This window comes from Eschrichtius robustus, chromosome 11 (assembly GCF_028021215.1).
Source record: "Eschrichtius robustus isolate mEscRob2 chromosome 11, mEscRob2.pri, whole genome shotgun sequence".
NCBI lineage: Eukaryota > Metazoa > Chordata > Mammalia > Artiodactyla > Eschrichtiidae > Eschrichtius > Eschrichtius robustus.
In genome coordinates, this window is record NC_090834.1 from 81,172,910 (window position 1) to 81,317,088 (window position 144,179).

The following is a 144,179-nucleotide window of genomic DNA, read 5'->3' on the forward strand; positions in this document are numbered from 1 at the left end:
ATGCAGGTATAAGCTGACAAAGTATATTTTTCCTGGGAGATGAGTTGGAAAGCTAATGCAAATGCTTCACAGGACTGGTGCCTCCAAATAAATAACTTTTCCATTATGTTCCACTGAAATTTGTGATAAGCTGGTTAGCTTAAATGTTTTCACTGGAAATATAATTTTGAACACCCACTGTGTGTAGGATTCCTTTTCATAAATTAATTTCTGAAAACTGTTTTGAGAAACTCAGGAAGCAGAAACCAAATATTACAGGAATATGCATCATCTATGTAATATTACAGAAAACCAATATTACAGGAATATAAAACACCTGTGTGTGTTTTAATAAGGTCAGATGACTGTTTTCTAAGTAAATTAACATTAAATTTGTAGGAAGTGGGTTTGGATGTAGAATCAGCTTGATTGATTATGAATCCTGAGCAATTGCTATTTAACATGTGAATATAACATGTGTGAGAAATTATACAGAGCAAATTCTGAAAAATTTACTAAAAGGAATAAAATGACCAACCTTTAGATTTGGGATCAAAAGCAATCTTGATCAAAGGGGGAAAACTCACCACAATAAAAGTTGAATATTAATTAATGAAATATCTTTTTAGACTTGTTTCTGATTATTCTGTTCATAAATACACCGAATTTCACTGGTCCCGGGATTCAAGCTACACACAGCCTTGATTTTCTCTTTTACTAACTGATTGTGGGAGTGTAGCCAAATTAGCTAATTTCTGCAAATTTACTTTGTGGGGTGTAATAAGAATTTTAGATCATTTACCTCTAAGATCCTGTCAAGCTCAAAAGTAAATTCTTCGGCGCTAACCAGGATAAAGGATCCAGAATTTTGTATCAGAGTATATTAAATAACACCAAGGTTCTTGTTGAATGTATAATTGAGTTTCCCAAATCAGAAATATTGCAGAGAGCTCTTGACTCACACAGCCCCTCCAGCATCAGTCTCAGAACTCCTTGTTTAATAAGTGCAAGATGGGGCTATGGAATATACGATTTTTAATTTTCCCTAGACAAGCCTGTTGATCAGCTAAACTTGGAAACTACTCCATTTGCTAACTTTGAGAAAACTGAGGTTCAAAAAATTTACCTACTGTCTCAATCTTTTAATATAGTTTGTGTCAATCTTTGGGGGTAAAATGTGCTCATGTAAGAGTAGGAGAGATTATTTGTTTTCTTGAATATTTAATTGCTACTGATGAGGTTCAGGGCAGACTGCCCCAAAATATGCCAAGAAGCAGGAATTCTCAAACTCTCATGAAAACAGAACACACATTTCTCCAGTGGTTAAGACCATGTAGAATATAGCAAATTCCTTTTGCTTATGCCCATATTACATTTTTCCTATAAATGTCCAATTACCTTAACACAGTGCCGCACACAATAACTATATTTAAATAAAATAAAAATAAATTTCATAATGTTCAAATTATAGATGAATCGATTTTCTTTGTTAATAAATTTAAAGAGCAAAACAATTTGTAAGTTTTAAACTTCTCAAAAACAATGGTGACTCTACCCTTCTTTTCACAAAGGAGGGAAATGAGATTCAGAGCAGTCAAACGATAAGCTGTGGATCACACAGCAAGCTGCTTACAGCTTTGAGACTGAAACTCAACACGGTAACTACTGATCTAGAGACCAATTTTTATGGCTAACTGTGAGTCTGTCCTGAAGGTGTTGCTTAAGAAAAGTGTGAGTTGTTACAGAAAAACAACCAAGGAATTATGTGAAAAGACTCATTTTGAACAAAAGCTAAGGCTCACATTTCACGTTACCATATACCCTAGTTTATCAGGATTGGCTCAATTTTTGTCTGTTGTCACCACATCCTATATTGTTTTGCATTTTCTTCATTTCTTAACAAACTCTTACCATTAATGGTGCATGAGAATTGAATGAGCTTGACAGACCTTCATTTTGCACTTGCAACTTTTACCAAGTTCTCATCTAACAGTGTGAGAGCACACTGAGCCACACTGAGCCATTTTTTGTTTGTTTCACACCTGTGTCTAAGACACTATCGCCTTCTATAACCTGGTTGATGGAATTTAATAGCTGTTAAACATTCACCATGTCCCAGGAACAATATAATCTTATTTGAGTCTCACAAAAACACAATAAATCATGTTTTATTATTTGTATTTTACTGTCGGACACTAAACTCGAAGAGATTAAGTAACGTGCCCAAAATCAAGCATAAGGTAAAGATAGCGGGGCCAGGAATTTAACTCCCAAGCCTTCTATATTAGTCAGCTCAGGCTGCCATAACAAAATATCACAGATTGGGTGGCTTAAACAACAGAGATTTATTTTCTCACAGTTCTGGAGGCTGAGAAGTTCCAGATCAAGCTCTTGTACAGCTGGTTTCTGGTGAAGGCTCTCTTCCTGGCTTGCAAATAGCTGCTTTCTTGCTGTGTGCTCACGTGGCCTTTCCTTGGTGTGTGTGTAGAGAGAGAGAGAGATTTTTCTCTCTCTTCCTCTTCCTATAAGGTCTCCAGTCATATTATATTAGGCCCCTACCTTTATTTAACCTTAAATGAACTCATTTAACCCTAATCACCTCCTGAAAGCTCTATCTCCAAATATAGTCACATTAGGGGGTTAGGACTTCAAAACATTAATTTTGGTGGAACACAATTTAGTCCATAGCACCAACCTTACTGTTTTTGAGTTTTTCTATTACCTTATATTAATAAACACCAACTATCAGAGTCCCAAATTTGCATTACCTAGAACATGGAGGCTGAAACAGTTTAATTTCCATTTTGCCTTTTAATCAGTTTACTTTATACTTTATCCTCTTTCAGTCCCTCTCAAAAGAAGGATACTGATTTCAGAAAATTCCTCAGAAAGCTCAGAGGATTTAGTCGTTCTACCAACATATTAAACATGCCTGGTTGTTAAGCAAGGACCTAATAAATTTCTAATACCTGCAATTTTACCGAAAACTTGACTTGGCTGGAGAGAGACAATAAAAACATGTTCATGATTTTTGTTTTGCTTTGTTTAAACCCTGTGAAGATTTGTATTGCTTTCGATGAAGTGAGAAATTTAGATTATAATCGCCAGATACCAATTCTTAGCAGCTTGCTTCTGAGGAACTGTACTTGGGACAAAAGAAAAGGGATAATAATTTCATTGTGTATTCCATTAGTTACTTCTCTTCTCAAAAGAAATAACTAAAGATTGATTTTTATTACCACCAAAAGTTGTTTAAAAATAAACTTAAACAGTAAAGGCTTCTGGGCAATATGGTATTTCCAAGGTCTACGAGGCACAGAGGGCTTTAGAGAAATGCTCTGGCTATTATCTGCCACTCCACCCAATTCCCATGGCACACATTACCAATTATATAACCTATTCTAGACTTGGTTTTCCCATTTGTAAAATAAAATGATACCTACAAGGTGGTTGCATGGGTGTTTGTTTCTTTATTTAATATGTATTGGTCACTGAACACTAATGATGAAAAGTAGGTACCCCTTCCTCCCAACTCTCCTCATACAGTGTGGTGTATAAACCAAAATGATTTTAGTATTCCATTGTCTTCATTACCATAACTTTACAATTCCAGAAGACTTTTGTCCAGGTAAATGTCTTTATTGCTCATTATAGAAATTTCCTCTAAATTAAAATGGATTCTAAAAAAGATCAATTTTTCTATAAAAAGCCTTATAAAATAACATTTGACCTAAGGCTCTTCTGAAATCGACACTTCAAAACCATCGCTTTGGACTATCATACAGAGTGAAGTAAGTCAGAAAGAGAAAACAAATATCATATATTAATGCATATTATGTGGAATCCAGAAAAATGGTACTGATGAACCGGTTTGCATGGTAGAAATAGAGACACAGATGTAGAGAACAAATGTATGGACACCAAAGGGGGTAAGTGGGAGGGGGGAGGTGGAATGAATTGGGAGATGGGGATTGACATATATACACTAATATGTATGAAATAGATAACTAATAAGAACCTGCTTTATAGCACAGGGAACTCCACTGCGCTGTACAGTAGAAACTAATACAACATTGTAAAATAACTATACCTCAATAAAAAAAAAAATTAAAAAAAACACAAAACATCACTTTGTTGTTCCCACCAATCCCAATCTGTTGAGAAAAGATTTCCCTGACAGATCCAGGATCTGTCCTGGTACTCCCAGGTAGACCTTGGTGTTCTACTGAACATAAGCGACTTTACAGAATATCAATTTCAGACATGGCCATCTGTGACCATGATGGATCAGGACACAATAGGACCAACTTGTAATGAGTCTGTAAAGAGACAAAACACAGACATTTTCCAAAACAAAAATACCATATATTTCCCTCTTTCATCTAAAATGAAAAACTACTGTTCCTTTACCAATGACAATTTTAATCTTAACCTAATCTTCCCTCTTCTTAGATAAGATTATTGAGATACTCATTCATACTATTACCCCCACTTCCTGAAAGCGTGTAATCTAGTGCAAAGCCACTCTTCCTTGGACCTGCCCCTAAACTCTAAATCACCTAGCACAAGCCCAAATCCTATAATAAATCATTCCTAACACCTTTTTACTGAGAGGCCCCACTGGTTCCACATAGCATTAGCTCTGCCTCTCTATAACAAGTATTTAAACCAACTTGTGCAATTACAGGTTTGTTCCTGCTGTTCTTTGCCTAGAATGACTTTTTTATATCACGATCTTTACCCAACCTTAATCTAGCCCCACTCCATCCCTATCCCTCACATTCTACCCCTTCAGCTCACACCACAAACCCCTGTATTGAAAGGCTGCCTTAAACTAAACTTTAAATTTTCAATAAATCCAGATCTTTCCTTTCCACCTCAGAGACACTACCTGCTGAGTTAATGTTCTTCCTGTAAACAATAAACCTATCTTTGTCTTAATATACAGGTGCGTAGCTGATATTTGACACCATTATGAAATAGGCAGTCTACTAGGCCCATAATAGAACCAACAAATGTAATTTAAGTAGACTAGAATGAAGTCTTTTTAACATTTTATCCTAAACATTTCTGATGTGTAATTATGTTTATTTAGGGCAATATACAGTGATTTAATTTCTCATAATTTATATTGTTTATGAGGACATAACTCAGGTTTTTAGAATTGGTTTTCTTCCTCTAAGTGATCTAAATTGTTCATGTCATGTGCATTTTTTAAACCTTACAATCGCTTCCAATGGCACTTAAAATGTAATCTCATTCGTTACTTTGGCCTCCAAGATCCTAAATGATATGGCACCTGCCTATCTGTCAACTCTCATTTCCTGACACCTCTTCCACTTGCTTCTGAGTTCAGCCCATTGGCCTTCTTTTCCCTTCTAATGCATATCAAAATAAGCCCTGCCTTAGGCTGTGGCACTCATTACTTCCTCAGCAGGAAAATCCACCCCCCCCCCCAAAAATAAAGCTTTGCATGGATTTTTGTCTTTCAGGAATTATTCAGTGGACTTTTCTGTCTTCTATGTAGCACCACTAAGCAAACATTACCTTGGGCATTTTGTTCCATTAGCATATCTTGCCACTTATTTCAGTTTTTTAAAAATCTTGAACACATTAATAAAAACTACAAAATTATATCATCAGGTTTTTGTATAGTCACAAATTAAGGTAATATGGCTTTGGATCAAATTTACCAAACAATGCATTCAAGAAACATGATCAAAGACCAAAAGTGAACTGTTGATTTCCATTTGTGTCATCTGCTTTTAATCTTGATCCATTTGTACTTTAAAAAAAAAAAAAAAAATTTTGAGAGAAACTGTAGTTCTTCAATACATTTCCATTTTCCTTTTTTTTTTTTTCTGTGATCAGCTTGAATATCACCATGAAAATTTATCTTAGGCCATTTCTGATTGAGGTTCAGAAGTTAACAAATAAAATATGATGATATACCTGAAAAGTAGGTTTGGCCAGTTTTTGTTTTTGTTTTTCCTTTGTTTGTTTGCTGTTACAATATGGTCTTATGACTCTAATATTTTAAAAATTTCGAAGTAACAATCTGATCTTCTGGATTCTATTAACTGACTTGTGTTTGTTTCTTGGTTGTCCATGGGGTGTAACATAAAAAAGTAGAATGAAAATGATGATTAAAAAATGATGCCTTTTCTTCTCATAATCATTCTTAATAAAACAGCTTGGGTGCTGGGTTTTGTGAAGGGCATTGATTAGTACATTAGACGGAGAATATAAATTATCTCATCAAGAGAATAATCAAAACAATTTTCACTGAGCCACTTATCCATTAGTATGCTTTGTCTATTTTAAAACTCGAAAGTTATTGAGTGTCATTTTATTGTGTACAATATAAAAAGCTATTAGTGAAGACCAATATTTGATGATAACATTTTTGTTTTAAGTTTGGTTTAGAGCTAGGGCATGCTCAGTATAGGACACTATTTGACTATTTTGCTGAATCAAGTATAACAAAACTATTTCATAAAGAAAACAAACAGCATAATGAAAACTACTTTTCAGAAAGTTGGAATTTTCAAGGTTCTTTAAACCACTGTAGACAAAATCTACTTCCAAGATAATTTCATGTGCCTTAATGCTCTTAAGTAAAGATAAAAGTATGATGAACACAAATTAAAAGTGAACATAAGCTTCAATTTCAATTGATGTACTTTTAATTGTATATCAGAATTATATTATTTTTCTTAGTACTTTTCTTCACCACTTTAATAATTGGCATTAAAATTGTTTAGATTTGTGGATTTCCAGGTAAAATACATCAATTAAGCCACTAGTGAACAAAAAGTAAGAGATGAAGAATTCCTTGATTTTCTGACTTTCCAAAAAGGAAGACTAAGAATAAATAAGAAAGAAGGGATTTAAATATTTTTGGGGCATTACCATTAACTTGTAGAGTGAACACTGGAATATCAATTCACTTCTTTTGTTTTTAGTGTCCTAATATACAACACAAAGATATTAGGCTTGTACCTGTTCTAATACTCTGTAAATCATTGTTTCAGAGGTAGATAGCAATAATGATCTGGGTATTGGTTACTCAGATATGTTTACATTTTAATACATATTTATTTGTACACTAATGATTTGTATTTTGACCAAAAACAATAAAAATAGTGACAATGGCTAATACACATAAGCCTGTAATGATCCAGACACTTAAACACAATATTATTGTAAGAACTCTGATGGGTAGGTACTATATTATCTCCATTTTATAGATAACAGTTGAAGCAAGGAAAAATTAATTTGGTTAAGGACACTCAGCTGGTAAGTTACAGGCTTGGTGTTTGGAACCAAGAGTTTGTTCTGTTAACTGAAACATTATATTGTTTATTTGCCTAATATATGTTTACAGTTTAACCTATTATGATACATTGCCCTGTACCAGGTATAGCAGTAAGAAAAATAAGCCAGGTCACTGCTCTTGTGCAGCTTACAATCTAATAGAGAAGGAAGGAGAGGTAGATATTACTAGTGTGCAACAATATCCAGATCTTCTCCCTTCCTGGCACCCAGAGGACTGCACTGCCCAGTTGATTTTGAAGTTAGGCCAAATATTTGACTGGTTCTGGACAAAAAAATAGGAGCAAAAGAGTTGGGTCTCCCATGTATTCTTAGGCAGGAATAAGTTTTAAAGCCTTCTACAGGCTCTCGTTTTTCCTGCCAGTGTGATCTAAGGGACTTTTTGTTACAGATTTTACAGTCATGATATGGTAGTGTTTGCACCACCCGGGGTCTCTAACTTGTCTTCTGGAACAGATCTCTACTCTAAACTCCCTCAAGTCACAGTGAGTATGCACCATGAGTGAGAAAATAAACCTTGGCTGTACAGACACTGGGATTTGATGGTATCAATTATCGTGACATTGCATGGCCAATCCTAACAAAACGACAGACACTGAACAAGGGATGGGTATTGATAATAGGGTTAAGAAATTAGAATTTGTTCTGAAGAAGTCACATATAAAATGAGTCCTGAATTATAAATAGGAGTTTGCTTGGCAAATGGGATGAATAAGTACAAATTAGTGCTCCAAAGAAAGAAAGAATAAATGGGTAAATCATAGACATAGGAGTGGGGTAAAATCAAAATAAGGTTGGCATTTTAAAATTCACTCTGCTAGCCATGTGACAAGTAGACTGGAGAAAGCAAAAATGTATGCAATATATCAAGAGATTATATCAGCAGTCAGGTAAGAAATGATGGAGCTAGTGTAAATGGGGAAAAGTGGTGAACATTGGGAAAAGTGGACAGATTTGATAAATATTTGGTAGAAGAAAGAGAGGTTCACTGGTGGAATGGAGGAGAAATTGTTGAGAGAGGAAGAGTGTCCAAAGATAATGCTCAATTTTCTAGCTTGACCAACTGGTTCTTTCAGTAAAACTGACTGGAAAAAAAGAACATTGCAGGAAAAGAGGTTTGACAAGATGGGGTAGAAAAGTACATTGAAATGTTGAGTCGGCTGAATCTGAGATGCCTCATGATATCCCAAGTGGAGATGTCAAGGATTTGTGCTTTGTTTTTCCTTATTAATATTTTTTAAACATAGAAGAGACTTGAATATGTTCAGACTCTAGATGGAAATGAATCTTGTAGTGATTTTTTTTCCTTAAGAAACAGAAGGGATGTAGGAAATGGAGAGAAAGAAATTACGATCTTTGATAGAGTGGAAATGAAAAATGTGTCAATAAAACTCTGTTACCACTCGAAACTTCTTTGGTAGGTATTGCAACATCTCCCCAGTTAGGTTCTTCTATAATTAACTTTTCAGGGAAATTCTGACATTAAGTAACTCCTTTGAACATTACTCATCAGGGGAAACCCTCTTTTCTGTCCAAAAACATGTATCAATTCTTTCATCTTTCCTAAATCAAAACAAAAATCCCTCCCCAATCTTTTCTAATCATCTTTGCATCCAGCTCCATCTCTATAGTTTCAAATATTTCAGCACATCACAATTTCTATTTTCTAAGCTCCCATGACAATATTTTTATTCAGTTAGCCATAAATGTCTGCAGTTGTTATCTAAGTGTTTTTAATAAGTTTTTTCCCCCATTTTAATTGTAGGGCAGTCTGTGTTTTGTACATGATATTTGATCTTCTAATTTCAAAAGGCTTACCACGTTAAGTCACATACTAAATGGTGTTGAGCATGAAAACACTCTCTTTAAAAGAAGTCAATGATTTTAATTCAACCAACTGTGATGGAAGCAACATATGTTTTTCCTCATGCTGTTTATAAGTAAAAGATATACATGTTCATTTACCATAAGAATGATTCAACAATATAACAAAACAGAGCATCCTAATTGCTATACCATATGTAAAATTTGCCATGGAATTATAGGCTAGAGTAACTGGTATTTATAAACGAAAATAAAATTTGGTGCCAGAAAACCAGGTGCTTTTGGTCTAAAGCTACCTCTTTATGACATGGGACTTTTTCTTAATATCTCTGAAATTCTTTTTCCTTTTCCATTATATACAGATGATGATAATATCTGATATATCAGAAAATACATACATTTTTAATCAGTCTGATTAAAAATCAAGTAAAATAATATATGCAATATTATAAACATTATATATAAACTGAAAAGTGCTATACAAATGTGAGTTATTAGTGATTTTAACTGGTGTGCCAGAACACATTTCATGAAGATAAAGGATGTTGAGAAATAAATGTGAGGAGAGTGTCCAAAATGAAGGCAGCTCCTGGCTTCAAAATTATGTGATCTTGGTAAAAGGCAAGGATGTAGACAGCTATAACTGCCCTTGAGAGATGGGGTGTGTGATGTGGAGGTGGGTCCTGAGAGGTGAAGAATATTTCACATCTCTTAGGTCAAGTCCCTGTTATACTTTTGTTCCCAATTATTCCAAAATTGTTTTTAATCTTTGACAAAATGTAGGTAGAATTGAGTGGAACTCTAACTTGATAATATATTCCAGATTGTGATTCAATGACACTTTCCTTGAGAATTATTATTGTGTTCATGGCAATTTTCTTTTTAATCAAATGAAAGTCATAAGGAGAAGGGAACAAACCTAAACTTACTGAGCATTAAATGCAGTAGGGAACAAGTGTTCGAGAAGTGTTAGAGACTGAACATTATTTAATACAAATTTCCAGTCCTCCTGTAATTCAATCTATTGAAGAAAACAAAGATGATTACAAATAATAATAGGATAATGCAAAAAAATTTTAAAGTCAATAAACAACAAAATACATAGGAAACATGAAGAGATTAGTTCTTACAGAGTGAAGATTGCCTCTGTCCAATCTTGTGCACTTGATGAGGATTTCACAAAGGATGGGGTATTGAAATTGAGCTCTGAGATAAAATAAGAATTCACCATGCAATGCAGGGTGGGCAAAATCATAATTCTCCTCCTGCTTGTCCTCCTCTTCTCTGTTTCTCGTTGTGGATACTGTGTTTGCTGTTATGCTTATTTAATACTTATTGAGCCATTCCTGTATAACAGCCAGTGTATTGAATGTTTTACAGGTATTTTCTTATTGAATCCTCACCATAATCCTATGACTGCTCATACTTTGCTATTAGGCAAGATGAAGTTAATAAAATTAAATATCTTACAACTGGATAATTAGAAAGAATAAGATAAAACTTGGGAATGAACAGAATAGTAAACAATTGGACTCATTTGTGCCATGTGTCTCAGGGTTCCAAGGTTATTGCTGTTTATTCTCTGTTCTTTTGAAATTCTTCAAAGTTCTTTTCTTTAAGAATATTTGGTAACCATTTGTTGGGCCATTTATTATTAAGAAAAATAGTATATTATTTGATAAAAGTCAACATTTTGAATGCAAAAATGATCTGCAGGAAATAATTTTATTTACTCTGTTTCATTTCCTTTACAAGTGAATAGATGGAAAATTTAATATCCTGTTAACAGAATATAAGATTGATAAACAAATATAAATGTTATTTTTGCTGTTATAGTGAAGGACATACATTCTTAAAGTAAATGACAACATTTTGAATAATAGTTATTATGCTAATATAAACACAGAAAGCAGTGAGCTATCATGAATTTTAGAGATGGTTTTGTATTTTTTAAGATCTGTTTCTACCCAAGGGTTGGGTCCAGGTCACTAATGCCATATGCTGGCTCTGCTGACTGTATGATGGAGGCAAAAAGTTCAACTTTAGGAAATAGTTTTATAATTAAACATATCTGTGTCACAAACAGGTTCCCAGCAAATACCAACAGCTGAAAGTATATTTATTTCAACACCTATATGTTGTGGAAAATTCCAGCACACTCACATAGTATGAGCAATCTCTTAAAATATGTGCATTTTTTTTAATCCACAGTGAAAAGTTTATGGAGAAAAATACACCAACATTTTTTTTTTTTTTTTTTTTGCACAGTCAAGTGTAAGAGGATGCGACCTCATTAAGTTGATGTGTAAGTGATTTCAGCCATGAACTTCTTTATAATATCATTTGAAAAACACAAAAAATCGAAACAATATTTTACATGAAATTGGAAAACAGGCACAATCCAAAACCACAATCTGGAAAGAGGAGTTGCCCCAGTAATGGGAAAATTGTCCCTTGTTAAGAGAAGCAGCCCAGAAGCAGAGCCAAGTAAACAGTAGAGTTTCCCTGATGAACAGAGCAAATTTCTGCTAATCTGTAATGATCATATATCCATAGAGCAAAATGTTGCTTAACATGGGTTCAGAGATAATGATGAAAATCCAAGATTAATAATCAGATAGGTCATTTCCTTGATGACTCACTAACAACATCCTTTAACAAATAACAGACCAGGAAAAATAAAGCTCTTAAGCACAAGTAATAACCAGACAGAAGCAATAATGTGTTCTGTATTGACACTGAGGAAATAAAGAAGAAATAGAATCTGATAGAGAAACAAAAGGCAAATAAAGAATACACACTAATCACATTAGAGTAATTGTGCAACAACAGTGGTTGAAAATTATGACCCTGTAGTTCCCAGGGAGTGTGGAGAAATATGGAAAATACGCACAAGTAGGTTCATTCGTGAGACAGAAGAAAAGTGAAGTAGAAGACAAAAGAAAATGAGTAGAAGAGAAAAATGAAGGCATAATGGACATGAAAGTCACATTGGAGACAGAAGAAATGGAGAACAGATCATATGAACAGCTAGTCAGAGCCCTAGGGAATAGTCTTGCAAAACAGAATGAAAAAATTGAAAATACAGTTTAAATTAAATGTTTATCAAATTATAGATTTGAAATATAGATGCCAGAAAGTAATATCACAGTACCATAACTGATGTCATTTAACAGAGAACAGAATGATTGAAACAGAAAAAATAAATAATTATAAAATGGAAGAATTTCAAGATAAAATAGAGAAACTCCCTGAAATAAATGAATCACTGAATGCAGAAACAGAAAGTTTTCCCTATATTTCACACACAAAAAATAGCATAGACTAATAAGTAGCATTTAGCATGTTTAGTATATTCTAGTTTTTATTTTATTTCTACTGCAATTTATTTGAATCATAAGTTGTTAGAACAATTTTAAAATTTAATCATGTGTTTATCTAATTTTCATTATTTTTAAAATTGTTTCTGTTATTTTCATTGGGTTAAGAAAATGGGATTTGTGTAATTCTTTAAATTATACAAATAATTTAAAGTGGGTGCAGAATTTCTTTAGCTTAATAGATGTTCAATTCATATAACTGTTCCATGAATGCTTTAATTAAATATATGAATTCTGTTATACTGGATTTGTTACTTCCATATAAATAGCTGTTTATTAATTTTTTTTTTCCCTCAAATATCCTGTAAACTTACTTATTCTTTTGTCTAGTAAGTCAGAAAGATTAAAATTACTTCTGTGATGGATTTTTTATTTAATTCTGTCCATATTTGTTTTCTATATTTTGAGACTATATTTTAAAATACATACATGTTTAGAATTCTACCTCTTCTCACTAATGTGAGCCAATTTCTTATGGTAAATCCCTCTATTTTTTTCTTTCTGTGTGTGTGTTTATGTGTGTATGTGTGCATGTGTATTCTATTGGCTCTGTTTCTCTAGAGAACCCTGACTGATACACTTTCTCTTTTTGAGTTTTTATTTTGTGTTTTCTCTTTAATTCCTTGAAATTAAAGAGAAAATACAAATAAAAAAATAGATTTTTATTTTATTAGTGATATTTAAAATTTTTAATGTAGTACTTAATTTGAAATATAAAATTTTCCTGTATCTCTACCTTTCTTCAAAACATTATAAAGAATTTTAAACCATATTAAATTTGATCACCACTCACCAGCTCGCTTATGGTTACCTTCCAACATTTAAATTCTACCTCAGTGAGGTGTTTGGTACTTATATCTGTCATCATCATCATCATCATCATTTCTTTTTTCTTTTAATGTAACAACTTGCTGAAATTCAAACCTACATCTTTTCTGCTACAAGAAAAGGAAATATTGGGCTTCCCTGGTGGCGCAGTGATTGAGAATCTGCCTGCCAATGCAGGGGACACGGATTCGAGCCCTGGTCTGGGAAGATCCCACATGCCACGGAGCAACTGGGCCCGTGAGCCACAACTACTGAGCCTGCACGTCTGGAGCCTGTGCTCCGCAACAGGAGAGGCCGCGATGGTGAGGGGCCCGCGCACCGCGATGACGAGTGGCCCCCACTTGCCGCAACTAGAGAAAGCCCTCGCACAGAAACGAAGACTCAACACAGTCATAAATAAATAAATAAATAAATAAAAGAACGTGAATTTCTTTAAAAAAAAAAAAAGAAAAGGAAATATTAACTGATATGCTCCATTTTCTTTCCAAGTACATAAAGGCAGGATGGAGAATAAAAATTACTATAGAGAGAATCCCACTTTAAAGTGAGTTTTGTATCTGAAAGTCTTGCAGGTTCAAGAGAAAAAATAAAGTTGTGGATAACTGTTGAGGAAAGGATGTGTTTCAAGGAAAGGGATTCATGATGAAGACCCTGGGTGTAACAGGGGGATGGGCTGTGTACTTAAAAAATGGGACTAAAGCCAGTGGGATAATCTTTTTTTAGTAATTTATAGCATCAACCCAGAATAATTTCTTAATATCTAACTTGGTGTATGTCCCAAGTAAGCACTTTCATGCACTTTTCTATTTTCACTTTTGCTACATACATAAATTGTTCAAATTAATCCTTCTGTTTGGTCACAAGAGGAATCCTAATTCATGTTAATATGGAAAGTTGTCCCCAAGGAGAAGACATGGAAACGCATAAAGGTCATCAGCATGAATAATTCTGACAAACTAACATCGTTTTATATTTTTGCTATAAAACTCCTTAGCAGATTGTGAAGAGAAATGTGTAGAAAGATAAATTAATCAGAATATTCTCGATCAAAACCATGTAACTCAAAGGTAGTAAATAATTTACTCTCCTTTGAGAAATAGTTGCCCTAAGATTTTGGTATTAATGGGCATGATATGTAATGAAATCTTTAGCTAGGAGTTGAGTAGTTGAAAAAGCACACAGAAAAGGAGCATTTTATGTGACTACACAAACATATGTAAAGCTTAGTTTTAAAAGTGTAAACAGCTATAAAGTAAATCACTCCTTAGCTAACAATTTGAGGGTTTTCTCCATAACCTTTAATAGTTTAATTATTTCTATCTAGCTATCTATCTATTTATTTATTTATTTATTTATTTATTTATTTATGGCTGTGTTGGGCCTTCGTTTCTGTGCGAGGGCTTTCTCTAGTTGTGGCAAGCGGGGGCCGCTCTTCATCGCGGTGCGCGGGCCTCTCACTGTCGTGGCCTCTCTGGTTGCGGAGCACAGGCTCCAGACGTGCAGGCTCAGTAGTTGTGGCTCACGGGCCTAGCTGCTCTGTGGCATGTGGGATCTTCCCAGACCAGGGCTTGAACCCGTGTCCCCTGCATTAGCAGGCAGATTCTCAACCACTGCGTCACCAGGAAAACCCCTAATTATTTTTTTAAAAAACTCTACCACTTTTGAAAAAGTAAAAAGACACTTTCTAGGAAAAAAAAAAAAGGGCAGTTTCTGTATCTATGACAAATTATGTAGTTTAGAAATATCTGCCTTAATTTTAAATTCTAAACTAAGTGTGAAAATGTTGTTTGAATTGGTATACCTCTACTCAGTATCTTGAATAAAAAAAAATCCCTTCCAATTATTTTCATTTGTTTCTTATCTTTACAAATAATAGTAAAATAATAAATGAAAATAAACATTTATTAACCAATTACTTTGTGCAAGCCATAGTTCTAACACATTTAACTCTCACGATGATCCAGTTTGGACACACTCTACAGAGAAAAGAACTGAAGCATAGTTAATAAAAGTAATAAATTGATAAGCCATTAATAAAGTTTAAATGTACAATGGGAATAAGTTTGTTTCCAGAAGGTTGCTGTGAACATTGTTAGTTAATTGATTAAAATTTTCTTGATACACTGTAAAGTACTAGCCATACATAAGTGGCTCACTGTTAGTAGTAGTGATTGTAAAAGTATTAATAAAATTAGCTATATCAGTAGCTTCTCAACAATTAACACAGAAATATCTAATTTTGTACACTGACCTCTTGTACTGCATAATTTTAACCAAAGAATAACTTCAATTTTACCGTCCATAGTCAATTCTGTTCCTATTTTTAGTGTAGTTGTTACAGTCTTGACAAGGTCACAAGCTGACTTTGAAGTTCAGGTATGATATGTTTATGACAAGAAAATAGCTTTGCGATGTTCCTCAAGTTAGATGAATTAAGCCAACGTACTCTTTGGGATACAAAATAAAAAGACCTCATCAATTGAACTGACCAGTTAAAGAGTTTATTATCCACAAATAGCTACTGTTTGTAAAGAATCCTATAACCTACCTGACCTTGCCCATTAATGACATTCAGACTTCTACTCACTTGAAAAGGAAAGCACCAAGTCTCCAGGGAATAAATGCTCTTTAAGTGCAGCCATTGTGCTCCTACTTCTCAATCACAGAACTCCCAGGTGTATGTACATTCTATTTTAATAAGGTCTCATCCAGGGTGCCACTTTACTGTACATGGCCTGCTAGTTAATCAAAGAAAGGAGAAACATGGTTCTGTTCACAAGACCCACTGCAATCACAATCAGATACTATCAGAGAGGATGCCTTGAGATAGGCAGGTGGGCTAGTAATCAATTTGAAGTGGTATATAAAGGTCAAATATATCACATTTTCAAAATCTGCCATTTCCTAAGAAATTCTCAGTAGTTCTTGGAAAGAAATTTATTTTTTAGGTTGCATTACTAATTCGTGAGTCTCCTTAACCTAAGGTGAAAGGGACAATACAGATTTGTCAGGTCTGATCATTAATAAGGATATGTAACATAGCTAATATATGACCAGTAGTAATGAGGGTGATTTGTTTTAGAGAAAGTAGATTTCTTTTTTATTTTTTATACCACTGTGTGTCATTAGACAAGATGATTCTATTTGTTACTCAATATGATCTACCTGTTACTATTTAACCCTTAACTTGATCACAGCTGATCAAGTTTTACAAATATTATACTGTGAATGATATTAACACATCATATTTCTGATGTGACAGTGAAATTTTGAATGTGTCTAAATCAGCACATTTAAGTAAGTGAATTTATAAAGTACAGCTGACCCTTGAACAACGTGGGGTGTTAAGGGTGCCAACCCTCCACACAGTCAAAAATCCACTTAAAACTTGTAGCCAGCAGTTCATATAGGCAGTTCCTCCATATCTGCAATACCGCATCTGCAGATTCAACCAACTTCAGATTAGGTAGTACTGTAGTCTTTGCTATTGAAAAAAATCCACATATAAGTGGACCTGCACAGTTCAAACCCATGTTATTCAAGGGTCAACTGTCATTTCTAAGCCAAGAACTAATATCCATCTTCAGACTGGAAACAATCAATTCTTTCATGTTGGTTTGATATCCTTTCAAGATTCATTGTGTCAATTTGGGTCTTCCATGAAGCAGATACCAAGGCAGATTTAGAGGTACAGGAGATTTGTTAGAGGTAACAACTATGAAAGATAGAGGAGGAAGCAGGAGTGGGCAGAGAAAGACCTCAGAAAACAATGCGGACCTGACAACCGTGAAAGAAATCAGGGTGGAAGGAAGACCAGTTAAGACACTCCTCACAGTGCTGTGCAGCTCAGAAAAAGCTTCAGCCATCCTTGTGGGGAGTTCTAGCGTAAACACTGTCTAGAGAGAAGTCTCACTTTGGTTAGGAATGGCCAGAATCTACCAACCCTCCATGCACACTTGTGGCAGGCAGAATAAAGACCCACAAGTATCCCCACATTCTAATTCCCTAAAACTGTGAACATTTCATGTTACACTAAAAAAAAAAATAAAAAACACACAATCAAGGTTTCAGATGGAATTAAGCTCTTTTCTAATCAGCTAACTAGCTAACTTTAAGGTAGGGAGAATAGCCTGAATTATCCAGGTGTTCACAATGTAATCACCATTGCCCTTAAAAAGTGGAGGCTCTGGAAAAAATATTAAAAAGAAGGTGAAGATAAGCCTTAACTCTTGTTTTCAAATACTGTCCACAGATTAGAACAGGGAAATCCTGTAGGCTCTTGTTCAGAATTAACTATGGAAATTTTAAACAGCAGGTTTATATACATTGTCTTGTTTCTAATTTCTCCTCATTTTACTTTTGTCTTTCTATAAAACTTTTCATAAACACAAGTGAAATAATACCTCTACACTATTCTCTTTACACTGGAAATTTCCTCCTTAATTCAGATTAATGCCTCCAAATGTGGTGTAATAAAGATTCTGACTCCATTTTTGATGTTTCAAGCCCCATCCTTCCCCATTTTCCTCTTGTCCCACATAAAGGGAAGCCAAGAAGAAAGCCTGAACACTCCCTCTTTGGCACCAGCCTAAAATTCAAACCATGTGAACCTCCACCAGGTAGGCAAGGGGAACTCTTACAGAGCCCCACTCCTAATAACGATAAACACCAAGCCATCGGTCACTCCTGTCACTTAGGACATTTAGGATCAATGTGAGTGGCTGCATTGTTCTCCTAAGAAATTCCATCATGTGAGGAATAAACCTTTTCATAGCCTATGGATGTGTGTGGCATCATTATTCACATCATCTAAACCCATTTTGGGTGGGGATTTGAGCCTGTCCTCTGCAGGGTGGTCACGCAATATGTGAATACACTGACATCAATACCTAAATGTTCAAACTCTTAAGTCAGTCTCCACCATCAACCAAACATTCTCTGATTACCCTGAGACCACCTGAAATACAGAAAAAAAAAAAATACTGTTAATTTTATCAACATTTATTTGGAGGGTTGATTATAAAACTGGAAATGCCACTACTTTTTCTGTGATAGTGAATTCCTAAGTTACAGATATTTGACCAATATTATAATAGCTACAAATGGGAAACTGCTTAGGTTTATTGCATCTCATATACAAGCAGGAAGGAAAAGTTCATCCTTTAATCAAATATTCCCTTCAGTGAATTCATCCATTTATTTAAAATAACTTTGAATAAGATACGGAATAACAAAAGCACTGTGAAGGATGCAGAAATGAATAGGTGGTTCTCTGCTTTCCAGGAGGTCACTATCCAGAAGAAGAAATCACTACAGGTGGTACTGTTCCCAGAGTAGGCTAGTGGCTCATTTGTTAAGAACTCAGAGAGACCCAGATTTGAATTCAATTCCATTGCATACCAGCAGAGGAGATTGGGGTAATTTACTTAATCTCTCTGTGCTTCAGTTTTCTTATGACAAAATAAGGGTCGTAATTTTGTCTATCCTACAGGGCTGCACTGCTGCTGTGCTGGAACTCACTTGTATGCATTCATGAGAACAGTTTATTATATATTCAGGAAATTTGCAAGCTGGTCATTAAACCACTGGTAGCCTGAAATTGGCCATGGTGGGAACACTTTCACCATGGAAAATGATAAGCACTACAAACCATGGGAGAAGTGGTTTGCCAGCACACCACTGGTTGTAGTGATGGTTATGTGCCTGGCAAAGCATTTGGACGTGTCAGGCACACAGTAAGAGCTCGATACCTATGATGCTCAACACATATGCTTGGTTACTTTCAAAAAGAAACTGAATAATAATGAAAACATATAAAGTTAGTAAAAGATATGAACAGGATATCTAGGCAGGGCAGAATTATCAGCACCTTTGAGTAGTGAAAAGGGGAGAGTTAGGCATTGTATAGTAGACATGATATGAACCTTCAGTGAGACAAATAGGTCAGACTGTGGTTTGGGAAGCCCTTGGATGGCACATTGTGTCTGTTTTGGTAAGTTGTGCTTCTTAAGGGTTTGTGTTTCTGTTTAGTTTGGGTTGTCAAGTATATAGGCTTTAAGCTGTAAATATTATTCCCTTTTGATTATTTTATTTTCTATACTATCTGTAGTGATAACACTTCTTGACTTTGGTAATTTGTGTTCCTTTTCATGTTTTATTTTTCTTTTTGAATCTAAAAAGACATTTATCAATATTGTTGATTGTGCTTCATTGTGCCCATTCAAGGGCACAGTGAAGCACAAGGATGAGGGAGGACCTCTTCATAATCCTGGCAGCAATGTATTTATCTTTGTCATTATCTTTATTTGACCTGATTTGCACTCTTTAACTTCTCTAAGACATAAGTTTCTCAATTGTCATTTGGAACTGATTACTATTGTTATCTCATAGAGTTGTGAAAGATTATGCGAATGAACATAGGGATCAGTGCATAGTAAATTCTTCATAAATGTTACTTGCTAAACCCAAAGTCCTATATCATTATCTTACTTTTTTAGGGACAAAACCTTTTCTGAATGGAAAAAGAACCCATCATGAGCTGATTAAATCCTCTGTAGTAATAGGGCTTCAACTCCCTGTTCTACAACAAGTTTTCAACTTCCTAAACCCAGACACCTCCAGTGGGAAAATCTAAAGAAATAGACCAAGAGTCCTTGCTTACTGAGTAGCCAGTATCCACTTATTTCACCACCTCCATTTACGATGAGAGACTGTATAGTCTGTAGATATGATTGTCAGACATCCCTGATAGTCTAGATATTCTCAAATCAAGGAGCTTACTTTTTTTTTCTAGGTTGGAAATGTAATAATTCTATAAACAAAATGTATATCTTTCCAAGTTTATTTACCCAAATATACTCATAAAAATTTGTTTAACAATTTTCCCAAAATAAGTTACTGGTGTGATGCACTGGTACAACCATCACAGAGAATAACCTGGCTTTATGGAGCAAGATGAAGATACACATATCCATCACTATTCTGGTAAAAATGCCAGACTTCTTTTTAAGGAACACTTTGCCACTTACAGTGGTCTAAACTTGGTCTAACAGAATCAGAGTTGTTTGTTCAGGTATGGGCATGTGATTTAATTTGGGCCAACTAGAATTAGGTCTAATAGTTCTGTTCAAAATATTGAGATGGAAAAGTTCTCATTTAACTGAGTAAAAAGATGATAGGATGAAAATCTAGAACTAATAAGGACAAACATGGCTATTCTGTGGATACTTCTTTCTTGAGAATAAAGCAAACATAAAAGAGAACAGACTCAAGAGAAAGAGGTTATATTCTGATTATGTAATTTGAGTCCTTTAAACCAGCTATTCTTGCAAACAAATTAGCTCATGACATCATAGTTACACAGACGGATAACATTCTTATATCCTTAAATCAATTTAAATTTGGATTCTGTCATTTGCAACCAAGAGTTCTGATCAATACAAAGGCCCAATAAACCCAACGTACTGTTGCATTTAAACTCATCTGTTAAGTTAGCTAGCCTAGATTTATAATCCTCTTAAATAGTTACTCATCAATTACCTATTAAACCTTCACTATGTCAGACATTCTAATAGGTGTTAGTGATAAAAAGGTGAATAAAACATTTTTAGAACGATGGAAGGTCATTGAACATGACCTGAATTACATTTCAAGGGTCACTCACACTGCACTTAGAAGAACAGACTATCTGAAGTTTGGATGGGAGAAGGACTGGCTTCATGGGGGTGGGACACCTGCTATTGAACAAAGCTTTGCTCTCAAAAGGGCCCACACTTAGTTTAGTGCTCTGCTTTTGTTGTCTTGAAATTCTTGATAATTTCACTTTTGACTTTGTTTTGTAATTGAAGTCTGATGAGACAATGTACCAGGCATATGAGCAGAGGATACTCATATGCACAATATGCATGTCTGTTGTTCTTTGACACCCTATTCACATGTAGCATTTGTGAGGCCCCATGAGTGGAAAGAGAAACCAGAGGAAAAAGGAAAAAAGCTTTATATTTTAGTCCATTTCTTTGAAAACATTTGTTTTAAATAAAGGGCCTTATATTTTCCTTTTGCACCAGGATTTGCAAATGGTGTAGCTCTACCTGGACAGAAACAGGGTATCTAATTAGAAGACTAAAATCACTATAACATGATGGCGTCATTAATCTTACATTCATCCTGAGAAGCAAAATCAACAAATGAAAATGTTTTCAAGGGAGAACAACCTCAGGAAGGCTAGTGTAGCTGGAGTTTAGAAATCTATTGAGAGAGACATATGGATTCAAGAGACAGGCAGTGTCAGGTTATAAATATTCTTGTAAGCAGAGTGTGCATTTGAAATTTTCCCTAATTGTAACGAGCTATGGAAAAGTTTTAAACAGTGAGGTGGGGGCAACAGAATTAGATACAAATTCTTCAAATGATGATTTTCTGTGTTAGTTCATGGAGAAGATACTGGAGAAGGAAAAAAAGTGGAAATAGTTCAACCAGATGGTCAGACCATGCTAAATCCCTCTGGTGAAAATTCTGCAGTGTCTTTATTAATATATCACTAATATAATTATAGTTAATAATATTATTCTATATTAATAATAATCACTAATAATTTTAATTGCTTTTGTGTACTTATTATTGATATTAATTGATTTATATCAATTTATTATATTTTATGTCCTCAGCACTCTGCTATGCCTTTTACATGGACATGTATCTTGCTTCACATCTTTTTAGCCAACTGAAATTATCTTATTTATGATAGGTTTTCAAAATTTTTTAATGGATGAACATGATTCTCAGTAAATATGTTTTCAATGAATAAATAAATCTCAGGACCGTTATGACGTATTCAAGTAAACTGCGATATACTGAAGGTGGTAAAATATACGACAAATGAAAGATCTGAAATGATTTACAGATTTAGCTAAACAACCAGGAAGAGATGTTGAATGGGGTGTTAGAAATATGAGGCTGGACCTGGATAAAGGTCTAGATGTGGATTTCTGTGTCATCTGCAGAGAAGTAATAATGAAGTAGTCAAGATGGAGAGAACTGATTTCTGCTAGAAACTGAGAAAAGTCAAGAAATGCCGAAAGGAGAGAACTTAGGTTAAATTTTAAAAAGCTCATTTAAGACTATATATTCAGGTGCAGTGTTTATGTAGTAAAGTTCATAAAATATTTTCTATAAGTCTGTTCTGAATGTTAACAATATATTTATGAGTTATTTGCATACCAGATATAAAAGAAAATGATGACCCAGGACTGCAAGGTATATATCCATACCTCTTATTTATAGAAGAGAAAATGGGAGGTTCAGAGTGTTAAGTAATTTGCCCAAGGTCATAAGAGACAGAAGCAGAACTTCAATACACATTGGATTCCATAAAAGCCAAATGGCTTTTTACTATAATCATTTTCTATAATGTGATCACGTCTACAAGACGTATCCCGTAAATACAGAACACACTGCATATTATAGTTGTCATGCATGTATCAGAGATCCTGATAAACTTTCAGTAAATAAAACTGTTTAATCTTGCCTTATGCAGTCTCCCCAGATTTGCCTGGGCATGGACATTATTTCTTTCTGCAGAGCATCTGTTGTACTTGCATCAGTAACAGTATATAGCTCCACTGTCATCTTTAGGGAAAGGAATTTTCTGTTCCGGCACAGATATTTCACAAAAAAGTCATTGTGGTCAGCCTTCTTGAGCAATAAACATTTAGTTATATAGAGAAGGAGAAAAATGAGGTCTCAAATAATGCTGAGTTATTCTTATTTGAGAACTGACTTTTCTGAATGGGCCAAAACATGTTTAGCTATGTCATACATTCTGGCTGGCATAAAATAAAATAGTTTGAAGAACATGCCTCACCATTCCCTACATCCTGCAAAATAACTTTTCTACTTATTAGAGAAGTTAATTTGGTAATTGTGGCAGTCTTCACAGCCTCAGTGAGTTTCTTTCAGATATGAATACCTGTCTTTGATATCAGGACACAGTTTTTCCTATATGTTCTCTTTCCAAGGTTTTTAAAATACCACAATAGTGCCTATATTTTCCTTAAACATTTTATATATTATATTATGTGTGTATATATATATATATATTTTTTTTTTTTTCATCCAGTTCCAATATTGGCCCAGAGCTCTTTGAATGCATAGGAACCAGAGCCCTGAAAATTTCTTTGGTTAAGAGAGAATCTTCTCGTTTCTCCAAGAGAGGATTCCAGCCCACTCTTCTCTTTTTTGCAGATGAAAAACCTCAGAGGCAGAGAACTGAAGGGCTTGTCTGGAGTTACAGAAATGTAACTCCACCTTCCTCTGGCTCTGTGTATTGATAATAAAAACCCAGATATGTTTCTAAATAAAACCTTATTTAATTTACTTAATCCTCAACAAAACACCAAGAAGTGGGTACTATTGTTAACCCCATTTTATAGATGGGGAAACTGAGAGGAATATTAAGTTCCCTAAAATTATGTAGCTACTAACTAGGTGTTCCTGTATTAAAATTCAGAGAATCTGGCTACGGAATCCATGCTTTTAACCACTATGTTTTACTACTGTGATTTTATTCATCACCTTTGTTTTCTTTGCCTCTAAGTAGTCTGAACATATAAACAGAATAAAAACATTTTAAACAGAAGTACTGTGGTAGTTTCTCATGCTGACACATGAGATTTGATAGTCTCAAAAGTATCACTAAAGGCTCTCCCCAGCCGTTAAATAAACATGATACTTATCACATTGATTTACTTTGTGAACATTACTGAGTCAGAAACAGGGGCACAGATGTTTCCAAAAGATTTGTAACTGTAGAAAAAAGACATTTTTGGTCAAAGATGCTCTTAATCAAAAATTTTATTTAACTAAATTTCTCTTCCTTCTCTGCAGACCATCCTCTCAGTCCTAGCAACACCAAATGGAGAATGCCTGTAGGATTAATAACTTTGAGTCAGTCAAAACTGGATTTGCGTCCCAATTTCTCACTCTGTAGCTATGGGCAATTTATTCATTTTCCCTGAGTCTCAATCTTGCCACTGAGGAAATGCAATTTTTTGTACTAACTTTACCAGATATTTTGAAGATTCAATGGAATGGCCTATGTAAAGTTTCTACCTGCCATAAAATCTGTACATAGGACTAAATTAGGGTAAACTTCAATATATGCTAGTTCCTTCCTCACATCATTTTGGATGATTCAGATTTGACCACAGTTTGAGACAAACATCCATGTTTTTATGTTATCAATGATATTTATATATATATTGCGTTGGCCAGAAAGTTCATTTGGGTTTTCCATATCTTACAGAAAAACCCAAACAAATTTTTGGCCTACCCTACTTTCATAAATTAGGTCACAGTTATATCTTTTTCATTTGCTGTATTAATAGGATATTATAAAAAATATTTTATTTTATCAAAATTTCTATGTATAAATAAGGCTGGCCACAATCATAATAAATAAACCTTAACCAAATTCTTATTTTAGAAGGAGTTTTATAAAATATGTCCTCAATTATGAATATTTTTTCCTTTCAAAAGAGCATGAGTCATATCTACATATATGATAAATGGTAATGTTTGTTTCTGGAGGTAACACTTATTCTGAGGGTAAGGCATAGTATAAAATTCTTTAAGATACATTTGTTATCTTTGTAAATGGAAAAATTAAGAAAGGGAAAAATAACATGCCAAAGGCCTGAGTTGAAGTTTAGATTTTAATCTCCATTTCTATACTGCACTAAACAGTTAATGCTTTAGCACATTAACTGTAGATGATTTATCTTTACTCACAAAATCTGCTAAGTTTAAATGAAAGTGTGAATTTTGGATATTACCAGAGGTAGTTTTAACGCTAAAATAAATAAAATGTATCTTGTGTATTGTTATGGGAGGACAAGAACTGTCTTGTTTTATATGGACAGTTACATAGATTGGGCATAAACCTTATAAAGTAACATTGTCAAGTTTAAACATATTATACTATAGGCTTGCTTCTTCCTCCATAGGACCTGCCTTTCATAGAATTATGTGTTCGGTGTCTCGGTATGTATTTGCACATTCACAAAGCAAATAGATTCAACTCAATTAAACTTGTTTTTTTTGAAGTCTAAATTCCCAGAGGATTTAAAAAATCTCAAAGAAGAAATTGCTACCAGAATATAAAACTCACTCATTTTGCCTGGACACATTTTAGAGATTCATAAAGAGAAAAAAAATAATATTTTAATGTAAAACTAAAAAGTATTTAACAAAATATTTACTTAGAGTATTAGATATGTTTATATTTGGATGTATGTATTATATATATTTAGTTTGTTCACAGGTAGATGTTAAGCTAAATGGTTGTGACATACAATCATAGATTGTTAAGGCTTAAGAGAGCTTAAGAGGTGACCTGGTTCAAAAATAGGAATCTCTCTAAAATATTCACCCCTTCCATTGTCCTGCTATATATATGTATATACATCTATATGTATATATATATATGTTATATACATTGTATATATAATTTTGAATTTGTAGCCAGTCTCTAAACACCATTTTAATTCAGTTATTCATTAATCTGTTAACTTATTCAATACCTATAAAGCACCTGTCATGCATCAAGCATTTTTCTGGACCCTACATTAATGAACAAAACAAGATAATAATTTCTGTGCTTGTGGAGCTCATACTCTGTAGAGCGTGGAACTCCATAAACAATAATGGTCAAATATGCAAATTATATTGAATGTTAGAAAGTGATAAATGTTATAAGAAAAATAATAAGTAGAACAGACAGTGGAAGATTAAGAGTGCAGATGTCGGTTTATTTAATGTAAAATTATTTATATATTCATAAATGCATAAAGAGACTGTGTAACTATATATATAAGGACTCATTGCTCTATAAGTGGGAAAAAAATTTTAAACATTTTTATACAAGAAAGATCACTCTCTATTGATTACTTAGAAATCACCTTAATTGGCTTTCAAGGAGAGTTTGACCTCTACTGTCTTAGAGCTCCAAATTTAATTAATATAGAACCACAAGCTGGTGACCTCTCATTATGCTTGTTAGGAGATGTGTCATGGCATTAGAGAAACAAGCAGAAATAACCTGTGTCTTCAATCATAAGTCTCCTGAAATTGATTCTCTGCATTGGGTGCAATGCAGAGTTCTCTAATATTTGTTGCAAACACCAGGCAAGTTACCTCTTTATTTGCTTTGCTCACTGCCTGGAGCACTCTTCCCCTAGACGTCTCTCATAACCAAAGTTATATAACTAAATTTTCACCCCAAATATCACCTTCTCAAAGAGAACTTTCAACCACTCTATTTAAAGCAATCTCATTGGCACTTTGGGTTTTATTATCTCTTTAGCTTCCATTTTTAGCATTGAAGCTAATTTTTTTTTTTTTGCTTTGTTTCCTTTTTACTGCTCCTTTCCCTCCTTGAGTCCAAATTCAGCTCCCTGAAACCCCATCTACTGTCTGCCTCATTCACAGCTATAACGCCAGGTATAGCATGGGGCTTGGCACAAAGTAAATGCTCAACAAATATTTGTTGACCAATTGTTGAACTCCTCTAATTGTTCATGGTTAAAATTTCAGGATGGGCTTATTTTTCCTTTTAAGTTAGCTTTTATACATTAGTTGAATTATCATTAAATGAAATTAAATAAATTAACTCTTAGTACAAGTAAAATATGATGTAGTTTAGTGGTTATGTAAATGGATTCAGAAGTCCAAGCTCTGGCTTTGTCACTCATTAAACATACGTGTTTGAGGAACTTACATAAATTCTCCCACCATTACTTTATTTGTAAAATGGGGATGATTTTAACACTCACCTTCAATTTTACAGAATGACTGTAATTCTCATCTTTGTGATTGCACCTGTGAATATTATAAAAGGACACAAGACAAATACAATGTAATTGCTTAAATCTTCAAACAAATCACCCTTGTCTTCTATGGTAGAACTGTTTTCAGAGACTCATTAAAGTTGGTACTTACAGGAAAAAAAAAAAGAAAGATTGCATACAGTTAGGTAATATCAAAGCTGCAGAGTATATGGCTACAGATACATGTATTCACTGGAAATTATCTAGAGTTCTGCAGTGCACTTTGATCTGATGTTCCTCAGTTCTGCATTGTGTCCCTAGAGACATCATATGTCCAAATCAAGGTTTACTACAATACGTACTTTCAATGTACTTTCTCTTATTTAATCCAACTTTAAGAAAAATGTTTTTGCTGCCTGGTTAAATACTGTGAGTTAAATTTTATCTATACATGTTATGTGATACCAACTTAATAATTCCCTTGGCCCAGTCATTCAGCAGAATTTACATTAAACTAGTGACACTTTGTGAAAAAAATATTCCCATTATACCTGAATATGCATTCTCATTGTACTTGTGCAGAATTCCTTGGGACTCACATGTGTCCATTAAATCTTCTTATAAAAGCAGAAAGCAGACTCAAGCTATTATGAAAATGTGACTCAGAAGGAAATGCATCAGGTAAATTGGGTATGTTCTTCTAGATTTGAGAAATTTCAATTACCCTTGAGTAAAATGGCCTTGCGAGTTGATGTGTTTTTCAAATGTAACATTATATGAATAGAGAATTATTTACATAGGAGATCCTGTGTTAAAATATCTATCCTGTGTTGTAGATTGAATTGTGTCCCCCCAAAATTCACATGTGACATCTTAACCTCCAAAATGTAACTTTATTTGGCAATTGCATTATTCCAGATATGATTAGTTACAATGAGGCCATTAGAGTGGGCCTTAATCCAATATGACTGGTGCCCTTATGAAAAGGGGAAATTTGGACACAGACACATATATGCTACAGGGAGAACGCCATGTGAAGATAAAGGCAGATTCAGGTTTTGCTTCTATAAGCCAAGGAATACCAAAGGTTGCCAACAACCATATGGGATATGCAAACTCTTGTAGTCTTAGACAGAAAAGCAGTCTGTGTGGTGTTGGTCCTAGAAAGACTCCCTCACAAAACACTATGTCCTTATCATGACTGATTCCTCACACCACTAATTAATTCTGGGCTATAAATCATTGCCCTAGAATTTTTACTTTTATGTTTCCATCAAATCTAGTTGACATTTACTAACAACTACATCAAATCTAGTCGACATTTACTAACAATTATTTTTAAATGCATTCTCCATTTATACTCAAGCACATTTCCTTTCTTTAAAAAGTTGCTGTTTAGTTAGCAAAACAGATGTAGACCATTGACTTTAGTTCTAGGTAATAAATGCCATATAGTAGCAGTTAATGGCTAGTATTTGCAGAACACTTACTACATGCCAGACACTGTTCTAACACTTTATATACATTATTTCAATTAATTCTCCCAAGACTTGTATGACATCGGTACTGTTAAAAAGTCTCATTTTACAAATGAGGAATTTCATACCCATTTGCTTAAGTAATATGCTAAAATCAAGGGTTAGTACTGTTAGGGCCATGGGCAGGCCACCCCAAAATATGACTCAATGGCATATTAATTATTTTGAATTAAAGTTACTTAAGAAACAGCCAGTGCAACAGGGACCCTCATCTCTCTCTTCCTGAAAGCTAAATAAATCTCCTGTGTGAAATGTGCCCTCCCTGTACTGGGAAGTAGGACACTCTTATCACCAGACAGGGAATTCAGGGCCCAGGAGCCTGTATAAACAAACCTTGTTACTTCTTTACTAATTTACTACACAAGCCCAAACTTTGCTAAAATTCCGTTCTAATTAAGCACCTTAAAGCCTAAGCTTCTTTGTCTTGCCAATACCTCACAAATTTATTATTTCTTTGTCTAAAAAGTTCAAAAGCTGCTTGCTTCGACCACTTCTTAGGTCCCATTTCTACAAGAATTCCGTATGCACAAATTAACATTTATTTTTTTGCCAATTAATCTGTCTTCTGTCAATATTATTATTAGTCCAGGCGCAAGAACTCAAGAGAGGTAGAGGGGGAAATTTCTCCCTCCTCGACAGTATAATTATATAATAGAAATGCATAAGATTGTATTATATATTTAAAAGAAATGCAAAGTAGAAAGGTTTGAAGGAAAAGAGCAACAAAATGTATGTGGCATTTGAACTGGATCTTAAGATGCATGGGGGTTTCCAGGCAGATAATTAGAGGAAGATTTCAGTCAAAGAGAAGAGATTGAACAAAAGCATAGAAAGAGGTATCAGAGTTATGCTTGCCTTTGAGGACAGAGCGGTACAACAGTACCTGGTGACCTCTGGGTGCACCACTTTTCCCCAGAGTATTGTGGGGAGTGACTAGATTCAAAACTCTTAAACCCACAACCCATCCCATGCTCTGTGAATAAAGTAACAATTAGTTATGCTAGCATTTCAGACCCCCAATCTAAATGTCTAATCCTATTTTATGCCACTCTGACCCTTTATATCCTGAATTATTTGCTGTTCCTCTCACCAGCCCTCCCGCCTCTGTCACATCACTTACACCATCCCTCAGCATACCTAGTTGTCATGCAGCAATCTTCATTTCTAAAATGCACCCAGGTGATTCTAGTGCAGATGGAGCACTGATCATACTTTGAAGAACAAATTATGAGCCAGTATCTGGTTTATATTAACAAATGAAACTCTCAACTGGAAAAGTGGCATATTTATCTAGTCAAATACTGCTGTCCTGGACAAATTTTTTTTTTTTTTTTTAATTTTAAAAAGTGTTTTGGTCATCTCTCAGCTCACTTTAGAAAAAAAAGCCATTTTGATTTTTCTTAAAATTTCTGCCTAGTTTATATGTATCTTGCCAGTGTAAATTTACTCATGCTTATTTGTTATATCTGCAAAGAATTATAAGAATGTTACAAAAAGAGCATGGTAATAAATCTACACGGTAATTGTGAAAGAAAAGTTTAAGTTATTGCCTCAAATAAATGTTAACTCTAATTTTTAAAGACGAAAATTGTCTTTGCCCTAAAATGCAATTTAAAGTGACTCCTTGAGATGTCTAATTTTTAAAAAACATAGTGTGCTTTGTTTGATAGAAAGCTGCCAGGAATGTCCATGGGTATACAATATTGTCAACTAACATTGATTCCCAAATCAGAACACTTCAGAGGTTAGGATTTTGTTTTTTGTTGTTTGTTTGCTTGCTTGTTTTGCTTCCTTAAAATTTTGAAAACACAAATCTCGGATCTTATCTTAAGGAGTCTGAGTGAGTAGTCTTAGCTAAGTAATCCATAATTTTAAAAACCTCTTCAGATGAGTCTATAATCAACCGAATTTGGGAAACAACAACCATTGAAAATGTGTTTCTTAAGTTAATAGCCTCAAAGTATAACTGAGGATCCCATATACTAAAGTGCATACAAAAAACACAGATTCCTAAGCTCTTTCAGACACTAATCCATCAGAACATCAGGATATGGAAGCCCAGGACTATAGATTTAAATATTCTTTTCTGGTGATTCTAATGCATGCTAACTTTGAGAATTATAGCACTGCTTATAAAAGAAATTGTGGTATTTAACAATTAATTCAATGCTTTTTGTTTTTGTGGATTTCTTTGTGTGTTTTTATGGAGAAGCTTAATTTATCTCAGTGATCAGAGGATATGATGCTCTCCAGTAAAAAGAGACAACTAAAAAAAGTGCAATGAAGTATCAGAGGCAGAGCACTGAATTAAAGGGCAGAAGAATGATATCCCGTTTTTAGTTCTGATACTAACTACTGTAGCGGTTTTGCTTCTTGCCATTTAACCTATCTTCAATAACCCTGTTCCTTAATTGGTTAGATGAAGTTAGATAAAGTTATTATGTGAATAGTTTTCCAGGCGTGTATTTTTCCTGCAGCAGTACCTGTTTTTCAAAAAAAGAATCTATTCAAGTAGAACAGATAAAAGAGAAGTTTCTCTCATTGAAATGGGGCCAGAATTCCCTAGGCTAAGCTTGGAGTCCGTTAATACATGTTTAGGGGTCCAAGGAAAACAATTTGAAGAGCAATGAACGAGATGATCTTAAAATTTTTTCCAAGTCTTATATTGTGTATTTGTATAATTCTAAAGAGAGAATGGAACTGATTTTGTCTTCTCTTTGTAGGTCAGAATTAATAATCCCCTGGAAACACAGGCTAAATGTCTGAATTGAATTTCCCTTGAATAAGAAAACTGTGTCCTGGATGGACATTCTCTAATGTTTAAACTAAAAGACAGCAATAAATATCTTATTTTAAATAACTGAGTAAGTGCCATGCAAAGAAAATTCCTAAAATACTCTTTAAGTGTTACATTGTGTAGCTTTTCTTCTGCATAGGAAATATCACATCCTTGAATATTTTTGACATATCTATTTAAAGATTCTAAATGAGGAGTCTTGTTATCTTGTGCAGTGTATCAAGTGTTTCTGTTTTCATAAAACCAGATTCATCCTTGTTTTGTGCCAGTCTCAGTCTATTGTTGGCTTAAAAGAAACAGACTGCCAGATACTTCTCCAGCAAAGATGGGTATATCTGGGATCAGCAGAGAAGTGCAATTCATGGTCTCCAACAATGGGGAGCCATGTTCAAGGGTCTGCACAGCAAGGGAAGGAGAACACTTTTATAGAGGGGAAAATGCAGTTGGGAGGTCCGTGTGCTTGCCAGGAAAGAAGAGTAGTCTTTCTTCTTCCTCTTGGGCTCTGCTGTTGTCGCAGGGTATGAGATCTCCCCCTTCTGGTCTCCCAACTGTATTGATGTTTCTGTTTATTGACTTTTTATGCTATCAATAACCAATGTTGTGGTTGGACCAGCCCTTGTAGTTCTTATTATGATTGCAAGACACCCTCTAGCAATAACCATCAGGACACTTTGAAAAAAATGAAGGTTTATTTTTTACAAAACCTAGATATTACACGGCACACTTGAGACCACACAGTAAGATCATAGAGAGAGAAAGAGAGGCTGAGAGAGAGAGACAAGAGACAAAGAGAGAGAGAGAAAACCTGGGGTTCTGCTTTTACTGGGGTCAAGGGTGGGTGCCTAGGGTTTCACTCTTTCTTGGTGAATTTAAAACATAAGAGTGGTATTTATAGCATGGGATGAGAAAAGAAAATGAGTGGCCTAAATGGTCAGTTATCAAAATCAACCAAGATCTCTAAAACAAAGGAACCTCAGCGTGGGGAGGAAGCCTGGCTAAGTATCTAGTCTTGTGACTGGTAGGGTGTTTATTCCAGATAGCCCTCCAGAAGTGAATGTTTCTTTGAAATGGATGCCTCAGCAATCAAAGTTGAAGTCAAACATTTGCATCACAAAAAAGAGAAAAGAGAGAGAGAGAGAGAGAGAGAGAGAGAGAGAGAGAAAAAAAAAAACTGTCAGGGCTTACCCTACAGTCCTAAACCCTTTAACAAAGAGGGCACTGATGTCTCTTTTATTAACCCAGATAACAAACACTCTAGAGTTAACCCTTGAACAGCACAGGTTTGAAATTTGAGGGTCCACTTACATATGCAGCATCTTTTCAATAAATATATGCTACAGTACTATATGATCTGCAGTTGGTTGAATCCACAGATGTGGAACCATGAATGTGGAGTGCTGACTATTAAGTTATGCATGGATTTTTGACTGCACAGTCCCTGTGTTGTTCAGGAGTCAATTGTACTTGTCTTTGAGTCTGACTCAAACTAATGCTGGAAGATAAAATATTCACAGCATTGTAAAAAGAGTTATTCTGGAAGAACATCATGTTAACCAAATATATGGGTTACTGGATGCCTTGAAATATATCTTTTATTCTAATGTTTTTACCACTCTGTTTACCCCCCAACATTTATTATAAAAACTTTCAAACTTTTGGAAAATTTGAAAGAACTAACACCACATACAATCTACAATATATATTTTACTACTGTGAAATAAAATTCATATTTTATGGCAAGACCAGAAAAAATTTAAACATAAAAGTTTTTCTCTGCCCTTTGGCCTTCTCTCTTCCCCCTACTGTGCATTGTATGTCTGCATTATGCATCGTCTAAACCTCCCCCATGATCAGAAATACCTGCTCAACCATAAACAGCAACATTCTCCTAGCATCAACAAGACAACTCCTTAAAAGATAACATTCCTTCTTGATCCTGTAAGGGGCCATGAAGACACTTAGCTCTGGATTGTGTAAACTGTCAGTAAAACGTCATTTAATGTACAGCCCTCTGTCTCAAAAAACTTATATAACTGTGCCTTGACTTCTAATGGGTGCAACAGTTCTCAGAGCTTTCTGAGATGCTTTTCCTGGGTTATAATTCTCAAATTTGGCTCGAATGAAAATTTCCATTTCTTTCTTAGGTCAACTTCGTCAACACTATGTTTGCTTTAACATGTATATATCCTTCCAACCATTTCTCTATCCATTCAGCTGTCTGTCTTATTTGACAATGCAGTTTATCTATCTATCATATTTTGGATTTATTTGATCCTTAGGTGTAAACTCAGTATACTTTACCCCTAGACATTTCAGCCTGAATATCACTAACCAGAGTTCAATATTTTATTTATTTATTTTTTTGGTGGAAGTAAAATTAGAGGAATGCACAAATCTTCAACATGTCATTTGATGAGTTCTGGAAAACAAATACACTTTTGTAACTCTCAAGATAATGAATACTACCATCACCCTCAAAAAGTCATTTGTGTCCCTTCAAATCAATTTCTGTTTCTCCCAACCCCAGCCAGATGCAACAACTGCTATGATAATTTTCATCATAGATTAGTTCATTTATTCTGCATAATGTTTTTGAGACACAGCAATGTTTTTTCATGTATCAGTAGCTTGTTCTATTTTTATTGCTGACCAATGTTCTCTTTTGTGTTATATATGTGGAAACTAAAGTTCAGAGAGGACAAGTAACTTGTTCAGGATTGTTTAGCTAGTAAGTAGTTAGTTGAACTGGTATTTAAACACAGATCTTTCTGATTCCAAAGTTCAGTCTCTTAATTATGTCTGAAATTGATTTTCCCCCTAATAAATATAAGCTGCTGTCCACATGTTTCACATGCCACGAGGAAATGGCAAGGCTCTGATTTTTGAGAGTTAAAGCACTTGTGTGAAAACACCCTGGCAAAACATGACATAGTAGGAGTGGGTACTGGTGCCTGTGCAGTGTAGTAGGTATGTGCCCAGGCTGCTGCTTCTGCGTCCTTAGAGGTACCATCTTTCCCCGGTTTCCAAGAGGAATTGGTTCCAGGAAGTCTACAGATATTAAAATCTGTGATGCTCAAGTCCCTTATAGAAAATTGAGTGGTATTTGCATATAACTTAGGTACATCCTCCTGTATACTTTAAATCATCTCTAGATTACTGATGATACCTAATACAATGTAAAGGTTATATAAGTAGCTGTAAATGCCATTTAAGTAGGTGTCAGTGTGCAGCAAATTTAATTTTTTCTTATGGGAACTTTATAAATTTTTTCCTAATTTTATTTTCAAAATATTTTTGAATATTGATTGAATCTGCAGATGTGGAACTTGCTGATATGGAGGGCTCACTGTACTTGCAAACCATCTTTAAAAAGTCAGCAGGATACAATGCAAAGAACCTGGCTTTTCCAGTCATCAGCTGTGTGACCTTGGGTGAAACATTCCATCTCTCTGAGCTTTGGTTCCTTCATATATTAAATAGAGATAAGATCTAACCTGCTGTCTTGTAAGACTGTATGTTTTAGGATAAAATGCATATATATATATATATATATATATATATATATACACACATATATATATACATATATGTACACATAATGTTTTTCTAGGAACAATTATACTGTTATAAGAGTATACTGAATATATATCATTATATATTCCAGGGACCATTATACTGTTATATTCTAGAAACCATTCTGACACTATTCAGTAAATCTTAGTTGTTACTATTAAAAATAACAGAAAAAACAAATCAAAATGAAAAATATCTTGCATGAGATACTGGGTTTGTGTCTTAATGTTTTCAGATGTAAGTTGACCAAGGGTTAATTAAACCTTCCTAAGGAGAACTTTCTAGAGGAATTTTCCTCAGTTTGAACTTTAAGAGATCAGGCATTGCCCCTACATCTTTCAGTAAAGTAGAAAAGGAAAGCAAATAGCTTCCTTTAGGAGTCAGAAACACCTTGTTTCAAATTTCAGTTCAGTGTGTAACCGCTTGCTGGGTGACCCTGGATGAATTATTATTTAATCTTGATCTCAATTCCTGCACTTTAAAAAATAAAAGTCAAATAACCTTTACAGAAGTGTTGTGGCATAAAGTTTATCACAAGGTGACATAAATCTTTAAAGAAACCAAAAGCAAAACCATACATGTAGACACATATAAATAAATATATATGTATATATGTGTATGTATATGCGTAATTTTTTAGAAATGCTGTGTAGAGTCAAAAAACACATCGCTAGTCATCACCAGGAAGTTAGGAACATTGAATGTGTCATATTCACTGTAGACTATAGGTTTAATGAGAAGTATAAATTTTATACAGACGTTCCCATCCACTGTATTTCACAGGACCAACATTAAAAGAAAAATAAATTTAATTATTCACGTCACCTAACTTAAATAAATGTTTTCTTGGCTTCTTATTATTGGTATTATTGGTAGTTGAAATTCTGATGAAGCTGTCATTTCTGTCATCTAGCTCTCAATACTTGAGAATAATTCAAAGTTACAGATTTTGTTAACAAGATAACTCTCTGGTAATTTTTTTTTTAAATGGCATGGATTTTTTTCAATTTCCAATGAAAGTTACAGATTTTTAAAAATTAATTAACCATTTAACACAGTCAGGTATGTAATATATATTTATAAATATGGAAAATAACATTTAAATAATGGCCATTATAATATATATATATAATACTGGCTCTGTAGCTGAAAGCCAGTGGCAAATTGACATAGTAAGAAGCTGTGCTAGTGATTATGTGTATCCAATTATAACCACATTGCCCATTCATTACGTCCTTGTCCATTTGTTATTATTTAAATTTATACATGTATTACTAGTAATAATTGCTGTCAATATGATTTAAATGAACTACGTGAAATCTAGACAGTCTTAAAGAAAACATGTAATTTTCACTTGAAAGTGCATCAGGAAAACCACAATCTGACCTTGAATATTTTGCTACCCCCTATTCATGTCTGTAAATTCTACTCTCTTAGATGTTGTATTTGTCAAAGTACAAACAGGAGAATAAAAATATCTCTATTTAAAATGGGAGGGAATTTAATTTAGAAAATGAGTTACCGAAGAGCTGAGAAGCCAAACATGGGATGGAGAGAAAACCCAGGGATTAACAGTAGGAAGCCCCTATCACCCCTAGACTGGAGAAACTGAAAGAGGAGGTAATAATACTGAAGCCAGGGCTGTGGTCTCTTGTTTGAACCTGGATCCATGATGGGGCTCTTTATTATATTTCAAATGGTGTGGTGAGAATAGGAGCAAAAGATAAAGAGGGAACATTGATGAAGCAGCAGTTAAACAAGGACTGGCTGAAAGAAAGCTGCTTGCTGTTGGAGAGAAGAGGATAAATGACTAAATAATAATAGATATTCTGTAGTTGAGGATAAGAACAGACAGCAAACATACCTCATTTGTTTAATTACTCATTGAATCAACAAACATTCATTGAGTACTTATATCACTGTGAGTGATGTGCTAAGACAGAAGGAACAAAGGAATACTAATCTCTGTGGGCCACTATTGCTTAGAGCCTTATAGAAGAGACTGGAATTGCAACATCAATGTCAGTACACATGACAAATTAAGAAAGGTATGCTTAGAAGGCTATTGGAGTTCAGAAAAACAAGAATTAAACCGGAATGAGACTCAAAAAAAGAAGTTACTCTTAATCTTGATTTTAAAATATTAATAGGATTTAACCGGTTGAAAATGAATGCTGAGAGGTGTGCATAGCCTTAGAGGTTTAAGAAAGTACATTTTGACAGTGGGTTCATAAGATTTTAAGAAAGTTGAAATGACTAAGACATAAAGCATTCTTGTAGTATTGGATAATGCTAGAGAGGTCAGCAGAGCCCTGTGGGCTGAACTGCATTAATGATTTGCCTCAGTCAAGCCTTGCCATGAGAAACTATCTTCCTCATTTAGACTCACTCCATGGATTTGTAGAGCACCCCACTATGGACAATGAAAGTGACCCTTAACATTTGAAAACTTTATTCAGATTTACACATCCCCAAAGAACTCGTGCCAATGGCCATGTTTTTATAGCCTATACTGGTCCGCTTTACAACTCTGCACTGCTTCCATTACTCTGGGATCTACATAAAGCTTTACTGAGTTAGACTATAGATTTTGTATATTCTGTGACACTCCTAATATCCACAGTTGTGATCTACTTCCCTCCCTTTGGCTGAGCTAACTCTCTAACTGCTTTGACCAATAAAATGCTGAGTAGTAAGGCTGTGTGAGTTTTGGGACCAAGTCTTAAGAAACTGTCAGATTCCATTTCCTATCTCTATAAGACTATCTGGAAGGACTGACTTATAATGATAGAAGTCCACCTACCCTGAGAACAGCGAGTATAGGCTCTCTGATTGAGAGATCCATATTAGCCCATCCTTCCAGCCATCCCAAAAATGGCACCAAATAAATGAATAAGGACAACTTGGATGCTCCAGACCATCTCATTATCCAGCTGACTAAAAACTTCACTCAAAACCATATAATGGAGGAGAATGACCTAGCAGAGCCCTGCCTTAATTTATTTTTTTAAAGAACTTTTTTTTTTGGAACAGTTTTAGTTTTACAACAAAATTGAGACAAAGGTATAGAGATTTTCCATACACCTTCTGCCCCCACACATTGCACTGCTTCCCCGGCTATCAACACTCCCCAGAATGGTACTTTTTTTTTTTTTTTTTTTTACACCAAGGATGAACATATCATTATCACCCAAAGTCCATAATTTACCTTAGGGTTCAGTTTTTCCTATCCTGACACTGGTTCCCACTGTGGTTTCAGCTCATGAGTCTCTGCTCTGGTAAACTGTCTCCCTGTATTTACCTGTCTGTCTTTCCAGTGTTGGGGGCAGTGTTTTGCCCTGTATATTTGCCTCTCTATGGATCCAAGAAAATTTGTTAATTTTTTAGTCTCTTCAGCTTCTTACCTGTCAAAAAAGTGGTGACTTGCAAGGACTTTACATGGAGAAGTGAAGACTTAAAGTCCCTCTGCCTAAATTTCTGACCCCCCAAAACCCACCAGACATTACAAAATGTGTTGTTTTAAGGCACTCTGTTTTGGGGTTATTTGTTACACAGTAGGACTTATCAGAAAAGTTGACTAAATAAAACCTTCATGATCCAATCAGATGAGCAAACCTATATATTGAGACATTGTTTTTCCAAAACAAAATTGTTCTCTTTCTTTCAAAATTCCAAACCTTATTTTGTATTGTTTTTCTTGCTAAACAAAGTTCATAGTCAATCTGACTTAGGTCACCTCATCTTGTTGGCTGCCGACGGGCAGTTGCAGATTGTGAAGTATGGTAAGGAGGAACGAAGGACACCAGTTCAAGTTTGTCGTGGGTCAAATTTTCAGATGGTAATTGTTAGGAGTCTGCAGGTACTTCTAAGGAGAAAAAGGTGGGGGATACAAATAACTCAGAAGGAGAGCTACAACAATGAAAATAATAGGGAAAGAGAAGGAAAATGGATTTTGGTAAAAGAAATAAGCTAAAGACCTTTAAGTTTGGTCAAAAACTTTGTGAGCCAGTTTCAATATGCCCCCTGCCAGGGTCAAAAAAATCAGCAGGGTAAAGCTGGTTTTAGATGTATAAGGAGCACACATTATGTATGTCTTTATGAAGGGCAAAAGAGAGGAGGGGGAGAAGGAAGGCCATTTTAAAAAAAAGATTCTGGGCATGTATAAATTTGTAGAATAGTAACACAATGCTATATGAAAGTTTTGTTTTCCAGAACAAGAAAGAAAAATAGTATAAAATCATCCCAAAGTGGCCTAGTCAACAAAATGAGATGAATAGGGCTTGTTGGACATGGTCTTTAAAAGAAATTTCAGACCATTTAGAATGATCTAAATGTCAAGTATTTTTGGTTTCTTTGTTTTTTTTAAACTTTGTTCGTGATTTTCTCTATGGAATGTTACACATATCTTTTGACATGGGGAAAGTTTTCTGCGTGGAGAGAATTTTCTTCTAGTAAACCATGCGATGTTGTGCTCACATTTTAAAAATTTTGTTATTCAAAGTTAAATTTCTGAAAATAAAAGATGGTCTTTCTTGAGTTTGTATGCTTTTGTGATTTCTGCCAGAGCCACTGCATAAAAAAGTCTCTTTCATATCATAAATTCTGACACCAAGAAGAACACTTTCCAAGGGTTTCCAGACTATTCTATTGATTTTCTTTGGCTGGTTGGATTACTGAGATTTTCCTGGCATATTTTTCTTTCCTAATTTCTGCTTGCAAATTTGACAGTTTACTTTATGCCTCTAAGAGAGGCTAACTGGCATATTTAACATTTGTTTATACATCTCCTTAACCAGAATCACAATTTCAATGGCTACATTTCTATCTTCCAAGTTACCATAGTTAACAGTCTCACTAATTGATATGACAATAATAATCAGGATACTATCAGCTGCCTTGTTAGTATTCCTTAGAAGCCTAAATGAGGTATTATAGGTTAATTGTCTATTCCCATGCCTGGCACATGTTTAGTCCTTAAATATTTATGACTGTTTTAATTACTAAAGCTCAAATTCTGTATCATGGCATTCAAGGCTGGATCAATCAAGATTGAAAGTTACTATCTAACCAGTCTTTCTCTATTCTTTACAAGAATTCTCTATTAAAGTCAAACTGGTATACGCACCAACTTACCAAACTTAACTCCAGTTTTCACATGTAGTTTTTTTCCCTCTAAAATTTCTTACTTGCTTCTCTAATATTCTAGGTACAGCTCATTACATTCTTTCTTTGAAGTCTTCTAACACTCTCTCAGAATACATTAAACTCTCTCTATTCTGAGTTGCTATTTCATTCTGTAATCATATAATGCCTATTTGAGGACAGTACTAAAGTGACTTTATATTTCAAATTGATAATTTCTTTTTTTGTAAAAGAAATAATGATGATTATTATTGATAATAATAGTCAATTGTAAACTGCACAGGAAATAATAAACCAGATTATTATTCTTATAAAGTAATCTTATTGGTCAATGAAATAGAATGAAAAAAGCAGTTATACCAAGAATAGCTCGAGATAAAATCATAAGAATTCCATATATAAAGATAGTTAATATTCCAATAATTATACCAGTTAGAAATAAAATATATCACGTTCTATACCACAAAAAAAAAAAAATGTAGGGTTATTTTCTTTATCCTCATAGTAGCATCATTAATTCTCATATTTTTATAGACAGAAAACCTTTTCTTGAAAAAAGCATTTTTAGCTATATTTTGCAAAATGTGCCAATCAAGCATTAATATGTTATCTGGAAAAAAGTAAAAAACAAGGCTCTCTTATGCTATTATCAAACTTTTCATGTTAGCATGAAAAGCAGTGAGAATCCATAGTAATCATCAATAAAAAAGCAGACACTCTAACACATATGTATGATAAATGATCCCCAAAGAGATGATTACATTTGACACACATGAATTTTATTTCACATCCCTGAGCTCTACATATTGTTCATTAATTTAATGCTCATAGGAAAAATAATACAGAAAGCATTGTGGACAGACCACCCAAGTTTTCATGATGCAGTTTTTAGGGTAGCTACTATTTCAGTTTAATTATCTCCTAATCTACTCTGTAAATGTGTGTCTTTGTGGAAAGCACTGCATTTTTAGAGGAATTTTCTTCCCTATAGACTTCAAGATCTGTCAGTAATGCCACGATGAAAACAGAGGTTAGGTCTCAGCGGAACAGACTTTTTATTTTCTTTCAACACTCTTCCAATAGCCAACTACTAATAAAGTAGTATTTCAGCATTATAAAGCAAAAATCCTCTAAGTGTACTCAGTGACAATGCAGAGCCATTAATCAGGAATCTAAGTAGCTTGCCTTATACAGTTATCAAAATGTTCAAAGAGCTTTGACTTATAAGATAACTTTGATCTTCAAAATGGCCCCATTTCTAGAGATTGTCTAGAATCTTACTGAGTGAAGTAAGTCAGACAGAGAAAGACAAATATCATATGATATCACTTATATGTGGAATCTAAAAAAAAAAAAAAGGGGTACAGATGAACTTATTTACAAAACAGAAGTAGAGTCACAGATGTAGAAAACAAACTTATGACTACCAAGGGGTAAGGGGGGAAGAGATAAATTGGAAGATTGGGGTTGACACATATACACTACTGTATATAAAATAGATTAATAAGAACCTACTGTATAGCACAGGAAACTCTACTCAATACTCTGTAATGATCTATATGGGAAAAGAATCTAAAAAAGAGTGGATGTATGTATATGAATAATGGATTCACTTTGCTGTACAGCAGAAACTAACATAACATTGTAAATCAACTATAGCCCAATAAAAATTAATTAAATAAAAAAGTGGTCCCGTAACATATTATAAGAATGTAAACCCATCTACAGTTTACAGATAGAACCTAAAATTCAAGAAAATTAAATTCTTACTCAAAGATGAAGGCCATTAAGTGGCAGAACCAACTTTAAACATTGAGAATTACTATTGTTTAGTGGTTAAGAACATAGATTTTGGAGTGAGATCAACCTGGATTCAACTCCTATCTCCATCAGTTGCTAGTCTTATGCCTTGAATTAAATTGCTCTGTATTTTCATACGTCTTCTACATTCAGGATAAGAATACCCACTGAAACAAATAGTGTAAAGAAAAAATGAGATGATGCCCCTAAAAAAATTATGTGGCATATTGTTTAATAAAGGTTGTAGATGATGATGATGATGATATTGATAATGATAATGATAGTTCACTTAGTTCTAGTGCTCATTTCAAAACAGTATCCATCTATTCATTAATCATCAGAAATTAGGTAAAAGTGGTTAACTAATATTATATGCCTGTCGTAAATTGCAATAGACTGCAAAAGCAGAAAAGGGAACAGAGATGGGAAATTAGTGTGTGTCTCTATTGTACACAATAGAAAAATTGTACAGCAATTATGATGGTATTGCATACATTATCCCCTGTAATTCACTTAAACTTGTGAGACAGTTATTACTATCTTCATTTTGACAAAAAAGAAAAAATAAAGACTTATAGGATAAGATAAAGTGTTCAAAGTCTTACAAGGGATAAATGGTGAAAAAGAAAACAATGAACTAACTAGGAAAAATCATAATTTTTTTTTATGGCAGGACAAAACTAAGTCAGAATTAAACACACACACACACACACACACACACACACACACCATGCCCCTCTTTGTGGTGGACCTTTCCCAACGTGCAATGTGCATCTGCATTATACATTAACCAGACCTCCTCAAAATAGGAGGATATAATCAACCTTTGAGAAAGAATGCTCTCTTTCTTCAGATCCCAGCATTGTAATTTTAAGATTAATATTTCTTTTTCATCCCTTACAGGAGATTGCACTGACCAAAGACTTGCTCTGTACATGCATAACTGACCAAAATTTCTCTGATGAACTTTATGTACAACGCTAACCTGTCAATATGATACATATATTCTTTGTCTCAAGAATGTATAAAACTACATCTCTAACTCCTGACCAATGGAACAGTTCTCAGAGCTTCTGAGAGGCTGTTTCCCGGGTTATAATCCTCACTTTGACTCAAATAAAATTCTCTTTTCTTTCTTTTTAGCTTGATTGTTATTTGATTTTCTGTTGACAGAACCTATGTCTCTCTCACCAAAAATTCTATGTTTTGTCACACATCTGGAAATAAATGAGATCACAGAAAGAGACAAAAACAATAGCAGAGAGGATCCCAGTCTGAGGTCAATGAGATAGGCACTAGAAGGAGGGATTGCTCATGATCAGTGGTGTATCAACAACTCTCTGATCTTAAATCTTTAAGACATTTGCTAAAAACCCCTAGTGACTTCAAAAAGCACATCTCTAATTCAGATGTATCCACTGCTATCTCTAACCTGCAGAGGACAGGGAGTAGAACCAGACCATTTATTTTTCGGACTTAAAGTCTCTTCCCTTGTTCATTCTATTTTCTGAAATGCCCCATCTCATATTTGCCACCCCTAACATTATTTACCTGCATCATTATCTTTGTGTTATTCACCATACACTTAAGGAAAAATAATTCCATAGGCTAAAAGACCTGATACTGAGGTCTCCATTGTATGACCAGGTTTCCAGGGAAACTCTGGGGGTATTTCCCACAAATCAGAAGATACTAATCTCCCCTATTTACTGGTGATTCAATACCAGATTTTTATGGAATGAAGGACCAGTCTATACACTCCACCACAGAAAAGAAGGCATCACAGCTTGAGGTGATTAAAGAACCCCACTTCTTGTCCACCTCTAAGGAGGGCCACTGGGAAGCTCTATGAACACCAGCTGCTGACTTTAAGTTAAGAACTAATCCATGAAATCAAGAGAATTGAACCATGAACAATATATTTGATCATTTCATTGTTTAATATTCAGATGATATTTTAGAGAATCCAGCTGAGTTAAATTTAAAAATATATATCAACTATAAATTTTTCAGTGAAATAGATTTAGTGTACTTTCTAAATATGCTAACCATAAAGATCAGAGAATAATTTTCAGAGGAGACATTTCTACACAGTTCACTAATGTTAGACGTACAGGGAACATTGGTATCCCTGCAACCTTTTATATTATACTGGTATTCTCAGTCTCCTCTCAGTTCTGACAATTGCTCTTAAGATTCATAAGAAACAAAAATTAGTGTTGAATAATAAAATAATGGAAAAGCCTAAAGTAGTTTACTTTAATATCTAAGATAAAGCAATGAAGCAATCACATTTATTGAATGTCAACATTTTATTTGCAGTATTTATTTAGTTCTCGTGACAACCTAAAATATTAAGTGAAATTATTATGCCCATTTTAAAATGAGGAATCTAATGAGTAAAGTGTATGTGTCATATCCACAAAGTAACGTTGAAAGGAAATTGTGGTTCTGGGATTCAAGTCTATCTAAATAAAAGCACATATATTCTATTGTTACCCCCACTTTACAGTTTAATCCATAACCATTAAAGTCTGTCACTTTCAGCCTATCAGTTCTGAAAACTTGTACTTGATCTATATCAAAGCTTAAAACCTGCCGGTAGCCACACACATACTTTCTTCTCTTTCTCCTATTATAGCAGAGAAGGTTTTTCAACTATAAGTCCAATTCCTCTGCTTGCTTAAGAACACATACCCATCTCATTCTCCCTTACTTTCAGAAACCCTCAACCACAGCTATTGTCTTTGTGGCCTTAAATAATTTTCAACACCATTCTCATTACCAATGAAGGAATAGCAACTGAAGATTTATATGTTTCTAATTGAAACTTGTCAAAAACTGTATTCTTTATGTAGCAACATGAAGCATATTTAATTTTGAACCCGTAAACTGTGATTTCACCCTATATACTAGATGTGATTAATTCATGTTGTATAGACTGTTACAACCACGAATTAGCACTAAACACCTGGGTTTGAAAATTGAAAAAGAATGGCATTATCCCATTTAAGCAGGAAACATCAGCTCTGCATTACTGCTTGGGACGAAAAAGCAGGAATAGAAGTTCTACAAGAGTTGATCAGAAGTCAGTACTAGACCCAATGTAGTCACAAAACTTGTAAATAATTGACTTCCTATGCAACCTGTGTCTGCAAGGAGAAAAGACATAGAACAGTGGGGAGTAATGCAGTGTCAGAGCAGTGCAGACTGTCCTTCCTCCTCTCCTCTCCTTCCTTGGTAGAAATGAAAATGTTCATTTTTTAACGACCAAAGGCAAAGGTGGTTCTGTACTCTGCCTTATCACTTTAATGATGCATTCTTTAGAAGAATTTTTGTCAGATACTTTTGGAAGAATGAAGCAATTTACAAAAACGAGAAAAAGAAAAAAAATAGAGAGAAAGGCAGAGATATATAAAGGCTGATCTGAAGATTTTCAGATCTGAAAAAGAATTCTATATTCTTTGTATTATTTAAACATAACCTAAAAAATAATAAGTGAACAAGTGTGTATGTGTTGATACGTGTTCTCTTTAGCATAATTTGGAGTGATGAAACATGTGAGACAACCAAAATATTCATCTATAGGAAAACAGTTAATCAGAATACATTCATACCATCTTGGATTGGAAGAATCAATATGGTGAAAATGATAATACTACCCAAAGCAGTCTACAGATTCAATGCAATCCCAATCAAACTACCAATGGAATTCTTCACAGAATTAGAACAAAAAACTTTACAATTTGTATGGAAACACAAAAGACCCTGAATAGCCAAAGAAATCTTGAGAAAGAAAAATGGAACTGGAGGAATCAGGCTCCCCAACTTCAAACTATACCACAAAGCTACAGTAATCAAGACAGTATGATTGGCCCAAAACAGAAATATAGATCAATGATACAAGATAGAATGCCCAGAGATAAACCCATGCATATATGGGTACCTAATTTACGACAAAGGAGGCAAGAACATACAATGGAGAAAAGACAGCCTCTTCAATAAGTGGTGCTGGGAAAACTGGACAGCTACATGTAAAAGAATGAAATTAGAACACTACCTAACACCATACACAAAAATAAACTCCAAATGGATTAAAGACTTAAATGTAAGATAAGACACTATAAAACTCTTAGAGGAAAACATAGGAAAAGCACTCTGACATAAATCATAGCAAGATCTTTTTTGACCCACCTCCTACAGTAACAGAAATAAAAACAAAAGTAAACAAATGGGACTTAATTAAACTTAAAAGCTTTTGCACAGAAAAGGAAACCATAAACAAGATAAAAAGACAACCCTCAGAATGGGAGAAAATATTTTCAAATGAAAGAACAGACAAAGGATTAATCTCCAAAATATACAAACAGCTCATGGAGCTCAATATCAAAAAAAGAAACAATCCAGTTAAAAAATGGGCAGAAGACGTAAATAGACATTTCACCAAGGAAGACGTACAGATGGCCAAGAGGCACATAAAAAGATGCTCAACATCACTAATTATTAGAGAAATGCAAATTAAAGTTACAATGAGGTATCACCTCACGCTGGTCAGAATGGCCATTATCAAAAAATCTAGAAACAATAAATGATGGAAATGGTGTTGTGAAAAGGGAACCCTCCTGCACTGTTGGTGGGAATGTAAATTGATACAACCACTATGGAAAACAGTATGGAGGTTCCTTAAAAAACTAACAATAGAACTACCATATGACCCAGCAATCCCACTACTGGGCATATACCCTGAGAAAACCATAATTCAAAAAGAGACATGTACCACAATGTTCATTGCAGCACTATTTACAATAGCCAGGACATGGAACCAACCTAAATGTCCATTGACAGATGAATGGATAAAGAAGATGTGGCACATATATACAATGGAATATTACTCAGCCATAAAAAGAAACAAAATTGAGTTATTTGTAGTGAGGTGGATGGACCTAGTGTCTATCATACAGAATGAAGTAAGTCAGAAAGAGTAAAACAAATAACGCATATATATGGAATCTAAAAACAAAAAAAAAATGTCACTGATGAACCTAGTTGTGGGGCAGAAATAAAGAGGTAGACATAGAAAATGGACTTGAGGACATGGGGTGGGAGGGTGAAGCTGGGTGAAGTGATAGTAGCATCGACATATATACACTACCGAATGTAAAATAGTTGGCTGGTGGGAAGCAGCAGCATAGCACACGGAGATCGGCTCGGTGCTTTGCGATGACCTAGAGGGGTGGGAGGATGGGAGGGATAGGGAGGATGGGAGGGAGGCTCAAGAGGGAGGGGACATGGAGACATGTGTATGCATATGGCTGATTCACTTTGTTGTGCAACAGAAACTAACATAGTATCGTGAAGCAATAAAGATCTATTAAAAAATTAAAAAAAGAAAAAAAATAGCTAGATGTGGCAGGTTGTATTAATGTTTGTAATATTACCTGCCTATTCTAAAATACCTGCCCTGCTGATGGCAGAATGGGCTGTGAGTTTTTTTTTTACCAGTGAAACATGAGAAGAAGTGATGTGCATAGCTTCCAAGATGAAGATTTGAGTTAGTGCCTTCTTCTTTCGTGTTCTCTATAAAGAGAAGCATTGTTCCAAATTGAGCCTGCTCTGTCAGACTGAGTCCCACAGGGACAATTCACGGAGCTGAGTGGCAGCTCTTCCTTGGTAGATGTGTAGCAAATAAACCAGCGTGACTGTGGTAAATCAACTGGATTCTGAGATTATAGGGTCATTTGTTATTAGCACAGCATGATTTATCCTGAACCGACTATAATGTAGAATTGTGTGTATAAATGAGGCAGTCCACATGGTTGGGTAGTGGTGGAAAATCCAAAGTAATACATTCCTGTTAGGCCTTGCAGCTCCTTTAGAGTATTAGACCTTTCTCTCCACTATCAGGTTCAGCATATGTCATGCTGGGTTATGCTGTGGCATAATTCTAGTTATAAACCTAGTAAAACAGGAGGGGAAGAGGGGCAGGTCCTAAGGAGAGCAGGTGTTGTCTTGTGGAGGGGAGGTCTCTGCATTTTCTTCCTTCATGGAAGAAATTAATTCTACCACTTATATCTTGATTTTGGTGGCAAAATTTTGGTGCCATGGGGTGAGCCATGTACTCGGGTTGAAAAGGTTCAGAGTATTCAGGGAAGTGAAAATCTTCACAGGCACCCACTCAGACGTCTGCATCATGCAGGTCAGAGTTTTCCCAGCCTGAGCCTTTGCCTTGTTAAAGCAGACCATCTTAGTTCAGCCTTTAACTGTCCTTGATGTTCAATCTCTCTAACTGTTGAGTCCTGTGCTTGGTCTTTGACTTCTCCTTTCTCCACACAATGGGTGATGCGAGCTCATCAGAGAGGTCCCCCAGGCTTCATACCTTGATTTTAATTGCCTGTTACTCACCCTGAGCTGTTCATTATCTTTTTGTGAATGTAAATGGCACTTTGCAATAGCCATTGGATCTCACTGCTCTTAGAGCTACAAATCTTTCGCACATCTTGAATACTGATACTTTCCACTGGCTAGTCAATTTGTTTCTTATGATATATTAGTCCATTCAGCAGTGATATTTTTTTAAACAACTGGACTACCATCTTGTATCCAGGGATATTAAATTTCTTTTCAGGATAATGAGAATATTTTAAATAAGATTGTCCTGATGGTTGTACAACTCTATGAATACACTAAAAACACTGAATTGTATGGTATGACATGTAAATTGCATCTCAGTATAGCTGTCAAAAAACCTTAGAAACACATGCTTTATAAAAATTATGATATGAATTTAATGATATTCTATACTCTATTAACTATTAATTACTGATATTATCTTCCAAATATTTTCTGATATCATTTCCCAGGAAATATGCAGTTTATGTGAAGGTCCAATATGCTTTATTTTAAATAGTGGTATATACTTTTATACTTTTTTTTTTTAGGATTTTTTTCAAATAACAATTTACTTTTTTAAAAAATCGCAAAACATGTTCTAGCACATTCAGTAGCAAGGATCTACCGGTGGTACACACATTAAGAAGACACACATTAGGTTTCTAGTTGGGCTGACTCAAATCTATATGCCTGGAAAGGTGGTTGTGCTTAGTGGAGCTTTTAAGAATCAAAATGCAAAGCAATGCATAAAAACAAGTTTGAAAACGTCAAAGAGTTTTAAGATAGACTTATTACAGTTTAGTGTATTATACCATTTATGTCCATTTTCCAATAATCAGTGAGGACTTTTATGTCACGTATCTTATATTATGCCTTTATATCTGGTTCATACAAATACTCAACGAATGCTTGGTAGATGAATGACTGTATGGCAATGAACCTATAAATGAAGAACATAACTTCTATGGTGACATTTTAGACGCTGTTAGAAGCTAGTGTAGATATGCAGAAAGGTACCCGTGAGCTTGAAGTGTTTCAAGTACCATCAAAAAGAGATTCACCTTTTATAATGCTGTATGTAGACAGACACACTGTGTAGACAGTAATGTTGTCTGAAAAATTGAAATATTAATTCACATGCATAAAGTTCACATCGATATAATTGACTTTCAAAAGTGAAAATTCATATAGCACAACATGTTTTCTACAAGTAGCCACTATTCCCCTTACAACATGTTTGATCACTCAGCATGAAATTACTATAATACTATTATTCAGTTTTTAAAGATCTAGGAAAAGAAAAACAAACTGGCAGTATATTTATGATTTAAAATTATGAACATAAGCTTGAGGATAAAAACAAGCAAGTATGCTTAGGATGATGGTTGTAGCAGATGAGTATGATGCTTGTTAAGGTATATCTTGATTTTGGCGTCAAACTGCCTTCAACATTTCCTATCCAAATCCTTGAACTAATTTTGTTAAATGGAAAATGCTAAGTAGTTTGTCTTAAAACTGCCTGTAAGACCTATTCAGGCTTAAGAATGATTTTAACAGACATCAAGCTGAAATCTAACTAGTGGTAAAGACAACACAACTCAATTTGTTCCATTCTTCAAGTGAACTAGATCCAAATTGTGCTGTGATAAATGACGTATAATAGTTCTAGGAAAGGAGTGATAGTAATCATACCAAACTGTTTTCTAAGGAAGAATCAGATTTTCAATCAATATAAACTTGGCCTGCCCATGGAACTAGCCTATAAAATAGGCTTATCTCTCTAAAGACTGGACAAAAAGTAAAACTTCCCTTATCAAACCTATTCACCCTTTGGGCTAAAGTTAATCATTGGGAGTCTCTTGCTACTACAAATTTTCTTTCCATTCCAATAGCCTTAAAATTGCATCTGTGTAAAAAAATTTAGTTCTTACTCCATAACATGTTAAACTTAAAAAAAAAATTATTGGACTTATCATTTATTTTCAGGTAGCTTAAATGAAATTTCATCCTTATTTTTTAAGAGCAGCATTTCACTACAGTGTTCCAGCCAAACAAAATCTCCCATAAGGAATATGAATACTACCGTTTTTACTAGACTAAAATTCTATACAGCACTAAGGAATACGATGGCACAGATGTAAAAATTTAAAAAAAATGCATATTTGAGAATTATCTATTTATAAATGGGTAAATGCATAGCTTATATATTCCACTACTGACACTTTCAGGTTTGATTGTAGTAGGTATTAAACTAAAATTTTATTAAGTGCCTTCCGTGTGAAGAATATTGTACAGTTTTTGATTTAATGAAACTTGCAATTTTTCTTAACACTTTTAATTTAAAAAAAAAGGTTTTAGGTTATAAAATGAAGTGAACAAAGCACAAGCTGAAAACAAATATAAGAATATAGAATTTAGGAGAATCCAGTGACAGGGAGCTAATCAGCAAAAAGTTTCTAGAGGAGGAGGAATTTGTGTCTGGGGCTTGAAGATCATGCTCAACTTGGAAAATTATGGGGTGGAAAATAGATGCTCCAGGCTGGTCCTTAGTGAAGTATGTAGAGAGAAACAAGTAGCCTATTGAGAATTATACTGATAATTATGAATAAGGACAGCTAATATTTATTGACCACTTACATTTTTTTCAAAACACTTGCTAAGTGCATTACTTTTGTTATCTCTATACCTTCATCAACTCTGTGAGACAGTTACTATTATTATTCCCATTCTATGATTAGGGCCTCTAGGCCAGAGTGGTCAGGTTAAATAGCTAGTAAACTATGGAGTTAGGGTTTCAGACCAGGTGAATTTAACTGCAGAGCTCACTCTCTTTTCCACAGTGTGCTCTATATTCTTATTCTAATCACATGTAGATAAGATTCGGGGGTACTATATATCATTTCTGAGAATACCCTTAAAATAATTATTTCATTCTACCCAAAGTATTCATAAAACTGATATATATTCTATTCTTGTATTATAATTCTTAAAATATTTATTTTAGCATCCTGATATAAAAAAAGATGCTTGAAGGCCCAAACTGTGTTGACTCAGGACATTAATATGCACAGAAAAACCAGCTGAAGAAACAGTTGTTGGACTTAATTCATGCCTTTTGATATCAATTAAAGAGAATGCTTCTAATGTAACATATGGGGAAAAGTCAGTATTTCTGAAAAAGATGCATGAGGAACTGATATTTGATATGATAAACAATTAGAAGTCATTAGCATTTTCTTATACAGAAACATAATATGATGAAAACAGAACTTTATATATAAAATATAATATATTTTAAGTGTATTTATAAACATCATATATATATTTAGTGATTTTTACTAAATTATATATAGATATATAGTTGGGGTGATATATTAGATAGATATATAGACATACCTATCCATAATTTAATCGAAATAACTAAATGATCCTCTCTAGAATGTCTAAAGAAACCAACTTGAGAAGCTTGGAACTGGGTGTAAACTAACTCCTGATCCATATAACCTGAGAGTTATTTTTTCACTGAGACTATCTCTGACTGGGTAAAGGTAAAAAAAAAAAGTCATTATTTGATGGACAGGACTTTTTCAAAATTTTTAGAAAAACACCTGAAAATATAAAGAGGAACAAGACAACAGATAAGTAAGTGCATATCAAAAATAAAAGGATATTTAAAAGTTAATGGTGGATTCCATAGGTTTAGAGATCAATACACTCCTTTTTGTATAAAACATAACAATAGCAAAACAATACAAAACAAAGAAAAAAAAGCACATATGAAGAAAACCAAAAGAAATACCTTAGCTCAAAAACAAGAATAGCTTAAAAGATAGACATTACTATATATAAAACAGATAAACAACTAGGACCTACTGTATAGTACAGGGAATTATATTCAGTACCTTCTATAACCTATAATGGAAAAGAATCTGAAAAAATATATATATACGTATAACTGAATCACTTTGCTGTACACCTGAAACATTATAAATCAACTACATTTCAATTTAAAAAAAAGAAGAAACCAACTCTGCTGTCGCCTTGATCCCTAACTTCTAACCTTCATAATAGTGACAAAATAAATTTCTCTTATTTAAAAAAACAAACACAAAAACAAGATTATCATGTTCTTGGGTCAGAAACAGGAGAGAGTCAAAGCAGAAGTTTGTTCTCTGAACTTTACAAAATGAAGGCGCAGCCTGCAATTCAGCTTTGATTAACTATAGGGATAAAAATATGCCAAAAAAAGATAGCACTAGAGCTGAACTCACAGGTTGAAGTGAGGACAAGGTTAGAATTTCTTTATTTGTAAAAGGAGTCTCCAACTCCCCAAGCCCACACACAGAGAAAAGAAGTGTACCTAGGAACATCTCACGCTTGTGATAAATACACAGCATGTAACTTTTGGCTGAGATGAGTTACTAACTTGTTGGTGAATGGACGTCTGATGTGCACAATATCTCCCTGTAGAAAGAGCCCTAAAACTCATGTAAGACCTGATTTCTGACTGGGGAAACTGGAATCAGGTACAGGCAATCACAATCCCACTCAACAGGTATAGGTGAGCAGAGTAGAAAAGAGAAGCAAAGTTAAAGGATCAAACAGAAAATGAAAATTTCCCCACAAAATAAGTCTTTGAACCCATATTCTAAGATATATAAGAAATCTATTTCCAAGAAAGTAAATAAAGTCTAAATCAGACCACAGAGGCATTGCAAGAAAAATCAATTTTACAGGACAGGGAACAAGATTTCAAAATAATATTTAGGAAACTCAAAGATACAAATGAAATAATAACATTTAAAATAAAAGGCTGATAAACATGAACCATTTTCAGAGTGAAAAAACATTAGCACTAGGTCCTATAAAAACAGCCGCAAAACTTGAAAAAAAAATATGGTTATTGAAATAACACAAAATAAAGCTATAAATGAGGTGAACTTTTGTATAGCTATGATTTAAAAGATAAATCACATCATAGAGAAAAATAACAAAGAATTCACTAAGAACTACACACAGAGAAACAAACATATGTATATAGTCACTTTTACCATCTTCAAAGAATTTCTATATTAATGTCATATTTATGGAATCAGGCAAACAACACTTGCATCTTAAAGACTCCACAACTGATGCCATATGCAAAACCATTATCAGGTCTAATATCCTGGATTAAAACAATAAGAAAAGTATTGAGAGTTTTCATATTCCCCCATAATCTGCTTTCAAAAAATCTGCTTTCAAAAAAAGTATTGAGAGTTTTCATATTCCCCCATAATCTGCTTTCAAAATATCAAAAAATAAAACACAGGTATGACAAATCACTTTACTTCTGAAACTTTTAACAGTGAAGTTGTATCAGCTGTTTTGAACTCCAGTATTATACTTTAATTAGAAATAAAACGTAGGTTAATCTAAAAGAAAAACTTAGTCAAATGCTTTTTTAAAAAAGATAACTTCTAGCATGGTGAAAATGTGTGGTCGTGGTTATTCACTTGTTCATGTCTAATTGGTCAATAAATGGGATGCATAACTTTTGTTGTAAATGTGTGAGTGAATAAAAGGTATATAACCACAGCTGTCTCTCCATTTCTCTATTACCCAAACACATTCATATATGTGTGAGGACAGATATATTCTTACGTGTGTGTGCCTGTAAGTATGCATATATATATACACATACATACATACATACCCACAAAATATCCTACTGAATCTAATTCAGGAATGTCATTTTTTTTAAGAAACTATATTTTCTGTCCATCTTATTTACATTTTCTGTTTAAGGTCCTGTGGAAGAACAACTTAAGACCACTCAGTGGCTGTTCCTACCTGTTCAGTGGCCTGAGCGGTGGAAGCCGCAGTCCAATCCCCGGTAGTGAGCTGAGCGCTGCAGTCTTCACTAGGGAACTGCTGGATGGCCACAGAGGGCACCTGCAGACCTGTCTGCAACCTCAGGTCGAGTAGCAGTAAATTCTTGGGAGCTGGAGCCGTCTATTCACCTGGAAATTCCTCCTGGGTCACAGCCTTTCCAGCCACCGCCTGCTCTTCCTTTTCAATCTCTTCAGCATCTCTGTAGAAGTAGAGATCAGGCTGCCCTGACCCCGGGTGTTCATGGGAGACAGTGCCACGCATGCGCAGAACTTCCCGCGTCTCCCCCCGCCCCCGCCCCCGCCCACCACGGCCCTCCGCTGCATCCACCACAGCAGACTATCATGTGAGCTCCCTTATCGTTGCTCGGGGATGGCAATGTCCACATAGTGCAGAGGAGAGCCTGTGTGACACAGTGATGGTAGGTGGGTTAACATAAGACACCTCTGAGATCAGCCCTGGATCAGTAACCAAGGGAAGTCGTGGCTCCCGGAAGGCTACCTAGATCTCGTTAGGGAAGGTTCCAGGAGAGAAGCAGCCGCAATACGAGGGGTCCAGTGGCAGAAGCAAACTTCAGCACAGCTTGCTAGCCAGTATTCCTGGAGGATACAACACTGACATCTGCCCCGTTTTCAATGGCAACAATGGCACGAGCTGCCAGCAGAAGCTTCTCCCAGGTCCTCTTCAGGTGTATGAGGTAATACCATCACTTTTCATTTTGCAGATGTACTGTTCTGTTTGGTAGTCAAGGTTGATGCTACCTAGGTGGGTTCCTGCTGCAAGGAATTTGAGGACATCCTTCTCCTTTATTTGCAGGACATCAAGGGATCTGGGTTTCCTTTAACTTACGAGATGAACCCAGAGCAATGCTGTATGGACCCCTCTCTGGGTAGTGCAGAAAAGCAGGAATGTCTCTTTTAATAAATAAAGAAAAGCACTATATTAGCAAAAAAAAAAAAAAAAAAAAAGTGTTCACAGCAGTAAATATTTGGCAAGTTTCAATTAATGCAAAAATAATAAACCAGGTGTAAATATATTTCCTCTCATAAGTTAACTCTGATGACCTTGGTTTATCATGTTTACTGATTAGCAGTGGTTGAACATAACATTATTATTTAAACAGGTGACATTAATGTGGCTTAAGCAGCTAACAATTTTTTTTCTGTGAATGTGGAAATATATAGCATACTTTTATATTCTGGGTCTGAGAGAAAGGAATGATAATGTTGACACCATTTTAAAACTAATTTGTTTTTCTCATAAACTGAGAGGAGAGAGATCTGTTTTCCATCACAGTGGTCACTCATTATGCTCTCTAATTGAGTAGGTTGAGGAGAGAATACCCATAACAATAATTCTGATGAAATTACTACTCTTTTTTAATGATCTCATATCATATTTATTTTTCATAGTTTCTATTCTAGGGGCAAGGATGCTTTTTAAAGCATAATTAATAATATTTTCTGCCTAAGGGGCTGCATTATCTGGTGAAAACTGTAGTCTTCTTGGACTAAAGACTCATTAATGTTGAAATCAATGGATATATGTTTTGTTCATTGCGATTCAACTCATTTCTCCATGAGTTACACTGTAGACCAAAATACTTGACTTCATTCTTTTTTCTCAAGAGAGAAGAATTTGAAAAGACCATGCAGTTGACAGAGAAGATCCTGGGCTTTAGCAGTAATGAGCTAGAGTACCAATGAGGAAAGAGAATTAACTGTATAAGCCTCAGATTTATAGTCTAAAAAATGCAGACTATAATAATATTTGCCTTGCAGGGTAGATAGCATTAAATAAAGTAACATAGTAAAACACTATGGAGTGCCTACACATCAAGTTATCCATTGCCTTAATGGTGTGCCTTCTATATCTACCAAATTTCAGTGGCTTATAACAAGAAACATTTTCATATGCTTATACGTCTATTTATCTGCTGAAAGGTCTTTTCATCTGTGCTACACTCATCTGACCTCAGCTGGGTTTCTTCAGGAGCACGTGGTCAGTTTTATGTTGTGGAAGAACTATTGACACCTGGTTTCAAATGTCTTTAGCTGGGATAAATTTACTCTCTTCCATATGGTCTCATTGTCCAGCATTCCAGCATGCTAACTGGTACTTATTAGCATATGATTTGATGATGGTGCTGGAGGGAAGGGTGTGGAGTCCATGAGTAAGAGTAGAAATGTGCAAGAGTCTTGAGCCCTAGACTTGGAACTAGCACACAGCTATTCCTGCTGCTTCCTACTGGCCAAATCAAGTGACAGGGCCAACTCGGATTTGAGGTATGGAGAAATTGACTCCTCTTCTTCTTAGGAGGGCTTGTGAAGTCTATTAAAAGGAGTATAGATACAGAAGGGAAGAATTGGGAGCATATTTGTAATTAATCTGCTACAACCTGGCCCAAAGGAAGCAAAAAATAAATTTTTTTCTTTATCTGTTGATATAAACACTATGCATAAATTAACTACCAAATCCTCCATAAAAGACAATATTGGATACATAAATTAATTCAGAATCCAGAGTACTAGTCTTTCTAAAGAATAAACACGATGTTCAGATTTCCCTTAAATATTATACTTTCAAAGATTTGCCTTCATCTGGCAGAGAGGGTGTCAGGTAGCTCACGCACCAGGCTACCTCTTCAGTCTTATCACTCATTGCTCTCACCAGCCTCTCGCATATGTCAACCAAAAGAACCGTGAACTATAAAGAAGCAAAAAGGCAGTTTATTTGGTGACTTAGAACTGCAATTTGGGGATCACAGATTCTGGAGGAACCCAGAATAGTGTCCCATCAGAGAAAATGGGTAAGGGTTTTGATGGGAAAAAAGAGAGACATTCATGCAGGCTTACACAAGTTGTTTACCAAAACTTTGGATTGGAGGATAAATTTGTTCTACACGTACAATTGGGTTGTGGAGCACATCTCATCCTTTACTAGGGAAAGGTATGTCTTCTTTCGTCCAGAAAAAGTCCAGTTCTCAGCATTATTCTTTGGTTTTGGCAATTCAGCAACTATTCGGTGGTTTGATTTTAGAGTGTTCAACAAAAGTTCAGCCCAGGCAGGGAACATAGAGGTCCTCAGGTCACATCTCAGTCATTCCTGACACAGCTCCTTTCACACATATATCCACAATAAGCTTTTTATGGGGCTTTTGCACATTCTTTCTTTTCACCTTTTCTCCTTATCCAGCAGATGCCTTCCCATACTCAAACTTTCAGCTCAGGCACTCACTGGTTTGAGGCTCAATCCCATCCTATGCCTGTCTCCCTCAGAGCTGGGGATTTTTCTATCAGCCTCTTCTACTAGATCATGACCTCCTGTAGGAGGAATTTTCACATTTATCTCTGTAGTCTCAGTGCTTGGAACGTAGAAGTTTGTAACATATATTCAATGAACAAAAGAATATATCTTTCAAAAAATAATGTTTTGTAGTGAATGGCATCCCATATATTTAGTTCCATTTTTTTAACCCAGTAGGGCAAAGCACTGTACTAAAGATAGGATATAATAATGACAGAAGAAATAGATTCTATTGCCAAGAGGATTGCTCTTTTAGGGAGAAAAAATGTAGATCTAGAGAGAAATACTATGAAGTACTACATTTTCCATAGTGGATTCCAGTTTGGAAGTCAGTCTAGCATGTTTGATACCCAGCGTGTTTTCCCCAGTAGAACAAAATAACAAGAGATCTCGATTATAACCATTTTGAAACATTTTGTTTTATTTCTTTTAAGCACCAAGGGAAAAAAATATAATTTATTTGGTTTTCGTTTGAAAGGGAAATAACCCCATTTCAAGTGTCTCAGTGTTAGAAAAGGCACTGTGTATTCTCCATGAAAATACACAGATGCTCATATATTTGGGATATTAACATACATCTTCCACAAGGAAATGTATGAAGGCTATTTCATTGAAACATTTTAATTTAAATGGAAAATCTAGTGAGAAATAGCTGAACTTTCTTTGAAAACTCAATAGCAGGCCATACTGAATTTCAAGCACCTGCAGTATGGCAGATATTTAGTTATGTTTTAGAGATAGATGCCCCTATCGTATCCAGATAAGCTTTATAAGTCGGTGAGGTAGATTTCTAAACTGATTATTTCAATACTGTATGGTAAAAAATGGGACCTAATTAAAGTTAAAAGCTTCTCTTCAGCAAAGGAAACCACTGAAAACAAAAAGACAACCTACTGAATGACAGAAAAATTTTGCAAGTCATATGACTGATAAGGGGTTAATATCCAAAATATTAATCAAAATGTCATCCAAACAGCTCACAAAATTCAATACCGAAAACAAACAAACAACCCCGTTAAAAATGGGCAGAAGACTTGAATAAATATTTTTCCAAAGAAGACATATAGGTGGCCAATAGGCACTCTCAACATCGATAAGCATCAGATAAATGAAAATCAAAACTGCAATGAGAGGTTACCTCACACCTTTGGCTATCACCAAAGAGACCACAAATAACAAATGTTGGCAAGGATATGGAAAAAAGGGAACGCTTGTACACAGTTGGTGGGGTTGTAAATTGGTGCAGCCACTGTGGAAAACAATATGGAAGTTCCTCAAAAAACTAAAAATAGAACTACCATATGATCCAGCAATTCCACTCCTGGATATATATTTTAAAAAAAACAAAAACACTAATTCAAAAGATACATGCATCCCAATGTTCATAGCAGCATTATTTAAATGGCCAAGATATGGAAGCAACCTAAGTGTCCACCAACAGATGAATGGATAAAGAAGATATAGTATTTATATACAATGGAATATCACTCAGCCATTAAAAAGAATAAAATTCTGCCATTTGCAACAAGGGGGATGGACCTAGAAGGTATTATGCTTAGTGAAATAAGTCAGAGAATGACAAATACTCTATGTTATCACTTATATGTGGAGTCTAAAAAATAAAACAAAAGTATATATATAAAAAAAAGACTCACAGATATAGAGAACAAACTAGTGGTTACCAGTGGGGACAGGGAAAGGGGGAGGAGCAAGATAGGAGTATGGGATTAAGAGATACAAACTACTATGTATAAAATAAGCAACAAGGATATATTGTACAGTATGGAGAAATATGACCATATCTTGTAATAACTTTAAACGGAGTACAATCTATGAAAATATTGAATGACTAAGTTATAAAAAATATTACTACATGGTAAGGAAAAAAGCAGAGAAAAATTTCTTGTAGTCTAGAGGAAGGATACAGGGTCTGGATTAGAGTGTTAGGAATATTCCTACAGAAAGTGTTGCCTCAGTTAACTCTTTAAAAATGAGTAGGTTTATCAAAAGATGGTGAGAGATTCTACAGGCCAAGTGTGAAAGGCATTCCAGATAATACTGTGTGTTGTTTGGAGCAAATATTTTATAACTGGCTACAATTACTTTAAATTGCCAGTAGTGAAAATGGATTATCCACTGAGAAATCCATCTAGAAACTATTGTTGTGAACATTGGTGGTACCACCCACAAAAGGTGCTGTAGGAATTGTGGGGGGAATGCTGCACTGTAGTTTATGATTAGGAAGAAAGATGACATGAGTCATCCTACAGTTCCCAGGACCATACTAAACAAAGAAGTATTGTCCCACATTCAACATGACTTTAAAATCCTTATCAGATCATTATTTAGATGAAACACACACTTACATAGACATATACACACACACACACACACAGAGTCATCTGATTACCAGAAACTAAACTATAACTATATAACTGTTTCTATAGAATAATAAAGTTTTTCATAAGGGTCTAATACATAGTAAATTTCATGAGTAGTTTAATTTACAATAAATAAATACGTTCAGCTATAAAGCAAACTAAGGAAAATAATATTTGTCTCATTCAGAACTTTATCATGGACTGTTCAGATTTCATAAAATAATGTCACTAATACTAGTGCTGCTTGTGAGATGTGAGTTGTCAATACAGTACTCTTATAACAGTTTCCCTTAAAAGCTGTTGAATTTATGACTACTGTATTTTACATATAGGTACAAGCCTGTAGTCACTTCACTTCACTAGGTTTTAGAACTCATCATGCTTAAAGATCTTTTTTGATCCACCTCCTAGAGTAATGGAAATAAAAACAAAAATAAACAAATGGGACCTAATGAAACTTAAAAGCTTTTGCACAGCAAAGGAAACCATAAACAAGATGAAAAGACAACCCTCAAAATGGGAGAAAATATTTGCAAATGAATCAACGGACAAAGGATTAACCTCCAAAATATATAAACAGCTCATGCAGTTCAATATTAAAAAACCAAACAACCCAATCCAAAAATGGGCTGAAGACCTAAATAGACATTTCACCAAGGAAGACATACAGATGGCCAAGAGGCACATAAAAAGATGCTCAACATCACTAATTATTAGAGAAATGCAAATCAAAACTGCAGTGAGGTATCACCTCTCACCAGTTAGAATGGGCATCATCAGAAAATCTACAAACAACAAATGCTGGAGAGGGTGTGGAGAAAAGGGAACCCTCTTGCACTGTTGGTGGGAATGTAAATTGATACAGCCACTATGGAGAACAGTATGGAGGTTCCTTAAAAAACTAAAAATAGAACTACCATATGACCCAGCAATCCCACTACTGGGCATATACCGAGAGAAAACCGTAATTCAAAAAGATGCATGCACCCCAATGTTCATTGCAGCACTATTTACAATAGCCAGGTCATGGAAGCAACCTAAATGCCCATCAACAGACGAATGGATAAAGAAGATTTGGTACATATATACAATGGAATATTACTCAGCCATAAAAAGGAACGAAATTGAGTCATTTGTAGAGACGTGGATGGATCTAGAGACTGTCATACAGAGTGAAGTAAGTCAGAAAGAGAAAAATAAATATTGTATATTAACGCATATATGTGGAACCTAGAAAAATGGTACAGAAGAACTGGTTTGCGGGGCAGAAATTGAGACACAGATGTAGAGAACAAACGTATGGACACCAAGGGGGGAAAGCAGCTGGGTGGCGGGTGTGGTGGTGTGATGAATTGGGCGATTGGGATTGACATGTATACACTGATGTGTATAAAATGGATGACTAATAAGAGTCTGTTGTATAAAAAAATAAAAATAAATTAAAAAAATTAAAAAAACTCATCATGCTTAAAAATTTATGTATTAAAATATATCTTGATTTGTTATAAATAAGTTTCCAATTATATCAATTTTAAAATGAGGGCATTATTTTAATTGTTTACATTATGTTGTGGACAAATTATATTACCCATGAATATCTTCTTCTAACACTCATGAATGAATGTTAATTTTTGTGAAAAGAGGAAGTTGACTCTGATACAATTGAAAACCACTCTATAAATTAAGTTGAATATGATTCATGTATGTTAGCAAAATATACAGACTACTTTCTCAATGCCTATGCACTATCAAACTATGATTGTTCCTGAAATTACAAAACACGTTCATATATCATCGGGGGAAAAAAGTTATATCAGCAAATAGTTTGTCAGTACTCCCACTTCATTTACCTGTGGCACCCATGCCTCTGAAGTGATTTGGATTAAGAAAGTCAAAGTAGGAGATAACAAGATCTTCCCCCACCCCCTTATCACGTGTAACTTTCAGGTACATTGGGAGCAGCTGTGGTTGCAGTTAATTATGCCCAGTTCTGAATATCTTTCAAGGGAGTGAACATCTCTAACTCAATTTTTCTCAAAGTGTGGTCCTAGGACCAGCAGCTTCATCATCATCTTATAACTCGTTAAAAATGCAAAATTTCTGGCCTCATCGAGCATTAGTGAATCAGAAATGCTGGGGCTTTGCAAAGAAAGCTGTATTTTCATAGTCTTCCAGGTGACTCTGATGTTATACTCTAAGGTTTGAGAATCTTTGTTCTAACTCTTAATCTTTGAGTGTGAAATTCAGTATGATGGAAATATATAGCTTTACACAGTTACCTAGAATTGCTGACTGCCAGAGGGCTTCATAATAATTGCCTATTTCTAGGTTGCTATTTAGTTAGTCATGTCTAGGCTTCAGAGTCTTCCTTAGGCCAATGCAGGTGCACTGGCCAAAATACTATATATATACTGTTAAATTTTCCTTCATTTACTGTTATTAAAAGATTTATGAGAAAATATGTATATACATATATGTTACTGAAACCCTCATTATGCTGCCTAATATATATATAATATATAAATATATATATGTATATATGTTTACTGAAACCCTCATTATGCTGCCTAATCACCTTGGAATCTAACAGAACAAACAAGAGAAAATAGTTAATTTATCTTTGCTACAACTGAAAGACTTTTTTTCTATTTGAATCATTACATTTTAGTTAAATAAAGATGATTGGACTACATAGTACTCAAGATCCCCTCCAGACATTAAAAAATTGTCAATTCTAAAAACACTGCTAATTATAAATTAAAAAATGGGATAACTACACATAAATATGATCCTAAGGATGTGTTAGGGAATCAGAACATCCTAAAATTATATTGGGACATAGCTGTGATAATAACAATGTGTACTCATCAAAACATATTTCTACAATATAATAACAAACAGGACAAAGAGATGAAACATACAGACTTAATAGAGAGGTAATTGATGTGTCATCTACAAGAGCCAACTATTTAGATGACTTGTATTTTGGAAAGTATGATTCCATATGAATTTTATACAAATAATTGGATAGAAATCATTGTCCCATATGGTACTTATGGAAGATATACACAGACTAGTCGTATTACTTTGCTTGTTAAGATGACAAAATGAAATCATTGGAAACTAAGTAGTTGCTTAGTGGTGGGTGGTAAACAGTTAATTCAGTCAATCTTGTAACTTTGATTTATGAATGAGAATTTTGTAATAAGTAGATATTGAGCCCTGAGAGCACATCAGAACTGGGTCACAAGGGACCTTATACACAAATTAAGCATAACGAGAAACTGAAAACTCCTTAGGCCCTGGCATCAACTGAGAAGATGGCTCAAATACCTCAATATCTAAATATGAGCCAATTAAAGGCAGTAGTATGCCTTTAATTCTTTTATCTAAAATAAATAAAAATTAAAATAAAATAAAAATTATTATAAATAATAAATAAAAATTATTATTCTTCAATATGAAATTTTAAAATATTCTATATGACAAAGTTGTACATGTAGATAAATACCTTTGTACAAATGTTTGTATATATTATATACATTGGATACACTTAAAGAAGAGCAAAAATACTATCATTAGAGTCTAGTATGTTAATTCACTTTCATAATTGAGATCTGAATGTCAAGAAGATTAAAAATATATTCAGTATATGGACACATGTAAAACTTTTTGTTAATATTTCTATCTCTAAAATGTTATATTAAGAGAAAAATCCTCCAATACTTCTGTTTAATGGTATTATTTTCAATACATCTGAATTAAGAAGACAATCTACTATATTCCATCCTGAGTAGACAGAGGTGTGAATATTTGAGACTATATTTGACATTTTAGATATAAGGTCTCAGATTGAGTTTACAACCCCTCCATTGTATTTTTAGTTCATTCATTCAACAAGCACAATTCAATTTGTCCTATTCACTGAGGGTAACCCTAAGAATTAAAAAAATAATAAAATGAAGGAAATAAATTAAGGGGCTGCTGGTCTAGTGAAAAGGAGAGCAATGTGAACCACCATAATAGGGGCATTTAATTTGCCCCTAAATGATACAATATCCTGAGACAGCACATTGCAGTAGATTTTTAAATCCACTGTGGGTTTTCAAGAGTGCCCGAGATATCAGAGGAATTACTGTCCTAATAACATTGCACAGTATTTTATGGGAATTGTTTATGTTCTCAAGAAGTTGTATGAAGACAAACCTAGTAGAGATTTGAGGTGTTTTTAAAAATATTTATGATTTTTAGTTGTTGTTAAGTGAGGTAATAAAACAAACTCTGTCACCCCAACGCCCTGAATTCCGGGACGCTTCTTAGTGTTGGAATCATCTTCAGTGACAAGTACTGGCCGTACATGAACTATGAGGAGGGCACGCTTTCTGTCACTGGGAACCCAGGGAAAAATCTGACATAGATTCAACTTTCAGTTTAGATGAGGTAGCAGGTCCTAAATGTAAATAGCGAAAATCAGAAAAGTACCCATTCCAGTCTCAACCATTTCATATTTTGTACTTCTTTTTATGTGTTACCAGCAGCATCTTTAATATCATTTTACATTGATAAAATGTATTATTTTTTAAATTAATTTTTATTAGAGTATAGTTGATTTACAATGTTGTATTAGTTTCTGCTGTACAGCAAAGTGAATCAGTTATACTATACATATACATATAGCCACTCTTTTTTTAGATTCTGTTCCCATACAGGTCATTACAGAGTATTAAATAGAGTTCCTGGTGTTATACAGTAGGTCCTTATTAGTTATCTATTTTATATATAGTAGTGTATATATGCCAATCCCAATCTCCCAATTTACCCCTCCCCCCCCCACTTTCCCCCTTGGTAACATGTTTGTTTTCTACATCTGTGACTCTATTTCTGTTTTGTAAATAAGTTCATTTGTACCATTTTTTTTTTAGATTCTACGTATAAGCTTTATCACATGATATTTGTCTGACTTACTTCATTCAGTATGACAATCTCTAGGTCCATCTATGTCACTGCAAGTGACATTATTTCATTTGTTTTATGGCTGAGTAATATTCCATTGTATATATGTACCATATCTTCATTATCCATTCATCCATCAATGGGCGTTTAGGTTGCTTCCATGTCCTGGCTATTGTAAACAGTGCTGCAATGAACATTAGGGTGCACGTATCCTTTTGAATTATGGTTTTCTCTGGATATATGCCCAGGAGTAGGATTGCTGGATCATATGGTAGTTCTATTTTTAGTTTTTTAAGGAATCTCCCATACTGTTCTGCATAGTGGCTGCACAAATTTACATTCCCATCAACAGTGTAATAGGGTTCCCTTTTCTTCACATCATCTCCAGCATTTATTGCTTGTAGATTTTTTGATGATGGCCATTCTGACCAGTGTGGGGTGATACCTCATTGTAGTTTTGATTTGCATTTCTTTAATAATTAGTGATATTGAGCATCTTTTCATGTGCCTCTTGGTTGTCTGTATGTCTTCAGAGAAATGTCCATTTAGAGCTTCCTCCCATTTTTTTTGATCGGGTTGCTTGTTTTTTTGATATTGAGCTGCATGACATATTCGTTTATTTTGGAGATTAATCCCTTGTCGGTTTCTTCATTTGCAAACATTTTCTCCCATTCTGAGGGTTGTCTTTTTCATTTTGTTTATGGTTTCCTTTGCTGTGCAAAAGCTTTGAAGTTTAATTAGGTCCCATTTGTTTATTTTTGTTTTTATTTTCATTGCTCTAGGATGTGGATTGAAAAAGATCTTGCTGCGATTTATGTCAGAGTGTTTGGCCTATGTTTTCCTCTAAGAGTTTTATAGTATCTGGCCATACATTTAGGTCTTTAGTCCATTTTTAGTTGATTTTTGTGCATGGTGTTAGGGAGTGTTCTAATTTCATCCTTTTATATGTAGCTGTCCAGTTTTCCCAGCACCACTTATTGAAGAGACTGTCTTTTCTCCATTGTATATTCTTGCCTCTTTTGTCCTAGATTAGGTGACCATAGGTGTGTGGGTTTATCTCTGGACTTTCTATCCTGTTCCATTTATCCTGTTCCATTGATCTTTCTATCCTGTTCCAGTACCATATGTTTTGATTTCTGTAGCTTTATCTTTAATTTTGTTTTAGTATTTGAACTTAAGTTTGAAATCTATATTGAAATATATAGATATATAGATTATTTGTAATGATATTGATATGTTAAAATCTATTAAAATGACACAAATCTATAAATAACATAAACTACATAAATAACAGTAAATCTGTGAAGATTACCAAGAATTGCATAAGCCGATCAAGAAAATTTTTTTATTTGCATATTTTGCCTCTAGTCCTTGAATATATGCTTGTTCAATCTTTATGTACCTAAATTTAATTATAATTACAGATAGAGTTTTATTTTCCACACATTCATGAAATATTATACTCTGACTTTTAACAAGCTAGTATATGCTTTTCCTCATTTTTTATGAAATTTCATATAGCTGAATATGTGCATATGCACTTTGCAAGGTTCGTTTTTTTCAAAAATGGAGTTATATCCCATATGTTTGTCTATTACTTGATTTTCTCATATGACAATGCAGTACAGGGCAATAACTATAGATCCAATTCATGGTTTTTAATTATACACGTATTATACATATATATAGCTTTAATCATTTATCCCAGGTAAGTGCTACACCTTATCACAGCATGTAGGATCTGTAAGTGCTGACAGCCCCCATATTTATATTTCTACACCTTGTCCAAACACAATGCATGGCTCTAGTGAAGTCCCAGTGACTACCTGAGTGAATTAATGAATGCACAAGTTATTTGTTCATTATAGAATGGCACAAATATTGCTTTTACCCAGTTAAGGCTAAAAAATAGAAACTCAACTCACTTATGTTTGGATGACACCAATTTTGTTTGAGGAAAACAATAGACTTATTATTGAAAACTAACAAAATATTTCAAATTAAAAAAATTTTAATACCAAGACTTTAAGCTTTGTTCACAGATAAGACCTTCAGGTGTAAGATGTAAAACAGTACAAAACAGAGTTAAGTTTGTAATGTAAAATTATGTTTCATTAATTTATTGATTATTATTATCACATTCATAAAAATGAAACTCTTTATACTTCTTCCAGTCTTTTCAGTGAGAGCATTTCACCTAACATGACACTTAGAAAAAAAAATCTAGCTTTCCCTGAACATTTTAGACTTATGTGTTTATTTCATAAAATCTAGGTGCATATATTATATCTGCATTTTGTTTATTAATGCCTAGGCGCATCATATATTAGCGCTGCCTAATGTAGAATTGCATAGCAATGTGTTTATTATGAATCATTCATTCTACATACTTATTTGTTTATTTAAAGTGTGGATTTAAAGTTTAATATTCTTTGAGGTGGGGGCTCTTTCATGTTTAAGGAATTTAGTGGTAAATTTAATTCATCAATTCAGCTAATTATGGTTCACACTGTCTTCTAAATATCAGGCAATAGTGTAGGAGGTAAAATTACAGTGATAAAATCTAAATCAATGAACCTAAACTAATAATTCATAGAAAATAAAATTTACTTTTGTAATTTGCCAAGGCAGAATATTAAAAGGATTAACTTCACTATTATTTTAAATGTCAGTGATTGTGGACAGTACACCATAATCAAACTATTCTTTCCTTACCTAGTCCTGTCTGTTGGAAAATCCTCCTCTCTTTCCTGGCAAAAACTGATGTTCTAGTTACCCACCGAGAACATAGGCTCACATCTATAAATAAAGTAAGCATGTTTTTCCCCTGTAGTCGTCATCTTCTTTTCCTTCTCATCCTCCTGCTCCTCCTTGTCTTCTTTCTTTCTGCTTGTTTTGTGTTTTGTTTTCTATCCTCTCTCTATCTACCACCTCTGTTCTCTCAGTTCAGTTTCTCAGATCCCTTAGGAAGGACTATATGTACTTAGTTTCCATTCCCAGGAATATGTGTTTTCAACAGAAATGAGAAATCACTTCATTGCTAATGAAGAGGTAAAGGCAGATGGGAAGAAGGGAGAGAACAGTCTGGTATTCAAGTATTAGTATTTAAGGAGGTTGCTAAGGTCATGTTAATATCCTGAACTCCTGCACTTAAGCCACAGTTAAAAGGCAAAGCCAGTCTGGAACTACAACCACCAATGTCTTTACCTTTTTCTTCTGCGTTGAATAGTCTCTCCTCTAACTCACTTCACAGTTTGTATATATCCTACATTTTCCACCACATGTCAACATTTCAATGTACGAACATTTACTGAAGCATGAAAATAGGTGTAGTCATGGATATATTTCGGATATGTAAAAAATTCTCTTTGTATATACTGTTAAACACTTTTGTGATATCAGAGCTTCCTGCATTCAATCAGGCAACCAATATACCACAGTAAAGAAATGCCACTAAAGACCAGAACTCTGCTACATGCTAAAAGTGACAGAAAAAAATAACTTTGAGAAAAATTTCTTTACAATTTAAAAAAAAAGTCTTCTCAACTAACCCATTTAGAATTTATTATATATATGTATTATTTTCTTCCAAATATTTTGTCAATTCTTGCCATTTGGGGGAAAGGTAACATGATGTGTTGTTTGAATTCAGGTGATCTGGGTTTTACTTTAATTCTTTTGATTATTTGCAAAATGAGACAGTAAAGTCTCTAACACTGGTTGGGTATCACTTTCCCTATCTGAAAAGGGTATGAATAATATATGTTGTTCAATGTTATTTGACAAGTTCAATGAGAGAATATGGGTATATGCATTTAAACATTATTTTACTACTCATAAGCAAGACCATCTATTAAGCTATATATTTGAAATTCACGTTCTTTCTCCATTACCAATGGACTGCTCTCTACTTTTCAAAATGTTGTATTTCTCAAGGAATTTTCAGACTACTTTATCAGACTTTAAAACTATTCTTTTTTCCTCTTTCAAGAAATGTGTTGCAATTTCTTAACTCAGAAACTTGTACTGTCCAATCTTTGTGTTATGTGGAACTGTATTCCAGACCAATTTTTTCCTGTAGCTACATAGCTGCCTTGTAAGCCAGTGGGGAGCAAGTCATTCATTTCACCTGCAGTAAAACATTTGTTTTGTTTATTTAACCATTATAGAAGCAAGAGTTCCTTAAGCCCATTCAAGAGAAGATTCAGCTCATATTCTCTAGTATGTATCAAAAAGCAATTATAGCTTTTCTTAACAAGTTTATCACTAGAATATGTTTTCCAAATAAAGGTTTTACATAAGTCTATTTAGTAGAGAAAGGAAATGGATATTGAGAACAAGAACTAAATGCAGTTTATTAACAATTGTTGCTGACTGCTGTCTGAAAAAGAGACCTGAAAGATTACATTTTTTATCAACTGCTTATAACATATTTTTCCGGGGATAACAGATGTAAGTGCTCTAATTTCGATTGTATACATAAAGAGTTTTTGGTGTAATAATCTTGTTTCTTTTTGAGTCTCTCTTAACCAAACTTGATATGCTGATTTGTTGACCACGTATGCATTAAAATTTGTAAGATTCTCAAAATAAACAGAAAAAGTACAGAGTTGGAAAACTTTGCACAGCGTATGGGGATAGTGTAAGGGGGTTGAAATGGTTGGGGTGTATAAGAAATATTTCAAAAAGAAATTAAACTTTGAAGTGAATTTATAAAGAGAAGGAGTCAGCAAAATGTTGGAATTGGGGAGGGGGAATTGGGGCAGAGGCAATGGCATGAACAAATGCATGCAGATATGAGAGAACGTGGAGAGCTTGGGTATAACAAATATCAAAAGATATCAGTGGTGACCTGGCAGAAGTTGAAAGATATTGGGGAGTGTTGTATGCCAGGCCTTGGTACCTTAACTTGTACTCCTCATTAGTAGTAATAGCTTTTAGAGTTTCACTGAAATTTAACATGGATGGAACATCTTAAATGAGACGTTTGTGTCCATAAACTGCACCTATGCAAAGTTCTGGTTCAGGGACAATGACATTGAAAGCAGCAAGGGCAGAGTTTTTCCCTTGAAATCTCTGCAGTGAAATCCTAAGTCCTTTGCAACCTGGAAAACATACTTCAGAATGAACTGCCAGATGCTACTGGCGAGAAGTGTATTTCTCAGAAGAGACTCCTATTTGCCAGTTTTAGAGGTTAAGCAACATATTCAGATGTCAAAATGCATCCCCTCCACATTTTCTTCCCTGCTGTTTTTTTTTTTTTTTTAACATCTTTATTGGAGTATAATTGCTTTACAATGGTGTGTTAGTTTCTGCTTTATAACAAAGTGAATCAGTTATACATATACATATGTTCCCATATCTCTTCCCTCTTGCATCTCCCTCCCTCCCACCCTCCCTATCCCACTCCTCTAGGTGGTCACAAAGCACAGAGCTGATCTCCCTGTGCTATGCGGTTGCTTCCCACTAGCTATCTATTTTACGTTTGGTAGTGTATATATGTCCATGCCACTCTCTCACTTTGTCACAGCTTACCCTTCCCCCTCCCCATATCCTCAAGTCCATTCTCTAGTAGGTCTGTGTCTTTATTCCCATCTTGCCACTAGGTTCTTCATGACCTTTTTTTTTTTTTCCCCTTAGATTCCATATATATGTGTTAGCATACTGTATTTGTTTTTCTCTTTCTGACTTACTTCACTCTGTATGACAGACTCTAACTCCATCCACCTCACGACAAATAACTCCATTTCGTTTCTTTTTATGGCTGAGTAATATTCCATTGTATATATGTGCCACATCTTCTTTATCCATTCATCTGATGATAGACATTTAGGTTGCTTCCATGTCCTGGCTATTGTAAATAGAGCTGCAATGAACATTGTGGTACATGACTGTTTTTGAATTATGGTTTTCTCAGGGTATATGCCCAGTAGTGGGATTGCTGGGTCATATGGTAGTTCTATATTTTGTTTTTTAAGGAACCTCCATACTGTTCTCCAAAGTGGCTGTATCAATTTACATTCCCACCAACAGTGCAAGAGGGTTCCCTTTTCTCCATACTCTCTCCAACGTTTGTTGTTTGTAGATTTTTTGATGATGGCCATTCTAACCCGTGTGAGATGATATCTCATTGTAGTTTTGATTTGCATTTCTCTAATGATTAATGACGTTGAGCATTCTTTCATGTGTTTGTTGGCAATCTGTATATCTTCTTTGGAGAAATGTCTATTTAGCTCTTCTGCCCATTTTTGGATTGGGTGGTTTGTTTTTTTGTTATTGAGCAGCATGAACTGCTTGTATATTTTGGAGATTAATCTTTTGTCAGTTGCTTCATTTGCAAATATTTTCTCCCATTCTGAGGGTTGTCTTTTATCTTGTTTACGGTCTCCTTTGCTGTGCAAAAGCTTTTAAGTTTCATTAGGTCCGATTTGTTTATTTTTGTTTTTATTTCCATTTCTCTAGGAGGTGGGTCAAAAAGGATCTTGCTGTGATGTATGTCATAGAGTGTTCTGCCTATGTTTTCCTCTAAGAGTTTCATAGTGTCTGGCCTTACATTTAGGTCTTTAATCCATTTTGAGTTTATTTTTGTGTATGGTGTTAGGGAGTGTTCTAATTTCATTCTTTTACATGTAGCTGTCCAGATTTCCCAGCACCACTTATTGAAGAGGCTGTCTTTTCTCCACTGTATATGCTTGCCTCCTTTATCAAAGATAAGGTGACCATATGTGTGTGGGTTTATCTCTGGGCTTTCTATCCTGTTCCATTGATCTATGTTTCTGTTTTTGTGCCAGTACCATACTGTCTTGATTCCTGCTGTTTTAATAATAGGAAAACCAAAAACAGTGAAGTAGATGATCTTACTTGTCTAATTCTGGAAATCAGAAGCAGGAGAGGTAAGAGATATTTCAATAATAATTGGCCATTTATTTATGATGATATGAAGTTAAAAATAGATATTTCATTCTAAATATTCTTCTACATTTCCACAGCCACTGTTCTTTTCCAGACTTTATCACCCACTCCAAATCATTGTCCGAGCCTACCACACGGGTCCCCCCGGCCTCAGTCTTTTCCATCTGGTCTCCTATACTGTAGCTTAAATAGTTGTCTGTCCAAAATGCAACTGTGCCCATTTCCTCCTCTCTCAAATCCCTCTTATCTCTTCAAACCTTATAGGATTATGTCCAGTCTTTTTACCAGGTATACAAAGCTCTCCACAAAACATCCCCTTAACTATCTTTCCAGACTTATCAGCAGAATGTATTAGTCCATAAAAGTGTTATATGACATTTATTTCTCCCTTTATTATCTTTGCATCCTAAATACATATTTGCATATAAGAAATGGTTTTGCAAGACAGATTCCAGACTAGCTAAAAAGCAAATTATAGACTAATTTTCATAAAATCTTGAAAGCAAAACAGAGAGATGGGTTCCAGAAATGCTTCTGTAAAGAAAGCTTTAAGCTATAAATCAGCTCTGCTTATCATACAGAGATTAGGCGGGGGAGAATGTTTATTACACAGGGGAGAGTTCCAAAAGAAGGAATAAAGAGAAGTCACCAAGCAACAGATGACTTTTTTCTTTTAATTAATTAATTATTTATTTAATTTTTGGCTGTGTTGGGTCTTCGTTTCTGTGTGCGGGCTTTCTCCAGTTGCGGCGAGCGGGGGCCACTCTTCATCGCGGTGCGCGGGCCTCTCACTATCGTGGCCTCTCCTGTTGCGGAGCACAGGCTCCAGATGCGCAGGCTCAGTAGTTGTGGCTCACGGGCCCAGTTGCTCCGCGGCATGTGGGATATTCCCAGACCAGGGCTCGAACCCGTGTCCCCTGGATTGGCAGGCAGATTCTCAACCACTGCGCCACCAGGGAAGCCCTCAACAGATGACTTTAACTTAACTCTGCTGAGTAGAGAAAAAAGGGTAAACGGATTTTAAACTCACAACCCATCACTCACAAAAATCCCCTCCTCCCTTAATGAGCAGTCGAGAGAATCCAGAAATATATCTTCAGTATTATTTCCTCCTGGAAAACGAAGGAGTTTCTTATAAAGCTGTAAGGTGAATGAAGTATAAAGAAAACAGTATTTTATTTTTTCTTAATAAACATGTTTGTTATAAAATGTACTGTTTCTCCTTTCATTAACATATGTGGTGTTTTTAACAACTATAACTACACACGCTTTGAATATGTTGGTTTATATTGGTTTGTTGCCTATCTTTGCACAATGTGAGATTTATATTGTATGACGTCTGGTTAAAATATATATATATCTTTGTTCTCTTGAGGCATGCCATGAAAACATAATATTGAATGAAAGCTACATTGTAGGATTTCTCTGAAGCCTATGGTCCTCAGTGCTGGGCTACGTGCCAAAATCCTTGTAAAGATATCAGAATATCTGATACTCAGGCTAAATTGATGGATGTTCTGCAACAGAAGTGTTGTGTTGGAGCCTGAGTAGCTACATATTTTTCTCAAATTTCACATGTAATTTTTTTCTGTGTGGCTACATTGCTCTGAAAATTCATGATGAAAATAAACAGAGATGAAGAGATGAATATCGAAAAAATTATTTGAAAGTCATTTGCAATTTTAAAAAGTTCATTAACTAAAGGAAATTAAGCTTCATCTCCTCTCTTGCCTGAGATAAGCTTAATGCAATTTTTTTCTTACTCCTTAGTTGTCTAATAGAGCTTAATGCCTAAGTTACAGTCCGTTTTAATAATGTTGGGTGACTGGGTAGATGCTGAGTTAGCAGGATGAATGGATGAATAGAGGATAGATGACAGACAGATTGGTAAGTGCATAGATATGCAGTTGTACAGATATACAGATAATACATTGCACGTATGTAATGAGTGGGAAACGAAGGATTGATCAATGAGTTGGCAAGTACCTGGGTTGATGAATGAAACAACTGGTGAAGGAATGGATGAATGAATCTGTGAATAAAGGATGATTAAAGGAAGAAGAGCAGTAAAATTTCTAGGATCTCCTTGCAATGTCTAATCTACTAAACTGCCCAGATTAAACAAAATAAGAATTTGAGTTTTGTCATGTCCAGTAAAACAATTTCAAATTGAAGAAGTTTATTTGTTAATTTTTTGGTGTGAATACATTTTTTTGTATGTTTCAGTACGTCATTGTTGTCGCTACTGAGCTCCACTGCATGAGCATGTCACAATTTAGATTTCCATTCACTTTCTCACGTTTTTAACGTTTAATTAATTTTAAAAGTCCCTATATTAGTAAAATGTTTTCTGTTTATCAAGTGTGTTATACTTACAGGATCTAACTCAATTCTCAAATATCAGTATTACCTATCAATACTGAATAGTATTGATATATGGTATTGATATAGTATTGATATATATATGACAATATAGAGAATGCCATCATTATTACCACTTTATAAGTGAGGGATGATGAAAACATCAAGAACTAATATCATTTTCAGGCCTATATGCTTGAAAACAGAACCAAAACCAGAACTCAGGACCCTGTACTCTTCTTGGAAATCTGTTTCTAGAAAAATAGTACAATTTCTTCACTTTGGTATTTCCTTGTACACTCAGGAAATGTGATGTATTAAATAAATATTTAACCCCACTTATTCATTAAAATATTTATTTAAATTAATGGCTTTTTAAATATGTACATCAGGATTCAGCAGTCTTAAGCCAGATTCCATACGTCCTCCCTCCCCAAGTTACACGCTGTAAGAAATTCGTACTTGGTTGTATGGGCATACACCCCCATCTGAATAATTCCTGATTGCCAATGATTCCATGAAACTTCTTTTAATCTCAATCAATGTTTAAGTTGGCTATATTTGAAAATGCAAGTAAAACATACACATCATTGACATTCTTGCAGTATAGTATAAAAAGAATAAAAAAGAAAAAGATATTTTGGGCATTTCCTATTCAACAATTAAAAAGTGACTCCAAGAGTTGAAGAGACTTTTAGTTCTGGGAAACAAAATAACTATATTTCCCATAAATTTGTAGTGGTCAAATTACAAAAAATGAATTTATATATTTTAATAATAGTATTAATTATCATTATTATTATGTTTATAGTTTATTGAGCCCTAACTCAATGCCACATGTTTTGATATCAATTTTTAGTACAGTATTTTAAAAGCTTACAGTTACCTTCTATGGCATGATATGGTGTAACAATCATATATTCATTCAACCAAATATGTATAGAGGTCCTTTAGTGTTCCAGGCACTGTTCTAGATGTTTAAGATATGTCTGTGAATGAAAGAGATATGATCCCTCCTTGATCTAGCTTATATTCAATTGGGTGGAGATGATAGGCAGTGATTAGTAACCAAATAAATAAACAAAATCTCAAAAAATATATTTATATGGTATATTAGAAAGATAAATGTTATACCAAAAAGCAAAAAAAGAAAGTAGAGTAGAAGGAGGATATTTAGACGGTATGGAAGAGAGGAGATTTATTTTGTAACTCTCTAGCTGTATACCTTCTTTAGCCTCCATGAACCTCACGGAGAAAGTAAAAATTGGAATACTTGCATTTAGTGTTTTAAAGGAAACAATATTTTAAATTGCTTGAAATATGGCTGGTATATAATAAGCACTATGCATGTGTTTCTTAAAAATCATACTGAGTTCACAATAGATTATTCATTATGTAAGACATCAAATACTAGCACAGGTTCACAAGTTCTCTGACCCTTCTCTGCCAGGTACCCCACATTTCTGAGGCTCCAGATAATTTACAGAGTTTGCATTATATCTTGATTGCTAGATCCTGTATATATTGGCTTCATTTGTAAATCCAATGGAAAATAAATAATTCACATTAAGCAATAAGGCAAGAGAACATATTCAAATCCATAAGATTATTAAAAATAAATTCACATAACAATACTTTCAGAATGATGGGGAATTTGAAAACCTAATATGTGGTAGTTTAATTATCTGCTGACTTTGAGACAATCTTTTTTGTTTTGGTTAAAGCAAATATTTTAAAAGGATTTGGGGGACAGACATCCAGTTCAGCTGTTATACTTTGTCAGTGACACACTCAAAAATTGTCTCCATTCAGCCTTCAAATGGCAGGAGGATTTGCTTAAGTAGAGAGGACCATTACATTCAATCATATTCAACTAGATAAAAGTACCTACAGGAAATATTCACCACTGACTTAGTAATTCTGACACCTATAAAATCTTGTTATGTATTTTATACCTAGTTCCTCGGTGTTATTGTTCATAATATTAATAAGCCATTATTCTTGTTTCTGGTAGAAGGAAGTGTAGACATTTTCTGTCAGGTCAATTACGTGATGAACCATAACGGCTCCAAAAGGAGAATTTTCTGGCGTGTTCAGGAGTGAATCCAATGCAGGGGGCACGGGTTCGATCCCTGGTCGGGGAACTAAGATTCTGCAAGCCGCAGGGTGTAGCCAAAAAAAAAAAGAAAAGAAAAAACCTCTCTCAAGTACTCAACTATGTAGAGTGTACCTACTTACAAACACTAAGGCTTTTCAAACACAAATTGGAAAACAATTCTAGGTGCTTTGGAAGAGAACACAGAACATTTTTTTCTTAATATAGTATGTAGTAGAGTATCATGCATCAGCATCAGAATCATTTGTTTATTCATTAGTCATCTCTAGCTATTATAGTTTAAATGGTTTTTAAAAAGAGGCAGTTTTTATTGTGATGGAGCATATTATCTAGTGAGACTGATGGTCAATGTTAATAACACAGATAGAAAAACAAATAGAAACTGTGATAAGGAAAACTGAAATATAACTGTATGCACCAGAATAGCATTGAAAATATTGAAATGCTTCTGTAACACTTGGTAAATAGTCATTACCTAGGTCACCCTGGCCCATTCCTTTGAATGTTCCTGAACTTTCCATTATTCAGAAACTAAGTATGTAATAAGTCTTCCAACAGGGCATCTCAGGACCCTACTCAAGCATAAATGAGCATCATTTCTGTTGCTATTGGTTTGTGCCTGTTGTTATATAATTTGCTATATATATATTATAATAACACACCTAGTTAACATACTTGGAAAAAATATAATATGCTAAGAGAAATATAACTATATGCCAAAATTATACTGGGGTGATCAGAGGTGGGTATCTTTCAGAAAATGGAATTTACAGCTGAAATCTAAAGAATGAATGAATTGGCCAGTAAATATTACTAATTGTAGAGTCTTTTAGGCAGAAGAAACATGGCCATGCAGTGGTCCTGAGGTATGAAAGAGGTTGGCATAGTTAATCAACAAAAGAAGATCAAAGTGGCTTTATTTTAAAGGACTATTACATGGGGCAAGGCACATAGAAAAATGTCAATGTGGTTGTGATCTTGACATATTCCAAAGTTAACTTGGTTGATCTGAAAATTCAATATAAAATTCAACTTTTTAATAATTGATTGTGGCACAACATGCTTGGTGTTGAAGTTTTAATATATTCTGACATGCCTACATGCCTAGTCCTAAAATTTAGTGGAGAAGACAATACGTACTTTGAAGCTGACTGAATAGCTAAGAACATGGCCACTGCCTGGGTCAAAATATCTCTTCTGACAATAAATTCCAAGAGTAAAAGTGAAGTTCCTGAGAGTTGAAATGTAACGTCAAAATACATTTTGGTGTGCTTCTCTGTGTAAGATATAGTTTTACTGGTGAATGCAAAAATGTTTAAGACACCTGTTTCCTATGAGCCTCATGAAGTAAGAGATTTCGTCTTATTTTGTATTGTATTTGCTGGGTTTTCTCCAGCCAAATAAACAATGACACTAAATAAAGATATGGGGAAAGAAAAGGATGATGGTTAGGAGAAAAGAACAGAGAAAGCAAGGTAGAAGTTTTTCTTCTAAAATAGTATGCAAATTAATAATGCCTTCAATTTAATGGGTTGTTGTTAAAGCTCTGCTGAAAGATTGAATGAAGGAGGAGAATGCATATAATGAAGAAACTATATTTACCAATACTTGATAGTGCATGAATTAGAAATTAATGGCATCTATTTGTGATGGGACTTCACATAGACTGTCTGTGCTTACCAGCTTGTTTGTAGAAGCTTTCTTGCAGGATGTAGAATGTGCCTAGAAGGAAATATAATGTTAAGGGTCTAGGTTGTTGTATCAATAATAATTGCTAAGCACTATTGCGCTGCATGAATATAACACAATTTGTGAATCTATTCACCTGTTGATGGACATTTGTGTTGTTTTCAGTTTTTAATCATTACAAAGTTTCTATGAACATTCATATATAGATCTTTTATGGACATAAATTTCCTTTTTTCTTGGGTAAATACCTAGGAATGAAATGACATTTCCCAAAGTGGTTGCACCATTTTACATTCCCACCAGCAGTGTGCAAGCTTTTCAGTTCCTTCATGTCCTCTCAAGTATTTAGTATGGTTAGTCTTTTTAATTTTTGTCATTCAAATAGGTGTGCAGTGATATTTAATTATGGTTTTAATTCACATTTCCCTGTTGATGAATGATGTTGAGCATTCTTTATGTGCTTTTTGCCATTCATATATCTTTTTGATGAATCAGCTGCTCAAATATTTTGTACACTTTTTTTTTTAAATCAGGTTGTATATTTTGTTACTGTTGACTCAACAATTCTTTATATATTCTGGATAAAAGTCATTTATCAGATATATGCTTTGTATTGATTTTCTTCTGATCTTTGGCTTCCCATTTTGTTCTCTTACTAGTTCCTTTTGAAGAAATTGTTATTTTTTATTTTGATGAAGTATAATCTATGAATGTGTTCTTTTTGGATTGTGTTTCTGGCATCATATTCAAGTAATCTTTTTTTAACACAAGGTAAAAAATGTTTCCTGCTATAATCTCTATAGTTTTAGGGTTACCATTTAGTCCTATGATCCATTTTGAGTTAATTTTTGTATATGGTGCAAGGTATGGACCAAAGCTCATATTTTTGCATATGGATATCCAATTGTTCCAACACAATTTATTGACTCATTTGTTCTCCACGTGTATTTTATTTGCCCTATTATATAAAAAAACCTCAACTGTTTAAAGTATGTGTGAGTATATCTCTGGATTCTATTCTATTCCATCGATCTACTTAGACAGGTGAATTTGAGTTTTAAGAAGCCCATATAATTGAAGCATCTTTCAGACATTAAAATGAATTGGTGTCTGGCCAAGGGAAGACAGGTGAATACAAATAATTGAAGAAGCTATAGGAATATCCAAAACCAAAGTTGTTGAGGACTTCTTGTGTTTATTTATGGAGAAGAGCCACAAGAGAATGTAGAAAATATCAAGAAAACATTCAGCCTGGCATAATAAATAAATGAAGGATAAAGTTTTCCCCAGGGTTCTTAGAGAATAATGTTGTTAAAGAGGAAACTCTTAAAGTAGTGTCAAATCCTACATAAAAGTAAAGTAAGTCAGGCCTGGAACAAGCCATAGATTTCTCAACCCTTGAAAAAAACTTCATCAAAGGTATTTCTTCAAGAGAAAAAAAAAGTTTAAAAATGAATTACCCGTAGGTATTCTAATTCTAAAATGCAGAAATCACAAAGAAATTGAACCCATGGGGTAAGGTAGTCTTACAAGTCAGAGGAGTATAAGGTAGATGTTAACATCCCAATGATAAACTCTGTTTATTTCACAAGTCTACTGGAGGCCATTATTCCATTTTAAGCCATGAAGATGAAATGTTCCATAACAGAAACATCCAGAATAATGTTTAACCAAATATCTGGGCACTGTGGCCCACCTAAGTTGAAATATAAAATTAACCATTACAGTATCTAATTAAACAAAAATTTGTATATTAACCTTTGCCACTATAGAGCTGTAAAATAGACCAGTCAATAAATAAGCTCAGCACTGCATTGAAGATTCAGTAAACACTTACTAATTTTAGATAGTTTTTCTGACATAACACAGGAAATGTTATTAACTTCATGAAGACAACAAATTCCATGATAGACAGAAGTTTACTCCAAACACACAGTGTGCAGAAAGTTTCTGATTCCCATCTTTTATGTTGTCAATACCCTTTTGTTCTGTTTTATAAATAATGTTCATGATGAATAAAACATCAGATATTTTCTGACTCTTACAATTTCTGGATCTGTGGTGAAGGATTGAGGTTCTCATTAGAACTATAAATGACTATATAAAGGGCATCATAAGTGTTGTTGAAAAGTCCTAATATGATTCCTGAGACATGAAATGAGATAATAAACAAAAGAAACATGCAAATGTCTGGACTTTAAGGATGATTTGCCTTCTAGTAACTTTCTGATCCAAATGGTAAATGTAGTATGGATATGAACTGTGAATTATTTCTCCCTGTCTACTTCTTTTACTTTAATATTAAGTTTCTGTATACTTAATCCAAGTGTGATATTTTATGTGTCAACCTTGCTAGGCTATAGTACCCAGTTATTCAACCAAACGCTAATCTAGGTGTTGCAAAGATAAATATCTATATATAGATATATATAGATATTTTTTTTTGGCCATGCTGTGAGGCAGGTGGGATCTTAGTTCCCCAACCAGGGTTCAAACCCGAGACCCCGGCATTGGAAGCACGGTGTCTTAACCACTGGACCGCCAGGGAAGTCCAAGATATTTTTTAAATGTGGTTAACATATACTATAATTTGGCTTCGAGTAGATTATCCTTACCAATATGGGTGGAACTCATCCTATCACTTAAAAGGCTCTATGAGCAAAACAGATTATTTTCCTGGAGAAGAAATTCTGCCTTAAGACTGTAGCATCAGCTCCTGCCGAAGCATTTTCAGCCTACAGGCCTGCCCTACATAATTCAAACTTTTCAGCCCCCAAGGTACATTTTATTTATTAAGAGATTATTGCCCAATAAATGAAAGGCATAAAAGTGTTCTGAAAGATCTACTTCATACAAAAAGTTTAAAGAAGTGGCTTTCTTCTGAGAGTTTCATTTCTTCAGCTTTCTCCCAGGCACTTTATGCCAAATTATGAGGAGGCATTCAATACCTGCCACATTCCTTGATTCACATTCATAGCTTCTCTGAATTATCTAAACCCCAAAAGAAAATACATCAAGATGTGATAATCATAGGAAACAATATTTTCATACTCTAATTAAACTTACAAAAAGGCTGAATGAATTCCTTCAGGTTCCCAAAAATATATTTCCAGATGAGGGGAAAGAAAACATAAAAATTGTTTTGGGGGCAAAAATATAAATTACTAAGATTTATAAAGTACCTATTTCACACTTTATGACCATCATTTTACACACACACACATACACACACACAGAGTACATATATATAATTATACATATATACATACAAATTTGAAGCGATAATAGATTTTTGGGAAGGAGGAATTAAATGGAATAGCATTTACCAGATCTTTCTGCTGAATAATTTCTTTAAACATAGCTAAAAATCAACTGAAAATTATTCAAAATGTCATTAATAAATAAAATTCCATACTATCATCCCATGGACAATCTTTAAATATGTATCAATGTTTAAAATGTTAATAAATAGCCAATAATGACTGTAGAAAGTTGAACTAGCCCATTGTATTGGTAAATTCCAATCTGAGCTGGAAATGTTTGTTTCTTTGAAATGAATCCCAACACACAGGCTCTTGTAGTTAGAAAGGACACTAAAAGTAAACCTAATCCAAAGTAACTCTTTTACAGATGAGTTAATTGAAGTCACTCGATGATTGGTTTGGAACTTGTAACAACTTAATTCTGACTCTGAGAAAACTAATCACTACTGAAATGACTTTTGGAGAAATTCAATATTGACCTAAAACATTACATTTATTCTTTTTTTCCCTAATACTCAATCCTTTTAAGAATCTCTTGAAAGCCACAAATTCTCTCCAGAGAAAAATGTACCCATCTTTGTACACATATAATGTAATATTCACCTTAAGTCTATCCGTATACTCCCACCACTGAGTTAAAAGAAAAGGTGGGGGGCATAAGAGGTGTCTTCAGTGTCTCAAAGTAATCATCAACAAAGTATTACAAATTAATCAACTACAAGGTAAATAGCACAGAAAATTTGAGAACTCTCATGGAAGATGAGATTGATTGATTTAAGAAATCATAGGCTACCATTGTATGTGTAAGGCTGCCTTATTCAAAATCCATCACTGAAAAGAGAAGCATTCCCCTCCATTACCCCACAATAAACACCAATCGATCAATCAACACCAATCAATCAACAAACCAACAGAAAAAAACTATATTCTCTTAAAAGAAAAAAAAAAATTGATACAAAAGATATCATAATACTCATTATTTTAGATATTTTATGCCAAAAAGTCACAAAAATAAATACCTATTTTAATAAAAATGTCCCCATTTACAAAAGTGTGTATCACATATAATTCTTATATTTGAGAAAATTCAATTTGTCTGCTCTTTCTCCCAAAGGAGGCTTATATAACTTTAATCTATTAAAATGCAATTCATTTTTAGTAGCACATTAACCAGATGTTATGCTAAGCTATTTCTGCATAATTTAGAAACTAAATCAGCCCCTTATACATATGTTAGTGATTCAAGGCCAATTCTCTCAATGTTAATCAGAAGATATTATCATTGATAGAACCAAATGTTGCAACAAAAAACCTGAGGGTCAAAGTTAATCTTGACTTTAGTATTAGTGTGTGCTTGTGAGTGCTTAGGGACCGTTGACTTTCCATCTCCTTAAAAAGATGGTAAAGTAGCAAGAAGAGGTCATCTGTATTTGTGTGCTATATATACCAAGAATTAACCACAGTATATAGATCAGTGCTCCAAACAGAACACATTGCTTAATAAATCCTTATAAAGGAGCTGCATCGTGTATAACAGCACTTTAACCCTAGAATGGTTTTCCAAACATTGTTAAGTTACATCCATTTTGTTAATTCATTAGCCTCTTGAGATGAATAATTTTAAATTTATTAAGGTAGTCTAAATGGTCTCTTATATTTTAAAAAAGTCATTCCTTTTAAATTTCTTGAGCACACACCCCTAAATATGCTCATATTTTATTAATTATGCATTATATACACGTACTCCTGTAGTGGGCAGAACCACCAACGCTGGAACCAGATTGCTTAGATTTGAATTGCAGCTCTGCCACTTCCTAATTTTGTGACCTTCGTTAAGTTATTATATCAATAGATGCCACTCTTAACTTCATCCTAAGAGATGGGTAATAACAGTACCTACTTCATACAGTCATTGTGAGGATTGAATTGTTTAATATTTGTTAAGCTTACAACAATGCTGTGTGTATATTAATAATATCACTCAATAAGTGAGGGATATTATTGTTATTATTATTGATATACTATTGCATTATAAACCGTTCCCCAAATAGAAAAGAATAAAGGGATTACTCACATACACTCATGCACACATATTATACATACGTGTATATAAATATGTGTGTATATATGCGTGTGTGTATATATGTGTGTGTGTATATGTATATATATACACATAAAGAGAAAAAGAAAGAGGGAGGAAAGAAGAAAGAGGAGAAGGAGAAGGAGACGCTCTAAAACTCTCTTTCCACAGTCAGTCTTATGTACCTCCAAGGTGACTGCAACCCAGTCTGAAGACCACTACTCATAATTCTAATCACTGTGTTGAAACGCATTTGTGCAATGTTATTGGTCCCAAGGTAACTGTTAAGTTACATACTTTTAATAATAATCAAAATAGCAACCTTTTGTGTATGAAGGTTTCTTCTAGAATTTTCTGACCTTGGTTCACTTTTGCCAATTACAAACCTTTTGCACATCCTGGCCTCACTCCTTTGCCTCTCAAATTCTCTTAATCTTGCTGCTACAACCAAAGTTCCTGATAAATGTATTATTAAAATTCTCCAAATTTGAGAAAATCCCATATTTTTTTATTATGACTTTGAAGAGGCCACTATAGTTGTAGTGAACCAAGATTCCCTGGATCTGTTTTCAACCATATCTTTGAAGAGTCAGATCTACTTGATCTTCTGCCGCAGTACAGTCCCTAGTTGTCTCTCCAAGGAGGAGAAAGTGCCATAAACTTTTCATGTGGGCATGAATATGCTGATACTTAACTTTGACCGCTCTGTTCTTCCCCAGCATGCTTTGTCATTGGATAAATCGAGAATTTAGGCAATATTAAGAGATCCGTGCCTGCCTGCACATCCCCTCAGTTTAGCCCAATATTACTCAAATGAATTTTTAAAAATCATTTCAAATTTTGGATTTATACAAAAATATCTATTATGTGTCAGATACTATTAGCTGTTAAGAATACAATGGTGAGGGAAATGATCTAGTCTTTCATATCAAAAAGTATAGAAAAGACTCTCTCTTGCTTGTATTTCAGTCCATTCTCAAGTGGGAGTGAGAATGAGTGCAATGTAGCGCATACAATGGGAAAAAAGAAAATCTGATTGTTCATCCTACTTTGTGTGCCTTGGGACGAAAACCATTAAAATTGCAGCTTTATCCTCAGTTTAAGAACCATAAATTTGGATTATAGTATCTTGGTTCCTCGATTAATTGATTTTCTTGACTTGAATTATGACCTTGATTTCTAAGATTTTTATTTTAGAGCTTATTGCTTGGAATAGCTTTGCTCCTTCTATGTCTCTGGTATCTTTTCGATTACTTGATAATGAGAATTGTAAAACAGGCTGTATTTTACTTTACACTTGGCTTCAAGGAAGGTTGGAACTAAATTTACAACTCAGCTACAGCAAATACCCTGAACATTATGACCTTATTATTAGTACAATTTTCGGCTGCCCTCCACTTGCATCCTTATCACCACATTCCAAATCACACCTTGTATTACAATTTGTGTTTCCTCTGGACCTATTATGCTTTTATTTGTAGTTAAGATTTTATTTTTGATAGTTTGATTTAATTTTTCATAGTTTGATTAATATGTGTCTTGGTGTGTTTCTCCTTGGATTTATCCTGTATGGGACTCTGTGCACTTCCTGGACTTGATTGACTATTTCTTTTCCCATATTAGGGAGGTTTTCAACTATAAGCTCTTCAAATATTTTCTCAGTCCCCTTCTTTTTCTCTTCTTCTTCTGGGGCCCCTATATTCAAATGTTGGTGCATTTAATGTTGTCCCAAAGGTCTCTAAGACTGTCCTCAAGTCTTTTCATTCTTTTTTCTTTATTCTGCTCTGCAGTAGTTATTTCCAGTATTTTATCTTACAGGTCACTTATCTGTTCTTCTGCCTCAGTTATTCTACTATTGATTACTTCTAGAGAATTTTAAATTTCATTTATTGTGTTGTTCATCACTGTTCGTTTGCTCTTTAGTTCTTCTAGGTCCTTGTTAAACATTTCTTGTATCTTCTCCATTCTATTTCCAAGATATTGGATCATCTTTACTATCATTACTCTGAATTCTTTTTCAGGTAGACTGCCTATTTCCCCTTCATTTGTTTGGCCTGGTGGGTTTTTACCTTTCTCCTTCATCTGCTGCATATTTCTCTGTCTTCTATTTTGTTTAACTTACTGTGTTTGCGGGTCTCCTTTTCTCAGGCTGCAGGTTTGTAGTTCCCATTTTTTTTGGTGTCTGCCCCAGTGGGTGAGGTTGGTTCAGTGGCTTGTGTAGGCTTCCTGGTTGAGGGGACTGGTGCCTGTGTTCTGTTGGATAAGGCTGGATCTTGTCTTTCTGGTGGGCAGGGCCATGTCCGGTGGTGTGTTTTGGGGTGTGTGTGAACTTAGTATGATTTTAGGCAGCCTCTCTGCTAATGGGTGGGGTTGTGTTCCTGTCTTGTTAGTTTTTTGGCATAGGGTGTCCAGCACTGTAGCTTGCTGGTCGTTGAGTGGAGGTGGGTCTTAGCATCGAGATGGGGATTTCTGGGAGAGCTTTAGCCATTTGATATTACATGGAGCCGGGAGGTCTCTGGTGGACCAATATCCTGGACTTGGCTCTCCTACCTCAGAGGCCCTGGCCTGACACCCAGCCAGAGCACCATGACCCTGTCAGCCACACAGCTCAGAAGAAAAGGGAGAGAAAAAGAAAGAAAGAAAGAAAGAGAGAAAGAGAGAAAGAAAGCAAGCAAGCAAGAAAGAAAGAAAGGAAGGAAGGAAGGAAGGAAGGAAGGAAGGAAGGAAGGAAGGAAAGAAGGAAGGAGGGAAGGAAGGAAAAGTTATTAACATAAAAAATAAAAAATAATTATTAAAAATAAAAAAATTAAAAATAATAAAAAAAAAGAAAGAAAAGAACATCCTAACCAAAAAAGAAGTCCACCAATGATAACAGGTGCTAAAATCTATACTAAAAAAATAAAAATAAAACAGACAGACAGAACCCTAGGACAAATGGTAAAAGCAAAGTTATACAGATAAAATCACACAAAGAGGCATACACATACACAGTCACAAAAAGAGAAAAAGGAAAAATTATATATATATATATCTATATATAAAAAAAAAAGAGGAAGAGATCAACCAAATCAATAAACAAATCTACCAATGATAATAAACTCTAAATACTAAACTAGACAAACATAAAACCAGAAACAAATTAGATGCAGAAAGCAAACCCCAAGTCTACAGTTGCTCTGAAAGTCCACCGCCTCAATTTTCGGATGATTCGTTGTCTATTCAGGTGTTCCACAGATGCAGGGTACAACAAGTTGATTGTGGGGATTTAATCTGCTGCTCCTGAGGCTGCACGGAGAGATTTCCCTTTCTCTTCTTTGTTTGCACAGCTCCCGGGGTTCAGCTTTGGATTTGGACCCGCCTCTGCGTGTAGGTCGCCTGAGGGCGTCTGTTCTTTGCTCAGACAGGACGGGGTTAAAGGAGCAGCTGATTAGGGGCTCTGGCTCACTCAGGCCGCGGGGAGGGAGGGGTACGGAATGCGGGGCGAGCCTGCGGCAGTGGAGGCCAGCACAACGTTGCAACAGCCTGAGGCGCGCCGTGTGTTCTCCCGGGGAATTGTCCCTGGATCACGGGACCCTGGCAGTGGCAGGCTGCACAGGCTCCCGCGAAGGGAGGTGTGGATAGTGACCTGTGCTTGCACACAGGCTTCTCGGTGGCTGCAGCAGCAGCCTTAGCATTTCATGCCCATCTCTGGTGTCCGCGCTGATAGCCCCAGCTCACAACCATCTCTGGAGCTCGTTTAGGCAGTGCTCTGAATCCCCTCTCCTTGTGCACCCCGAAACAATGGTCTCTTGCCTCTTAGGCAGATTCAGACTTTTTCCCGGACTCCCTCTCAGCTAGCTGTGGCGTACTATCCCCCTTCAGGCTGTGTTCACGCAGCCAACCCCAGTCCTCTCCCTGGGATCTAGCCTCCGAAGCCCGAGCCTCAGCTCCCAGCCCCCACCCGTCCTGGCGGGTGAGCAGACAAGCCTCTTGGGCTGGTGAGTGCTGGTCATCACCGATCCTCTGTGCGGGAATCTCTCTGCTTTGCCCTCTGCACCATTGTTGCTGCGCTCTCCGCTCTCCTCCGTGGCTCCAAAGCTTCCCCCCGCTGCCATCTCCCGTCTCCGCCAGTGAAGGGGCTTCCTAGTGTGTGGAGACTTTTCCTCCTTCACAGCTCCCTCCCAGAGGTGCAGATCCCTTCCCTATTCTTTTGTCTCTGTTTTTTCTTTTTTTTCTTTTGCCCTACCCAGGTACTTGGGGGAGTTTCTTGCCTTTTGGGAAGTCTGATGTCTTCTGCCAGCATTCAGTAGGTGTTCTATAGGAGTTGTTCCACATGTAGATGTATTTCTGATGTATTTGTGGGGAGGAAGGTGATCTCCACATCTTACTCCTCCACCATCTTGAAGGTCTCCTCCCAACTTATTGTTCAGGCATGTCTTTTTATGTTGATGCAGAAGTGATATAGAAAAATCCAAATGCAAGCCCTTTTAAAAGTGTCTGTCTACTTTATGTCTGCAGACCTATCACTTGCCAAGGTAAGTGGCCAATTTCAGGAGCAATAGGAAGGGAAACATGCATAAGCTCTCGATAGGAAAAAAGTCCTCAATTATATGCAAAGGGATGGTTCCAGAAAGGGATGAAAAATTGCTTCTATCAATTAACTCTACTACGTTCTGCTACATTCTTGCTACTACATTGGTTTTGCAGCTTGATTTTCTTCATAGCACTTACTGCTACCTTGTATTATCTTTTCATATTTATATGTGGTTTTCTGCATTTCCAACTGTAACGAAAGCTCCATGAAGGGAGGGAATTGTCTTCCTTATCGTTATAACTCTAGTGCACAGAAAAGTAATTGTTTTATATTAAACACTAAGTGAACATTTGTTCAACAAGGGAAATAGTAAATTCATTCTGCTAATACATGGTAACATTCACAAAACACATCTTTAACTTAGGTTTGGATTTTGACACCAGGTATATAAACCATAACTAAAGGCTGGCTCTGTTCCTAATCTCTGACAGGAAAAGTGACAGTTCAAAGACAAATTAGTTGTAGATAAGGGCAAAAAGATAAAAGAGAAGCATAAATTAAGAAGACAAATTAAATAGCTTACCTTCACCTATTTCTCTTGGACTTTTCTGTAGCCTCTCATACTGTGGACACAACTGCCTCATGGACACTCTTTTGTCCATTATCACTGGGGATACCTCACTCTCTTGATCTTCTTAGGTGTCTGCCCACTTATTCATTGGCTCCTCACCCTACTCACTTTCACAATAGTCTCTGCTCTGATTTTCTTTGTACCTTCTTTTTGGTGACTGCATTCATACACATAGTTTAGCTATGCTTTTCATAACACATTTATTAATTTTCCATCTAATAACACATTTTTATTCCTGAATCCCGGGCATTCACTTCTGACAGAAAGCTGGTTAGCTGCACCCGCAAAAAAACCCGCCTGCACCCTAAGTTTCAAGGCCAAGCTTGTCTCAATTCCACAGTTCTTTATAATGGTCATTATTTCCCTAGCTTTCCGCCTTCACCCACATGGCCCCTCATTTACACCAACAGTACATCAATCACTGAGCTCTGCAAATTCCAGCACTGCCATATCTTTGATGGTTGTTTCCTTCTTACAATTTGTTCTGCCTCCTCAGTTAAAATCTCTCATATACACAACAAAATGGTGCCCTAATTGTCAGACTTCTTCCCTCACTCTCAGATCCAGCATTTCTTAAGCACAACTCCAGTCTTGAGACTTCAGATTACAAAACACTGAAAGCTTCCTAATCTTTAGTGAGAACATAACAAACTTCTCAAACTGTCATTTAAATCCCTCTGGAATCTCCCTTCTTGTTTCTCTCTGACTACCTCTACTATCTTTATTCGGAAGGGAGTAAGAAAGGAAGTTTCCAGTTTGTGATAGTGTTCCTTTCTTAACGAGGTGCTAGTTATGCATGTGTTAAGTTTGGACAATGCGCCCATCTGTACATCTATGCAGTGTGCACTCTTCATATGTACATTACATATGTACATTACACTCCATTAAATGGTTAAATTAAGAGTGATCATAGAGAAGATGAAAGGGAATGTGCTAGTTAAGGCATTTCTAGCTTCTTATATTGCTCAGAAAGAGACTAAAACTATGGTTTATATATTTAGCTCTAATTAAGACACTCATGCCTTTTACATATTTTATATTTATTCCTTAAGAAAAAGGAAGAAAATGTGTAAGTTCCAAAATGCTGTGCTCACTTCAAATGAGCAAAAACTACAGTTTGATGAAATAGCTGCTCACCTTTTTCTGTCATATTTACATGATGTTTTAACCCTTTTTAGTTGTGTACCTACTAAGAATGTTGTATCTGCACTTAAAATATCTTAAATAAATCAAAACATGAGAACACTTTAACATACCAGAATACTTCTCAACATCTATCTGAAGAATCAATCATAGCTCAGTTTCCTGATACGTATCAGTAATTTTAACCTCTAGTTAAAAGAATCAACCTTGACTTGAGTTTCCTCCATAGTCAATTATTTATTGGGTAATACCCTATGAAACATCTTTATTGTGGAAATCTTACTTACCCAGAGGTTACCCAAGCTATCAGTATTTACTGCAATTTTCTGTTACTTTATAATTTTTTTAAAAAAATAGCACATTTAATTCTCATAACAACTTTGCCAGGAAAGGTTCACATTTCACATTGATTTAATCATTTGTGGATAATGAACCTAAAACACAGAGAAGTGAGGCAACTTAGACTCATAGGACCTGAGAGGTATGAAATCCTAACTCTTTCTGCCACAGCCATTACCTAACAGATTAGAAAAAAAAAATTTATTATTGAATACATAAATGAACACATGAATTAATAAATGAACAGCAATAAACATTAGTCCTGATTAAATCTGGAAGGACTCAACAGATGTTCTAAAAACAGAGCCATCATGTTAAATGACTTTCTAGTGTTCATACAACTCTTTTAATAGCAGAGCTGAAGCAAGGTTAAAGTCTTCTGATCTCCATTGCCCATGATTGTTTCATAGCCAGTGGCTGATTTGCATCCAGATCATTGTGGGGAATTTGTACATTCATTTAAAGAGTTAAAGGTAAAATTAATTCTGCCATATGTTGATTTCCATTTTGTAGAAAGCTAGGAGTTAGGGTTATGGATGACTTACTCCCAGACAAATTGTATTTTTCTGCCATGACTCAAAAAACAAACTGTTATCTCTCCTAAACTAAAAGCTACCATTCTAACATTTCTCTCCTGGCTACCACATTGGTTCTTGAAGTACCATTCACATTATATAAGATGTATGCCTGCAGCACAAGAAAATTTAATGTGTGAATTTAAAATTTGTTTATAATATTTAGTATATGGTATAATAGCTTATAAGATACACATGTTCTGCAGCACAACACCACAGTTTTATTCTAGTTTGAATTCAGATTTTGCTTATAATATTTAAAATAGAGAACAACATGAAAAACTCTTCATAAGCATCTGATTTAAAACAATCTCAGTACATTTCTCCTTAATTTACTGGGTGCCTTCCATACGTCAATCACTGTTGAAGGAAATAGAGAAAACTTGCCCAAAAAAGTACCTGCCCACATATACACTATTTCCTACGGGAGAAAATTGCACAATAAACACACAAATATTTTTGATAATGCAGCGTGGTAGTGAGTTCTATAAAAGACATCAACTAAAGAAATGTGATGGATGATGTCTGATAGACTGGAAAGCAGCAAGCAGTGGTGAGACAGCTACGTGAATTACATCAGCAAGAGTATTCCAGGCAGGAGAATAAGAGGCTCTGAGATGGGAGTGAGATTGTTGTATTTGTTGTATTTGATTGTTGTATTTGAGGGTCAGGAAAAAAATGGATAATATGGTCAAGACATAGTAAGTGGGTAAAAGATGCATTATAGAATTTGTTGGGGTCTGATTATACAGGATGTTTTGGTAAGGAGTTTGCATTTTATCTTAATATTATTTAATTTATTTAATTCCTAATTTAATTAATTTTTATTTAAATTATTTCTTTTAATTATTTAATTGTTTAATGCCATTTAATATTAATTGCTAATCAGGTTGGAAGGATTTGTTGTTTTGGTGTGGGAAAGGGTGGCCGTTCCAAAGGTAAGCCTGCCCTTGGAAAGGGAGAAGGTTTTAAGATCCAGGGTAAATTACATTGTATAGAGTTTACAGTACATATCATCAGATGGCATTTGGTACTAGTGAATCTCAAGGTAAACAGTGACCTATAGATTCAAAACAATTGTACCAAACAGTATAAAATGAACATTTTATTATGTTATGTTGTACAACAGATGTTCAAATCCTGCTATAGGAACTGGGTAAGCCAAGACTGAGTAGTGCATGCTGTCTGTTTTCAACATCTGAGAGCAATGATATCTTGTTATTTTTCCTTAATCTATGCTTAAGATAGATCAATTAAGGGAAACTATACCTTAGGACTGTTATAGATCCAACTTTTTGATATGTGATGTGATAAGAAGAGTCAAGATTTGAATAAAAAGAATACGTGGTCCTTGGACAAAAATAATCATTGCTGCTCCCTGACTGATCTGACATTTCCTGTCTGCATTTCCAACCACATAGGCTTTGGATCCTGTCCAGGACATGCTGGACTCTATCACATTGACTCTATCCCTAATATCCCACGGCAATATGCAAAACAGAGAACATGTTTACATTGCTCAGTGCCAGCTGGCTGAGTTCACTCCTGGCACAGCAATCTGTGACTTTCTGGCCCGCTGTGAAAGAGAAGGGAGGGGTGAGTCAAAGTGATACCCACAGAAACAGTAATTCGATCTATTTGTTTTACTGTTTCTTTGCTAATGAAATAGCATATAACTTTCTTTCACTGTCATAAAGAGAAAAGAAAAAAATATATATATATATATCATGTATGTTGAATCATTCATCGAGAAAACAATCTGATGAGTCCTTCTATGTGTCAGAAACTGAGGCACATGATGATTTTACAACGTTGAACAAGATAGACAAATTGCATGACTGTATTTATGTCTATTAATAGAAAATACATTAATGATTATAAACATAAAAAGGTGTGAAGGTAATTTGAAAAGCAATCAGTTTCTATGTGCTCTTCATTCAGTTTAGCATTCTCCCTAGCATGTTTCACCACTCTTCTATCCCATCTTTTTTAGATGCTTATACTGCTTTAGACAACATGACAAGGCAAAGTCAGTGTGAAATAAAAGGATGTCTGTCCAATTTTTAATGCATGCCTAGTGACGACAGCAGCTGCTTCTATTGTTACAGCTGTTCTTAAAGATTTTTTTTAAATTGTATGCTAAACCTGATTAGAAAACATAGTACTAGTACTAGGGACTGGGGATGACCTCTGTTATGATTTCAACCCTCAAGAAGTTTGCTGCTTAAATGGAGGATTTATTAAAAGGTGCTAATAGAGGGTGTTTTAAAAGTTTATCCCTGGTACATTTTAAACAGGGCTACAATTTTTTGGTACTTTATTTTATCAAGCAGAGAAAATAGCCCTATGGTTTCACTGATGCAGTGGGTGCAGTAATGGGGTCATTTCTTTGTCCCAAGTTGTGCACAGGACTTAGTTCAAGGAACTAAGAGCCTCCTGCATCTCTCCCTTATCCCAAGGCCCCAACTTCTATGCCTGAATGAGTGCTAATGAGCCATTCAAATTGTTCCCAAACTCATGAGTTTTCCCCTGTTGCCTTAGGTCCCTCTTTATTTGGCACATAGGACTTAATTTTCTTTCATTTGGGATTAGATTTATATTTTGGTTATATTTTATCAGCATTTTGAAATTAAATAGCGGGAGCTGGGCAAGAGAGAAAATCATAAGGGATTGTCTACATTAGTTCATTCTGCTTTGTTGTCTTACTCAGAACTTACCCATGTGAAAACTCTGAGCCATGGACTTTCATATATAAAATTCTAATCATCATGTCAGATTTATAGCTGTCTGAAAGGAGCAAATAAATTGTTGATGTGAAGATTCTTAGAATATTATTAATTTTTATGTAAAAATGAGTTAATGTTAATAATTGCTATTAGTTACTATTATAATATCAGATTAACTCCTATCCTCCAGTAAGACTCAGAGGAAGTGGGAGTTAATAAATATCAGAGTTTGATCGAGATAACAATATCCTAATACATAAGAAAATTGAGTAGTGTTTTGGATAATCTGAATAAGAAAACATACATTGCCAAGGGGGGCATTCTTAATAAGGTAGGCTGCTTTTAACAGAAAGTCGGCAGGTTTTTTGTTAGTTTATCTGAATCTTTCTTATTACAAAATGATATAATTATCACCTAATTAGTATGTTTCTCATTAGAAAATAATTAATTTCTCTACATTCATTCAACAAAGCGTTTCTTAATCCACAATATAGTCTAGAAACTAGGTGTTCATTGCATTAATAGTGAGAATGTTATGGTACAAAACTGGATAAGGTAACTATTCTCTACATTACGGATTTAAAAATAAATAGAGAAATCTGGCAAATTCAAGTGTAATTTGAAAGAAAGAATAATAACTTTAGAATAGAGAAAATCAGAGGAAACTTGAATTAAATATGATGGTCAAGTAGGCAACACTGATGAGGTAAAAATATATCTGAGACCTGAAGCCTGAGAAGTAGGTGGGCAAGAGTGATGTCAAATAGGCAACTGGATACGAGGGTCTTGGATTCTGGGGGCAAGTCTGGTGGGAGATGTACATTTGTGTCTATGTAAAAGATGGGCAGTGGAGATTCTAGGTGTGGATGAGACAGCTCAGAGAGCAGGAGTATAGTCTGAGAGGGTACAATGGTCCAGGGCAGAGTTTTCAGGACCTGCTACATTTAAAGCCCAAGAAGAAGATGAGCCAGAGGACTAGGAAGACCAGAAGAGTGAGTCCTAGAAGACTTATGAAGAGACTAGTTCATGGGGAGAGTGGTGAATGACGGTGAAACTTGCTGACAGGACAGTTAAGAGGTGGTCCAATGACGGATTTGAGAAAAATGGATGTCTCTGATAACCTATGGAGGAACTGCTTAAATGAAGCCTTTAGTCTACGGTCATCTTTTTGAAAATCTAAATCTTTGCTTCATTAACAACATCCAAGCAGCTATCTAAGCCAATATTATCTCTCTGTACATTTATAACCAGTTTTAGACACCAAAGATAGCCACTCATTGTGATGCTTAGGATTTGAAAATTTTCTTTCAAGAGTAGCATATTGGAGGTTGAGTGTAGATTAAGCTGAGAGTTAAAATCCCCTGTGGGGCACAGTCTAAGGGGATACCCGTAGCTTCATGTGTTTACCTCCAGGAACTCTCCCTGCATCTTCCCAGGTCTTATAATACATAAAAAAATTTATAAGACTTCTCAGAAGATTTAGAACCTCTTAGATGTCTTGGAAGAATTAGGACTTCTTTGAAGGGAGTATATATTTGCTAATCCATGGCCATTGTGCACTTCTCTTAAATTTATGTCTTCATTTCCATTCTGATTGCTGTAGTCTGAGATCTGGTCTTGATCATCAATCATTTAGCCTAGTGCCACAGCCTCTGACTTTCTCTCCTTTCTCCTGATCTCTTTGCTCCCTCTAATCAACTTGGCCACACTGCTGGCTTCTACTACCTAAGTCACTAATCTGTATTACGTAATTTCTCAATCCAGAAAGTACCTTCAGGTCCTCAGCAACTACAGTATCAAGTCTAAATATGATTTGTTACAATCTGCCTCTAATCTACCCTTCTAGTTCATAATTGCTTACTTTCAGTCCCATTTACTGTTTTCCCCATTCACACCTAAGTACAAGTTAACAACTTTCACGTGAGGGACCTCAATTCATTTTGTTCTCTCAACTTGGAACGTCCAAAACAGAGTAAATTAATTTCTAGAAGACATTCACTTGCAGAGCAAGTTCATTATAAATCCGTTTTCACAGAGAATGCTCCTCCTCAATCACCAAATTTAATTGTCCAGGAACTGCTATTGTGCCATCTTGATAGCCTGAGGGAGATTCTCCACGAGTTTTAATTTATACAGTCTGCATTTATGTTAATGTTTATGAACTAACCTTTATAGGTTTAAAATTGAATTTCTATTGCATGAGCATTCCTTATTACTTATGTTCGCTTGTTCACTGAATCTCTCAAAAAAGTCCAACTGCCTTTGTATTTTACATATTAGCACAGAAAATATGTTTTATCCCTTTAAAAACCCAATAATATAACGGTAGCTAAATATAAATTAAAATAATTATTTGCTGGAAACTTACAATGTGGAAAGTACTATTCTAATCGCTTTGCATGAATAAACTCGTTTAAAACTTATAACAATATGTTCTATTATTATCCTCCTTTTACAAATGAGAACACTAAAGCACAGAGAAAAAGTATCTTGAGAAATATTATAAAAAATAACGAAATATTGAATCTTGGATTCCAATTCAGGTTACCTGGTTCCAAATTCTGCAAATGATGAATTCTCAAACATGACTTCCTCATCTATATTAGGAAAGAGGGAAATAATTTTTTTGAGAGAGAAATAGTTGTCTTTATATTCTCTTTTTTTTTAAAAGGACTCAAATGCATTTTGTATTAAATTATATACAATTTAGGGGTGCTTTAAAATAATGGCACAGAAGGACTGAGCCGGAGCCATCCAGGTAAGCTGCTCCCTGACCCTCGGCAACGGTGTGAGATCATAAACGTTTACCGTTTTTAGCATCTATGTTTTGGAGTGATTTGTTATGTACCTGTAGATAATTGAGAAACCTTGTCAAATGCAGATCCTCTTGACAATCCGCAGCTGAAGGCCTAGGATGCAGCGCTTTAACAAGATCCAGGTGATGCCAGTGGGCCTGCACGTGGTCCACGAGGAGGAGGAGGAGTCGGGCTCCTGCCCCCACTGCAATGAGAGGCAGTCATACAAAACAGTGCGGAGCCAGCAGCCTCAGAGCCGCAGGAGGGGTCAGAGCAGCCAGTCTGTGAGGACGGCGAGGACAGCCCAGCACAGAGGTGGTGACCAACCACGAGCACCAAGCCTGATGGGGGAAGGATGCATGGCGGACTCCTGAAGGTGCTGTCAGCCCGGAGCTTCCCGGTGAGTTCTGGTTCCATTTGATTCAGAGTTTGCTCAGTGGGTTCCGGAAGGTTCTGTGAGTTCTGGTTCCGTTTAAGTCTGCTTGCTCTGTGGGCTCCGGAAGGTTTTGTGAGTTTACTCAGTGGGTTCCAGAAGGTTCTGTAAGTTCTGTTTCCACTTAATTCAGAGTTTACTCTGTGGACTCTGGAAGGTTCTGTGAGTTCTGGTTCTGTTTAATTCGGAGTTTGCTCAGTGGGCTCTGGAAGGTTCTGTGAGTTCTGGTTCCACTTAATTCTCCAAAGTCACCTTATATTCTGGACATATTTCTTCTTTCTGATGCTCCGTTAAAAGCTAGGTTGATTTCCTTAAATACACATTATTTTCAGAAGAATTTAATAAACAAGCACAGGCATGCTAATTAAAACAATTATATGTATTTATTTTACATATATATTAAATTAGCAAATATTTTGAAATGGACCATCCGGTTTGGCTAGGCTCTACTCCTTCCTCTCTGAGCTGGGTTAGGTGCCCCTCTTGTGGTTTCCCAGTGTAAACTTGTACCACAGCTCTTCCGCAGTTTTCTTATGTGGGGTTTACGGGTTCGATTACTTGTATCAACAGACCTCTTTGCTTCCTAGCAAAGCAAATTATTCTGAACAAGTTAAGCCAAGGGAGTTTATTGACCAAACATCAGGATTTTACAGTATCAAGGAGAAGACAGGAGAGACCAGCTTGGGAATGGACTGGAATAAAGGCTGTTACAGAAAACTGGGAGGCAAGACTAGAAATAAAAGGAAAAAAAAGTCTTGTAGCCAGAGAATCAGGGCAGTGCCCCCTACTAGAATGAATATACCCAACCCTTTATAGATGTTCTATACTCTGTTCAATATTCAAATTCCTGGGAGGGAGTGTCCGATTAACTTACCTTGGTATACCTGCCCATAAGTTGGGTAGGGTAGGGCAGGGCATGTATTACGCCAAGTATACATGGGATGCCTGTATATTTGCTTATCTCCACCCTGTTTATCTCATGAGAATGCAATAAGCCTCCAGAAAGGTATCAGTGAGTGTTAGGAAGGGAGGAGGGAAATGAGAGCAAGTATTAACTGGTTTGTATGTTCTTTGAGGTCCACTTTAAAAAAAGAAAACAACTTCTTAGCATAATGTTGTCACATAGCTGCTGCTAAATGTTTTTTTGACTCACACTGTGTGTAGTAAATTAAATTACCACATTTTGACCTTATTCTGCTACCCATAAAAACATTCATCTCCCTTTCATTCTTCCTTCTCCTCTTCTCCCTATGCTAATAAATGAAGAAAAGGAAAAAGCACAGTATACAAACATGTACTTTGGGGCTTAATATATGCAAGTTTCAGCAGATGCAGTGGTGAATAAGGCAAGATGTCTTCCCAGCAGGAGTTAACAGCCGAGCCTGAAAGACATAGGAAAATGCCTGGGATCAGCTGACATGATTTAGAGTAAAGGCTTGTAATATGCAGACTGATGCTCATCACAATATCAACTCTGATAATCAAAACCTAAAAAGAGCCTAACACTTCAACCACTGAAGAATAATTCTACATTTTTTGACAAATTTAATCAATACAGTATTGTTTGGAAACGTAAAATATAAATGTATAATATAACCCACAAAACAACATGAAAACAATTTATAATTTATATGTATGAAAAATGGAATATAGAATAGTGCAGGCACTGTAATTTTAACTGTGTAAAATATGCACACATAAAGATATGAACAAGGAGTTTGAGAACCCAGAGAAATAAAAAATAACCGATGCTAAAATAATGTTTTATTTTTAACTTATTTTAATTCAGTTATAATACTATTATAAAATAAATACAATTTATAGAAATAAGGTGGGCTATTTAATCAGTTTTGCAATTATTCAACAAAAATAAAACATGCTAAAATTGCTCTGTTGCCTGTTGAGGTGATTGGCTTCCATTCTCTAACTTAGCCTATTTGTAGCTTAGGTTTTGTTGTAAATGTCAGGAGAGATTTGTTTTTGTGTTATTGTTTACTTCTGCCTCTTCAGTTCTCAATAGCTTTGTTCTGTAGTTGTATCTACAGGTTTTCAGCCAGCCAAAAGGGGGAAAATAAAAGTATTGACTGTGAAATAAATACTAGTTAGAATAAATGCTTCTCCCGACTCTTTCTCGTGCTCTGCTTCTTACTGCTCTCAACCTTTTCTGGGAGTTGCAAGTGCTTTAAACTTTTTATTTAACATGAACACCCCCTTTCTTTTCATCTCTATTTCAGTTGAATTTTCCAAACTATGAAGGTTCTAATCTTTTTTTATTCAAATAAGAGAAGTGTCCTTTTTGTCACATGACCACTGTTAATACCTTAGTTCAGGCCTTGATATCTCCACCTGATCTTAAGTAGCCCTTTAACTGGATTTGCCCACCTGTTTCTTTTCCATTCCTAAACTTCATACTGACTGCTGCCGCATCATCCTGGCAGGAACCTAATGATGCCATACTCCTCCATTAAAAGTGTTTAAGTGGTTCCCCATGAATTATTTAATAATAGACACACTCTTGGCCAAATATTGGAATTTCCTTCCTCTCAAGTATTATCTTCCCTGTATGCACTCCTCTGTAACCAAGTCAAATTGTTTGATATACTGTTTCTTGATCATAATTCTAACTCGCCACACCTCCGTGTCTTCGCTTATATTGTTTCATTCATGCTGTTCTCATTGCTGCCATAATCCGTCAAACTTCTTCCTATCCTTCAAAGTCCATCTCAGAAAATATCCTTCCAAGATACCTTTTCTTATCATTCCAAAGAGATTTGCTCTCAACCCTTTCATTCAACACACGTTTCTGCTCGTTCCCCTTTTATAATATTTAATCTGCTTTGTGTTGGAATAATTTGTGTAAGTAAAATCAGACGTCATCATCTCTCTGAGGACAAGGACTACCCATTTCTCCTCTTGCGTCCACCATCAGCATCTATCTCAGTCTGCTGCCCTGTGTGTTAGCTTAAAGACCAACTCCAAAGCTTGATTTAAAGCTTAATTGGCTTAATTATTTTCCTAGTTTAGAGGGAATATTCAAGAGTACATAACAAAACACAAACATACAGAAGGAGGACAAAAACAGAAAGAAGGAAAAAAACAAGGGTAGAGCAGTGTATCTATTAGTATTCCACAGCTAAGTGAAACTTGGATAAATATAAAGAAAAAGGGATACCTTACTTATTTTTTTTTTTTTTAATTTTATTTATTTATTTATTTATTTATTTATGGCTGTGTTGGGTCTTCGTTTCCTTGTGAGGGCTTTCTCCAGTTGCGGCAACCGGGGGCCACTCTTCATCGAGGTGCGCGGGCCTCTCACTATCGCGGCCTCTCTTGTTGCGGAGCACAGGCTCCAGACCTTCCCAGACCAGGGTTCGAACCCGTGTCCCCTGCATTGGCAGGCAGATTCTCAACCACTGCGCCACCAGGGAAGCCCCCTTACTTATTTATTTAGTACTTCAGGCCAAACAGGTAAGGTTAGTATGTTAAGGACTACTTTAGTGACATGGGTGTCTTATTTTTTGTAGGGTCATAAGACACCCTGCCTGGCACTCTTCCCATCAGTCCTGGGTTCTCTAACCATCTGTCTTCCTATTTCCACATGTCAGAGCTCTCTTTGCACGGCATCCTACACTGTAGTCAAAGATTACAGTTGCACTTTATGAAAATAGGTCTTCACCATTTTGTCCAGTCAGAAGTCCTCTAACTAGAATTTTAATTTACCTCTAAATGTTCTCTTTTTGCTTTAGATTGAAAGAAATTTGAGAACACGAACTATATAGATAACTGTATTCTCTTCCAGCTCCTATCAAAATACTTGTCATGGCAAACGTTTAATATTTATCAAATAGAATTATGTATATTTAAAGCTAGAGGGAATGTGTATCTCAAAAATATAATAAATTGCAGACAAGTTTGAGAAAATAGGGAGTGTAGATTTCCTGGAGTCACTTGGTCAGTCAATAGAGAATTGGTATTGAGACCCCATGTACTCTTTCCCAGTCTAAAACTCGTTATTGGCGCTGTCAACTGGCCTCAGATTTACTGCTTTGATTCAGAATCTTATTTTCCTTTTGTAACTTCTTTATTTTTTCCTCTTTTATTCCAATGCCTGAGGATTTCTGAATAGCTAACCAGTGCTAAAGTGCCCTTTGTAATAAATGCAACAAATGGTGGTAATATCACAAATAAATTTTTCCAAAATGCACACATTTCCAATCAACTTAGAACTTAATTGCAATATTTTTCTCCTTTGTAATATTCTAGAAAAAGATGCTTAATTTCAGCATCTAGCCTCATCTTTCTCTTAATTTAATAGATAGGGGGTTTGGATTTTGTTCTGTCATAGTTAATTCCATTTGCTATAGTTTTTGTTTGCCAATTATGCATTTGTTTTTTATTTTGCTGTGTTCTTTAAGGGTTTTACAGGAAAAAAGAAGTCTTAAGAAACTCAGTTTAATGAGCCTCTCTTGAAATACAGACAGGGAGCATAGGTACAAACTCAACCAAGACTTGTCAATGAATCACTGCAGAGCCTAAATCCCTCTGTTGGCTTTACTTATGTTTACTTCGTTTTTTAAATTCCAGAGAATTAAATCACTCTAAGAAAAACAAACAAGAAATGACATGCCCCACTCAAGGCTTTTCAAGAAAATAAGTTGCTAGCCTCGGTTACAGGGATCTTTGGCATATGTCCTGTTTAATACAAATTTGATTCAACAAAAATTTTCAAATGGGATATTTGCATTAAAATCAAAGATGTGCATATAAAATAATTTTAAAATTTCCAAATGGTAGATCAGAATGTCTGGTCTGATGATCTGAGAGCTACATTTTATCCAATGTGATGTCACCAAAAATAGCAAAATTAATGTAAATATTGCTGTTTGCATCCTCATAGGACCCATACATTTATTGTTAACATATAGACATTTTGGCTAAAAGAAAGGAAGGCTGAGAAAAGAAAAGGAATGGAACAAACTAAACTTAATTGAGTACCTACTTTGGATAATGTATTTTATTAGAAATCTTCATATATTATATTTAATCTTTCAACAACCCTTTAAAATAAGCGTTTTTATCTGCTTTACAGAAGAAGAATCAGAACAGCAGTCAGATAAAGCAACTTTCCCAAGTTCAGACAGCTAATAAGTAGTAAAGGAATTTGAACCTGGGATGTGTAACCTCTTCACTTTTTCTGCTATATTGTTAACCTCAGAAAGGGACCAGAAATTAACTCACATTTGTTTTGTATCTACTGTGCATTCCCCAAATATGTGCTGCGTCTATTATTATATTTTTGATCCCGTGTCAACATTTTATGAATAAGTATCATTATACCCATTTTTACAAAGAGGAAAGAAATCAGTAGAGGTTAAGTCTGTTTCCCCAGTACCAATCCACAAACCAAGGAATAGTTTGTGATAATGTTTTCTACAGTCCAAAATCATAAGAACCTGAAGGAATGAGAAAACAGGGAATAAAATAGTGACTTTTCCATGAATCATTTTCTTGTTTCTTTCTTAATTTAAAGCTTGCTAATTTATTTTGATATTGCATATTTCTTGTGTTTTGTGTGTTCAGATGTAAAAGATGGTAGTTGAATGGTTTTTTAGTTTATTTGTTTTAATGTCAAATTTTGTAGTTAGTAATCTCAATTTTTGTCATTGGTGCTTAATTTCACTATCCTACACAACACAAACTTTCAGGAATCCAGAAGTATTTTAGATTACTATGTTTAGTATATTGTTTAACTTATATTTTTACAGCTAGTACTAGATGAAGTTGGGACACAAATCAGATCAAAATCTGTTCTCTCCTTACTACAGTGTAATTCTATTGATTATTTGGAGACACACCAGTATAACACTCCTCCCATCATGGATTGTGTGCTATTTTTCACGCAGAGAGATAAGAAATCAGAGGGATTTCCTTACCTACAGAGTTTTGGTGTTATCTTGCATGCCTTTGCTGCTAGATTATCACATTTTGGCAGATGGCAGATTGTTGTCAAAAAGCACAGAAATAAACAGATTAGTGGGGTAGTATTGGTGGAAATTTGTATGTAAGTGAGATGACGTGTAATCGTTTTAATAAAGATGCATTCGTGGCTCATCCCATTTCATAATTTACAGACCCAGCTGTGTTCCTCCATAGGTCTTCTGCATAATTAAATGGGTAAGCCGTATATTGAGGCAGCTGAATTTCTGCATGATTTTCCGATCAAACTGCATATTTTATTCCTTAATTTCCAAAGACAGGTACTTTTTCTAATCAGGCTGAATTTTTAACTAATCAAGATAAGTATTTTGAAGACCTGTGCTTATCCTTTCATTGTACTCTCTTGTTTAATTCTTTTTTTTTAAACTCAAGTTATGTATGTATGTATGTATGTATTGGCCTTGCAGCATGCAGGATCTTAGTTCCCTGACTAGGGATGGAACCTGTGCCCCCTGCAGTGGAAGTGAGGAGTCTTAACCACTGGACCACCAGGGAAGTCCCTTGTTTAATTCTTAAACTTACTGCTTTCATTTTCTGTTTCCTTTAATTAGAAAGTAGTTCTTCCATAAATTTAATCAACTACCCACTATATCTATACTCATATACATCTGTTGCATTCCTTGGTGTTATACTCACAAGAATATTTGAGGAGACAAATTTAGACTTAGTTACTTTGAAGTTATGTGATCATGTTCTCTGATGGAGAAGCAGGGGAAATAGCAGGATAGAAAGGATGCTTATAACAAGAAAATGATTCATGGAAAAGTCACTATTTTAAGAGTATACATTGAAGCCTACTTCAGTGTATGATAAAAGAGTTACCTAATAGCAAATCACTTCCTTTTTGTCTTTTTATATCTCAGTGCATTTGAAATCTGGAAATAATATTATTTAACCTCATAAAATGGTGGTGAGATTTAAATGAAATTATTCATGCAAATAAACAGTCACTAGCACACTGTAAGCACTTAATATTCACTAACATAAGTATTCTATGAATATCCAATAAGCAACAATGTATGAACATATCAGACCATTATATGTATATTTATTTATGAATATAGCTTGAAATATTACATAAAGATATAGACAATATATAGCATAGAAAATATTTTAAGATAATAGTAAAAAAGAAATAAATACCAGAAATTATTGATTAATATCTATATTTTAATAATTTCCTTCAATTCACTTTTTTTGTCAGATCTCATTTAACTGTCATTCTTTTTACTTTGATGTTTGGTTGATATAAATGAAATCATACAGTATTTGTATTTTTATGTGGAATCTAGAAAAGTCTAATTTACAGAAGCAGAGAGTAGAATGGTAGTTGCCAGGGGCTGGGGGGTGGGGAAAATGGGGAGATACTGGTCAAAGCATACAAACTTTCAGTTATAAGATGAATAAGTTCTTGAGTGTAATGTACAGCATAGTGACTATACTTAATGATATTGTATTATATACTTGAAATTTGCTAAGAGAAGAGACCCTAAGTGTTCTTGCCACAAAAAAAGCAAAAAAGTATCTGTGAGGTGATGGATGTATTAATTAGCTTGATTGTGGAGATCATTTCACAATGCATACATATATCAAATCATCACTTTGTACATCATAAATATACACAATTTTTATTTGTTAGTTATACCTCAATAAAGCTGGGGATAAAAAAGAAAAGTTTATAAATGTAATAGAAAAATATGTTAGTGATGTAATTATTGTGCTTGCATTACAAATATTATCCTTAATTTGTGATTACTTTTCAGAGAACCAAAGTAACTTTTAAAAACACTTTTATATTTTGTGTTTTGTTTCATCTAGGTAATATGCTTCACATTTTTTTACTTGGGAATATATATATTTCAATGAGCCTTGAACTCTCTGTGAGTGGCATTTTGAACTCCCACGTGACACTTTATGACAAGTTTCAGATCGAAAAGTGCAAATTTGATAGTCTTCTTGTTTGGGGCTGTGTCCAAAAAACAGCATGCCTGGTTGATGAGAACAGTAGTTTGACCAGAGTGGGGGTAACACAAACTCCAAAAGGTTTGTCAACAAATGGTAGGCTTGATTTGAGACAGAGAGTTAGAGGATGAAAACCCATGGCATGGCCAATAAAAAGCAGCAGACTCAGTAGAAAATGAATACTAGCCTGAGGCTATATATTCAGAGCCATCACTGTCAAAATCCCAATGATGTTATCAGCAGAAATAGGCAAAACCATTCTAAAATTCATACTGAATTTCAAGGGACACTGAATAGGCAAAAAGAATCTTAAAAAATAAGAAGAAATTTGGAGGCTTCACACTTCCCAATTTCAAAACATTACAAAGCTACAGTAATCAAAGTAGTGTGGATCTAATAATTGATAAACAGAACAGAATAGAGAGCCCAGAAATAAACCCTCACTTATATGGTCAAATGATCTGCAACAAGGGTGCCAACACTCTCAATGGGGAAAAGCAACTCTCTTCAACAAATGATGCTGGGAAAGCAGACACCCACTTGCAAAATAATGAAGTTGGAGTCTTATCTTACACTATGCTCAAAAGTTAACTCAAAATATGTTAAAGACCTAAACATAAGACCTAAAATTATAAAATTCATAGAAGAAAGCACGTGGGAAAGCTTCATGACATTGGATTTGGTAATGACTTCTTGGATGTGACACTAAAAGCACAGTAAACAAAAGCACATATAGACAAATGAGACTACATCAAACTTAAAAATTTCTGTGCATCAAAGAAAATAAGCAACAGACCGAAAAGGCAACCTACAGAATAGGAGAAAACATTTGTAAATCTGTATATCTTATACAAAGTTTAATTCCAGAATACATAAAGAACTCCTACAAGTCAACAACAAAAAACAAACCAATCAAAAATGGACAAAGGATATGGGCAGATATTTATCCAGAAAAGTTATACAAGTGGTCAACATACATATGAAAAAATGCTTAGTTTCACTATTCATTAGAGAAAAGCAAATCAAAGTTACAATAAATATAATATCACCTCATACTCATTAGGATGGCCACTATTAATAAAACAGAAAATAATAAGTGTTGGTGAAGAAGTAGAGAAGTTGGAACACTTATACATGGTAGTTCCTCAAAAAATTAAAAATAGAATGACCATATGATCCAACAACTTCACTTCTCCAAATAGTTCCAAAAGAATTAAAAGCAGGAACTTGAAGAGATATTTGCTTTCTCATGTTCACTGCAGCATTATTCACAAATACTAAGAAGTGGAAATAACCGAAATGTCTGTCAATGAATGTGTGGATAAAGAAAATGTGGTCTATACAAACAATGGAATATTGTTGGGTTTAAAAATGAAAGAAATCCTGTCACCTGCTATAACTAGATGAAACTTGAGGACATTATGCTGAGTAAAATAAGCTAGTCACAGAAAGACAAATACTATATGATTCCACGTATATGAGGTACCAAAAGTAGTCAAACTCATAGAAATGGAAAGTAGAATGGTGGTGGCCAGGGGCTAGGAGAAGGAAGAAAGAAGGAGTTGATGTTTCATGGGTATACCGTTTCAGTTTTGCAAGATGAGAAAGTTCTAGGGATCTGTTTCACAACAGTGTGAATATACTATTGAACCATATGCTTAAAAAATGGTTAATGTGGTAAATTTTATGTTGTATATTCACCACAAATAGAAATAAAGTAAAATAAAATAAAGTGAAGAGGACAAGCAATTTTAAGTACCTGGGTTAGTTAAACAATATTGCTTGAGTACTTAGGATATACTGTCCCAATATGCTAAGCATCTTAAATTTAATTAACAGTTATAAAAATTACTATGATATATATTAATATTCTCATGTTTCCAGAAGGTAAAATTGGGCCCAGTAAGATTAAATGACTAGCCAATTGACATATATTAATTAAATGGAAGAAGAAGATTAGAAGGACGAGCTCTCTGACTCCAAAGCCTTTATAAGAGATGCAACCTGAAATGAATTGGTGGAACTTACCATAATCACATTAATCATCATCTGTTAGTCCCTTAGTTAGGTCCCTGATATTTATTTTCTGTTTTATGAACTAGAATAGAAGCTCCATGAGAGCAGAGATGTCCTTTTTTTACTGCTCCATTACCAATTCTAGAACAATCTGCCTCATAGAAATCACTTAACCAATGCTTTTGCTTTTAGTTTTCTGGCCACTGAAGATTAAATATAACTCAATCTGAATAGTTTCCATTTGCTATCGTATAAAGAACAGAAAATTCATCTGCTGATGCAAAATTTACCCTAAGCATAAGCAAATCCTTCCCTCTATGAAGGTTGTTCTTAGGACATTAACTCCTAGACATGGTTGGCCTGTCCAGTGTGCTGGCAGAGCATGCTTCTTTGGCCAGAGAATGTTCTTAGAATAAGATGCTGTCTGCATGTAAGGAAACTGCCTGAAGAGAGCCACCAGAGGACAGGAATGAGTATGACCAAACAGTGGCCTTCCTATTTTTATTGATAGAAGTGAGGAGACTGACAGAGAGGGAGGTTAAGGTTCATGTGAAAGGCAACACAGCAAGTTCATGGTAGAGGCAAGACTACATGGACACCTGACTACCAAGTCCACCTTTTTCCTTCTCCTCATACATTTTCTACTCTTCCTGTTTTCTCTGATCTGAATCACTGACTGCAGATTTTCACAACAACTAGAGAAAATGCAAATGGGAAGGTAAGCTCACAAGAAGCCTTCAAAAAACACAAATCTCTTCATTTCGAAGAGTTATACCAAAGGGCACGAAGTAGTCATTAAGAGATACATAAAGAATGGCTATTGTTTCACAAGAAGACTTTAATTTATTTCTTTTAAAAATATGACACTTGAGGGGACAAATTCATATTAGTTAATACTATGAGCTAATAGGCTTTCTAATAATTTGTTAATTTAAATAGATATCATTAATACCAAAAATTTACTACTTAAGATGTATTTTATTTTCTATTATATAGTATGTACTATATAAAATGCTAAGATACTATTATATACTATTTTTATTTTTTTGAATATGTAATATTACCTAAAATATACCCTTGTTTCATATCACTGATTGTTATTGGAATCAAATGAGAAGGAAATCAATGACAGAATCAGGAAGTTGAAATGCATTCAATATACTTGGAATAAGACCCACCAAACTGATTTCAATGTCAGATTGTTCAGTAAAAAACAAATTGGATAGATTTGTGGACCTCTGTATCTGAGTTCTTTATTCTATTCCATAGATTTGTATATCCCTAAGCCAATTCCCACACAGTCCTAACTATATAGTTAGGAGGATTGTTTCTTCCCACTTTATTTTTCTTTTTTGAAAATTATGTTAGTTGTTCTAGGGCCTTTTACTTTCAACGTGAGTTTTAGAATACATTTTTCTATGTCTACAAAAACTTTGCTGAAGTTTTGACAGGAATAGCTTTAAAGCTATAGATCAATATAGGGAGAATCTGCATCTTTGCTATGTTTAGCCTTCCAATCCATAATACTGCATGCTTCTTCAATTATTTAGACACTTTTTTTAAAAATAATTTTTAAAATTAATTAATTAATTTATTTATTTATTTATTTATGGCTGTGTTGGGTCTTCATCTCCGTGCCAGGGCCTTCTCTAGTTGCGGCAAGTGGGGGCCACTCTTCATCGCGGTGCGTGGGACTCTCATCATCGCGGCCTCTCTTGTTGCGGAGCACAGGCTCCAGAAGCACAGGCCCAGTAATTGTGGCTCACGGGCCCAGTCGCTCCGCGGCATGTGGGATCCCCCCAGACCAGGGCCCTAACCCGCGTCCCCTGCACCAGCAGGCAGACTCTCAACCACTCTGCCACCAGGGAAGTCCTATTTAGACACTTTTGATTTCTTTCCTCAGTATTTTGTAGTTTTCAGCATTTAAGTCCTGTAAATCTACTGTTAGATTGACAACTAGTTACTTCATTTTGGGCCTATATAAATGGTATTGTATTTTTAATGTTGGTGACCACATATTTATTGCTACTCTAAATGCAGTTTATATAAGATATATGTACATTTTATCCTGCAGACAAACTGAACTCACTTATTAGTTTTTAAATTTTTTAAGGTTTTTGAGTTTTATACATAGAAAATCATGCCAACTGCAAATAGGGACATGCCTTTTCTTTTTTTTATTTTTTTAATTTTTTAACATCTTTATTGGAGTATAATTGCTTTACAATGGTGTGTTAGTTTCTGCTTTATAACAAAGTGAATCAGTTATACATATACATATGTTCCCATATCTCTTCCCTCTTGCATCTCCCTCCCTCCCACCCTCCTTATCCCACCCCTCTAGGTGGTCACAAATCACTGAGCTGATCTCCCTGTGCTATGCAGTTGCTTCCCACTGGCTATTTTACGTTTGGTAGTGTATATATGTCCATGCCACTCTCTCACTTGGGACATGCCTTTTCAATCTGTAACCATGTTATCTCATTTTCTTGACTTACTGTGCTGGCTAGAACTTGCAGCATTCTGTTGAACAGTAGTGGTGAATGTGCTCTTGCCTTGTCCCTGATATTAGGGAGGAAGCATTCACCGTTAAGTATGATGTCAGCTGTAGGCTTTTTTTTTTTTTTTTCTTTTGTGGATGTTCTTTATAAAGTTGAGAAGGTTTCTGTCTATTACTAATTTTCTGATAGCTATTTGTTTGTTAAGATTTTTTTTAGAGCAGTTCAATGTTCACAGCAAAATTGAGAGTAACATATAGAGATTTCCCCTACACCTCCTGGCCTCACATGCATAGCCTGCACCATTATCAACGTCCCACACCAGAGTAGTATATTCACGCTTGGCACTGTACATTCTATGGGTCTGGCCTGTTTATCAGGCTTTAGTGCCACTGACAGTTCAGTTTTCTGCTACTTTGACGTTGTGGTGCAGCTGAGGTTCCCAGGCAAACCCTGTTGGCACTATTTGCAGGTAAAGTTGCTTCCACAGGCAACATGCTGTTCCTGGGATAACTTCTCAAGCCAAGTTCTATTTATACTATGACAATGCTGCTTTTTACCATAATATAGGAAAGGGGGCAATTCTCCTTGATTTCAGCATTTGCAGACATCTGGAGTATTTTCTGGGGTTTTTTTTCCCCCCAAGACAGGGTGAGTGCTATTTGTAACTCGAGCAAGGTGGCAAGAACTCCATCAAGGATTCACATCTGCTTTGTATTCTCACAAAGTGAAAGTCCGTTTCTATGATAGCTATAATGCTGATAAGATAGTTAAGACATGATACTTACAAGTTATAATTATTTTGGACTTATCTCTTCTTTTCCACCTGAGAAACACTGAAAATTTTATGAACACTATTTCACTAAGTTTTCATAATGTCTGAGAAGCACACACACAAAAACAGATGCAAAGGTTTTTTTATCAATAAAATCAAGGTATTAGACAAGGTATTGGATGTTGCTGATATCCAGTCATCAATCATTTTCTTTAACTTTCAAATTTAATAAACAATGATTGTATGATCAAAGAATTTTATCCTCATAATTATCCATGCTTAAATTAATGAAGGAACCCACACTGCAGCATACTCTAAAGTGTCTTTTTCATGATTGTGGTTTCAGGAGATGAGCTACCTGTGAAATCCTTATGACATCCTGGGAAGTAGATACTATATTGCTCCTTATTTTATAGAGGAGGAAGCAATTACAAAGATGTTGCACAAGTTGCCCATCATTATACCTGTAGTAAGAGGATGAACTGGGACACTGATGGGTAATATGTTGCTAGAGTTCATGTGTTTAATCAGTATCTCCTACTGTTTCTCCAGAAAAAGTTAGAGCACTGTCTTTACACAGCATACATTCTGGTGGAAGAGGCAGCCGTTAAACAACATAGCATGCAATTAAACACCTAATTACAAACAGTGGTAACTACTACCAAGAAAAGCATTACGATTTTAGCACAAAGGGATCAGAACTTGTCTGAGTTGTCTGATGATTTCACCTAGGAAAAGGCATTTGAGTTAAGCTTAATTAACATTCTATGTAGATTTTCAAAACCTCCAAAACGAAATTTTGTAATTTTCAGATACTACCTTGAACTATTTGAAAGTATATTCTGGGATTCAACTAAAAATAATTTTGGAAATGTGGTGGGTAGAGAATGAGAGCAGCATTTGAGACAAATGCCTTTGCTTCCTAGTCTGTGCAAGCTAAGACTTCTGAGGTTGATTGGGTTAGTTGCCTTTTAAACTTAATTTATTCCATTAGACATTTTATAATCTATCTCTGTCTCTCTTTCTCTCCCACTCTCTCCAGCGTATCTCTAGAGTGTGTGTGCATATTAGAACACCAGAAGTTTGAAATTAAAATTTTCTATGGCTGGAGTGGTTTCCATGTACCGTGGCAGCATCAAAACAAATAAAAATTCTGTGTACATGTGTTTTCTCTTCATCTATCTTAGCTCAAACCAAACTGCTTAATTCCCTTAGTTACACCATTCTACTTCATGCCACTTAGACACAGGAGTGTCTTGAGAAGAACAGGTAATGAAGTGCACTTATTCCCAGCAACACCCACCCTCCCTCCCACAGGGATAGTAAACTGCTCCTGGTTATACAATAAGCAGATCTCTAGCTTCCATGGTCAGTATCTCTACCAAGAGAGAGAAGAAAGAGCTAGAACATGTGTTCCTTTTTTTCTGATTCTTTAACACTATTATTATGTAAAGTCTGGCTATTAGAAAAATATTTCATCTGCATTATTCTAGTGACTTATATTTAGCAGATTGGTTCTGTTCAAGTTTAAAGGATAGAGCAAAACTGAGTACAGGAGTTCTACCTCTCTCCAGGCTCTACTCTTATCCCTTGTTAAGTGAGCAGCACATCCAAGATGATAAACATCCATCCTGGGAATTTCAGTTCATCTCCCCTTAGGCTATTTCAATATTTGTCCCAAGCATTATAGAGATGTTTGAGCAGAAACTCCCCAGAGATCCTACTTGTGTCCTTTCCTGAAACAGTTATCTGAATCTGTAAACTGGTACATGTGTGTTGCCCAGTTTCCATATTGTCAAGTGATCATATTTCCAGTATAAGTCAAACACAATGTAGACTCCTCATTCAGGAGCCACAGGGCATGTTGTTTTTGAGAAAGAGTGACAGAAGTGTAGGGGAGATGGTGGTAAATGAAGGGGTGATTAACACATCAGCACACTCATAAGATATACTCTTAATTCCTGAAATTGATGTTGCTAAGGATGCTTGCTATTATGATTTAAGATGTTTAAATAAAAGTTACTTAGTGGATTTGGGTCTAGCCATTGAACTATGCACATGCTTACATTAAAGCCAGGAAATGTATAAAAAATTGAGTGCATTTGAAGGAAAGAAATTTTGATTTTAAACTTCTGATATGATAGTGCAGACTGTATTTTTATTCCTCTCCTGAAGTGAGAACAGCTACGTGTGTCCAGGAAAGTGAATTAGGTGATCATGAATGTGATGAACTCTAGACTCCTTGAAAAATGAATTTTCTCAAAATTTAGCCTCCTGTTAGTAAATTGAGAGGCTCATTTATGTGTTTTCAGATTAATTTGAATTCACAGAGTAAGGGATTAAAGAATTGACTGCAGTTTGGGGAAATCAGAACTCTGGAAGAAATATGCTCACACTTCCTCTGGAAAGGCAGAACAGCTTTTTGATGAGCAGTTAGCACACATCTCTTTTCCTCACAAAATTATGTCCACAGCCTCTCATTTCTCCTTTCATTATCACTTCATCAGGGGAGTAAAAATTTAAAGGCTTTTTGGTGTTTGAGTTTCCTAATAAATTTCACATCCTTCTGGAATGCATCTGTTTTATCCTTTGAGATCTCATCTATTAGCTGAAAATCATTAATCCTGCTTGTGTTTGTATTTATGTAAATATATGTCTCCTTCTATGAGTGGATATTACTCTGTATAGTCCTACTGTGGGCATTCTCAAAGGTATGTGTTCTATATTCATTTGTGGTTTCTGGCATTTGGGCACATTCGTGTTTGTTAGCACATACATTAAACATATGTGCCTCTATATGTTCATCCCTGTCATGTGTGGTACACGTATCCATGCATGTATCCATGCCTAGTAATATGACACAGCAAAATGTAAGAATAGGTGTTGCGTACTTTTTGATTTGCTTGCTGTGATTTTTATTTTTTTAACATCTTTATTGGAGTGTAATTGCTTTACAACGTTGTGTTAGTTTCTGCTGTATAACAAAGTGAATAAGCTATATGTATACATATATCCCCATATCCCCTCCCTCTTGCGTCTCCCTCCCTATCCTACCCTCCCTACCCCACCCCCCTAGGTGGTCACAAAGCACCGAGCTGATCTCCCTGTGCTATGCAGCTGCTTCCCACTAGCTATCTATTTTACTTTTGGTAGTGTATATATGTCAGTGTTACTCTCTCACTTTGTCCCAGCTTACCCTTCCCCTTCCCCGTGTCCTCAAGTACCTTCTCTATGTCTGTGTCTTTATTCCTGTCATGGTTCTGTGATTTTATTTTTTTTTAACTGTTCACAGGATTATATACACAGGAACTCTAAAAGCACGAGATATTAAGATTCTAAAAGCATGAGATACTATTCTTGTGTGAAGTCCCAACATAGTTGCAGTGACCAAAGCTACCATTTGATTTAGACATCGATACCTGCCTCATCTACATGCTTGGTTCATGTCCATCTTCATTCAGGGACATGAATGGTTCATGTCTGCTCATTTGTCTACTGTTGGACCCAGACTAAGGAGTTACATTGGAGTCATTCACGGGATGCCCAAAGAGTGGATTCGTTTCAGCAGGGCTGCATATACAGAGAACCCTAAAGGAATTTTATATATTACTCTGATTTATATCCAAGGTATATTTTAATTGGATGCAAATGAAGGAAGCAAGTATGTCACATGATACACATTGTGACTGTGCTATAAAAAAGAATGTGCATTCTTAGAGAAATCATAACTTAGCTATAATGTCAAGGAAATTGGAATATTTCATTTGTCCCCAGCAACAATAGGTGGAATGTTCTTATGATTGGAACTAGCATTGGATGTTTCTGGGCATGGACTATTTTTTTTTTTTTTCCCAGATCTCACAGCATATTATTGGGAGAAATTAGATTTCAACCTAACTTCTTTCTTTCTTTTTTTTTTTTTTCCACACACGCACACTGTATTTTATTTTTACAAGAGATAAATAGACTGACACCAAGCATTGTAAATGGATGACCACAACAAAAGCAACAATGATTGCAATTACCAAACACGAAACACACTCATACTATGTCATAATATTGACATTCAGTCCAGTAATCCTCCACTGTAACAGCTCCTTTACTTTGCAGTGAAAATTGATTTCTATATTCTTTGCCTCTGAGTCCTTGTGGGATTTTTTTTTTTTAATTCAGACAGAAAGTCACAAAAATTATAATCATCCTCATCAGTTCACTCAGTCCCATGTAATTAATTTTTTTTTCATCTTGATCTTTTGTTAGCACTTTTATGAGTTCATCAGTTTTTCATTAGAGTTCTGAAAATGCTTATTCATTCAGTTCAGCAGTACAGTTACCAGAAACCTGTACTTGTCAGAGTCTTTTCTATGAATTCCTTGAAGATGAAACCCTTTTATAGGAACATATTTGCAAAAGCATCAGAGTACACCCAGAACTGTCTGTAACTGACAAAAGACTTAAAAATGACCACGGTTAAAGATTTGATGAAAGTTCATAATAGTGCAATTGACAAAGAAATTTAGTTTTTTCTGAGATATACATTTTAAAGTAATAACTAGAATTATGACTTATAACATTATACCAGAACATATAAGATTTTTAGAAATTTCATGTAATGTCTGAAACATTTATATTAACATATTTCCATACAGATAACCCAATGAAAGTTTAGTATTAGTTGTTTTGTTTGTTTGTTTTTTTATACTGCAGGTTATTAGTCATCAATTTTATACAAATCAGTGTATACATGTCAATCCCAATCACCCAATTCAGCACACCACCATCCCCACCCCACCGCAGTTTTCCCCCCTTGGTGTCCATATGTCTGTTCTCTACATCTGTGTCTCAACTTCTGCCCTGCAAACTGGCTCACCTGTACCATTTTTCTAGGTTCCACATACATGCGTTAATATACGATATTTGTTTTTCTCTTTCTGACTTATTTCACTCTGTATGACAGTCTCTAGATCCCTCCACGTCTCAACAAATGACTCAATTTCGTTCCTTTTTATGGCTGAGTAATATTCCATTGTATATATGTACCACATCTTCTTTATTCATTTGTCTGTCAATGGGCATTTAGGTTGCTTCCATGACCTGGCTATTGTAAATAGTGCTGCAATGAACATTGGGGTGCATGCATCTTTTTGAATTATGGTTTTCTCTGGGTATATGCCCAGTAGTGGGATTGCTGGGTCATATGGTAATTCTATTTTTAGTTTTCTAAGGAACCTCCATATTGTTCTCCATAGTGGCTGTATCAATTTACATTCCCACCAACAGTGCAAGAGGGTTCCCTTTTCTCCACACCCTCTCCAGCATTTGTTGTTTGTAGATTTTCTGATGATGCCCATTCTAACTGGTGTGAGGTGATACCTCATTGTAGTTTTGATTTGCATTTCTCTAATAATTAGTGATGTTGAGCATCTTTTCATGTGCTTCTTGGCCATCTGTATCTCTTCTTTGGAGAAATGTCTATTTAGGTCTTCTGCCCATTTTTGGATTGGGTTGTTTGTTTCTTTAATATTGAGCTGAATGAGCTGTTTATATATTTTGGAGATTAATCCTTTGTCCGTTGATTCGTTTGCAAATATTTTCTCCCATTCTGAGGGTTGTCTTTTCCTCTTGTTTATGGTTTCCTTTGCTGTGCAAAAGCTTTGAAGTTTCATTAGGTCCCATTTGTTTATTTTTGTTTTTATTTCCATTACTCTAGGAGGCGGATCAAAAAAGATCTTGCTGTGATTTATGTCAAAGAGTGTTCTTCCTATGTTTTCCTCTAAGAGTTTTATAGTGTCTGGTCTTATATTTAGGTCTCGAATCCATTTTGAGTTCATTTTTGTGTATGGTGTTAGGTAGTGTTCTAATTTCATTCTTTTACATGTAGCTGTCCAGTTTTCCCAGCACCAGTTATTGAAGAGACTGTCTTTTCTCCATTGTATATCTTTGCCTCCTTTGTCATAGATTACTTGACCATAGGTGCGTGGGTTTATCTCTGGGCTTTCTATCTTGTTCCATTTAAAACTTTAAAAATTCAATATATTTTTGAAACCAGTGTGTGTTTATGAGTAAAAACTGTGTTTACTTTTTGTTTAAAACAAACAATACCTTAAAACTTTGCCTGTTCTCTGTGTGTTGTATTTGAAATTTCAGTCAATGCGAGTCAAATGTATACCAAGAACTTGAAGAACAAAATGCTAACTCTTCCCTGGTGTCACCCACCAAAAGTTTCTTTGCTTTTATCTAAGATCTAGTGTGTATTGTATAATCTTCACAGATAATCTCTGGATTACAAGTAGGAAACCAAGTCACTTATTATTTCTCTCCATCACATTATCTAACATCTCCAGTTGTTTCCTAAGATGTGCATAAATAGTGGAAGCTTACAAATACTTGTCTCAGAAAGTTTATCTATTTTGTCTCGGTCCAGGGATGAGGTATGTGGTGGTGGCTTTCATTAGAGGGCTGCAGAGACCTTCCTGAGCATGGGTCTCTATTTGCTGTCTTGTAATAAACTGCTCAGAATGTATCCAGTCTGCTTATCTAATAGTTACTTCTCTACATAGTAAGGTCCAAACATCTAGGGGACATATGTATATATTATAAGTGGTACTGCATAATGGTTAAAAACAAAGACTTTGGATTTGAACTTCTTGGGGATTCTCAGTTCAACTTTTCATTAAATGGATGATCATAGGCACATTTTTTATCCATTATGTGCCTCGCTTTTATCATTTTAAAATTGAAATAAGTATGCCTATCTAATAATTATGGTAGGTATCCATTTGAATAACATACAATATAAACAGAATACCTGGATTATAGTAAACCTTATATAAATGTTAGCTATTACCATATATGCAAGGTATTTAACATGTTTGCATACATACATGCACATTGCCATGTCCTTATATTCAAAATGCTCATATGTACCTATGTGTAAAAAAACCTCTGAATATACATACACAAACTTTCATGCATTGAACATATTCAGCAAGTATTGGTGTGTGTGTAGAGGGCAGGCATTGTAATTTTCTCACCTCCAAAAGAATACTCCTACTTTTAATTATCTGGAGAAAAAAACCACTGAATTCCTCAAGAGAGTTCTGTATTATACTTATAGCTGGTAAGATACCGGAGTCACAGATATTGTGATCACCCTTGTAAAACCCCTAGAACTGTGGTATCAAGTGACTATTTATTCATCTGCTTTGTCACATAATATTTATTTACATAAAGTTTTTCTGTCTCTGTTGTAAATCACCAAGTCCAATACAGTCTGTGTGATTTTGTTTACCTATATTGCAAAAATTATAATACAATGGAATTTTGTTCTTTTTAAAAATAATTTATTTTCTAGATCTTTTTCCTATGTTAATAAGTAATATTGATAACCTTAAAGAGAATAAAAATAAGTCATATATTTATTTTCCATAACTAAGAGATATAATATTTTAATGAAAAATCTTAGTCTGTAATTGCAATGAGAAAGTTGTTTTTTTTTTTTAAATTAAGTGCCTGAGTAGTATGTTGAAACTGTAAGTTCTCTGTTTGATGTTCTTATACAAAGGGTTTAAAAGTATGCATTTCAGATCATCTCTTTGCTTTCCTAGTTTTAAAATTCTTCCAAAGATCTCAGAGCAATAATACCTGAGATATTTAAAACACTGATAAAGCATTAATCAAAACAACCACAGTTCATATTTTATGGTAGAAAGGATTCAACTCACATTTATGCATTTTGAATTGAGATTTTCTTTTCTTATGCAGGAAACTGAAACATCACCTTTTCTTTACTATCTTTAATCACTACTTCAAGCTCTAAAGCCTCTGAGTGAACTCTTTAATCCTCTCCCTCTTTTCTTCAAAGGAACACACGTAAATAGATTCATATGAATGGAATTCTTCTTTTACTGACTTCTGCTTGGAATGGTTAATAAATCTTAAAAACCTCTTAAAATAAAAACTTTATACTTCTTGAACTACTCTAGTAGCTTCCTATATTATCTCTCTGCTTTCACCCCCACCCCTATAAACTATTTGCTGTACAGTTCCCATAACAATTCTTTGAAACCTAAATCAGCTCATGACACGCTTCTCCTTAAGTGTTCCAATGGCTTCCCATCTCCCTGCAAATTTGATTAAAAACATATTTTAACATAAAAGATTTTTACCCTGACCTAGTAGGCTCTCAGTTCTGTCAACCTTTCTTGGCCTCATATCATTCCATTCTCATGGCTCATCCTGCTCAAATCACACTGGCCTTCTTTCTGTTTCTTTAATTTGCTAGCAAACATCTGCCCCAGGACCCTTGCTTTTACTTTTCTCTCTTCCTCAAATATTCTTACTCTCAGTGGTCTTTTTTTTTTTCTTTTTTTAAAAACTTTTATTGGAGTACAGTTGATTTACAATGTTGTGTTAGTTTCTGCTGTACAGCAAAGTGAATCAGTTATATATATACATATATCCACTATTTTTTAGATTCTTTTCCCATGTGGGTCATTACAGAGTATTGAGTAGAGTTCCCTGTGCTATACAGTAGGCCCTTATTAGTTATGTATTATATATATATATATATATGTGTGTGTGTGTGTGTGTATATATATATATATATATATATATATATATATATATATATATATAAATAAAATAGTGTGTATATGTCAGTCCCAATCTCCCAATTTATCCCTCCCCACCTCCAGCTTGCCCCCTGGTAACCACAAGTTTGTTTTCTATGTCTGTGACTCTCAATGTTTATTCTTACTCCTAATGTTCGTTCCACTCTCTACTCAAATAACTCTTTATAAGAGACTTTTTTTTTTAACTGATCTTCTCTTATCCAAAATAGTACCACTAACCCCAGCATTGCTTTCAGCATATGCTATACTATTATCTTACTTATTTGTCTTCATAGTAGTAGTGAACAGACCATATACATATATATATACACATGTGTATACATGTATATATATATATATATATATATATATATATATATATATATATACACACATAATACTATATATACTGTGTATGCACATGAACACACGTACAACTCTTACATAGTAATCACCTTGCCAGACTGTGATCAAATTTTCAGATTGGCAAAAGCAGATGAAAATAGTTGTGTCGATTCTGAGATAGCTGTTCTTAGAAAGACCTGCTTGAAAGGTTGGCCATTGGTTGGCATCTGGAAACTTGGTTTTCAGGAGGGTTCCCACAATTTCCTAATTAGATTAGAGTGGCTCATTGTGTCTAAACATTTTATGCAAACAATAAGGTTTATGCTGAACACACGCTTTCCTTCCGGGAGTCTGGAATTTTTTAACACGATAAGCAGTTTTTCATGTGAATACCCCCAAACATATATGCTGGCACTGAGTCTCTAATGAGTTTCCCTTGTAGACAACATTACACATGTGTTTTCTTAATCCATTGATGAATGAATTAAGTGCACTTTGTGTGATTCCAAGAGAGAGAACTCTTAGGACTCTCATAAGCTTGTACTTGGTTTCCTCAGGACTTCACCCCATGTGTACTTTTTCTGATTTTGTTTTCTACTCTTTCATAGTAATAAATCATAGTCATAAATACAACTGTATGCTGTGTCCTGTGATCCCTCTAATGAATCACTAAACCTGGGGGTGGTCTTGGCGATCCTTGACACAGCAACTTAATGACTTATTTCCTCTTTTGGTCTGAACATAAAAGCTATCAATCGCATTATCAATGGAATAATATGGATAATCATTCTAATAATAATCTAATCATCTGCCATTGAGATGGCTGTGATGAAATCTCTTAGGGAACAGCCTCTTTAAAAATATGATTCCATTATTTCTTCACCATTATAAGTTTTAGGAACTGTGATTTTTCCTACACAATAAAGAGTTTTGATGTGATACTGTATTTTCAGCATTACAGAAGTTTCTGGATGTTTTCTTGAAAGAGAGTAGTGGGTACTATAGATAGACTTGACCATGAAAAAGGTATCAGAAAAGGAAGCATACTTCAGGAGATAAAAGTTTGCTTCCAACAAGCTTGGAGAGGAAATCTTCTCACTGATTATAATAGAAATAATAAAATGGTGATCGGCAGTTACTAGCTGATTGGTAAGCCATTACAGAACCTGAACTTGGGCCATTTCTTGAATATATTACAGTGTTGGCCTCAGACCCTTCTGTATCTAAAAGGAAGATAAGAAAGTGCAACTAGGCAGGAATTCACTAGAAAAGCTGCTACTTTGTACATCTTAATAATGAGAAAGTATTCTAAAAGTGACTATCATTTCAACATCAGAAAGTACTCTTCTGAAGTAACTTATGTCTGTGATCTCTGAGTTGAGATATGGAACTAAATCTTTAGTAAAAGAATAAAAACTAAAGGAAAAAAATGCAAATCATAGCATTTCATTCCTTTCCTCTTAAGTGTCCTATTCCTTAAGTCCAAACTCATCACCTAGTGTCCCATCACTCTCCTCTGCTCAGGGGGCTCCAGTCACACTGGCCTTGATGTTTCTCAATTGCTTCACATTGCTTCTGCTTGTGGCCTCAGCTCCTACAAATCCTCCTGCCAGAAAGGGTCCTCCTCCATTCATTCATATCTCTCCTCAGTTGTTACCCCACCAGTGAGACTTTCGCTGACCCCTAATCTAAATCAGAACACTCTCTCTCCTGTGCTTTTCAATCCCCTTTCCCTGTATTACTTTATTCACAAGTCCCCCATTCTCTACTCACTGGACCAATACATGGCTGGTTGTAGTGTTGGGAAGGAAAAGTAGTGGATTTTACAGAACGTGGAGAATTATATTTCCAATTTATGAAATCTTTGTAAACTTCTTCTCTGATTTAGACTTCTACTGGGCCTTTTTTTACTTTAATGTATATTGAGTCACAGAATCCTATAAAATCTCTAAGTAATCTTTTTTAATCAAATTGTCTCTTTCATATTGTAAGTTCACCAGGAAGCCAAAGGATTACAACAAACATGTATTGGACTAGGGAGTTCTAACTAGAAAAATAATATCAAAACCACCATGACCAGTATTCTATCATCACTGACAGCTACAATTTGCTGCCTCTTCATTTCGTGCTTTAAAAACTGTTACAACGTTAATATATATTACCATACATAATTCTTACGCAAATTTTATTTTATTTCTATTTAGGGAGCCTAAGGCTTATATTAGCTTAGTACCTCGTCCAAGCCAATGTCCTGCAGTTAGTGACACAAATGAGACACAATCCTAGATCCTTATTAAGTCCAAGGAATGAACTCTTAATCCAGCCTTAATATTCTGCCTCTCCACTCATTACTATATGCCAGTCTAACTACCCTTTATGTGATTTACAAGTAGCATAACTGTTGAAGGGACATGTCTGGATGTTTGCTCACTGATCAAGACAGGCCTATTTATTATAACAAAATATTATTTCTAGAAACTATGCCAACTGAGAAGAGATGATATTCATCTGCCTGAAATTTCTGCAAGTCACAGTGTGTGGCTAAAGTTAGTGCAAGCTATAGTTTGTTCGTAGGATATAATAACCTTAATTTCATTCAGCTTCCTTTGATGGGGCAAATGATGCTCAATCCATGATTACTATTCCTGTTGATCTGAGATCTGACAATGTCTTAGTTATCTTCCTGTTTCTCTATGAAGAGATTAAGTAATGCAAATGCAAAAGCCATTTAGGCTGACATTGCACTATGATGAGTTTCATAGCAGGGGAGAATCAAAGATTTATTTTGTTAATGTTTGACACTAGTTGTTTCACTTTTCAACACTCATCTAGTGGAGGAGGCCTTTTCTATCTTTTTTGTATCTTATTTCTGTCTTGAGATTAATTTCATGAGCAATGTTGGAAATATAATTTCTCTGTGTCCCAATATAACAGTCTATTTCTTGAAAGTGATTCAAATTTAGGGAGGACAACTGAGACATTAGCTAATTGATATCCTGTCTTTGCAGATGCTCAACACTGCCATCTAAGAGTAGAGAGAGTGCTAGTTCTAGAAAAGGGAGTTGGTATCTGCTTTATTTGTAAATGAAGATTTTTTTAAATATAGCATATTGTCTACATATACCTTTCCTTGGATGTTATTACTATCCTTGGTTGTTACTCCTGAATGAATAGGAGTATTACAAACTAAAATATGTCATCTTTCTGGATGAGATTATATTTGGCAACTTAACTAAGTATTCCCTGATTGTGTACCCCTGCCAGAGTTTGGAAAATATATATTTAAATTAAATTATTGAATAATAGTCTCAAGTGTTATGAAAGAGACAAATTGAATAATCAACCTCCACTTCTAGAGTGCCAACACTGCGTTCAATCTTGGATTGCTTTCTCTAGAGTGCCAACACTGCGTTCAATCTTGGATTGCTTTCTCTAGAGTGCCAACACTGCGTTCAATCCTGGATTGCTTTCTATCTCATAGACTAAACAGGGACTTTTTTATTCATCCTTGACCCTTTTTTCTTTCTCCTATATTTGTATGTCATTAAGCATCATCAAATTAATCATTGCAAAATGTCACAATTCTGTCCTCGAATGCATTTCTACATGCTACTACAGTTTGTCATTGGTTTTTCTGAACTACTGCACTAACTTAAAACTAGCCCCCCAGCATTGCAAAATCTTTGATCCCTGACATATACACATCTATATTCCACAATCCTGCTGGAGATGTATCTCTGAAATAAGTTCGACTATGCAACTTACTTTAAAACATTTTAAGAATTATCAAAGCTCATAATAATGCTCATCAAACTTTTGTACATTAATATATAATACACCTAATTTTAGATGAGATTGAGTTTACTTAGGGTATAAACAGAAGCAATTCTCTGTATACAGAAAACTTTTATGTCTCCTAATTAATTTTAAGAACCCATGAGATATTTTTATTCTCTTCCTAAATAGAAGCAGTATTTGGTTTAATACGAAAGACATCTTTTAAATTATTCAGTATGGGATAACTCTGATATGTCATAAAATGGAGCAAGAATTCCAAACAACTAAGCTGTATGGCTTCCTGAAGCACATTTTAAACATCCCTGTAACTTCAGTTATCATATTAACTGCATCAATTAGCTATGGTAAAACAACCAACCATAAAATCTCAGTGGCTTATGATAAGTATATATTCCCTATGTGTTTGTGGTTAAGTGGATGAGTTCTATGCTTCAAGTAGCAGGTTCCATTGGGTTTAGACCCCTGCTTTGCTTAAGCACTGATCCACACCACATGAATTCATTTTGAGGCCCAAGCTCAACGAGAAGCTGCAATACTGTGGAAGCACTTCTCTTGTCAGTGACGAGGTACAAGAGGACAAGTCCCAATGCACAAGGACATTTCAAGCCCTTGTGCACAGTCATAAATGAATATCTCATTGTCAAAAACAGTCACATAGCTAAGCAATTATTGGAAGTCCAAATGCTGGACTGTTTCTAAATTTAATTGAACTTACAGATCATTATATGAGACAGTATAGTCATGTTCATATTCATTCCCTTTTTTAGATTAAAAATTAAATACAACTAATATACCTTTGCATGCGATAGTAGAATACAAGAAAAAAATTTTAATGGTGCAATGCCTACACACTAAAACATATACACACATACATCTATATAATCTCAGAAAATATTCTCAAATATTACAGTATTTATTTCTTTAGCAGACTCATCACTATCCATTCTTCATTCCTTTGGACCACAGGCATCACTTCAGTAAGTTCAACTTTCCCATCTAATATTGAATGGACCAAATCTTCATTCTTACAAGATCTGAGCCATTAGTGTTCTTGACTGCATTTAAGATTTTAGATGTCCCTTTATATTTATTTCTGGTACAAAAACATTAGGAGGTGACCCATAGAATCATTGGGGTTGCAGAAATAGTCATTTTCCACACATTTACATCACCAAGGCACATAGGATAACTGCTACTTCTTGTCGGTAGGTCAAATTAACAAGATGTCATTCATGTAGCTGGAAAGAATAATATCCTGTGCATTCCCCAGCTTGATGCCACATGTTATTTAATCGTAACCATTGAGCAAAGAGAGCCTACTGCAATGACCACATTTCTGTTCTTCATCTATGACCTATAAATTACAGATACCACAAAGGTTTTTAATGATTCTAGTGTTCATCTCATTTACTAAGCTTTCTGTCACATGATATGTGACTTACAATATCCTATCTATGTCTTTGTTTGCCTTTATCACATAAAAATCTTGTGTTTGGGTTTAATTTAATACAGGCTTTAACTCAGTAGAGATTTCAGCCAATTTTCAGATGTCTATTAGAAGTAGGTTTTTGTGCTAATGCATTGGACAGAGAATCTTCAGTATGTTCACACACATCAATAAATATGGGCTGATATATTTCTTCTTTCCTAATATGACTTTCTTAGCATCCATCCAGAGAAATATCACTGGAGTTATTGTTCATAAACTTATTATTAATAGTCTTGTAAATATTTTTATAAATAATCTGTCTACTCCTGGATCAGTCTTTGTAATTTTACCCATGAATGATGCTGGGATCTGACTCCAGTTATAATCTAGAGCAATGAAGGGTAATAATCTGGTAAATGAGGAGTACCACTGTCCTCTAGCTGGGTAACTACTCCAGGTGAGATAACTTTGTCATCAAGCAAGTGTTGACACACAACACAAAAAAGAATGACACCCTGCTGAGAAGAAACCCTCAGTCGATTGAAAGATTCATAATATGTAGAGTTCACCCAAATCATCCTATTTCCTTTTTGATAAATGCACACAGTCCCTATAAATCTCTAACTTTCACATAAGAGTCGTGGCAAGGCTATTATTAACATTATATTAGAGCAAACTACAGGAGGAGACTGTAATTTTAAACTGATTTTAGACTATATCAGCCATGTGGTTATAGATAATGTATTTTTAAAAAGATTTTCATGCTAGTTATAGAAGCTTTTTGACCTTCTGGCCACGTCTTTGTCAGAGAATTAAAAGCCCCGAGATTATGCTCCAATTCTGATACAAATTTGCTGCATGTCATCATCGTAAATATGCCGTTGGTACCTTGCTTTTTGTATTACCTTTATTCCAAGTGATCATACGCAGATTATTCAACTAACTATTTTGCCACTTTACAACATCAACCACCTTTAGCCCATGTCCCACTAATACGATCATGACAGTACTCAAACTGGTCAGAAAAAGCAATCACAGATCTTTATCTGTGAAGGTTTATTTCCTCCAGTTTTTTCCACCATAAAATAGTGTATTTATTAGGAAAACCACAATATTCTCAATCATCAGAAATAGAAAGAATTTGTAGGAAGATGGTCACTGCCTCATTTTGCTTTCCAAATCTGATGAGAATCTGTCTCACGTGTGAAACCCAAACCCAGATCCCTAAGTACAAGGGAGTCTGGGAAATGTAGTTTTTAGCTTTTCAATCCATATGATAGAGAAAACTAATAGAGGTGAAAATGGACACCAGAGGGACTTCCCTGGAGGTGCACTGGTTAAGAATCTGCCTGCCAATGCAGGGGACATGGGTTCAAGCCCTGGTCCGGGAAGATCCCACATGCCGCGGAGCAACTAAGCCCGTGTGCCACAACTACTGAGCCTGCACTCTAGAGCTCTTGAGCCACAACTACTGAGCCTGTGTGCCACAACTATTGAAGTCCGCGTGCCTAGAGCCCATGCTCTGCAACAAGAGAAGCCACCGCATGAGAAGCCCATGCACCGCAACGAAGAGTAGCCCTCGCTCACCGCAACTAGAGAAAGCCTGCATGCAGCAACAAAGACCCAACACAGCCAAAAAATTAAATAAATAAATAAATTAATTAATTAATTTAAAAAAATGGATACCAAGAGTCAACAAACAATATCTGTATAGTTTAACTATTCTCCTCCAAGTATTTCAGTGGCTTTCCGACTCACTCCAAATTTCTTTTTAATAGCCAGCATAGCCCTATATGATCTCGCTTACCACTATTTTTCTGACCTTTTCTAATACTCTTCTTTGGCCCAACCTACTACAACAACTCTGTTCCTAGATGTTCCTCAATCAGGGTAAAGTATTCTTTACTTCAAGATTTTGAAAATATCTTTTCTATCTGCTTTTAATATTCTTTCCCAAGATATACTGTTATTTCCTCCCTCACTTCTTTCTGTCTTCTACTCAAATGCTACGTATCAGTGAGGCCATCCCTAACTACCCAGTACAAAGTGATAACCCACCTCCTCACACTCTGTATGTGCGTATCTTGCTTTATGTTCCTCTGTAGGAATTATAAACACCTGACATATTATACATTTAAATGTATATTTTTGATTTGTCTGTGTCTTTTCTGTAGAATATAAGTTCTATAAGGGTAGAACTTTGTTCAAGTCACTGTTATATTTCAATGCCTAGGATGGTACCTGTTACACTGTAGGTCATCAATAAATATTTTTTGAATAAGTGAATGAATGAAACGTCATGCTTTAGTATACGTTTGTCCTCTTACTTCAAATGTCTATTTCCCTCCTCTTCAACTTCCTAACGTTTACGACATTCAGCTTACATCTAACCAATTGTTTCTGTAGCCTGTACCATATCATGCAGCCCTCATTCTACCTCCTTTACACATGTAAAATATTGTAAATATACTGCTAGGTTCATTTCTTTTATTTATCCCATGTACACATGGCACCTTGAATTTTGGACAACCAGTTTTGTTTTGATGAATACATTTCATAATGAAATAGTTTTATAACATGAACAAGTAGTATACTCAACTTTTGACAGTTTTGGATTTGTGTACCTGTGAAGAGAAAGCATTTATTGATTAATTGCTATGTGCCAGTTATTGCTCCAGGCACTTTACATATATTATCACTGGTAATCACGGTGGTTACCCTATAAGATAGACATAGCTATTATTCCTAATGTTACAGATAATAATGTTCAGGAACAGAACTAGTTAAAACAAAACATAACCAAAAAATCTGCTCCAGAACCAGCAAATCTTAAAGGTGGAGCCAGAACTTGAACTAGGTTATCTAGCAACAAAGTCCACACGCAAACACTATAGAGCACATTATTTCACTATCAAATACAACCTATATTAAATAATTTTAAAAAATTTTCTGAACAGAATTTTGAAAAGTATAGAACATGCTTTAAGAACTATACAATGTTACAGAAACTACCTGACAGTCCTAGCCCTCCAGGAATGCAACGCCATAAAATCAAAATCGTCAGCCATCCTGACACAAGTGGCAGAGGGCCTTACAATTACAGTATGCCTTTGGAAGTTTCTGGGAAGGAAAACATCTGGGAGAGGAAGACATTTAATCCTGATTCGTCTAATGTTCATATTCTATGCTTTTTTTTCCCTTAAGAATGGCAACAAGAGGTATGATGTCATTTGATTAGACTCAGGGTAAGGAAAAAGTTCACATACAAATTCACATAAAATCTATCCAACTAGTGGGAGAACAAAGACCCATAACACCGATCACTTATTTGAAACTTACGATAACTTATTCTTGATTATTTATACATGTATATTTAAAATTCTACATTATATGTGAACCGTTATATATCTTGCCTTCGATTTGTTTTCTGCATATATATATGTGTGTGTGTGTTTATATATACAATTTTTTTTCTCCCAAGTCTTTACAGCCATCTACCTTGTCAAGGTCATGGCTATACCATATTACCTTTGAATCATTTACTGCAGTTCCCTAAAACATCTCATCTTTAACTTCATGACTGAGGCACAATATTTAAATCATTTTAAAAGTTGTCACTGGAAATTTTAATTCTAACCACAGGTATCCATTCATTTAACTGAAGGACATCTATCCTATGCATGCCTGTTTATGATTTCCACATTGTAATCACATGTTACACTTTAAATTTCATTAAAAGCTTGTCTACAAGGAAGCAACTGTGAGATCATATTACTGGGAATACTTATCAAATCTGTGTAAAATTTGTTTGGCTATGTCTTTTATTTTTAACATCTTTATTGGAGTATAATTGCTCTACAGTGGTGTGTTAGTTTCTGCTTTATGACAAAGTGAATCAGCCATACATATTGGCTATATCTTTATTATGACATATGTCAGATATACAATAGTATATTAAACATTACATACTAACATACACTAAACAGTAGACACATATGACCCTTATACAGACATCAAATATAGTTAGCATATTAATATGTAGTGTTTTAAAATGATTAATGCATAGAAAATACGTGTAAACTGCAAGACGAGAGTCATGACCATGCAGTGTTGTGGAAAAGTTTAAAGATGAATTAAAGTACACTTTATAGCATAAATGGATATCTGTGCTATTTCTCTTTGCTTTGGGGCTGTAATTCTTGGAGCTGATTCAGCTAATGCAAGAAGGTGCCAGACTGGATATGGAGCTGTCCTGCACCTGGGTTAAAGTGGTGCACAGAGTAGAAATGAAATTAAGAACTGATATTAGCTTTGGACAGGGATGGTAAATTAAATGTGCACTTTTCATATCGGTCTACTTTATAATTCACAGTTTTAAAATGTTTATACAAAAAGTATTTTAAAACGTAATTATATCTGTGACTACCTTTTTTATACACTACTTGGCTGTTATATTACTTGATATTACACAGTTAGAATGTTTGATAAAAGTAACTTAGTAAAGATAAATTTTTTTAAAGTTCTGCTTTGGAAAGTCATATTTATTTGAGGATATTTTCCCCAATATCTTTTTCCTCTTCCATAAATGGTTTTCAAAATCCTATGAGGTGACAGTATCCTTTGAAGAAAACACAATTGAAAGAAGCACACAAGCAGGAAAATCTGTTGGACCTAGTAATAAACAAGATGACAAGCTCAGTTTTTCTCATGTCCTAGAAGATTTTTTTAAAAAAATATTTTCTCTAGGTGCAATATATCTAGAATGACTACTTCTCTGTCTTGAGGTATATCTTCTGCTTCAAAAGTCATAGGTCAGTTCACAAAGAGGTGAGAAATATTTTACATTAGAAAGTAAAGTGAAGTGATTGAATTTTACAACCAAGGGTGACCTCCTTTACGTCTATTAGCCAACTTCACTCTATAAGCAGTGATGGGACAACTGGTCTGTTATTTAGAATATGATTGTGATAGCATGGGTGGACGGTTGGAAAGAGAACTCTAGGGAAGTAATGATAAACTGATTTTTTACCCCCTCAATTAATTTATACACTATTGAATGAAAACACTGTCAATGAAGCACTTCCAAAGTCCTAGGGAATTTTCTGGAGCTTCACAGAAAGATCCTGCCATGATTGATAGTGTTTTGATATCGATGTGTGATAGATGTGATATTAGCCTCCATACCTTGAATATGTTTCTTGAATAACCTCCCTGGGTGCTGTTTTGGTGGTAGGTTCCAAACACCCTTATAGCACCCACTGTAAAGCAAGAGTTCAAGTCTGCTGTCAAAGATAGCTGTGGCAACTTTAGAGGTAATGTTACTCTTTGTTTCATCTTTAACTGTTAGCAAATTGATAGTATGAATCTGAAGTTCTTTTTAAAAATAAACATAATTGCTTGATAGATAAAGCACACTTTTAGACTGTAAAGACACACTTTGCATGTTTTTGTTTTTTCAATCAACTTCCTCATCAAAATCAGTCTGTAGCTAATGCAAGCCTCCTGCAGGTAGCTTTCCCTCCAATCTCTCCCATTTCCTTCAAGCTATCTATATGTTTTCACCAAGTGCATCCCCCTGGGCTGTCCACTGGAGTCTATTAATGTGGTCTGCTCAAAGCTATTATTATCTGAAGACACCTCTCAAGTTAGACAAGGCCAGATCTCTGGGAATTCACTAAGACACTGAAGTTCAATTCTGGTCAGAGAGGTAATGATGTAGTTGACTTCAGGCCATTCACAGCACAGTTGTTTCATTCTTTCATGTTGAACCCAATCCAAAGGCTATAAGAATGAGAGAACCTGTGGTCTTGCCAGAAGTGAGGTTACTTAGTTTCTCTGATCTGGAAAAATATTATAGTTAATGCAGTGATTGGGGAAGCCATTATTCCTTCTCATACAAAGTTCATCATTTCTGACTAGCTGACCACTTGATCCCTGGGTCTATCTATATCTGCATATTTATCTGTATAATTTTCTATCTCTGTCATGCCCCTTGTAAGTGAATTTACTTTTTCTTTTTAATTTAAAGGGATAGGCACTTTTTTTTAGTACCAAAACTTTCATCCAAGAAGTAATATAACTTTTACAGATGTAATATGAATCCCTGGCTCATTGTCATTTTCAAAGAGTATGATTTCAATGCCTGATTAAAATGTCACGTAATTGAAAGTAGTTAAATAAAATTTCATGTATAGCAAAGATTAAAATCACTTCATTCTGGTAATTTTTAATGTAGGTGTAGATTAAACAGAGGCTAAGGGGAAAAGAAATGGAAGAAAGGAAGAGAATGATCAGGGGAATTTTATGGGTAAATGTAGCAGTCATATTCCTGGCAGGAAACAGATGGCACACTCAAAGATTTTAACTGAAGAGGATTTAATGAACAGTTATTTACAGTAACTAAGGTATCTAACAAGCAATATGAAGTCCCCAGAGTCTGGGAACATCAAGAAGTTGTTACCACATGTAGACAAAGAGAGACATGAGGAAAGAAGAGGTAATTGACTGTTAATGAAGCCTGGAGAGAGCTTACAGCCATGAGAAAAAAACCACCCCATAGGAGATTGCACCTTAGATTTTAGTACAACCATGCCTATGATCTTACTAAAAATATTCCTGCCTTGGTGAGTAAACCTCCACATCCACTGATTGCAAAGTAATAGGTTTAGGAAACACAACTTTTCTAGAAGTGGGCTATAAGGTAAAATACTAAAATAGGCCACATTCACCTCCACCTTTTGGTTTCTAGACCCATTTATTCTTGTTATGGGGAAAAGGACACCAAATATTGGCTGCTAATTTAAGATATAGATCACATCCTTTAGGATACCACCTAAAATTCTAGGATTTTTCCCATTTCCTTACTAAAATTAATGCTATACACTGTTTTGCCATTTTATTGTCAGCCTTTCAAAGTGATGTGGCATGTGGTAAGATCTGTCTGTTCTGTGTGTGAGCCTATTACCACACTTATTTCACTGTACAGTGAATTCCTAAATAAAGGCAATATTTTATGGAACATCATGTGTATGAATACACATTTTATAAGTCCGGAAATTGTATTGCTGGTAGACACGCTTTTGTGTAGGCAAGAACAAAATTTATCTAAAATAAGTATCTATTTCTTTTTTTTTTTGGCAACTTCGCTGTCTTTTTCCTTCTCATGTCTAATGTAATCAACCTACATCTTGGTGGTGGGCCAGTCTCCTGGAGTAATGGAGCCATAACAGTAGCTCAGCACTGACCTCTGATATTAGCATTTTGGGCACTCAGAAGTGGTAATAGCAAGGCAGTCTTGGTGAACTAACAATGTTATGTGTCTTAATATACACCATTCTTGCCACCACAACCATTTTGTACAGGGAATCACTGGGCAAACCCAGGATTCTGGGAAAGACACAGAACAACTTCAAAAGAATGGGTTATCTTTTCCCTTTGATTATGAGGAAACCAGTGGATGGCAGTTAGTGAAAATTTATGTTGGATACAGATATCTTCACGTTTGTGATCATTATAAGAGATTTCACCTTACACTTTGTTCCAAGACGTTTTAATTTTCTTTCAACTTCTTAACCATCTAGCCAACCCATGTGACAGTGTGCCTCAATTAGTGTTAATCTGTACTTCTGACCATCTTTAATATCGGAGGAGATAACAGATGTATTGCCTGTAGTTTTGCTATCTGGGAGAATTTTTCTTCACCATTGTCTTTCAGAAAATCCCTAAGAGAGGCTATAATGTAGGGCCATCTTTTCCCAGTTGGGTGCCAACACATGGTGTATACTCATCTGCAAACCAGGCCAAACTTTTACTTCTTTAATCAATTGGTCATAGGGAATTTCCTGTGAAGCCACTGGGTTGTATTGAGGGAGAGATAACAAAGTAGTAGGAATAGGTATCATGAGCGTCTAAGCCTGCTTTTCATTCAATTTCCTTAAATCTTCAAGACAAACTTAATCCTTGTTTATTTTATTTCTGTTTCATAATAGACTGCAACTGTATGCATCCCATTTTATCACTTGCTAAATCAGGCAACTCAAAGTTTGTGAAATCCATCTCAGTTTCCACAGTCACTTAGTGTCCCATGAGTCATTGATAAGTCTTTAAAGGACTCAGAAGCAACCCTAGATCCATTTTTCAAAGGGGGAGACTATTTGACACAGAAAGACAGTGTTGGCATTACTTCAAAATCCTAGGCAAGTCCACTCTGATTCTCCTACTCGAACATTCCAGAGGCTTCATATACCTTTGCTAACTGCCAGGGATACCTCAGCTATCACTGGATTCTAACATCTATACAGCTGGGCAGGTAGCACTATTGTTTGTGTCTACTACAAAACCTTCTCTTGTTCTGGGCTGCATGCAAGACTGTCAACCTTACGATTCCTCTGGTAAATGAACTGGGGCATCGTATATATCAGAATGTGATATCTAGATCGGAGTGTAAGTATCCCACAGAGAGTGTGTGAGCAGAATTAGCTGTGGAAAATAAAGACCCTCAATATCTCTCTCCTCTCTTCCTATCATCAACTATCTGTTACTCCCAATAACTCAATTTAACTAAAAATCAGTGTGAACATACAATCTAGAGGTCAGACTCCTTGGCACAGAACAAGGCAGAAAAGAATAGAAATGGGATCTGGTGGAGCAAATGGAGAATAACCAGTACAATGTGCCTAAACAGGAATTTTATTAGGCAGGGAATAGGCAATTCTTTCAAAGTGGGGAGAATATTACAGGCTAATGTTCAAATTGCCTTTTCATTTTCTTATGTGCCACATACAGCAGGTGAATAGACTAGACCTTTACAGAGCTGCTGAAAAAATAATTGAAAAATGCTAGCGGAATATTGACTCTGGGTTTATATTTTATATTTTAGCATGATCTAGTTGGTGGCTGAGACTCAAACCTAGTTTTTCAGCATAGAAAAGAACTGGAAAACAAGAGTTATCAATATAAGAATCAGGGTGGGAGAAAAGAGTAATTATTGTAAATAAAGTTATTGAAGAATTAGAATATTCTTATTTCCTATTTTTTTACAAAAAAATTACCTGTTGTTATTCTACTCTTTTTTTCTGATCAACATAGAGAAATCTTTTCACTCTGTGGAGTGTTAAATAATTTGGAATTAAAGTATGCATTAACCTGGTTTGCACCATTACAACCATACCAGTTGTTTATGACCAAAATCCATTTTTATTTGTCGTACACATTTAAGTTGATGGTACCAGTTCTTTTCCACTTGTTAAATATTTTAATACCATCCCTGTGGGTAAATATAATAATACCTGACATTGTCAATTCCCTTCTCATAGATAACCTTTCAGAGCTTTCTCCATACAGTTGGATAATAAATTCTTACACTGCCTCCACCTCTTTATATAATCATTAAGAGAGGACGGTTTGGTTAACAGTCTTCTCTCTCTTTACCACCTGACTTCAAAGCCCATTGTCACAGGTTTGTGTTAAAGTAACATTCCCTTTTTGTTACTAATTTCTATATTTACTAGGTATAATACTGTATAACAATCCACACAAACTCCCTGACTTTAAAGCAACAATTTATTCTAGTTGTCACAGTTGTACGTCTACTAAGGTGTTAGCTGACACAGGTGGGGCTTGCCTGAGTGGCTCTGTCTCTAGCTGCATATTTAGCTGTAAATTTCATTCAGATATGCTCAGGATGAATTTATTCTGGACCCAGATTGAAGGGGGCATGGCTACCAGAAGAATATTTACTTTTTCATGGATATAGGAGAGTTACAAAAGATAAGTTCCACCCCACAAGCACATTTTAAGCCTCTGCTCATCTCACATCTGCTAATATGCCATTGCCTACAGCAAGATACATGACCAACCCAACTGGTAAAAAAATCTTTCCATAGAGGAGGGGAGGGAGAGTAAATATGTTGAAGAATAATCTAATCTACCAAAATGCCCAAGTCTAGATATATGTGTTTCTCTGTCTATAAAAGCAGTTAGAAATTTCATTACTTTCTATAACATGCAGGGAAACATAGACTTTGCTCTCTCCACAGTAATTTCATGCTAGAGTTCATCAGTACATTTCATCGTATTCTGACCTGCCAACATTAGCTCTATCTTGCACAGATGTCAACTTTGTCTCCCATTAGACCAAGATTCACTTCAAAGGTTTAGGATTTCTTTGCCTCAACTTTATTTGCTGAGGCTTTCAAAAGAAAATATCTATTTCATACTGCCGTGCCTTTCATCTGTATTTCCTGGATTTTGTTAAACTCTAGCTTTCTCTCTTATCATTTTTCCAAACAGAAACTTAAGCATATCTCTTAGAATCCTACAGAGTATATGATGAAATACATTATATTAACAGTTTATAATTATGATTTATTAGCCACCTTTGTATAAGTTAACTGCATGGCGACAGAGATCATGACCCACTCCATCATTTACCATTATATGCTGTGTCTAGCTCAGTGTTTGTCAAGTAGTAGATAACTCATTTACTAAATATGTATTTAATGATTATCTCATACTTATTTTATTCCAACCAGCAAAGGAAATTATATTTACTATGTAATTCTTATGTGCCAGGTATTTTTAATTTCATTTAGTTTATATTTTTATTATTTTACGTTGTATATTTTATAATGCTGATGCATGTATATATTTATATTATATATATTTTTAAATAAATAAAACTAGAAATGCTGATAAACTAATAAAAAACTGATTAAAAAAATGACTGTCAAAGTCATGGCCCTTGCAATTAGCAGAATTATGCAGGCATGATTATTCCAAATTTTATAATCCTTATAAACTAAGGCTTCTTACCTGCTTAGGTTGACTGTTGTTCCAACATATTCTGTATGTAGTAAAACTTCAGCTTGAGGAGGAAAATTTATTTAAAATATGCTTTAATTCTGCTAGAAAAGTGAATTGAAGATTGAGAAAGGGACCTTGGAACTAATGAACTGTTATTCAGTGAATCAAGATGATGTCAGAAGGAAGGTCTCATCACTGTAATTCTACAAAGAGTAACCTAAAATTATCAGTGTGAAGTCTTAAAAAGTGGGAGATGTTCTATTAGGGCATCTAAGACTATAAACTTCAATATAGATTTGAGCTAATGAAAAGGCATGTAATGACTTAACACTGCAGTGCATGTTAAAAACTATAGGTAGGCTGGTTTAATAAAGAATCACAATCACTGTTCTTAGGATGAATATTTTGTAACCACTTGTATTTAAAATCCAGCTTTAACTGGAATTTGGAGAAAGAAGATATTCAATGAAAACGCTCCTGAATAATTTCAACCAGTGATTGGCATAATTTAAGAGCAGGCTTCCTGTCTGAATAACTCTTCATGCTGAATGGACCAACCTAACTCCAGTCTTACCAAACACAATGCTCCAAAGCAGAGTGATAATGATGCTTTGCATTTTAAAATGTTCAGATTATTTATATGTTTATTTTTTTTTGGTTTGCAGTAGTAGAGCTGTTTTATGACACATAAACTCCCCAATTCACTAACAGAATCTCCCAAGGAGATTACTGTGGGTTCATAACTAGGCAACAGATAATATGTGACAGAAAGCATTTTGGAGGTACTGAGGATTACCTGTGTTTGAATGTCCAGAGAGCTAAAAATTAGAAGAAGCTGTTTGGAGTTTCAAGGCTGAATTAAGTTTCAGCCAGGCAACAACATATCACAGAAGCCCTGTGAGTGAGTCCATCAAAAGGACATAATTTTGCCCAGACAAGTTGAGGGGACAAAAATTTTATTTCACACCCTATATATGAGGAAAATGAAGGGAAGATGCTACCTCAGGAGTGAATGTCCTTAACTGTAAGACCTAAGGTAATGTTTTAATAATTAAACCAATAACAATAGATAGTATTACTCGATTTTTATGCCCATAAACTGTGCTAAGAACTTTATAAGTCTCGTTTACTTCCTAAAATAATCCTAAAAAGAGGATTCTTTTATCAATTATATTTCATATGTAAGGAAATGTTAAGTGAGATTGTAATTCTGATGGAAAGGAAAAGCCTATTTAGTACCAGTAACCTCATGAAGATATTCAATTTTCTTTTTCATCCTATAGGAATTATCTCATTTGATACTCAAAACTATCCATTTTAAAGTCCAGAAACTGTGACTCAAAGAAGACAGAGATCCTAATGTGGTAATTGTTAAATTTTCAGGATGTCTGTGAAAAAAAAATTGTTAAAGTTGTTAAATACAGCCATTATTAAAAATTAAATATTAACTTAGACTTAAATGTTATATTAAAAACAAAGGTAATACATAATTGAAATTCATAATTTCCCAATTATTTTACTAAGTTTACTGTAACCTATACTCTTGAGATTATTTAAATCTATTGTATATGTATGGTGAAAATACAGATCTTTTCACTGTGTCAAATGCTTAGTTATGTTGGTAGGCTGAAACAGGCCATAGTAGAAATTTACCAATTTATAAAACAAAAATTGCAAATGCTACAAATCAGGGCTTGATTCATTGTTTTGCTGACTGTTTAGAATGATGGGGGAAATGTTGATAGTGCAAATTAAACCTAAACATGCATGATATTTTTAGCCATTACATTGTAAATAGCAAAAAAAAAAAAACCAAAACAAAACAAAAAATACTTGAGGAAATAGTCTTCCAGCATTCAAAAATTACATGTAATTCAGTGAAGAAGTCATTTCCAACTGTGATGAATGAGCAAAGATTTGGCATATGTCTTTCTTGTTTCACTTGGGATTTATACATGATTATAAGTGAAAACAGTAAATATTCGAGACAGAACTACATTTGTTTTTTTTCATTGCAACTAGAGGTTGGCTACAGTACATAAGTTAGAAAAAAAATCAATGAATATGTTAGGGAAAAATCAATTAGCTAAATAATTTATAATAAAGAGTATGGTACATTTATTATTATTTGTAAATTGTTTCCACCTTGTTTTCCTCTCTGTTGGCTTTATTCTCACCCAGCCTCTGCTAGATTATGACAAATATGTCCACCAGACCTAAGCTAAAATTCTACCCCCTTCAAAACCTCCGCAGGAAGAGGATTTGTCTTCTCCAAGTGTCAGCAAAAGTCTTAGGATTGAATCTATTGGCCCATCTGGGTCATAATCAATCACTGAAAATGTGACTGTTGCTATGGAAATGGAGTTCAGACTGTCCAGATCTGGGTTACCTTCAGCACCCTCTACAGTGCAGGATGGGTTTCAGTCTCATCAAAGCCATAGTAACTGAGTATTGGAATGTGGTAGTTTCCCCAAAAGAATGATGCATAGGACACAAGCATTTATTCATGATACGTGCATTCATTTGGAAACCCAAGGTGTAGAATATGAAAGTAATTTGCCTCATGTCACAAAGTAAATTACTAGAAGAACAGGCATAACTCCTTATACCCAAGATCATCAGTCTTTCTATTACCCTAAGCTGTCTTGGGTACAGATTTTTAAATGTAAGACTGATATCATAACAAAAGTTTACTCTTTGAGAAGTGTATTGGTACATATTCAATGCTAAAAATTTCTATAATCTAATGAAAATACTCTCCATGTCTTAGAAAATAATTTGAAAGATAGTTTCAAACATATCCCTGACCTGGCGATTGTAAATAGTGCTGCAATGAATACTGTGGTACATGTATCTTTCTGAGTTATGGTTTTCTCAGGGTACATGCCCAGTAGTGGGATTGCTGGATCATATGGTAGTTCTATTTTTAGTTTTTAAGGAAACTCCATACTGTTCTCCATGGTGGCTGTATCAATTTATATTCCCACCAACAGCGCAGGCAGCTTCTCCACAGCCTCTCCAGCATTTATAGTTTGTAGACTTTTTGACGATGGCAATTCTGACCGGTGTGAGGTGATACCTCATCGTGGTTTTGATTTGCATTTCACTAATGATTAGTGATGTTGAACATCTTTTCATGTGTTTGTTGGCAATCTGTATGTCTTTGGTGAAATGTCTATTTAGGTCTTCTGCCCATTTTTGCATTGGGTTGTTTGCTTTTTTTGATATTGAGCTGCATGAGCTGCTTGTGCATCTTGGAGATTAATCCTTTGTCAGTTGCTTCATTTGCAAATATTTTCTCCCATTCTGAGTGTTGTCTTTTTGTCTTGTTTATGGTTTCTTTTGCTGTGCAAAAGCTTTTATGTTTAATTAGGTCCCATTTTTTAAATTAGGGTATAGTTGTTTTACAATGTTGTGTTAGTTTCTACCGTACAGCGAAATGGAGTTCCCTGTGCTATACAGCAGGTTCTTATAAGTTATCTATTTTATACTTATTAGTGTATATATGTCAACCCCAATCTCCCAATTCATCCCACCCCCCCCCACCCCCTGCTTTCCGCCCTTCATTCCCATTTGTTTATTTTTGTTTTTATTTCCACAACTCTAGGAAGTGGGTCAAAAAGGATCTTGCTGTGATTTATGTCACAGAGTGTTCTATATTTTCCTCTAAAACTTCTCTAGTGTCTGGCCTTACATTTAGGCCTTTAATCCATTTTGAGTTTATTTTTGTGTGTGGTGTTAGGAAGTGTTCTAATTTCATTCTTTTACATGTAGCTGTCCAGTTTTCCCAGCACCACTAATTGAAGAGGCTGTCCTTTCTCCATTGTATGTTCTTGCCTCTTTTGTCATAAATTAGGTGCCCATATATGCATGCGTTTATCTCTGGGCTTTCTATCTAGTTCCATTGATCTATATTTCTGTTTTTGTGCCAGTACCGTACTGTCTTGATTACTGTAGCTTTGTAGTATGTCTGAAGTCAGGGAACCTGATTCCTCCAGCTCCGTTTTTCTTTCTCAAGATTGCTTTGGCTATTCAGGGTCTTTTGTGTTTCCATACAAATTGTAAAATTTCTTGTTCGTGTTCTGTGAAAAATGCCATTGGTAATTTGATAGGGATATTGCATTGAATCCATAGATTGCTTTGGGTAGTACAGTCATTTTCACAATGTTGATTCTTCCAGTCCAAGAACATGGTATATCTCTCCACCTGTTTGTATCATCTTTGATTTCTTTCATCAGTGTCTTATAGTTTTCTGCATACAGGTCTTTTGTCTCCTGAGGTAGGTTTATTCCTAGGTATTTTATTCTTTTTGTTGCAGTGGTAAATGGGAGTGTTTCTTTAATTTCTCTTTCTGATTTTTCGTTGTTAGTGTACAGAAATGCAAGAGATTTCTGTGCATTCATTTTGTATCCTGCTACTTTACCAAATTCATTGATTAGCTCTAGTAGTTTTCTGGTGGCATCTTTAGGAATTTCTATATATAGTATCATGTCATCTGCAAACAGTGACAGTTTTACTTCTTCTTTTCTGATTTGGATTCCTTTTCTTTCTTTTTCTTCTCTGATGGCCACGGCTAAAACTTCCAAAAGTATGTTGAATAATAGTGGTGAGAGTGGGCAACCTTGTCTTCTTCCTGATCTTAGAGGAAATGCTTTCAGTTTTTTGCCATTGAGAATGATGTTGGCTGTGGGTTTGTCATATATGGCTTTTATTATGTTGAGGTAGGTTCCCTCTATGCCCACTTTCTGGAGAGTTTTTATCATAAATTGGTGTTGAATTTTGTCAAAAGCTTTTTCTGCATCTACTGAGATTATCAATATGGTTTTTATTCTTCAATATGTTAATATGGTTTATCACATTGATTGATTTGCATAGTTTCAGTAATCCTTGCATTACTGGGTTAAACCCCACTTGATTATGGTGTATGATCCTTTTAATGTGCTGTTGGATTCTCTTTGCTAGTATTTTGTTGAATATTTTTGCGTCTATGTTCCTCTGTGATATTGACCTGTAGTTTTCTTTTTTTGTGACATCTTTGTCTGGTTTTGGTATCAGGAGTGATTATGATTTTGAGAGTGTTCCTCCCTCTGCTATATTTTGAAGAGTTTGAGAAGGATAGGTGTTAGCGCTTCTCTAAATGTTTGATAGAATTCACCCGTGAAGCCATCTGGTCCTGGGCTTTTGTTTGCTGGAAGATTTTTAATCTCAGTTTCAATTTCAGTGCTTGTGATTGGTCTGTTTATATTTTCTCTTTCTTCTTGGTTCAGTCTTGGAAGATTCTACTTTTCTAAGTATTTGTCCATTTCTTCCAGGTTGTCTATTTTATTGGCATATAGTTGCTTGTAGTAGTCTCTCATGATCCTTTGTGTTTCTATGGTGTCAGTCATTACTTCTCCTTTTTTATTTCTAATTATGTTGATTTGAGTCTTCTGCCTTTTATCTTGATGAGTCTGGCTAATGGTTTATCAATTTTGTTTATCTTTTCAAAGAACCAGATTTTAGTTTTATTGATCTTTGCTATTGTTTCCTTCATTTCTTTTTCATTTATTTCTGATCTGATCTGTATGATTTCTTTCCTTCTGCTAACCTTGGGTTTTTTTTTTATTATTATTATCCTTTCTCTAATTGCTTTAGCTGCAAGTTTAGGTTGTTCATTTGAGATTGTTCTTGTTTCTTGAGGTAGGGTTGTATTGCTATAAACTTCCCTCTTAGAACTACTTTTGCAGCATCCCATAGGTTTTGGATTGTTGCGTTTTCATTGTCATTTGTTTCTAGGTATTTTTTTTATTTCCTCTTTGATTTCTTCAGTGATCTCTTGGTTATTTAGTAGTGTATTATTTAGCCTCCATGTGTTTGTATTTTTTACAGATTTTTTCCTATAATTGATATCTAGTCTCATAGTGTTGTGGTTGGAAAAGATGCTTGATATGATTTCAGTTTTCTTAAATTTACCAAGGCTTGCTTTCTCACCCAAGTTGTGATCTATCCTGGAGAATGTTCTGTGTGAATCTGAGAAGAAAATGTATTCTGTTGTTTTTGGATGGAATGTCCTATAAATATCGATTAAGTCCATCTGGTCTAATGTGTCATTTAAAGCTTGTGTTTCCTTATTTATTTTCATTTTGGATGATCTGTCCATTGGTGTAAGTGGGGTGTTAAAGTCCCCTACTATTATTGTGTTACTGTCGATTTCCCCTTTTATGGCTGTTAGCATTTGCCTTATGTATTGAGGTGTACCTATGTTGGGTGCATAGATATTTACAATTGTTATATCTTCTTCTTGGATTGATCCCTTGATCATTATGTAGTGTCCTTCTTTGTCTCTTGTAATAGTCTTTGTTTTAAAGTCTATTTTGTCTGATATGAGTATTGCTACTGCAGCTTTCTTTTGATTTCCATTTGCATGGATTATCTTTTTCCATCCCCTCACTTTCAGTCTGTATGTGTCCCTAGGTCTGAAGTGGGTCTCTTGTAGACAGCATATATACAGGTCTTGTTTTTGTATCCATTCATCCACTCTGTGTCTTTTGGTTGGAGCATTTAATCCATTTAGATTTAAGGTAATTATTGATATGTATGTTCCTATTACCATTTTCTTAATTGTTTGGGGTTTGTTTTTGTAGGTCTTTTCCTTCTCTTGTGTTTCCTGCCTAGAGAAGTTCCTATAGCATTTGTTGTAAAGCTGGTTTGCTGGTGCTGAATTCTCTTAACTTTTGCTTGTTTGTAAAGCTTTTGATTTCTCCACCGAATCTGAATGAGATCCTTGTTGGGTAGAGCAATCTTGGTTGTAGGGTTTTCCCTTTCATCACTTCAAATATATCCTGCCACTCCCTTCTGGACTGCAGAGTTTCTAATGAAAGATCAGCTGTTAACATTATGGGGATTCTCTTGTATGTTATTTGTTGCTTTTCCCTTGCTGCTTTTAATATTTTTTCTTTGTGTTTAATTTTTGTTAGTTTGATTAATATGTGTCTCGGCATGTTTCTCCTTGGGTTATTCTGTATGGGACTCTCTGTGCTTCCTGGACTTGATTATTTCCTTTCCCATGTTTGGGAAGTTTTTGACTATAATCTCTTCAAAATTTTCTCAGACACTTTCTTTTTTTCTTCTTCTTTTTGGATGCCTATAATTTGGATGTTGGTGCCTTTAATGTTGTCCCAGATGTCTCTGAGACTGTCCTCCATTCTTTTCATTCTTTTTTCTTTAGTCTGCTCTGTGGTAGTTATTTCCACCATCCTATCTTCCAGGTCACTTATCCATTGTTCTGCCTCAGTTATTCTGCTATTTGTTCCTTCTAGAGTATTTTTAATTTCAGTTTTTGTGTTGTTCATTACTGTTTATTCATGCTTTAGTTCTTCTAGGTCCTTGTTAAATATTTCTTGAATTTATTCTATTTCCGAGATTTTGGATCATCTTTACTATCATTACTCTGAATTCTTTTTCAGTAGTTTGCCTATTTCTTCTTCATTTATTTGTTCTTGTGGGTTTTTATTTTGCTCCTTTGCCTGCAAGGTATTTCTCTGTCTTCTCATTTTGTCTAATTTACAGTATTTGAGGTTTCCTTTCCTTAGGCTGCAGGGTTGTAGTTCCTCTTGCTTCTGTTCTCTGCCCCCAGTGGTGGGGTTGGTCCAGTGTCTTGTGTAGGCTTCCTGATGGGAGGGACTGGTGCCTGCCTTCTGGTAGGGGTAGCTAAGTTGTTTCCCTCTGATGAGCTGCGCCATTTCAGGTGGTGTGTTTTGGGGTGTCTGTGAGCTTAGTATGACTAGGTAGTCTGTGTGCTGATGGGTGGGTTTGTGTTCCTGTCTTGTTTGTTTATTGGTGTCAGGCATCCAGCACTAGGAGTTGTAGGCAGTTGGGTGGAGCCAGGTCTTGGATTCAGATAGAGGTCTCCTTGAGAGCTCTTGGCAATTAATCCTCCCTGGGGCTGGGAATTCTCTACTGGTCCAGCATCCTGGATTCGGTGCTCCCACCCCAGAGCCTCACGCCCAACTTCCGGTCAAGGAACCAAGACCCCACAAGTCACTCATCCTGGCAATAAAGGGGATTAAAAAAAAAAAGACTAACAAAACCTCAGACAATGGTAAAAAGTAAAATCAAACAAACAAAAACAGAAACAAGGAAACACACACACACACACAAAAGAAACAAAAACAGAACCAAATAAAACAAAAAGCAAGAGAACAACCAGACAAACAAAAGAACCCAAGAATGAAATCAAACAATTAAAAAGGAAACTAACAAAAACAGAAAACCAAAAGGAAAACCAAAGCAGAGTGCCAAGTGAAGAATGAAGCAAAGAAACAAAACAAAACAACAAAAATGATTTAAGAAAAAGAAAAAGAGAAAGGGGAAAGAAGACAGAACAACCGAAAAGCAACATAGAAATAGAAATAGAAAAAATAAAATAAAAAATATATAAAAGAAAGAAAGAAAGAAAAGACAATAAAGCCCTAGAGAAGTGGTAAAAACAAAATCAAACAAAAACAGAAAGAAGGAAACACACATATGCAAAAGAAACAAAAACAGAAGCAAATAAAACAAAAAGCAAGAGAACAACCAGACAAACAGAAGAACCCAAAAATGAAATCAAACAATTCGAATTAGAACTAAGAAAAACACAGAACCTAAAAACAAAACCAAAGCACTGTGCCAACTGAAGAATAAAGCAAGGAAACAGAACACACCAATAACAATGATTTAAAAAAATAATAAAGTAAAATAAAATATAAAGGGAAAAGACACAGAACAACAGATAAGCAAAGTAGAAATGGAAAAACAAAAAAAATTTTTTTAATATATTAAAGAAAAAGAAGAAGGAAAAAAAAATAAGAGAAAAGAACATAGAACAACAAAGAAGGAAAGTAAAAATAGAAATATATAAAAAAAAAATAAAAAATATGTTATAAAATGCAAAGATTCCAAAAGACTGAATAAAAAAAATTTTTTAAATACTAAAACAACAACAAACAAAGAACAACAAAAGCCAGAACCAACAACAGAATGAATCAAAACATAATAAAATTAATAGTAATAATTATATTTCCCTGGGGTCTCAGCTGTGTCTTTGCACACTCTGTGAGCCACAGCCACCTCCACCTCCCCAAGACGCCCTCCTCTGCCTCTGGGCTGGTCTCTGGACCTGCTGAGTGGCCCTGTGGGGACCACTCAGACTCTGATGTGGCCCAGTTCCTCATGTGCGGCCCCCAAAGTCCACAGATGCAAGAGCTAGATGATTTTCATTTGTGGGAGCACTCATTGTCTACTCAGATATTCCATAGACACAGGGTCTACCTAGCTGATCACGGGGATTTAATCTGCAGCTTGTACAACTGATGGAAAGATTTTTGATCCTCTTCCTTAGTTGCCCCATCCCTGGGGTTCAGCTTTGGTTTTATCCCCACCTCTGCATGTGGTCCACCCACAGGTGTCTGATCCTGAGGCTGCCTTG

General features: G+C 35.0%; 1 pseudogene; it reads right to left on the reverse strand.

The window, feature by feature from the left end:
• Nucleotides 1–53,501: 53,501 nt before the first annotated feature.
• Nucleotides 53,502–88,516, reverse strand: LOC137772240 (small ribosomal subunit protein uS2-like; annotated as a pseudogene).
• Between the last annotated feature and the right edge of the window lie 55,663 nt (nt 88,517–144,179).